The following is a 121,896-nucleotide window of genomic DNA, read 5'->3' on the forward strand; positions in this document are numbered from 1 at the left end:
TAGAAAAGAAATCAAAGTATGAACACTCAAGTATTAAGACGGAGTGGTAGGCTCACAGGGGGCTGACTCCAACTTCATGTATGTGCATGAGCTCTCTGTTACCAACCTTCCTGAAACGCTAGCTCATCTACAAATAGCGAACACCAAACATCATCTATGAGTCGTTTTAAAACCACAGGTTCCACCTAGTTCTTACAGCAGCCTTTCTTAGTGGGAGGGTATGGAAAGTGCTGATTTCAGGTAGAAGCACCCACTACGGAACCTTCACACATGGACCTGACCTAAATGTTTTCAGTTAATTTCATGTATGAACACTGCTTTTAAAGAAGTAAAATTCCAGCTGATCTGAACAGGGGAGTGCTCTTGGACCCCAGACCGACAGTGGGGAGGCCAGCATGGGACTGATCTGGATCCCCCAAATGTGAGTGTCAGTGAGAAGGCCTGGGCAACCTATGGGGCCCTGAGCTGTGGATCAGTGTCTATCCCTGGCATACAAACTGTCTTCATGTGCCTATAGCACAAAGAGAGATGCTCTCTCAGCCTGGACTCTTAGGGGAGTGCCTTGACCCTACCAAGAGTAAAATGACAGACTCTAGATATCCCCTATGTGGAAGGATTTGGCAATAGGGTGGGAGGGAGGGGGGGGAAGGGGAGTGCGGGAAGAGGGGAGGGAGAGGGAACTGGGATTGACATGTAAAACAAGCTATTTAAAAATAAAAAATGATAAAAAAAAGTAAAATTCAAACAAGTATCACAAAAAATAACCATCAGCATGTGAAGTTGCTCTGATTGTTATTTTATTTCTCCTTTACAGGTTCCACATAATAGACAAAGAGTTTTTGATAACATATTGTTACCTTTGCTGGAGATGATGATATAATCATTTAAACAATACAAATGTGTACATGTATGAGACTGAGGTTTCTGCAGCCTATAAACACCTCTTTGGGTTTAAAAAAGAAAAAAGCAATATACTGACAATTTAACCGTAACTCTTAGAAAAACACCAGTTTCCTTAGCAAACATGAGCGCCCTGTACGTGGACCTATCATCCAAGACAGCAATGAGCTGGAGAAGCCAGGAGCAGCTAGCTCCTCACACCATCTCAGAAGACCCTCCCCATCCAGGACCTCCTCAAGGTGCTCCCATCTTCATCACAGGAAGATAGCAGTCACCCCAAGAGAAGGCAGGAACAGCAAGTAAACATTTGTTGTGAACATCGAGTGTCTTCCACAGAATCTCACACCCAGCATCTCAGGAACTCCATGCAAGCATGCGTACCATTCTCTAGACTGCTCCTTGTATTTCTCAAGAAAAGGAACCAGGTCTTCCTAATTGACTTTAGGTGCCTGGGACAACAAAGTATTTCACCAGAAGGGATGTAAGCAATGCTAATTGATAAGAGTAAGAATAAGGAAAAAGCAGCTATCTTTAAGAAACAGTGTGCTCTACTCACACCAAAATATCAGACCAATGCACAACATACTGCAAAAGTGTAATACAATACGGTCAAACACAATGTTCAAATATTAAACTGTTCAAGCACATGAAGATCATCTTCTGAAAGACAAACTGGGCTCTTATCTTGTAGCTACCTTTGTGTAACTTTAAAAACTGCTGTCCCTCAACAAGGTCTGACACTGATCTTGATACTTGGTAGGAAGTTTGCTATGAGGCAATGACGGCTCAACAGTCAGCTTTGGAGATTGATCTCCCAGTGCTCATCTTCAGAATTCATCAGAGGACTGGCCATCATCTTCATCCCTCACTTCTCGGTATCTCCCTGAAGACTCCCCTTCTGGATTGTAGCTCTGCATTTTAATATTCAGTCTCTCGGCTAGTTTCAGTGCTGCGAGCTTTGCTTGCATCTCCTTTAAAACAAAGAACAAAGCCCAGGTTACACATGCACAGCTCCCCTTACAACATTTCAACAACAGGATCCAGGATAAAGGAGCATAATTCCCACTGTCTCTGGCAACAAAGGAAGTTGACAGCTGTGTCCTGCCAAACATGGGGTGATGGATCTGAGAGCTGTCAGCCTGCTGCAGTTGCTAGTAACTTCCATTAGCAAGCAATCCTGCAATCAAACAGCTTACCTCTACACAAGAAACTGAGAAATCAGCTTGGCACTCCGGCAGCCATGAACAGATACACTAAGTGTGGAACTCACACTGAACCAGCTACCTGTATCAGAAATCACCACTATAGTTGCTGATGTCCCCAACGGGCACACTTTGTTCTCTACATGAAATCATGCTTTCTAGGTTTGAGCAGTACACCTCTATGGCACAAAAGAGCCAAGATGTTAAGGCTGCTGACTGCTCCTTCCATGCAGACTGTTCCTCCACAAGTAAAGTCTTACGGAAATTAACGCTCAAAAGGTCCAAGTAAATTTCAGACTGGCAGTGGACTTTCCACACATCAGGATTACTACCAACTGCTGGCAGGCTTCAGGGCTCATCTCTCATTCACCCCTACCACCCCCCCCACACACACTCCTGAACTTCAACAGCTCCCTCAGCCCAGGAATATTAATGGGTAGGCATAATTGGTATCTAGTTTACTATTCTGTCATGGCAACCCATTTCCGAAGGGTTTAACCTAAAAATGTCTCAAGACAGGTATTTAAAAAACCCTAGAGACAATTCAGGTCTCTCTCTTCCAGTTGTTAGATCTGATGCGAATTCTAACATACTGCGGAAGAAACATCAAGGGCCAGCTGAATGCTCAGGAAGTCAAGCAGAGGCAAAGCCAGTGTGATTTTTAACAGGTGCACCTGAGCCAGGTGGTGGTGGCGGCAGCGGCAGCGCACGCCTTTAATCCCAGCACTCAGGAGGCAGAGGCAGGCGGATCTCTGTGAGTTCAAGACCAGCCTGGTCTACAAGAGCAGTTCCAGGACAGCCTCCAAAGCCACAGAGAAACCCTGTCTCTGGGGAAAACAAAACAGGTGTACCTGACTAAAATCCAAGTAAACAATTCAGGAGAAGGGGGAAGGCTGTTTTCCCAGAAACTATGTTATAATCTAACCATAACTAATGTCCACACTTCTCCTAATCTGAACACAAACTTTACCAATATTATACATTGTATTTATAGACAGGGTCCCACCATCTATTTGCTGTGTAGACCAGGCTAGCCTGAAAACTCAGAGAGCTGGCAGTCCTTTACCTCCCAACTGCTGGAATTAAAGTGACAGGACTAAAGTATGCGCCACCACACCTTAATATTCATTTTTAAAAACTCTATGCAAAACACAGTACTATATATAACTAAGACCCAAAGAAGAAGAGCTTCTAGTCACGAGAGCCATAGATCAAGGACCCCAACAGCAGCGAGCAAGCCAGCATGATTGCCTGCCTTTCTGGGCTAGCCCATGCACTGTAGGAGATGGAAATGGGGACCATCTCCCTAAACAGGTCCCCGGGGGAAGCTCTTACCACTGAGAAGCTGTCACATGGGAGCAGTAGCAGCAGGCTGATCCAATCCTCTCCCTGGGTCTACTGGTGAATTACTACTGAGTTTTCCTATAGTTCTAGCACCTCTGTGACAGAAAACTAGTAGCACATCTCTAAAACCCCATCCTTCTATTCATCCAGTCAATTCTGACTCCGGAAGCAGCAGCTAACACATAGACAAGAGAAACCCAAGACTCCAGAATTACCTCGTAATTCTGCTTCTGCTCTTTCTGCAGGGCCAGTGACTCTTCTATGGAGAGCAGCTGTGCAGGCAGGTGGTGGAGCGGAAGGAGGCGCGCTGCTGTGATGTCATCAAGATGTTGCCTAGCCCTGCATCTCTGCTCTTCTGAGGAAGGAGACTCACCCCTCTGACAATGCCTTGGTGAGTCACTCTGTTGTGTGGGTAACCTGAAAAAGGAAAAGCAGGCACAATCAAACCATGCATAGGCACAAAGATGGTCTTCCACCCAGGAGCCTACAGCTTCTACAGGGTAACAGAAGAAGTCTTGTCCATACTGCATGCTGATAATGGATGCATACACAGACAGGAACCTGCCTTTCCTCCTCACACCTTCTACTCCTCACTAAGAGAACACTTGTAAAAGAGCTTAATGTCCAGCAAAAGTAAACAGGGTATTGTTTCAGTGGAATACAATATAGGCACTCATAAAGCCAGGCGTTGTTGGCTCATGCCTTTAATCCCAGAGGCAGGAGGATCTCTGAGAGCTCGAGGCCAGCCTGGTCTACAGAGCGAGTTCCAGTACAGCCTCCAAAACAATACAGAGAGACCCTGCCTTGAAAAACAAAAACAAAACAAAAAATATACGTGTGTGTGTGTGTGTGCATTCATAGGCTGACCAGTTCTGAAGGAAAGAGAGAGGTTAGAATTGAGGCTAGAGGAGGGAACTGACAATTATAGCCCCAGAGATGAGAATTTTCTCCTTCAAAGATGATGGTAAGATCAAGACACCACATAGGTCATGGACAAGAGATGGTAGAGAGGGTAGGGGTGGTGGTGCATGACACAGGCTGTCACTATTAAGTTCATGAATGTGGAAGTTTCAGAAGAAACTGGCATTCTGCTATGTAAATGAGCCTGAGATGTCCTGTTTCATAGCTGACCATGTACCTATGAAGTTCCCTGCAAAGCAAGCCATGAGCAAATGAGGCAATCTCCAGGACCCAAATACACAAAATCAGAAAAGGGAAGGTCAGAGGAACTAGCACAGTGGCTCTCAACTTTCCCAACGCTGCGACCCTTTAATACAGTTCACGAGGTGACCTCCAACCAAAAAATTATTTCATTGCTACTTCATAACTGTAACTTTACTGAATAATAATGTAAATATGTGATATGCAGGACATCTGATATGTAACCCCTGTCAAAGGGTCATTTAACCCCCATCTCACTGCACTCAAAGCCCTGCTCACACACGAGTCCAATGCCACCTATCTGTGGCCAGATGCAGCCTCTCCTGGTCTCTCTTATGCACAGGCTACCCCTTCTCTCAAACTCAGTTTTGGTGGCCCTCACTGCTCATTCCTGACCTTCGCTGTTCCTGGTCACATGGCCACGAATGGGCTACCTTACACTCTCTGACACACCTGGTCCTCCAATGTGACCTCCTACAAGTGAAGACAGTGTGCTCAGCACAGAAGAGGAGACTCCTTCATTAAGACACCTTTAGCAAAGGTTGCTTTCCAGCTAAAAATTAATGTACTAGGATCTGGTTTTATAAACAGAAGGAATCATTTAAGGTTAAAATAATAACCAGTGGAGTAGCTTTAAAGTCTCTACAAGAACAAACATGACGTGGGCCTTTTGAAGCTTTCCTTAGAAAGTAGACCAGCCACGCTCCCCCTTTTAGTCTGATGTCACCTGTGTAAAGACAAACAGTTACCTAGCAATACTCTCTGGTATAGTTGGCCTAACTGCTACAAACACAATTCTTTTCTCCTCAAAGAACTCTTTTGTTTTTTTCTGGTGATCACAGAAACATAGCAAAGAATTCAAAAGTAAGATCCACCTCCCCACCACCTTTCTCCCCAAATCTATTTATAGTTAAATTTTTAAAAAATCCTTTTAGCTTCCTTTCCCTGGAAACTACTATCATCTAGTTTAACATTTCTTCCAATTTGGAAACCTTGGGTGCTCCTCTAGATCCCAACCTCTTCAAGGAGCAAAATCTTTACTTCACCATGTCCCCATAGTTCTGCTGCCTACTTATAGTAAATACACTTTGTTTTGTTTTTCCTGATGAACAGCCCATTAGCTCCTACAACTGCCTCTCTCAGCTTACACAGAAATTGCGGGGGAGCTGCATACTAGCAAATGGGACTGAAAAGTCATGATACATCTGCCCTCCCATTGTGTTTATTATGAAATATTGGCTAAGTACCTTGAAACACACTACTCCCCATCTGCTATCTAAAATCCTTTCGATGGCTTGCCTTCAAAACTAACATTTTTTTTTTAAAGCAGTCCTCCAGTCTAGCCATGCTGATCTATTTTCAGTTATGTTCACTCCTACTTAGAAGATCCTCACACAGCACTCTCTGAACTGGCATACCACATACAGCATTCTTAGGACAAGCCTGTTCCGTGACACTTACACATTGGTCTTAAACTTATGAGGAGGGGGCACTGGGTTTTTGGCTCGCATTTCTAGCACTTCCATGTAATGAGGCCTCTTCGGAGTTTCACTCTGGAGCTCTGGCACGTTCTCAGAGCTGGTGCCTTCTTCTGAGGGTTCACTCTGGTCTGCAATTGTGATCTTTTGCAACTTAGTGATAAACAGACTGTCAACGCTGCTGGAAATGTCTTCCGCTTGACTTGAAACAGGGCACTGGGGGAGATGCTTGCTAACTTCAGATGAGTGTGCTCTGGCCCGACTGCTGGGAACCGGGCCGGTGTTCAGTGTGCAGTCAGCCTCCAAAGGCTCTCCATTGCCTCTGTGAGTGAGACGTACGGGTCCTTGTGTGTCTGAGGCTGTTTTAGATGGTTTGATGTCTACAGAGGAAAGGTCAAGAACTAATGATGAAGTATCGAGCATCAGGTCAGAATTCTGGGCCTTGTCTTTGTCGGTATCAACTCTTGTGGTTGCTTTTTGCCTTAGCTTACAGTCTACACTAACAGGATGAAACAGTTCACTTCTCCCTCTAACTTCTTCACGTTCTGCAATGGCAGCTTTCAATTTGGCAATGGTGTCTGAGATCTTTTTACCTTTGTCGGGCAATTTGCAAATGAATTTTCTGTCAATGAAAAAAGAAAGAAAGAAAGCAACATGTATACATTAGAGTCATGTTTTTAAACACGAAAATACAGTATTTAGAAGACAAAATGTAACCCTCAAAGAAAAGCTGGCCTTTAAGTTTTTTGAAAAAAAAATCTGATTTTTATCTGGTCTAAGACAGGAATCAAACAGAAAAATTATTCTCACACCCCCCCAATCAAGGGAGTGCTCTGAATGGGGAATTATTTTATCTAATCAGGATTTCAGGCACAAAAGTTATATCTTCCTGATCTAAAATTTGAAATTCTTCAAGACCAGACAATGACTGCCCTGTAGAAAAAATTCACGCCTGCCCACATGAGATGCAGTCAAAACCCAAGCTATAAAGAACACAGTACAAAATTACCTTGCAGCCATATATAAGAAACAACTGAAATTCATGTTGACATTCAGGTGTTAACTTGACACTATCTCTATACACTCACACATTCCAAGCCCCCTAAAAATATGAAATTCTGGAAATCAGACACTCAACCTGTACAATGAAAATAAAGATTAGTGGTTTTAGAAACATGGTCTCTGAACCGTGAGGCTGAAGAATGGCTCCGTTGGGTCAAGGGCACTATTTGCCATTTCTGTCATAAAAAGTGAGTACAACAGGTTTCCCAGAGGTTATGTAATGGAATGACATTACTATCTTACAAAGGAAGATGGATTTATGTGTTTTTGTGAAAGACTTCTTAGTTGTTTCTGTTAAATCAGTAATATTTCTAGATTCAGTATATATCAGCAGGATATAGGGATGCCCAGTAATTCTTAAAGAATCTAAAAATGTCCTGAGATCAAAAGGTTAATTTATTGCTAATGTTAACAACCCATTCTGGAGAAAAAAATCAAAACACCTGTCTCCAATGGTCACTGGCCCTTTTTGCTCAGTGAAATTGCCTTTCTGGTTCTTTTCCTTAGTTACATAACAAATGAAGACCTCTTAGGTCCTCCATTATTCCAGCCATTCATGTTTTCAACAGTATTAACACCTCTCTGCAACTGGGCTTCCTCTGCTTTTTCAACCCCTCCCCCTCCAGCCTTAGTACCCATTTCTCAGAGTTTAATCAGTTGGCTTTAACTAACTGAACGCCTGCCATTATTTCCCTCAACTAAATACACCCTGAATAAAAAAATTAACCTTGAATGCATTCCTCTCTCCCAATTTTCTCATTATCCTTTGTGGCGTCCTGAAATTTCAACCACCTGTTAACTATGAATATATATTTATCTCCAAATTATTGCATCAGTACTCAAGTTTTCTCAGGCCCTCGATTGCCTTCATAGTTCACTTTCCCATCTTGCTGAAAATCTCTAGGGAAAACACGTTTTTGGTGTCTTCTGCCTCTTATTACCTCAATCCCGTTCCTAAACAAAGCTGCCTTTAAAAATAGATAGATAGATAGATAGATAGATAGATAGATAGATAGATAGATATAAAAGAGCTATCGTCATCAACCCTGCTACAGCGGAACGAAACTTTCTAGGCCTAATTAGTCAGTCTTAACAGCTCGCTCTCCCCACCTCCTTTGGATTGGGAAAGAGTGGGGCTCTAGATAGAGAAGAGGGAATCAACACGTTCTGGTCAAGAGGATTTGGTACCCAGACTCTCTCAAAGCCGTTGTGGGAACATGGAGTCGAGCAGGCACTGCTGCCTAGCGAGGGCCAGGCAGCATGGAGGAATGCGGCGCGCAGCACGGGCCTGGCCAGGAGGCCTGACCACGCAAGGTCACCTTCGCCCGAAAGGCCGCGGTGCGGAGCGAGAGGCTGGTCCCGGATCCCTACGCCCGCGAGCCTATTCCTTGATCCCGATCCCCCGGCCACCGCGACCCCAGAGCCACCGCTTACTCGTTGCGCAAAAGTCTCTCCTGGCGCCTCAACCTCTCCCGCAGCTCCGCCGAACTCCGCTGCCCCAAGTCCTCGGGAGCTGGGAGCTCGAAGCCGCGGGGCAGCGAGAACATTGTGCACGGGCTGCGGCTGGCGCGGCGGGCAAGGCTCCCCGGGGCCCACGGCGGGCGCAGGCTCCGCGGCCGGCGGCGACTCTGGCGCGCGAGCGGGAGTCGCCATTTTCCCGGAAGAGCACGGCTTCTTCGAGCCGAACGGAGCTTTATTGAAATGCCGGAAACGGGGCCAGGAGCAGGGGACGCCCGAGGATGAGCGCAGGGGCGGAAGTTACATCACCGCAGAAGTGTCCCGGTTTGGCGCGCTTTCGCTGGTTGTGTGTCCTTAGCTTTCCCGGCTTTTCGACTTAGCTTTGAAAAAGTACAGGACACCCATGGTAAAGACTTACTGACTCACTTCTAATAAGTAAAGTATGCCAGAAGTAATAGTGCCACATTATAAAAATTAAGCAATACAGCGTTTGGACAAACATTTCACAGGGATCCCTGAATGCACAATAATAACAGTAAAAATAAATGACAGGGGGTTGTAGAAATGGCTCAGTGGTTAAGAGTGCATAGTGCTCTTGCAGAGGACCAGAATTTGGGTACCAGCACCCCTGTGAGGTAGTTCACAATTGCCTTTAACTGCACTTCCAGGGCATCTCACAAGCTTCTCTGGCTTCATGTGCACACACGAACATTCACACACAATTAAAACATAATAAAATAAATCTTTAAGAAATAATGAATGACCAATATAACTAGCTATAATAAAATACATATTATAAACACAATATAGCTAAACATGGTAGTGTATGCCTTTAATCCCAGCACTTGGGAGGCAGAGACAGGCTGATCTCTGTGAGTTCAAGACCAGCCTGATCTACATAGGGAGTTTGAGACCAGCCAAGGTTACATAGTGAGTCCCTGTCTCAACACAAGCAAAACAACAAGATTGGATATTTGAACAAGTCAGAATATCAGGAATTAGACTGACCCTGTCAACTGTTAGAAAAAAAAAATGAAGAACAACTGAGATTCTTACAGACTACTAAACAGGGAGGGGTTTGCAAAAGTTTGCAAAATATTTGGAAAATAGCTTGATAATTTCTGAGTCTGGCTTTGTTAATGTTTAGTGTAATGATCTTGAAGTTCATCTATGCCAATGTTTCTTTATATTGCTAAGTTGTATTGTACTATGTGAGCTTCTTTATGCTTAATTATATTTGAGATGTTTTCACTTGTTAATGATCATAAATCAAGGCACTGTTAACATTTTTGTATAGGTGTTCATTGTTATAGTGGAAGCTGCACCCCAACCCCTGGCATTCATATACCCAGAGTCTGGAATGTTATGGTGGAGATTCCACTCAAACTTCCCTCTCCATCTCACTCCAAACCCTTCTGCATCTCAGAAAGCCTGCCAAATGATAACCTCTCCCCCAGAGATGCTCAAGACCACTCCCACAGGGTATATAAACTGTCCCCCAGAAAATAGTCTTGTAGTTTTCCAGTCTCTCTTTGCTGTCTCCTCTCTGGAGGGCTGGAAGACTACCCCTGAGCATTGTATCCATTAAACATGGGCTTTTCTAATTCGGTTTGACTTGGTATGATTTGGATTGTTGGATTGGTGAAGAGGCTTATGGGGTGCAGAAACTTTTCATTCATGTCAACATAAACTTTCATTTCTTTTAGTTTTTTTTTGTTTTGTTTTTTGTTTGTTTTGTCAGCACAGGGTTTCTCTGTATAACAGCCCTGGCTGTCCTAGAACTCACTGTGTAGATCAAGTTGGACTCACAGAGATTACCCCTCTCTCTCCCAAGTGCTGGGATTAAAGGTTATGCCACCACTGCCTGGATTTCACTTTTCTAAGAGCTGTCTTGTTAGGCCATATTATCAAAGGGGACAGGAAGGAAGAACGTCCCCATTCTGTTGCCTTCTGCAGCCTGAGAAGTTCTCCTAATCTTTTAGGGACTTCAACTCAGACCAAACTAGGGTTTGTAGCTTTAATGCAGAAAATATTCAGGACTAGCAGAATAAGAGTCTAATAAAAAAGTATTTTAATATTGGCTTAATTAAGAGTATTAAGAGAGGTGCTCAGGCCGGGCGTTGGTGGCACATGCCTTTAATCCCAGCACTTGGGAGGGAGAGGCAGGTGGATCTCTGTGAGTTCGAGGCCAGCCTGATCTACAGAGAGAGTTCCAGGACAGCCTCCAAAACGATACAGAGAAACCCTGTCTCGAAAAACCAAAAAAAAAAAAAAAAACAAAAAACAAAAAAAAGAGAGGTGCTCAGATAGAATGTGTTACACAGCCAGATGTGAACATGGGCTTCTCAAGGGAGAGTCACCATTCATTTTTTTTTACAATGCTTGTACTTGATGGCTTTTGAAGCTATTATCATTGTAGTATTGCTAAGACATCTAAAAAAGACCACAGGGTGTGGTTCCTGAGTGTGAGGTGTCAGGAAGTCCATATATCCAGAAATGAACACAAACTGGACTATAGAAGGATTTCTGGTGGTTAGATAAAAGCCATCATTCTGCAAGTACTTGTAAGATAGGTTCTCCATCCCCAGAAGGAGTACCTCCCCACAACTACTTGTCTTATTCATAATCTGCATGATTTATCCACTCCACACTTCTCTAGTGCTCTCTCACTATGTTCTATCTCTTGCTATTTTCATTACTCTCTCCCTATCCCCCAGATCCCTAACCCTGGACATGTCTAGTCTGCTTTTTCTCTCAGCTCTCAACTCTTCCAAAATATTTTTTCTCTCTCTCTCTCTTATTCACAATAAAACTCTTGCTAATAATGGAGTGGTAATATTAAAATTTCTTTACTGTGCCTGCTCACGTGCACTGACAAGATTACAACTGGTAAAGGAAAGAAAAAAAAAAAAACAGACCAGAAGGATTCCAGAAGGTAGGGCACCTTCATCATAAGCAAAATTAACAGCCTTGTTTGAGACACTGAGAAAATGTGTAGGGAATAAATAAGGACCTGCTCAAGGTCAAGCACATTCAGGACTTAAACCTGGTTCACTGCTATTTTAAAATGAAGTCTCTCCATATGAAAGGAATATTACCTCTGCCAGCAGCCTTTGCAGCAGTGTGCTAGAGTTCTTGCTTCTCAGCTGGCAAGAGACTTCCACCAGACTTCATGGTGAGGGGATCCTTTCCCTTCCTGTGTCCCCATAGTTTTTCCCATCTTTCTGTCCTGCCTCAATATGGGGTAAATGAGTGTTTGACTTCTTTTAATTTTTTTAAATTTAAATTAGAAACATGAATGCTTCACATATCAATCCCTGCTCCCTCTCCCACGTGTTTGACTTCTTAAGAAGCCATGGGGTGAATGAGTGTTTGACTTCTAAGCAGCCGCCAAACTGTTTACAAAGTGTTCCTGTCATTTTTCACTCCACAGGCAACATGCATGAGTTCCAGTCGTTCCACTTGATTTTTATTTCACTTTGCTTTTCAAATTCTAGCTGCTAGCCCTTTGCCCAAGTGCCTGACTTGGACACTATTAAGAGATAGCACAGAATTTGCACTTTGCACTAAACATTTTTTTTTGGTGGTGCTTTAGTTAATATTGTCAACTCGACAGGCTTGACACAAACTTCTGAGCATGTTAGTGAGGCAGGTTTTAGATTGGATTAAATGAAGTGGGAGGATCCCTATGAACCCTGGGCAGCACCACTGTATAGGTTAGGGTTGAGAACTGAACAAAAAGAGGGGTTGAGCTAAGCACCAGGAGTCATCTCTCTCTGCTTCTTGATTTCAGTACAATGTGAGTGACCTCCTCACACTCCAGCTACCATGACCTCTCCACCACCATCTGCTCTGTTTTCACAGTGTGAGCCTAAATAAACCTTTCCTAGAATTTGTATTTTCCTTGTTGTTGTTTTTCCAGACAGGGTTTCTCTGTGTCGCTTTGTAGACCAGGCTGGCCTCGAACTCAGGGATCTGCTTGCCTCAGCCTCCCCAGTGCTGGGATTAAGGGCAGGTGCCAACAACGCCCAGCTGTGGTTGGCCAGGTATTTTTATCACAACAATCAGACAAGGTGTGTTTGTGTGTAGTTCTTTCCAGGAGCAACTGACGTAATCCATAAAGACTGTGGGGGGCCCTAAGTTCCCAAAGGTCATTAACAGGCATGAAGCAAATTTTCTTCTGTGACTGACTTGATTCCCTTCCCTAAAGTTTCCACTTGGAGTAAAACATACTGAATCGTCAAACAAACCCAAATGACAGCTACACGTAAGGAATAATGAACTAACAGGGTCACCCCAGTGGCTTTTGAACAATAATGGCTGCTATAAATACATCACTTCAACCGAACTTCCTTTTGTCAGTCAGTCCCCCAAGTGGCCCCCTCCACGTCTGTAGGGGCCAAGGCCTTCCTAACTCCTCTATGTACAGGCCACTCTCACCCTCGTTCCTGTCACAACCTCACAGATCTATGGAGGACAGAGTATGGAGAGAGCAGAGAATAGAATTAAGGTATGAGGAAAACAGTGAGAAAAGGAAAAAAAGACAAGGGAGTGAGTGAGCAAGAGCACATCCTTTATTTGAAAACAAGCTTCCCAGGGGCATCTCTAGTGAGAGACCTAGAGTACTCACTGTCTGCTCACAGGCTGGCTAGCCACAGGTCAGAGAAGGAGAAAGCAGGGAGGGGCAAGGAGGAAACAGAAGGGACAATGAGTGAATGGGGGGGGGGATGAAGGAAGAGGGGGAGGACATGGTTACTCCTAAAGTAGGGAGAAGATTTTTATTGTTGATAGAAGGGAGAAAGCAGGCAGAGAGAAGAGCCCAGGCTGAACAGGGACAGCAGGCTAAACAGGACCATGAGAGATGAGAGGAAGAACAAGGGAGGAGCCACTGACCAAGGGAGGTGGCCCAGGCGGGAGCCCAAGAGAATGGTGCAGGCAAAATGGCCGAGTTATATGGGGGAAGGGAGGCAGAAGCCCGCCCCTGGGAGGGAGAGGTTTAGGGTGAGGGTGGGGTGAGAAGTGCTGACTGAGACTGTCCTGGGTTTAAGATCTAACATCCCGGCCTTCTGTTGATGACAAGGAACAAATTAATCTCTTCTATAACTACTTCCTGAAGAAATTGGGATGTCATTTTGGGGGCCCAGGAAGACTGGAATGATGGTCAAAGGACTGGAAGAGAGATGAAAGCAGCCTGTTTCACTCCTTGCCTGCGTTCTGTGGGATCACCTGGCACCAGGGACGTTTAGGTGACTTTGGAGCTGGCTGGGATGCAGGGGCTCAGGGTGGTCAGAAATTCCATGAGAAGCACCTAGGACTTGCTCATTTGGAGCAGTTTTCAGTCTTCAGCTAACTGGAAATCTGCTGGGACTGATAAAGACTCGGAACAAAAAGTAAAGGGGTTTAAGGGAAATTTTTGGGTGTACCTTTGAAACCTTCAGGCCCACAATCCTTCTGGTTAGGGGAGGGGAGTCCCAAGACCAGCAGAGAGACCCCTCCCTCAGGAATGGGCAGGTGGGGAAACTTAGGAGTGCTTATCTGGAATCTATTTGACCTATGAGAGATGGATCCAAGTTGACTTCCTGAAGCTTGGATGGATTTTTAGGTTTACAGAAAGAGATAAAGTTTTGATATATTAAGATTACCACTACTTATAATCTGTACTGGAATTCACATTGTAGAAAAAGCAGTGAACTCATGTTTTTGAGTCATATAAAACTTTGAGGATTCAAAATGATCTGGGTTAAAACATTAACACTCTTTCCAGAGGACTAGATATACAGATGGAACACAATTGAGAAGCACTTTTAAGTCTATACTTAGAAGACAACCAAAGGAAATTTAAAATTTTGAGCTTGTATTATCAAAATTCCATTAATTAATATTAAAACTCTGAACTTGTGAGGTCTTAATATAACAACAACACAGAGAGGGAAAAAATCTGAAATATTTTTAAACCCAGTTTTGTGAGCTTATTTCTTTCTGAGTGAAGTCCAGCTAGAAAAGTAGTAGCTTGGTTTTACAGATGAAATTAACTGAGAAGGCAGTCATAGATCTGGGGAAGTTGCTGGTAGGTTTGTTGTTGTTAAACTGAAAAAGCTGTAATTAGCTTAGCTGTCAGTGTTATCAGAGATCTAAGAAGGATGTTAAAAAAATAACATGTATTCTAAATTATAATATACATAATAAATTATACAATATAAATTATATACAAATGGCCTATTTTTCAATGAAAAAGACAGATACTTACTACTACCTTGGCAGTTACCCTAGGCTTCTGGGGCCTTGAAGGCTTCACTGGGGGCAGTGGTCAGTCTTTGACTGCCATTCAAGACAGCATTAAATTTTTAGCTGTTGCATAGGACATCATTGGCCTTCAGATGCCTGACTCAGATGGTTTGAGAGACTCTCTTGCAGAGAAGGAACCTGTGAAAACTGACTCACTTTGGCAAGACAGAGTATGGCAGTCAGCCCAATAGTTAGTGGCAGCAGGTGAGGCATGAGGCAGCTTTTCCCAGTGGTTAGTGTTATCACAATTCAGAGGGAGTCATCTGTGTCCCATCGTCTTCTTTAGAGACATTAGGGGTTGCTGCTAGAGACTAGCATACATGTCTATCATGGGAAGCTTTTTTCATTAAACATTTTAAATGCCATATTCAGCAGATCTCTGAAAAGTCTGAGGGCCATAATTTACTAGGTACACCCGAGTTAAATAAACTTTGTTTTTAGTTTACAGCTTTATCCCTATTAATCTTGTGCCTTAAACAATTTTGAGTTGAAAATTTAATTGAAGATCCTTTAGCATCTTTAAACCTTAATTCCATAAAACTTTAAACCATAAATGCAGTCCATAGGAAGACTGGGAACTTTACTTTTCTGATTCTAATGTTTTTTATCTACAATTTCTAGAAGCCTGGTGTTGAATACATCTGGCAAAGACATAAGTAGTTAGACATATGTCTCCAAGCCAGCTTTTGATAATTTGAGTAGACCTTGGTAACCTTAGGAATATATAAACCTTGATTATACTTAATCATTCTAATCCAAGATATTTTGGAGAGCTCAATAGGACTAAGAACTTTTAGTTGCTTTATACATATGGTCATCTTAATCAAGGTGGTCATAAAGTCATATGGCATGCACCCTGTAACCTTAGTAAAGATGGCTGCCAGCCACATGATTTCTTTCATCCCATTGAGGTCATCAGGCAAGATGGAGGCGAGTCACATGGTTGCTATTTAAAAGCACCTGTTTTCCTAAACAAGAGTTGAATCCAAGTTACACACACACACACACACACACACACACACACACACTATTCTAAACAAAAGTCGAATCACATATATAGTATGTTGTAGAAAATTAAAATGACCTATGTATAGGTTTTTAACTATAAGCCTTTTTGTTGTAAGTTTTAAGCCGATTTTCATTACATACTTTATATATTCTTTAACCATACCTAATGAACTTACAAATCTTGTACAATAGTCTTAAAAGATTTCTTGAGAGCAGGATAGAGAGAAATCTTAGAGATAAAAAATTTCAGGAGTGGAAAGTCAAAAGACCTTAGAGATAAGAGACTGTACGGTCATATGCTTTGTGGTGACAGAAGTTGTTACAATCTGTAAGAATTCGGAACTCCAGTATGCCATCTTTGGCCACTGAGCTGTACTGAAGTCAAGCCATTTGTAGTAAGACAACGAGGTTTTAATGAAATCTCTGAGTTTGAAGAAGGACTTGAGTCCAAGGACAAAGGAAGAAGGATCACGAAACAAACTCCACCATAGAGAGGGTTCCAATAAGCTCCAAGAGGAGCTGAAAGTCAGTGAGCAGTGTAAACATGAGGGATAATCTGGGACAAGCAAGAATTCCACTCAAGGGAGGATTCCAATATTGTAGAGTCCATGAAGGCATGGAGAAGCTGCAGGCTTGGTAAATAGGGAGTTGCCCATGTCACGAGGCTCTGGAGGGCATAGTAGGGGCCAGAAACCAGAGAGAGAGAGAGACAGAGACAGAGAGAGACCTAGGTGATACCCCAGAGGGCATAGCAGGGTCCAGGAACCAGGAAGACAGAGAGATGCCCAGGTAATGGGCGTCCCAGAGGGTGCAGCAGGCTCTAGGAGCCAGAGAAAGGACAGTTACTGAGTAGGCAAAGAGAGACAGATGGATAGAGCAGTACAGGCAAGAAGCTACTGAAGAGGTGAACTCTAGAATTTGGAATCAAATATGGTGGGTCACAGAAGTCAGCAGAAACAAATGATCTATTCATACCTTAGGAAAGCCAAATCCTCAGTGTGGTTTGGAGAGGCTGAGTTCCTCGGAAGAGAGCTGATAAAAAGGGAAATAGGAGCTGAGTACAAACCTTTCATGGTTTCAGCACCATATAAATGAAAAAAAATGAAATAAAAGGAGAATGACATGGCTACTCTAAAGTATGGAGATTTTCATTGTTGATATAAGGGAAAAAGCAGGCAGAGGGAAGAGTCTGGGCTGAACATGGCTGGCAGACTAAGTTGGACCATGAGAGGAGAGAGAAGGGAGAGCAAGAAAGAAGCCACCAACCAAGGGAGGTGGCCCAGGTCAAGAGACGAAGAGAGCAGTGTAGGCAAAATGGTCATGTTCTATAGAGATCACACTGGGAGAATGAAGCAGATGCCCAACTGCTTGGAGGGAGAGGCTTAGGGTAGGGGGTGGGGTGCGAAGTGCTGAGTGAACTGTCCTTCGTTTGAGATCTAACAAGGAGAAAGAAGGGAGGGGACTTTTGGGGGTCTGGATAGCCATTGCTTGGGTAACTAGGGAAATAAGGTGATTTGAAGCATGTCAGATGATTGACAATATCTCTCTCATGGCCAGCCATTAATGGGGATGGATATAGTGGGGAGGAGGAAAAAGAACCGAGAGAAACAGTTATTTTTATTCTAGGAGCCAAATTAGTTTTGAGAATTGTTATTGTTTAATCAAAATAGAAGAGCTTTATAGAGTGGCATGGTCGTGGCTAACAGGACAAAGATGCAGGAAAGGAGGTAAGAACGCTACAGAGACCAGAAACATACAGCGCCCTAGGTCCACAGGAATTCTGGCAGAGTCATTACCGGTCCAGCTCTAAAATCCAAAGCATCTACAAAATGTCACATTTCCCCCAGCCAATTTCCCTGAGAGCTGGGACATTGAGCTGCTCTCCTCGCCTCGGCTACCCCGCGGTTGGGTTGTAAAGTGCAGGCCTTCCACAAGGAAAGTAAATCCTTACATTGGTTATCCAAACTGTTTGAGACATAAGGCTGAATGCTCAGCTCCTATCTCCCTTTTTTATCAGCAAACAGGAATCTAAAGCCATTTACTGGGTTATGGTTCCTGGGCGGCAGCCTGCAGTCTATTAAAATTAATCCTGACAGAAGTCCCCGATTGCTTTCTCTCGGCCCATGCAGGCCCCACTTTACGGACAAGATGAACAGCCCACCCATCCCAGAGGGGCTGGGAGAGGAAGCACATTAAAATGGCTGCCTGCATCTTTGTTTGCTCAGCTGGCCGGTCAAGCTAGAACTGGGGGAAATGGGATTAATTAAGGGGCAGTTGCCCATGGGGGGGGAATACAAGGACTCTGGTGAGAAAAATTTCAACTAAATAAGTTTCAAGTCAGAGGAAAGGACTTTTTCTCTTCAGACCTTTGCGTGGTTGAGTGCTGGTCAGTGAGGAGCTGCTCATTCCAGCCCACCAGTGTGTTTTATGAGCTGGATAGTGTAGGAAGAGATGGTTAGGGGTGGGGAGGGATTACCAAACGTATGACTCTTTGAATTTTCATTTAACTTTACTTTTTAATGAGAAAGTTTAAGGAAGATCCTTAGTTAAATAACATGGTCATTTATTTTTTTTCCTATGGATAAACTCATAAACCAGAAATAAAAATGTCCTTGACCATGTCCATGCCCTTATCTTTAGTAGAGACCATGGGCACTCCAGCTCTGTCCCCTACTTCCACTGCCAGTCAGAAAGTCTCAAGGAAGATTTCAAATGCTTTCTCCTTCCTTTGCCGTATTTTACTTTCCTTTGACACACTGGCTGAAATTCCATCCAATAAAAAGACAATTTGTTTAACAAAGATTTTCCTTTGAGGCCTTAGAGCCTTCTGGAAGGGCTGTGGCTGTCAGTCTTCTATACAGGAACATGTATTAGTTCCAAACCATCCTGCTCATAAAAGCTCGGCTGAGATAACGACCTATGGTAAAAGAGAGGAATTTAATGTGGGAGGAAAGAAAATGGAGGGGACTCAGAGCACTCTGAGAAGGACAAACCAAAGCTCACAGGGCAGAGTCTTGAGTGGCAGGATGACCCTGGAGGTTGTTATCCTTGGGGACTGGGGCGCAGGCAGGCAAAGGGAAGTGCAAGGTTAGTTAAGACCAAGTTTTACTTAAGAGTCAGTCAAGTTGCTGGCTGGAGACTAGAGCCCTCGGACAAAAGGGCCTCATTGAGTGTTGTTTTGTTTTCATCTGTTACTTTGTGTCATGAATCTGGCTCTAAAAATTATTTTAGGACTGGAGAGATGGCTCAGTACCTGACCCAGTTTACTTTTCAAGATCCATATGGTAACCAGCAGCTATCGATAACTCCAGTTCCAGGGAATACATACATGCATATATACATGGAAAACACTCATACACATAAAAATAAATACATCTAAAAATGTAAGTAATAAAATAGGACCAAATGAACTATTCTGATAATTCTTTTCTGCTGCGGGAAAGACAGTTTGCACACACAGAAAAGGGGTAAGGGTGGTAGTTAGCAAAGTCTCTATGGCAAGAAGTTTCCTCCTTACTGCCAGGCTCATGAGCAGACTGTGATCCCTGTGGTGACTGGAAATAAGTGGCTCTTCATTATGGTCACATCTCTCTCCCTTTTAAAAAATACTTACTTTGCTGGGCAGTGGTGGTGCATGCCTTTAATCCCAGTACTTGGTAGGCGGAGGCAAGTGGATCTCTGTGAGTTCAAGGCCAGAGTGGTCTACAAAGAGAGTTTCAGGACAGCCAGAGCTGTTACACAGAGAAACCCTGTCACAAAAATGTTTTTTTGTCATGCACACACACACACACACACACACACACACTTCTCCCTCCCCCGCCTGTGTGTGTGTGTGTATACATATATATATGATTTTTAATTAGGTATACATGTATAGGTACACAGATGCGTGCGTTGGGGGCAGCTGAGGAACCCAGAAGAGGGTGTTGTATCTCCTGGAGTCAGAGTTACAAGTTTTTGTAAGCCTCTGACAAGGATGCTGGGACCCAATCTTGAGTCCTCTGCAACAGCAGAACATTCCTAAGCATGAAGCTGTCATTCTAGCCCGCGTCTGCTACTCTTTAGATGGAGATCAGAGGTCAGTGAGCTAAAGAAACTGGCAATCCACAGACTAGAGCAGGGGAAAACTGACTTCCCCATTCTCTCACCGTCTCTGGCCAGATCCTTTATGTGAAAGAGTTGTAAAAGAGGAGTATGGGATGCCTGCGAAGTATACAGTCAGGAGAACATCTCAGGAAAAGCAAACAGAAAATCCCCCAAACGGGCGAGATGTGGATGGTGCAAGGTAATCTGGGGAGGAAGCTAAAGACAGTCTTGAAAAAATTAGTCAGTCTCAGATGGCTCAGTGGGTAAAGGCACTTGGTACATATAGGTGGAATGAGAGAACAAATTCCACAGTGGTCCTCTGACACTATTCTCAGACACACAGACAGACAGACGGACGGATGGACAGATGGACAGACGGATAGACGGACACGCACACAGACACACAGACACACAGACACACACACACACACACACACACACACACACACAGGTGGGGGAGGGAGAAGAGAGAGAATACTAGGGCAGAAAACAGTCCACAACTAGGACTTCAGGGGAAAGGGTCTGTCTACATTTCCTTTGTGTTAAGTCCATGAACTTCTCTGAGCCTCAATTTCCTCCCATTTAAAGGGAGGGTGTGGAGCTATCCTCCAACAGGCCTCTCAGTGCGCAAACTGTACAATTCTAAGATGGCTAATCTCACAGCACATTCTTTGGCAACATCTGCATCTATTTAAGCTCATAAATGTTGAGAAGAAATTCTTGGTATGTTGTAAAGCCAAGAAGCAGGTATCTCCTTTAAATAAACACTCCCCAGTGTTGATGAAGTTCCAGGGTTATCAGCTTTGTCACAGTCCCGTAGTCATCCAAATCTTATGGGACTGGATAATGTTTTCCATCACCTAGAATTCTTGAGCGTAATTTGATTTTCATATCTAGGGGATGACAGCTTTGAGTAGTTTAAGATTATTTATAGGGTTAAAAATTCAAAATTTGTCAAAATAGCAGAAGACAAGCAAATTACAATAAATGGTGTGGGAGGGATGCCACTTGGGATGGGCTGAAGAAAGAGGCCATTTAGAAGAAATAAACAGTCTCTCTCTCTCTCCTCTCTCTCTGCTCTCTCCTCTCTCTCCTTTGTTTCTTTCTATAACCAAAGCCGGTTTTTGTTTTTCGTTTTTAAAAACAGGAAGATAAGACCCATGGTTAGTTTTTCGTAGCCACATCTGGCTCTTCTGCCTCGGGCAATTTGAACTTGCAGACCTTGGAGCAGACTCAGTGTTTGGTGAAGCTGCGTGTGGGGTTCCTGGAGCCTTGCTAATACGTTGCTACACCTCTTGGCCCTTCTGAGAACTAGACAGAAGCCCGGTGCCACAGCCATTGGGAGACCCCAGGGTCAAGGTGAGGATCTGACCCCCAGCCTTGAGGATGTGACTTCTAACCTGGCTGTTCACCCTCAGTGCACTACACCTTCAGCTTGGGCACTTTCAGAATCTACACATCATCTGTGACTGTCCCCACAACACAGTTGTTGTGTTCTCTTGGCCAGGAAGCTTCATCTTACTGATCGTCTGGGTTAGTGCAACTCATAAAAGCCTTTCAGCACAACCAGATTGAAGGTGGAGTTGGTTCCTCTGGCCTGAACAGCTTGGCTAGCAGCACCAGGTAAATGTCCAGGCTCTTGGGTTTCTTGTTAAGAACCTTTCGGTCCTTGTTGTAACAAAGGTCAACATCCATGATGGCACCTCCTGCTTGGCCAGTTAATGTGAGGCAAGGGCTGCAAATTGTGGTTTTCTGAACACATTCAATCTCCAGATGGATGCACAGCATTGTATAAAGTTAAGAGTTGCAGAGATTGCTCAGTGGTTATTCAATGTGAGCAGCTCTTCCAAAGGGTGTTCTGTTCTCAGCACCCATATCAGGCATTTTATAGTTGCCTGTATTCTAGACCCAGGGGATCTGATGCCCTCATCTGGCCTACATAGGTACCTGAATCCATATGCATATACCTATACACAGATATGCACACAGGACACACAAAAATAAAATAAATCTTAAGAAAAAAAGAGTTGGACTTAGGATAAATGTGTCCTTATAGTGGAATCCATGTGCACATACCTATACACAGATATACACACAAGACACATAAAAATAAAATAAATCTTAAGAAAATAAGAGGGGTTTAGGATGAACATGTCCTTGCAGTCTGGGAATGAATCCTTTCAGACTCCACCAGTTGCCCACCCCTTTGTCCTGTCTTTTCCTTCATTGTGTGGGGTCCCTGAATACAGCACATCTATACTGGGACATGCAAATCGTTTGAGCATCTATATCAGGACATGTGTCAACTTTTCTGAGAGGCTGTAATATCATGGAAACTTCTAGATTATCAGTACAATATCTATCTATACTTGTTACAGGAAAATTATCTTTGCCTCAAAAATCTCAGTTTTATAAAGCTTTTGTGTTTTAAGAACTATTATAGTAAGAGCTCAGCAGGTAAAGGTGCTAGCCACACAAACATAACAACATGAATTCAACCCCAGAACCATGTAAACGTTGAAGAAGACAACTTACACCACAAAGTTGTCTTCTCTTCCACATATATACCATGGCATGTATACCCATCAAAAATGATAATAAACTGTTTAATTTGTAAAGGAATCATTGCAAATGCCCAATTCTGTGATACACATCAAACAGTGTAGTCCCAGTGCTCCTACAGTGAGCTGAAAGGCAAGAATATTAGCGTTACCCAAAGCTTGCATGCCAGCTAGCCCAGACTAGCTTAGAACAGAGACAGGGAGACCCTGCTTCAACAATGTGGTTAGTGAAAACCAAAAGCTATCCTTTGACATCCACACTCATGCCATGGCACATATGTGTGCTCTCTCTCTCTCTCTCTCTCCCTCTCTCCCTCTCTCCATATGTCATATATATGTATATGTGTGTAGGGGTGCATGTGCGTGTGTTTGTACTTTTAAAAATGAATTCACAGTGGTTCTCAATGTGTAGGACTAGCCCTTCTCCAGGTTATTTTTTTGTTTGTTTGCTTGTTTTGTTTTTAAAACAGGGTTTTACTGTGTACCCCTGGCTGTCCTGGAATCACTCTGTAGACCAGACTGGCCTCAAACTCACAGAGATCCACCTTCCCAAGTGCTGGGATTAAAGGCATGCACAACCACTGCCAGGCCCTTCCAGATTATAAACTTTGTCAGGATTACAACTTTTTGGTATCATTTGTAGAAACTGAATTTTAATTCCTTTTCTACATTACCAAGCGCATTTATAAGCAGAATCTTGGGCTTTGGAGGGCAGCGCTGGTTTCTTGGTCTTATAATCCTACAACTAAATGCCCTGGTCAAATGTCCAGTCTCACCACTTCAAACAATCACTCTGCTAGCAACCAGCTCGATGACATATCGATACCAATTACAAAACTTGCTTCAGTACTACTCAGTAACAAAAGCTGTTTTTAAAACCTCAAAGAGGACTGGAGAGATGGCTCAGCAGTTAAGAGCACTAGCTGTGCTTCAAGAGGTCCTGAGTTCAATTCCCAGTAACCACATGGTGGCTCACAACCATCTGTACTGAGATCTGGCGCCCTCTTCTGGAATTCAGGTGTACATGCAGAATAGAACACTGATAAAAAAATAAACTTCAAAGGAAAGTAGTCTTTATGATTACTATGAAAACAGAATCTTTAATACCAAATCTAACACTTTAAACTTCATATTGACGATTTTGTAAAAAGGAAAACAAAACGTCAACTTGAGACAACCCCAATTTTCTTTTCCCCAGCTCTCTAAAAGTTTTAAAATAAATCTGTAGGTACCCTGAAGATCTTTTATTTTAGGGAGGGTTACAAAATGATCAGCTAAGTTGTTTTCAGTCTGAGTATGTTTTGTTTAGGAGGTGGCAAGTTAAGAGGAAAAGGGAGAATTAATATTTGCAAGATGTCATTAATCTCCAGAAAGAGCGCCCAGGACAGTCCACCCCCGCCCCTGCCCCAGCTCTCATTTCAGAATTAACCCAGTTTTCTGTTATTTGGCTCTGAAAAGTCTTAAATCTGTAACAGGAGACTGACTTCCTGTTCTCAAGAGTGTGCCTGCCAACAAAAACATTTACAAGAAAAGCCCCAGGGCCAAAAAATTGCCTACTAATTATTTCTCAGCACCCCCACCCCTAATTCAGGAAGGTGAATGCTATAAACGCTGTATCTTAAAACTCTGAAGTATGTGTTGAAAAATTAAGAGAAAGCCCACAAGAACTGTTTGCTGCTTGCTTATATTTTATTACATTCAAATTACATCAGTTTTATGGCCCTTGGGCACAGATGATGGTTTTTTTATGTAATATTTTATTCAGAATTCCACAAAGATTGTGCTACATAGTTATCAAAATACCCACTGGAAGTTGTATTCCCATTGCCTTCCCAAGTGAGGAAGCAGCAACCTCGACAGCCTGAAGCTGTCTTGAGCTCTTGCCAGATGGCAGAGTGTGCCCTAGCTGAACTGACAAGACTAGTTCTAGGCGTTCTTGGTAGTCCATCTGTCCAGTGTGAGCCCTGTCAGCATCCTAGCAACAGCCCCTTGGTAAGAATGCACAAACTGGGTATCAGTGTGACTATGTAGAGGACCTAGAATAGGGACAATTGTGAAAAGGACTAAGAGAGTAGATGCCACCTGATTTCATGGCCAATGACAAAGCTACCATCATCAGGTGCCAGTCCAGGCAACTGGGTCACAATAACAGGACCAAGAGCACAGAAATAAACTCTGGTCGCTGTAGCCAGTTGATGTTTAAGAATTGGGCACAGGAAAGGCAATGGCAAGTGAGTTGTGTTCTCAACAATTGTGCTAGAAAATCAGATACCTACATGCAAAAGAAGAGAGAGGGGCAGAGGAAAGGAGGAAGGGAGGGAAGGAGGGGGAGGGGGAGAAAGAGGCCGCAGGAAGGAAAGAAAAGAGAAAAACAAGTACTGCTTTGGATGCTTTGACACTTCACACCAGGTTTTAGCTAATTTTGCCTCATGAATCACCCCAAGACTTCAGCAATGTCTCTTCCTATCCCCTCGTTTCTGACCTCTCCTCTTTTCTTCTCTAACAGAATCCAATCTTTGGGATTCTCATCTTTGGTCTGAGGAAAAGAAGGCATGCTTTTTACCCACCTGCTTACCTGGCCACATCTCCTCTCACTAGGGGTTGGATGTGGCTTGTTCCCTGAAAGTTCACAACCAGGGTGGTGGTGTGGAGAGAGCTGGGGTACTTGGGAGAGGGAAGCCTCATGGAAGGTGGTCACATCATTGAGGATACCATCTGCAGAAGTGATGGACATATTCTTGTAGGACCCTTCAGTTGCTATGAGAGCAGATTGCTATGGAATGAGTGAGGGTCTCCTCAGAATGCCCCCAACTTCCTGTGGCATCTTGTATCTTCCACTCCCACATAACCCTACCATGTTACCATATGGCTATGATAGATTCCCACAAAGTGCTGCCTCACAGAACAGCAGGTCCTGGATCCCAGGGGATACTGGCTCATTCTGAGTCCCCTCGTGGTTCCCATCGGTTGCTGAGATCCTCTCTGGCCCTGAGAGAACACAACTCACAAGTTCCTGAGCTTAGCTATTCAAGGACATGATCTCTCAGGAAGTGTTCTTGCTGTCTTCTAGAAGCACAGGTCTGCCAAAGACAAGAGATTCTTCATGTACTCCATTTCTCATTGCTAATGTTGGCAGAGGGGTCAGGAAGTCACATCCTTATAGCATTGGTGAGTTTCAGTGCACACAAATTTCCACAGAACAAATTAGACCTTGTGCACTGAAAGATTTAAAGCTTGCATACTGTCAGGACTGGCAATTCTTCTTCGAGGAATTTAACCTGAGAAAACAATTAGGAGAATGTCCAAGGACGTGTGCAGAAGATGGATTGCTTAAAAACGAGTTAAGACAACCTTTGAAATTCCAGTGTGGCAGGATAGGTTAATTGAATCATGGTGTTTGAATGAAATAGAACCCAATTAATTATATATATTTTTAAAATGGTAGAGCTGGAGAGAGAGCTCAGCAGTTAAGAGCACTCACTGATCACTCATGAGGAGCTGAGTCCAGCACCCACATCAGGAAACTAATTCTAGCTCCAACAAACCTGATGCCCTCTTCTGGCCTTTGCCACACACACACACACACATACACACACACACACACACACATCTTCTTATAAAGATACAACGGTGCAAGGGTAGGGATGTGGCTCAGTTGACAGACAATTGCCTAGCGGGCACAAAGGCCCCTTCATCTCCCCCCCTCTACTGAATAACAGGGCATGGAGGTGCACATCTGTAATTCCAGCACTGAGAGGCAGAGGCAGGAGGATCAGAAGTTCAAGGTCATCTGTGGCTACACAAGAGTTTAAGGCCACTTTAGGATACATGGGATTTTGTCTCAGAAGAATGAAGAAGGAGGAGGAGGAGGAAGAGGAGAAGGAGGAGGAGGAAGAGGAGGAGGAGGAGAAGGAGGAGGAGGAGGAGGAGGAGAAGGAGGAGAAGGAGGAGGAGGAGGACAAGGAGGAGGAGGAGGACAAGGAGGAGGAGGAGGAGTAGGAGGAAGAGGAGGAAGAGGAAGAAGAGGAGGAGGAGAAGGAGGAGGAGGACAAGGAGGAGGAGGAGGACTAACTCAGCCTTTCTTCACATCAATCCCACCAGGAAGAAACTGCCTCTGTCCGGTTTCACAGGGGCTCTGGCAGGTCATGTGACCTGCATAGGCACACACAAGGGAGCACACTCAGGCAGCTGGATTCCAGAGCCTATATTTAAAAAAAAAAACGTGATTCTACTCCTCTATGGAAGGGTGTGTGCATTTTGAAAATGAAACAAATGTTATATATGCTTTGCATCTCTGAGAAAGCTAGGGAGGACTGAAATAAAAATATTAACTTGAAGCATCATAATGAAACTCACTCATTTTTTTTAAAGCCCTCATCTATATTGTTCTTTATTCTGATGAGGCAGACTTACTGTTATTAGAATCCTGCTCCCCCACTCTACACAATATACACGCTCCTGGTGGGAATATGGGCCCAGGCCTGCCACGGCATATGCAGAGGTTAGAGACAACTTTCTGAAGTGGGTTCTCTCCTTTCACCTTGTTTTCGAGGCAGGGTCTCTTTCTGCTTGCTGCGTACTCCAGACTGCGTGGCCTGAAAGCTTCCTGATGGCGATTCTCTCATCTCTCCATGCACATGCTGGAGTATAGATGCGAGTCACTAGGGATGGGACTCAGGACCTCAGGCTTACTTACACAACAAGTGCCTTTCACTTGGCCGAGCCATCTCAATGGGCCCCCCAGATGTGTTATCAGCCCAGGATCTAAAAGGCTTTTCTCAGTTTTTCAGTCTGTACAATGTAGTAACTCTCTGTAACAGTCTCCTGGAGAGTTAAGTCTTTAGAATTCACTACATGTTATCTGAAAAGCACAAAGGGCCTGGCAGTTTAAGGATCTCTTAAACATATCTGTCTGCCTGCTGCCTGCCTGCCTATCTTTCTCTTCCATGCTTGCTTTAAAAGAAGGACAGCCGGGCGGTGGTGGCGCATGCCTTTAATCCCAGCACTTGGGAGGCAGAGGCAGGCGGATCTCTATGAGTTCGAGGCCAGCCTGGTCTACAGAGTGAGTTCCAGGACAGCCTCAAAAACAATACAGAGAAACCCTGTCTCCAAAAACCAAAAAGAAAAAAAAAACTGGCTTTCTTTCACTTTGAAACCTCTTCCAGACTAGTTTCTCCAGGGACACTGACTTCTGAGGATGACCTGCTCCTCCCTGTGGGTCCAGCTTCCCCATCTGCTAGAGACACTCTTTGATTTCCATAAGGCAGGGTTCTTTGCTACCCGAGAGGACCACACAGGAGCCAACAGCGATTTAAAACAAACCTGGATGACAGCAGTAGTGAATTTCATTTCCACTTACATCAGCCTAGTGAGTTGCTGTGACTGTCCACTAACAGAGATGTCCTTCAGAGCTGTTATGACTCACCCAAGACCCTTTAGCCAGAAATTAAACACAAATTTGGCCACAAGAATGCACATTTTGGGTAATGTCTCAGGTTAAGTATTTTCTGTGCAACCATGAGGATCTGAGGTTGATCTCCTGGAATCCATGTAAAAAACAAAAGAACAAAACCAAAAAGCAAGCAAACAAACAAAACCAACTAGTCCTAGTGTCGAGCACTTGTAATTCCAGCACTGGGGTTGGGGGAGGGGTGAAGAGAGGATGCCTGAGGGTCTCTGGGAGCTAGTCTGGCCTACTAGGCATGGTCCAGGACAATGAGAGATTCTGACTCAGAAAACAAATAAGGCAGATAGCACCTAAGAAAAGATACTTGACATTGTTCTCTGGTTTGTGTGTATGTGCATGATACACATGTGCACTCATGTGTACATACATATACATGCACACACATACACACATGCATATACCTGTACATACACACGTGACACACACACATACATACAAACATGTACACGTTTGCACACTTACATGTGTACTCCAACACACACACTCGTTCCTTTTCACTGTACCCTGACTTGGGATGATTTAGTCAGTGGAACTAATTTCTTCACTTGCTTTTTCCAAACTGGATGAAGTAAGGCTGTAAAGAGAGGGGAGTTTCAAAATGTTATTCCTTTATTCTCTCTCTCTCTCTCTCTCTCTCTCTCTCTCTCTCTCTCTCTCTCTCTCTCTCTCTCTGTGTGTGTGTGTGTGTGTGTGAGATCCCCTGACACTGAAGTTGCAGGCAGCTATGAGCTGCCACGCGGGTGCTGGGAACAGAACCCAGGTCCTCTGCAAGAACAGCCAGCAGTTGCTCTTAAAAGCTGAGCAGAGGGTTATTTTCAAAAGGGAGATCTAATTCTTTGTGATCCTGAATGCATCTTACTCTTTTCAGAAGATGTGCTAACAAATGTATTTCAGGATTTGAGAAGAAATACAATCTTATGCCTCACCATTCTCCTGTGGATCCACTGATAAAAGACCATTGGTATCTGACCTTGATACCATTCCAGAGCCTGGTGTGCTAAGTGTCTATTCCTTCTACATAGCCATGGATGAAACAGAACAGAGACAACATTAGAACAAAATAAAAGGCATTTATTAAATATATGTGATGTGGGTTTTAATATCAAAGTAGAACGTGCGTGAATCGACTCCTCATCTGTTTAACAAAAATATAATTGTTACTTAAACATGAAATAACTGAATGCCACAACGTACAAAATTCTTTTTTAAGTTAAAGTGAGAAAGAATCACAGCTTGAATAAATATAGTGATCTCTCAGGTGGTCCAATCAAGGCATAAGGCACACATAAAAATGAGGAATCAGTGAATCAGAAGGCAACTACTCTGGTACACACAAGTCTCTAGGCACAGCTTCCACAGCCAGGCACACATCCTCCTGACCAGAGGAGAGAGCACTGCATGCTAGGAATCTTTCCCTCCAGGTTCAAGTTGTTCCAGGTGCCCATGCTACCTATGCACAGGCTTCTCCATGCGGGAGAAATACTGCTGCTAATACTTTGTGGGTAAACAAAACCTTTATGCTGTAACAAACATGCAATTTCTAATGAATGCCCCTTTCCTTCCAAACCAAAATCGAATAAGACAAAATAAACTGTGAAACCTGAATTTCAACATCCACATGGAAAACAAATGATGACTCTATATAGCAGGGTTGGGCAGGTGCCTGAGATAGGACCTCGTGTCCACATCCTTGCTTGTTCTCTCTGCCTCCACTTGCCTGAGACTCCCATTCTGGCTCACACCATGTCTACGAGGAAGCAATCATCACCCTCTCCAGACTCTTAAGCCACTAGGTTCCAGGACCTTTCAGCATCTGCAAGAAGCACGTGTCTCTGAGCACCTAAGTCAGCGTTTTCTTTGAGGCCAACTCCAGGACTCGCGTGTACGGGGTGTAATTCCTGGAAGGCATCGTGATTTCACGGGTCCTGCCTGTTGGGCTGAGAAATGAGAAAAGGAAGAAGAAGAAAATGAGAAAAAAGCCTCCATACGCTTCATGGAGTAAGAACTCAGCACTGAAAATAAAAACACAGTGATGAATAATGCAGTTGAGTATTTCACACAAACGCTACAAAATTGTTTTGCCATGGACTGAGTATTGTGTCCCTGCAAATTCAGAGCTGAAATCTTAACCCCAGAAGGATGACATCAGCAGGCCATGAGGGCAGAGCCCTCATGAGTAGGACAGTACCCTTGCAAAAGGTCTCAAGAGAGTTTCAAATGAGAACACAGGAGAGACACTGTGAACCAGAAAGCATATTCTAACCAGATACTGAGACTGTTGGTGGATTGGTCTTGGACTCCCTGGCCTCCAGCACAAGATTTAAATTTGCTTGTCCCTTAGCTTCTAGTTCGTTTTGATCAAATATGTAACTACATTTCCCAGCATCCTTTGCAACCTAGATGGACCGTGTTACTGGATGGGCAGAAATGAGTCATACCACTTGAGGTTTAATTGGTACATCCATATACAGCATCTTGCACGTGTGCCTTCTCTCTGTGTAACCTTGGGTGAGGAGTGAAGGGACACTAGCCCACTTAAGCATGTGGCTCTGGCAGGCCTTGCCCTTCTCCCCATTCCTCCTGCCTTACTTAAAACCATTAGATTGCATTCCTAAAGCTAGCCACCAAGATCTATTCCTTTATTTGGCTGCCTCCTCCTCCTGAGTAGTGCTGACTACCAAAGCCCAGCACTCGGAAGCCCCCTTTGGCTCACCTACTTAGCAAGCCCAATTAAAATTAAGCGCCTCATCCTAACACGGGGTTCCCCTTCTTACTTTTATAAACTGCCATTTACCTGTGTACCCCATCTGTCTCCTCTCTATCCAGAGGCAGTCCTTTGTCCCACAAGTACCCCACCCCCTTGTCCACTTCCCCTTCTCCCTGTCTCCTCTCTGCTTTACCACCACATCCTAGCCCATTCTAACACAGTCCTCCCCTTCTCCTCCTCTTAAAAATGACACTGCAAGGTCGTTTGCTGCTGTTTTTATGCCTGAGTCAGAAATCATCCACTTTAACTTTTCACCCCTGCTTAAGAAAGTGCCTCTCTGTGAAAGCCGGTGTTTACATGTGGTTTATACCTAACTTAGGGTCTGGGAGGAGACTCCCACTGTTTGGAAGTCCCCTTCAGGGAGGTTGGGTCCAAGGAAGTCATTAGTGGAAGGATCCTAGAATCTGGAGTGACTGCAGAGGGAGACTCATTTCAACCTGTGAAATGGAGATATGGAGGTGAGCCACCGAGGCTTGAAGGCATCACAGCTACATTCTTTACCCCCATATCACGATGACCAAACATACAGGAAGCATAACAGTTAACTTCCTTGCCACTAATTCCCCTTGCCCAGTTAGTTATTCACAAAGTGGTATGGGCTGTATCAGAAGTGTGAGGGCCAGGGGTGTCAGATCTTACACATTGCATGCCTCCCCTAGGAGACAGCGGTGTAATAATTTACTTCAAAATTAAGGCCTTCCATCTTGGAGGGAAGCTTATCAAGACAAAGGATGTTAGGACGGAGATGAAACAACAGGATGTTCTAAGAAGAGGTGAAACATTTCATCCTGCAGGGCATAGCTCCTTAGTCTTAAGAAGTAAACAGCTCCAAGGCTTCATTCAGGAAGTCCCTGAAACTGACCAGATCCAAGCCTTCCTCCAGCATATATAAGTGAAGAGTAAAGGCAGCTGAGAGACACAGTCAGTTGAGTTTCCTGTGAAAAGCAGAGACCAAACCCAAGAGTGGCGATGCATGCCTTTAATCTCAGCAGATCTCTGTGAGTTCAAGGCCAGTCTAGCAAGGTCCAGGTCAGTCAGTGCTATGTTTCAAAAATAATAAAAATAAAATAAAATGAAAAAAAGAAGGAAGAGGTAGTGGTAGAGGAGGAGGAGACCTGAAAAGACTCAAGCCAACTGAGCTACCTAGAAAGGACACTCGCCAACCCGTTGAGCTACCTGCAGGTTGTTACGTGTGCTCCAGCTTTCATGAGCTGTCACCCATGCTGGGGCGGGTTTCTGGTGATACAGCTGTCTTCTGCTCCTGTAAGTAACCCTGTTAAGACTCATTGTTCACTTAAGTGGGACTTGGACTACTTCATTTGATCTGTCATTTATCCCCTATCTAGCTAAGTAGATATTTAGTCACATCTCCCCAGGTACAGAGCCACACAAGAAATCCAATGTGCGTTTTCCATGCACCCCATTTCCCAGGCACACTGAAAATGACTGTTAGCCCAGCTCTGACACACCAGTGGCAGTGTCTCCTATCACACTAATTTGCATCTGTGTCCATTGCTAGGTCTGATTTCTCTGAGAGTGAAAACCATGTCTCACTCATCTTTGTGGCCTCAACAGGTCACAAAGGCTGAGTGCGGAGCTTTTAGTCCACACAGACATGAGGATGGAAGCCAGAGGGAGTTTGAGGAGGGAGCAGTCACAGTGTCACTGCCCAAGACAAGAATCTCTGGGGTGTGGCACTTCAAGAAGTCCCTGGTGACCTGGCTAGGCAGATTAGAGGAATAGCAGGGGCAGAAACCAGATGGCCTTGTGTGCCAACTCCTATGAAAATTCCATGCAACAGAAATGGTCTCCTGTGACAATATCCTAAAAGCTCATAAAACACAGAAATATTTATAAAGGTGAACCTTCTGGGTTTCAAAAACAGGCACTCATATCCCAACCTTTCAAAAATGCAAAGGGTGGGGGCATTTTATTAAGCCAATCACTAGGAAACAATAGGACTTAAAGAGCGTAAGTCACTTCAGTCTCAGAACTGAAATTTGCTTGTGTTCTTGAACACAGTTGGAATCCTGCTAACCTTTTATGAATCCACAGAGGAACAGGCTCCCTGGAGGCAGGGAGCACTGGCATAACCAAAAACCAAAGCTATGGCTACTTTATGTTTTGATTTCTACAACAGAAACATGAAAACACAAGCCTTTAAAGCACTTACTATGTGCAGGGCACTAATAGCCATGAAAATATCTGCCCCCAAATTGCACCTACTAAGATATAACTGAAGGGCTTGGAGAGATGGCTCAGCAGTTAAAAGCACTTGCTGCTCTTGCAGAAGGCTGGGGCTCAGTTCCCAGCATCTACATGGTAACTTACAACTAATTAACTCCAGTTCCAGGGGATCCGATGCTCTCTTCTGGCCTCCATGGTACCAAGCATGCATGTGGTGCACATACATACATGCAGGCAAATCACTCATACACATAAAATAAATGTATCCAAAAAATAAAAGTAATCCTAACTTAAAAAACGTAACTATGTTTACTGGAAACCATGTTTCAATTCATTAAGGTGCAGAAGAAAGAAAAGTCATTTCTTATTTTTATTTTTCTCTGTACTCAGAGTCCAGATGACCTTAAATAATTCTCAATGACTAATTAGTACGTATCATACTCTTCAAACTGAATTTATTCTTTAAAAACAAGAATTAGTGTTTAAAACTCTTGAACTCACAGCGAGTCACTTCTCGTGTTTTCATTCCATGATGAGATCCTTGCTCATTAGAAATAAATGGAACCCAAAGATGAGACAGAGGAGGAGCAGCAGGTCAGGAAACTAGAGATAAGGAGGGGAGATGGCTGTCAGGCAGGCTGGAGAGGACATCAGGAAGGAAAGCACAGCACAGGTAGGTAAGCCAGCTCTCTGGCACAGCAGCCATGGCCGAGATATGGCTGTACTATGGATCGCAGGAGGATGGTGGAAACGTCCACAGAGTATGAACCTGCAAGTGTTTGGGCTGGGTGCCCCGTGTTTGTTAGCTGTCTACTGCAAGCAAGCTTTCGGGGTGCTGCACCGGAAAATTCTCCCAGCCGAACAGCCACCATGAGTTTAGTTGTGCCTCAACACATGATTTCAAACCTGGGCTGGTTGACTGTTGGCCTTCCTTACAGGAGAGGGGGGCAGGAGGATCACAGGCCCTTCACCTGAGTACCCAACCATTTTTTTCCTAGTCAGCTGCATTCAATTTTTCCTTGATTGACAGCATCCTTGGGGTCTTGGGGTGGGGCTACAGAATACAGGTTTGGTGAAACTGGGAGGAAGTAGCCCCAGCTGTGTGGCACACATGCTGGACGATGACTTTCTAGTGCTGCTGCTTGGGGTCACCCATGCTCCTATCCATCACTCCTTCCCATCTCTGGAAGTAAGCCCAACAGATTCACTGCTTCCCCGGGGGACACTTTGGTGGAACAGAACTTTGGATTGTCATTGGGACCTTATAAAGAGGGGGGTTAGGTGATACCTAGTGCCCCATCCCCCAGCAGAGAAAATTCTTGAAACAGAACCGACGGCCAAATCTCCCCTTCTTCCTTTCTTTAATTTTGTTTTTTTTTTCTTTTAAAAACAGGTCTTACTAGGGAGTCTCACTACAATCCTCCTGCCTCGGCCTTCCCAGTGTCAAATTTTCCTTTTCAAGGTGAGGAAACAAAAATTAAAGAATTCAGAATTTTCTCAAAGCCACAAATCCAAGACACAGATCCAGGTCTAACACACAAGCAGGCATCTTAATCACTTTTAAGAATGGGCTTTGGAGAAAAGGCTGACACACTCAGTCTGGAAATGGTCTGTAGAGGATCAAACAGCTGGAGGATTCCAGAGGTTGTAAGAAATGAGGGCTCGTGTTCCAGAAAGACCCAGCCATAGGGAGGGAAGGCGACACTATGGACTGGAGCAGTCTTTGCAGACATGACTGAAACCAAGACAGAATCCCGACCGGAGGAGAATGAGACATAGAAACCGTGAAAGGAGATGGAGAACAGGCCAGAGAGGAGAGAGAGAGCTAGGGAAGGAACATCCTAGGAGAGTTCTAGCATTGTTCTGCCTAGGGAGGGCAGTTGAACACTAGGGAGGTGGTACAGCACAAGGATGCATTGAATGCCTGTTCCACGGGGCTGTTCTGAGCTTGTGTCAGGGAGACGGGACTAGGAAAAGGAACACAACCTTCCGCAGTACTCTGGATGACAAATGTGAGCGGCAAAGAACAGGCCAGGGCGCTCCTTCTAAGCCCCTACTACATGAGCAAACCACATTGTAACGCACTCAGCTGCCTAAGTCCCCACTTGGTGTAGACCTCGCTCATTCACCCCAAAAATGTTTATTGAGCATCAGCTAAATACTAGATTCTACTGTCTGAATGCTTGCTTTCCAAAGAGGTCCAGGAATCAAAAGCTTGGGCCCTATAGGGGCACTGCTAGAAGGTGACAGGACCCATAGGAGGGTGGTCTCCACCATGCACTGCCCCCAATAATGTGAGTCAACACAATATACATTTCTCTTTCTCTTTCTAATTTGCCTCACAACAGTAGCAATCAGGTTACTAAAACCCTAGGCCAGGGGAGGACCGCTGGATCCCCACTCACAGGCATTCACAATGCTGTACAGTGTGGAGGGGTGCTTTAGAAGGGGGGTTAGCGGCATCATGACTAACGAAGAGGTCATTACAGCTTTGCTTTTCAGCATGACAACATCCCAGAGGATTCCTAGTTGTGAGTAATACTCTAGGAGCAGCAGCAAGCACCCGGCACCTGCAGGTGTGATTAGAGAGTGAGAGAGTGAACCGGAGGGCTCCTGCTCCCCCGGGAGGACCTCCAGTGCCTGGAACACACAAGGATCACTCTCTTAACAAACCCAAATGTACTTATATAGGATACAGTGTTTTATGTCTAAAAATCAGAAGCAGTGGCTATTTAAAACATATTGTGTGTGTGTGTGTGTGTGTGTGTGTGTGTGTGGTGTGTCTGTGCCTGTGTCTGTGGTTCTGTCTGTGTCTGTCCACATGAGTACAGTAGCAGAGGCCAAATAAAGGCACTGGAGCCTTTGGAGCCCTTGGAGCTGGAGTTAGAGGTGGTTGTGAGTCACCCATCAAGGTTGTTAGGAACCAAACTCCAGTCCTTTACAAAAGCTATCTCTCTAGCCCCTTAATGGCTATTTTTTTAAGTTACCTGCTTTATACATATATTTAACCCAGTCCTCACAGAAGCAAACCGAGGATGAAGATGTCCAAGTTTCAGAAAGATTTAACCCAACCAACCCAAGACTGAGGTCAGCTAGTAGCTGGCAGGGCACGGCAGCCAGGTGCCCTAACCGTTCAGCCTGGCTACACCGCTGAGCTCTCTGCAGCAGGAGAATGAACAAAACACTTCTGTGTAATAACTAAATTCAATACTTCTGATGAGAAATATTGTGGAGGAGGAGTGTAGTGGTTTGAATGTAATTATCCCCATAAGCTCATGGAGCGGCACTGTTAGGAGATGTAGCTTTGTTGGAATGGTTGTGGCGTCACTGTGGAGGTGGACTTTGGGGTCTCCTATGCTCAAGATAACACCCCGTGTCTCAGTTCACTTCCTGTGGCCTGCATATCAAAGAGGTAGAACTCTCAGTTCCTTCTCTAGCACCACGTCTGCCTCCACTCCACCGTGTCCCTCCGTGATGATAATGGACTGAACCTCTGAACCGTAAGCTGCCCAATGAAATGCTTTTCCTTCATAAGAGTTGCTGTAGTCATGGTGTCTCTTCATAGCAATAGAAACCCTAACTAAGACTGTATAAAAAACTAAACAAAACAGCCTGAGCTGGGTGTGGTAGCACACGCCTACAGTCCCAGCACTTGGGAGGCAGAGACAGGAAGGTGAGGGGTTGAAGGTCTTCCTCAGCTACATAGTGAGCTCTAGACCATGGGATACAATATCACCTGTCTCAAAGAAACCAACATATTAATAAGTAGAAATTTCAAGTATAAGAAAGTATTCTGGAAGTATTTTACTTTTAGATGTAAGTTTGAAGTCTGAGTAAGAAAAGGACTTTTTGTCAGACTACATCTAACACAGCTTAGCAACCTTCTACTTTTTCTCCTTTCCTTCCTTGTGTGTGTCTGTACGTGTATGGGCATGTGGCTGCCAAGGAGCCATGGAGGTCAGAGGCTCCTTCTGCATATGGGTCCCAGGGATCAAACTCAGGCCCTCGGGTTTGATGGCATGAAATCAAACTCAGGTCCTCGGTTTGGTGGCAAGCTCTTTAACCAGTAAGTCATCTCACCAGCCCAGCAACCCTCAACTTACTGAGACATTTGTGGTTATAAATGGCTGTACCCAGCCTCAGAAGCCTAAGTAAGAAGACAGTCTCACTTAGAATCCAACACTCAGAACTAAGTGCTGGGTTAGGTTAGTTGGTGCTAAGGAGGTTGTGGGGAGGGAAGGTGTTGCCCAGCTGGTACCTCAATTATCCTCCTCCCCCACCATCCCCAAGGTCTCCTCAGAAGCTCCAGCAACAGGGCAAAGCCTTTCTAAAGAAGCCAAGTGGGAACCCTGCCTCAGGATAGCTCAGAAGCTCTCGTCTCCTCACCCCTGTGACCTGGGGGTGCTTTTCACATAGTAGGCACTTCATAAATATTTGAGAGGAAACGGGTGAAATATTGTTCTGCCCTTTCGGAAATGTGGTTATGTAGTTTTCATTTCCTCTGCTGACTGACCTAAGCAGTTAAACCGCAGCAATGGATCCTGAGGGAAACCCAAATGTTGCATTTATGGAAAAGCTGCCTTTCGATTCTGACATGCCTTCCAGGTTCACTGTGGCCATAAGTTAAGGGTCTGTCAGCACTTCCATTATGAAAACTGTTTTGTGGTTTCATAACGTAGCCATAAAAGTTTGCCTCCGGCTCTCCTTGGGTGTACAAATTGAAAAGCTTGTTTTAAGCCAAAATGTGGGAATCAGAAAACAAACAATTTATTGGTTTCAGACATGGTTTTGTGCCCGTCTTGGCCAAACAAGATTTATGATGTGGGGAATTAGAGTGATCTGAGACACTTGGTCTCTGAAAAGCCTGAGAAAGAGGGAAATGGCTAAATTACTCATATTTCAAAAACGGTCCCCAAACACAATCATTCATTCTTCTGGTTATATTTTCATCGAGTAAATTGTGTCACATGTTGGTGAGATGCCGAGTCTACTTTATGTACTCTTATCTTTTTAAACAAGCATTTTCTGTTAATTATATTAGGATTGGAAAACTGCCTTGTTTACCTGGAAATCGGGAAATTGGCAAACAAAGTTCGACATTGCTGCTAGTAAGTTCTTTGACAATGGCAAATGACTAGATTTAATCAGCAAGAACCCATTGGTCACAGATTTAAAAGTAGGGAAATGAGGTCTCACTTTACCACATTAGTGATGCTGGAGACTCGGTAAAGTGGTCTGCTGATTTTACAGACACAAGACCTCAGCAAAGAAAGAACTCCTAGATGCCAGGCTACAGGTGGTCAACAGGACCAGACCTGGGCATCCCACATCCCAGATGGGCAATCTGCTGCTCACTCTTTCCCACCAGATGTTACTATTATAGAGCTCAGGATCTGACATATTTTCTGGATCATTCTTTCCTAGCACAGCCTATACACGAGTCCTTTCTTACTCCCATGATACTAAGACTTCCTACTTCACGATTTTGATGACCTAAATCACAAGCCACGAGGCACTAATAGCCATGTTATATACATAGTCACATCCCCTTGGCTGAGCACAACTTGAGCGCCAGCCATGGCAAGTTTGTGTTGTTAGAGGTAGGACACTAAATCATAGGCTCAACTATGACTAAAGTAGGACATAGACCTCTCTGTGGGGAGCAACTGAACGGTGAACAGGTCAGCCCTCTAGTCTGGTAATGAAGCTGGGTGGCCAAAGGTAGAGTTAGAGTCTCTCTTAGTTACGGTTATCACTGCTGTGATGAAACACGTTGACCGAAGCCACTTGGGGAGGGAAGGGTTTATTTGGATTACACTTCCACATCACTGTTCATCATTAAAAGGTGTCAGGACAGGAACTCAAACAGGGAAGAATCTGGAGGTAGAAGCCGGTGCAGAGGCCACAGAGGGGTGCTGCTTACTAGCGTGCTCAGCCTGCTTATAGAACCCAGGACTGCCAGCCCAGAGGTGGCCCCACCCACAATGGGCTGGGCCCTCCCCATCAATCATTAATTAAGAAAATGACCTACAGGCTTGCCTAGGCCAGATCTTTTGGAGGCATTTTCTCAACTGAGGCTCCCTCCTCTCGGATGATGCTAGCTTGTGTCAAGTTGAAGTAAAAGTAGCCAGCACACAGTCTAAGGAGATTGTTATGATGAACCAGATTCAAACCAGACTTCTGAACATATCAGCTATGATACTAAAGGATGGATGAATTTCGTTCCTCATTTGGGCTCTCCCTCTGAAGGTATCTAGTACACCCCTCCAACATGGTAATTAATGTCTTTCTATATTCTTTCCCTCCGTCCATACACTACTCTGGGCCAGGAACCAATCTCATTTTTCTCTGCAACCTACCTGTCTTCTACAGTTTGCTGGATGCATGGATGGATGGATGGATGGATGCATGGATGGAAGGATGGATGGATGGATGAGCAAAGGTATGCAGAAACTGATAGTTACGGCCTCTTCGGTCCCTCCTTCACTGTCTCCTCCACCCCACACAATCCCTCTCCTACTCAGAAGTCACTGCTTAGCTCTAGAGCTGTATATTTCATAGGAAGAATTTGATGCTGTTCATCACAGCCCAATAAAACAGTTTTCTTAAGTCAAAGAAGGATTTTTGTCAGAGAAACAGGAAATTCCCCATTACCTGGGTAGAAGATCACAGCCCACTCCAACTTCTCTGGTCTCCACTTCAGTCTTGGGCTGGGTTTCTGTCAAGTAGTCCAACCTGCTTTGTAGTTCATTATTCTAGAAATGAGAGGAAGGCGGTTTTAGTGAGTCAAGCCTGCAGCACTGACATCCATCGTGAGGTGTGCCCTTCAGAGTTGGTGTTAAAGAGCTACATGGATTCCGTCCTTATACAAAGCCCTCTGTGTGTACACACTAGCACATCAAGTTGTGTGGAAATGAAGATAACAATGCTGGTCTATAGCATAATCTGCTCTCTTCAGTCAGCAGTTTGTTGTAAGGATGGTGAGATGGCTCAGTGGGTAAAGGTGATGGCTGCCAAGGCTGGTGACCTGAGTTTGAACCCTGCATGGTGGAAGAGAACTAACTCCCACACGTTGTCTTCTGACCTCCACATGAGCTCTATTGCATGTTTGTGAACACACACACACACACACACACATCAATGTGTGTAGATGTCCCCCCAAATTTACTGGGTTTTTTTTGTGTGTCAGCAAACTATGTATAAACTGAATCACAGTCTCCCATTGTGTGATGTACAGTATTTATTTAATTAGTCTCATACAATGGGCAGTTAGATATTTATCACATTTTTGGCATTATAAATATGGTGTAACTCAACTTTTTAACACTCCCTCACTAAGCTGTAAAGTGAGTAAGTCTATTAATTTAATTTAGTGGGAAAAGCCTCTATAACTGGATAATTAGTATTTCATAGGTGTGGAAAAATTCAGGATCTCAAACATATAAACTAGAAAGAGCTCCTTGGGATTAAAATTAGCATTATGTATACTTTTCATTTTTTTAGGTTGGAGCCAAACATAGCATAAGCTGATTAGATGACCAGAAACGTGCCTCATGGGGAAAATGACGGACAAAGGGGCAAGAGAGGTGAGGACCGGCCTGGCTCAGCTTCACTTGAGATCAGGAGATCCAGTAGACATCCTCTTCTGGCCTCCAAGGGCATCAGATCCCCTGGAGCTGAATTTACAGGCAGCTGTGAACTGTCTGACACAGGTGTAGGAACTGAACCTGAGTCCTTTGCAAGAGTAGCAAGCACTCTTTTTTTTTTTTTTTTTTTGGTTTTTACGAGACAGGGTTTCTCTGTATTGTTTCGGAGGCTGTCGGTCCAGCCTGGCCTCGAAAGCACAGAGATCCGCCTGCCTCTGCCTCCCGAGTGCTGGGATTAAAGGCGTGCGCCACCAACGCCCGGCTGCAAGCACTCTTAACTGTGGAGGCATCTCTCAAGTTTTTTTTAACTTATTTTTTTTATAATGATAGACTCAATTTTAAAACCATAAAGGCCCTATCTATTTTCTTGACTGGAGTCTTTAAACTCGATATATAACACCTACAAGATAAAATTTGCTGAATAAATGTACAAATGCTCGATGTCCTAGCAACTGAGGCGCTATGACACACCTATGGTTCCACTCTGTCACCCGATCTTTAGAGTGAAAGAAAGGGGCTGCCTTACTGGGGGCGGGCATACTCTTCTGGACTCTCCAATTTATAAGGAAAGAGAAAAGCAAAGAGGTCTTTCTTGCTGGCAACTGCGGCCCCCCTGGCCTGTCCCTCTCCAGTGCAAAGACTTTAACCCTGAAGGTTTCATCAATACCAGGGTGAGGATATACCATCAGGGGCATAAGAGATGGAGTTAGCAAATTTTCCTGGACTGGCATGCAGGGAAGGGTGAACAAGTGGCTCCAAAATGTTCTGTTTAATTTCACAGGGATTCTGTGTATAATGCCAAATACTCTCAGAAGCACAGAAATTAAAAATCAATACTCATGAAAAGTGCATGAAATCAGTAAAACCAATAATGCATATCTTCTGTATATCAGGTTAAAGAAATGCAGCACAAGGCGCATGCCCGTGGCACTTGTTCTTTCTGGGGTACAAACGGAGCAATGTGATTACATTACAAAAATACCACAAGTATTTGAGTGAAACCACAGGGGATATAGCAGAGTGGGAAGAGGGATGAAGTCTCTAGAGAGTGTTGGGAAGAGCACAGGAGATGAGCATCCATGCTGGGCAGCTCACAACCACCTGTAGTTTCAGCTCCAGGATATCTGACGCCCTCTCCTGGCCAAGAAATGGAGCCTTAGCCCACCAAGACAATGAAACAAGTGGAAAGATTAGAATCAGAGTAGCAGGAAACCCCAAATTGTGTTCTGGATTCAGTAGACTTCTCTAGCAGACCTTTGAGCCATGCTCATGACAGGTAAGCTAAAAAAAAAAGTTTGAATCTGAGTGGTAAAGAAGCGAACAAGCCATTACCCATTACAGGCACAGCAGGAAGTGGCTGGGTTCAAACAAATTCATTTGCTTTTAATAAAAAGATCCCCACTGCTCTTTAGAACATTGATACAGAATCGAAAGCAGTGGTTCTCAATCTGTGGGTCGCAGCCTCTCTGGGATCGAACAACCTTTTCACACGGGTTACCTAAGACCATGGGAGACACAGATGTTTACATTACAATTCACAACAGTAGCAAAATTGTTGCGAAGTAGCAATAAACATCATTTTATGTTTGGAATGTCACCACAGCATGAGGACCTGTATTAAAGGGTTGTAGTGTTAGGAAGGTTGAGAACCACGGCTCTAAAGTCCCCACGTTAAAGGTCTCACAATGCCTGGCTTAGAAACCAAAGTCACACGGCATATGAAAAAGTAGAGCATATGAAAATTCGGGGAGATGTGACCTGTTCTCAGGTGAATAGGGATGGACAGACAATAGTCCTGATGTGACTCAGATACTGGACTTTTCAGGCAAGGATTTGACTGTATTCATCATAACTGTGACTAAGAGACAACAGAAAATATGGTCATAGGTAATGAACTAGTAAAGAAAAATAAAAAAAGATCCATGAACGATTCACCTGGGGATGTCAGAATAGAGAAGTACAACACTTAAAATTTATTATTATTATTATTATTATTATTATTATTATTATTATTATTATCATCTTATGTAGACTTAGGGAAAGTGGGGAGTTGGTAAAGGAAGAACCAGTACATCTAAAGGTACATTAATAGAAATCATCCAGTTAAAAGAAGTTAGGGCTGGGGAGATGGCTCAGTGAATGAAGTGTTTGCCTTATAAGCAAGAAGACTTGAGTTGGGTCCCCAGAACCCATATAAAAAAGGCCAGTGCTAGGAAACGGATATGGGAGGAGCTTGGGGGCTCAACTGCCAGGTAGTCTCACCAAATCAGTGAGATCCAGGATCGTTGAAAATTCCTGTCTTAAAAAATAAAATAAGGTGGAGAAAGCTGAAGAAAGACATCCAAGGTAGGTATCTAGACAGACAGACAGACAGACAGACAGACACACACACACACACACACACACACACACACACACACACACCATGGGAGTTAAAGACAGAACAACTAGCAGAACTTTATGGAACGGTGCTGTGGTTGTTAAAGGCCTAACGGTGCTGCTGGAACCACAGAAAAGAAAGTGAGGGGAACAAAGGTGGCAAAATTAAAACCCAGCAAGGCAGAATAAACATCCAATCACAGCACACAGAGACATGGGACCAGACGTTCAAGATCATCCTTGGCTACATGAGACCCCACCTCAAAGAGAAAAGAGTAGGAAATAGTCCAAAGTCATCTTATAATAGAAAAGTAGTGTTTCTGTAAGATATGCTAACATTTTGTTGACTTTTTAAACTAGGAAGCATTTATACAGCTACGTAGCTTATCGTGTATGAATTGCATGCCCGTTTATAACATCGCTGTACTAAGTTGGAAAGAATAATACAAAGAAGTGAGAGGCAGTTGAAGTGAAATGACTGAGCTCTGTAGAAGCTTCTAGGACTGACGGGCAATGTGCTGGTTTTCCTGCTTTCAAACACCACCACCTTGTGTTTATATGTGTAATGAGAACCTCTGTGTGGGCACGGAGGTTTACACGCCTTCTGGGAGGAAAGAACTAGCATGGCCGCTCTAGGTGTACGCACGCACGCATGCACTCACACATGGGCAGCAGTCACCTTCCTCTCTCTCCAAGCTCCCCTCAGACTCAGGGAAGCCAGTAACTGACTCAGAAACCTAGATGAGAACACGCCCAAAAAATGCATGTGGGGAGCCATGTGCCAGGTAATGCAGCCACAACGCCACCCAGGAAACTTAGGAGAGCCCTAGTAGTGTTCCCCAGACTCAGAGAGGCATGTGCCTGCACTGTGCATGTTAAGGACAGGATGGACACAAGCCAGACTTTGGATTCATGTCCTGTGACTCTTCATTGTCACTGTAAGTTCACGATTTTCAGCAAGGAAAAACAGAATCCAGTCCACAAGGCTTAGCCACTCACTGAAGACCAGCCCTCTAATTTTACTTTAGGACATTCTTTTTTAAGATTTATTCTCTTTTATATGTATTAGTGTTTGCCTGAATCTGTGCATTCATGGAGTGTGTGCCTGGTGCCCAAGGAGGACAGAAGAAGGGGCCGGATGCCCTGGAATTGGAGTTAGAGACTGTTGTAGCCACCATGTAGGTTCAGGGAATTGAACCTGGGTCAGCTGTTCTTAACTATAGCCTCTTTATTTTGAGAATTATTCTTAAAAGTGTTTTTATTACCTCTCTCTCTCTCTCTCTCTCTCTCTCTCTCTCTCTCTCTCTCTCTGTGTGTGTGTGTGTGTGTGTGTGTACCTGTGGATGTCAGAGGGCAACTTACAGAATCAGTTCTTTCCTTCTACAATATGGGTCCAAGAGATGTACTTTTACCCATTGAGCATTATTGCTGACTCAGAGCATTTGAAAAGTTTAAATTTTTATTTGTGAGCATTGTGTATGTCTACATGTGCATGTGGATCCCCAGAAGAGGGCATCAGGTCCCCTGGAGCTGGAGTTATTGGTACCTATGAATCATCTGATGTGGGTGCTGGGAACTAAACTCCAGTCCTCTGCAAGTACAGCAAGTTCTCTGAAATACTGAGTCATCTCTCCAGCCCAGAACATTTTTTTAAAATATCAGAAATAGGAAATAGATTATCTTTTCTCCAGAAGGTAAGTAAACAAAAAGTTGTTTGGGAGGAAAAAAAAAAGAATAAAGCCAGGCCAAAAGGAGCTTTTGAGAATCTGGTGTGTATTTTTGATGTATGTGTGCACGTAAAACCTAATAATTTTAAACAACAGTTAAGAGTGAAAAAAAAAAACAAGGAGTAATTGATAGTTTCTATTTGAAAGGGAAAGAAGATTGTAAACCACCACCCATGAGCCCAGGACCAGGCACTGAATGTTCCCCTGGACTGTTTGTCTAATGTCTTGATGTGGTTTGCAGGGGGTGGGGGCGGGACAGCAAGCTTTCTGACGTCAAAAATAAAAGCAATCTCAGAGGTGACGTGAGTCCTCTCTCCCTCCTCTTGCCCTTTTTAAAGATGGAGTCACTAAGCCGAAGCCATGAGTGGAGGGATCTGTTCATGCTCATTTACAAACAATGATGAAATGTGCATGGGTCAGAATCTAGTCTCCCACCAGACGCATACACTTTTAAAGATTGCAACCCAACTGTCATCTGCAAGATTCAAGCTTGAGAACAATGCCATTGAGTGACCAAAAAAAATCACAAAATAAATCTCAATTTTATGTGTGTTTATATATGTACAGCTGCATGTGTGTTCCTGTGGAAGTGAGAGATCAACTTCAGCTATCATTTTCCAGGAACTATCAACCTTGTGGTTTTCAGACACAGTCTCTCAAGGGCCTGGAGCTCACTAAGTAACGTAGGCTGGCTGGACAGAAAGTCCTAGGAGTCATCTGTCTCAGGGTCACCACTCCCTGCCTGGTACATGGGTTCTGGGGACTGAATCAGGTCCTCCTGCTCGAAAGTGAGCTTTCTCCTTATAATGCTTTAAGGAAACAAGATCATTGGTGTAAGGAACAGGTCAGGAGGGAGAGAGAGGTGGGGAGAGGGAGGAAGCTGGGTGTCATGAAATATGCCTGTAATCCCAGCTCTGGAGAACTGGAGACAGGAGAATCGCTGGGCTCACTGACCAGTCATCCTAACTTACTGGTACATTCCATGCTAGTGGGAAATTCTGTCTCAAAAGAGGCAGACAGTTCTCCCAAGGAATGATATCCAAGGTTGTTGTCTTCTAGTCTATACATACATACATACACAATACTGAAATAAAAAAGTAGTAGCCTTAGGAAGGTTAAAAAAATTTAAGGATATAATAAGTTAAATTTGTGATAGTTAATATTTTAGAATACTTCAGTCCAACTGCACTGAAACTTTTTCATGTGACTTATTTTGTCAGCAATATTGGAAGTCAATATGGAAGGTGGTCAAGAGAACTGGCCATGTTTGCCCTGAATTTAGATAATTAAAGGAAGGTTAATGATCTTTACAGTCAGTGTTCAAATGCTTAAGGAAGACTGGATTCCCAGTCTTGTTCTGCGATAGGTGTAGTTGACACTGCAGGGCCCTCCTGCACCCTCTGATGCTCACGGCCTCCCGACACACATCACCTCCTCAGTCTTCACCTGGGCTTTCCTGTGATCACCACAGGAAAAGTGACCCTGCCTAGGTGGTCAAATGGCCACAACCCCAGAAGCAGACCCTAGCCACTGTCTGGTGGCATCAGTGAGTGCTCAGTCTGCTGGAGATAACTCAAGCTAGTTCCCTTCCATGTCCCAGAGACCCCAAGTGCCATGTGCCTCGGCTGCCCACAGAGGTCAGCTTTCTTTCCCAACTGCATCTCCCCCATTCCATACTGGGGCCTCCTGGAATCACCTTCCAACGCTACCTCATATCCACATCACAAAAGCCCAAACCATGAGCTGAGCTGGAGTCGTCTGAACATTCAGCAAAGCATACGTTTGCAAGCCCCTCCCATAGACCTCTGCTAGGGACTCTTGACTGTACTAGGGAAAATGTGCACTGCACTTCCACCCCCAGTACACCCAGGGCTATGGCTGCAGAACGGGGTGGGGGCAGCACACACCTGTAACCCTGCAATTAGAAAGTGGAGTCAGAAAAGCATGTGTTCAAGGTCACCCTTGGCGACATATAGGGTTTGAGGCCAGCCTGGGCTACTTGAGATACTATCTTTTAAAAAAAAATCTGGTGCTGGGTCCATTGACCAAGGAGGAGACAGCATGTGTGGGAATAAAAAAATATCCACTTACTCAGCTTTAAGACACTGAGACTTATGGGTCTTCAGTCTGATACCAGGTCTCTAGAGACCATGGAGGCTCCTGGTTTATGGAAGCCGTAGACAGTCCCTCCACCAAAGTAAATGATGGCCTGGCTCACCATCATGCCTGCAAGCGTGCAGCGAGGAGGTAGGCTCTAGATTCAGACTCGCAATCTCTACTGTAAGTGTGGAAGTATTTTCTTAAAATTTAGTCCCTTGTCTTAAAACATGGGATATCTAATTTATTCAGAGAGCAGCACTTTCAATAATCTAAGAGTAGAACACTCACTCACTATGCCAGGCATTTCCTTACAGTCTGGGTTGTGAACCTAACCTTTAATGGCCGATCCATCTTTCCAGACTGTGCCAAACATTTCCTATGTGCTCTCACAGGGCTGCCACACACTGTCCCACACAGGTATAGTCATGATTTCTTTGTAGAGATAAGAGACCTTCCTGATCACCCTGTCAATAAGCAGTTGAGTGCCCCGGCAGGATATATTTGGTTCTACTCTTTGTGCCTATGTTATACAGAACATAGGAAAAGCAATGCCCAGCACACAGTAGGCACTCAACAAATGCCATCTTACTTTTCTCCTGGCTTCACTGTTGTTTCCTGGGCTGTCTTATGGGGGAAAGGCTATGGAGAGGGACAGTGACGAGGATGGGTGCTTGGCAAACCAGTTCTTCATGGAGCCAAAGAAGACAAAGGCTCAATGCCAAGTTCTTAATAAACTTGGAGCCTACAGGGAAGATGGATTTCAGCTCCTTCTATTAATACCCAGTGTCCTAAGGTTCTTCCAGCTCAGAATTTTTTCCCTGGAACTGCCACAGAATCCCTTAAAACGCCTTTCAGAAGACCAGAGGCAAGACTATGAAGCAACTCTAAGTTGCAGGTAAAACGGGTTGGGTTGGGAGTCTGTTCTCCAACAGGGAGACTGGGTTTTTTTAGGCTGGGTGATGCCATTTCCTTTTCTGCCTGATTTTCCATTTCATAGAGAAATCACAATGCTCCTCTGGATGTTTTAAGAGTTTGCCAAGAAAACCATGTGAGGGATGTATGTGTAGGTCATTCACAGATTATAAAGCCCCATACACTCATACTGCCAGCGTATCAGACTTGCTGGGAGAATTCTTGAAGAAGACACAACACACTATTTGAAAGCGCAGCCACGAGTAGCAGGCTGGAGCATGGAGAGGGAGAGGGTAGAGAAAAAAGAGCTGTCAGAGCTCCTTTGCAGAGCTGGCAGTTAACCTTCAATCAATTTTACAAGGCCAGGAAATAGCCATATTTTTAATTAAGTGTCCACAGCAGGATCAGCAACATAAAATTTAATGGCAGGGAAGACACCAACTTGAAAGAGCCGTAGCCTCTTACCTCTCCTTCCAGGAAAGAGATTTTTTCTAAAAGCTGCAATATTAGGAGCTGCTTCTGTTGCACTTTTTTCTTTAATGATTCAATCTAGAAAGAGACAAGAGGAAGATCGTTAGATGAAAATGCTGAACTGTACAATAGCAAGGTAATCAGTGGGCAGAAATGCTTTTGCTTGTTTGCATAGAACCTGTGTGCAGATTGCTTTTTGACTTAATTTTTTTTCTTTTTGAGGCAGGGTGGGTCTCATTTTGCTATATAGCTAGACTGGTCTCCAATTGCTGTATAGCTAGACAGGACCTTGAGCCTCTGATCTTCTTGCCTCTACCTCCTGGGAGCTAGGATTTCATGTGTGTACCACCACATCTGTTTTATGGGGTGCTGGGGGTACAACTTGGGGCTTTGTGCACATCAGGTAAGCATTCTACCCACTGAGCTACGTCGTAGCCCTTTTTTGTGGATTCTGCTTCCTGGATCACAGCTGACCTGAGACTCTCTGACAACAGGGGGTTCTGAGACCCAGGGATATCCTGTTAGGTTTGTATAGCCAACCCCTCCACACCACTGTGCTATTTGGATAAGATCCCCTTGCAGTTCAGGGAGTGCTTCAGGACAGACACAAACAAGTCAACAAAGATGGCATCTAGCTTGGATTAATGAAGCACCTACATTTTAAACATTTGGTTACCTCTCTTAATACATTTGTATCTGACCAACCAGGTATCAAATGTTTGTTTGGGGGGGGAAGGATCACTAAAATTACTCATGGAATTCAGAGGGTTAAGGACTCATGAAGGTTACAGTAGGCAGGAGCAGCTCCAACAAGCAGACCTGAGTTGCACTGTCACCTGTTACACCTGTAACTGTTACACATGTTACACCTGTAACATCTTGTACACACCCTGGAGTCCTCTTGGCTTTTCACTCAGGTATCTTGTTTCCTGGGACAGAGCAGAGGGCCTCCAAAGGCAAGAACCAGGGTACTCTGTGCCAGGTCATGTCTTGAACAAAAGTGAGATCAGTATGCAGACTCAATCACTGGCATGCTACATTTCCAGCAAGCTTGTGTATTTGGGCATCAGGACATCCATTTATAAAAATTCCTCAGTGCAAAGTGATAGAATTCCCATGGAACAGAACCAAGTGACACCTGGGAAAGCATATGCATGTGGATTGTTTGATCCAGAAATACAATTTCTATGCATATATCCCAAACATACATTGGACAAATTATAAATGACTTGAACGTATGACTTTTGGTTTTAGAAACCACAAAACCAATTCCATCAGTAAGTGACTAGATGAACAACCTGCACTATACCCTGCCAGTGAAGGTCTAGGAAACCTTCAAAAATAAGGATCTCTTACATACTGATATGAGAAACTTTAAATTAACTAATTTAATGGTGTATGGGTGCTTTGCCTGAAATGTATGTATGCGCATCACATTTGTGGACTCTCCAAAGAAGCCAGAAGAGGGCGTCAGATCCCTGGGACTGGAGTTAACAAGAGGTGGACTGCTGAGAATCAAGCCTGGGTCCTCTGCAAGAACAGCCAGTGCTCCTAACTGCTGAGCCATCTTTCCAGCACCAACTTTAGAAATGTGAGAATGTGTGTTGTGGCTGGAACAAAGCAGCAGGAAAGATAGTCTGAAAAATCGTATTATGCCCAGTACTAACTGATACTAAGGATTGTCATTGTGTTAGGTGTGATGACAACATTGTGATTATCTTAGAACAGTGTACGTTTTAGACAGGCACTGTGCATGTGCAGGAGACTTCACACATGAGCTAGGATTTGCTTTAGCATGGAACATGGGAAAGGAGAAAAGAGGAGTGAAGAAAACCAATGTGGCTGAATGGGTCATTTGTTAAACCTGGAATGAGCCTATTGGGCTTCACTGATATTCTCTTTGTGCTGGGTGAACTGGGCACTTATTTATTCATTTTGAGACGGAGTCTCTAACCCAGGCTGGGTTCAAACTCTCTGTGTAGCTTACAGCCTCAAACCCTTGACCCTACTGCTAAGATTACAGGCTGCAACATCACACTTAGTTTTATGCTGTGCTGGGGATCAAACCTAGGACCTCCTACATACCAGGTGATCATTCTGTCAACTGACCTACATTCCCTGCCTGCATGTGACATTTTTACTATAAGACAATTTTCATGTGATATCAAGATATATAACCCTATGGAAAGAAAAGCTAGCCATATAAAATAGAACCATTTAAACATACATAAGGTTTTTAATAACTAAAAAATTAAAGAGAGTAACAAGTTGCCTTAATACCTCTGAAATCTGGCCCTAAGTAGTGCCTCTGGAAGGCAACGCTGGTGAGCCTGAGAGGGACAGACACTCGTATGTTGCAGGTGGCACTGTAAATTAGAATGACCCTTCAGGCAATTCAGCAATAAATATTAAGAGCCATAAAGCTGCTCAGACCCTTTGACCCACTAATCCCACTCCTGGGAATTTGTCCCAAGGATATAACTCAAACACAGGAAAAAGGCTGCAATGTAGAAAGATGTTCTTGCTTCCATTATTTATAATAGAGAGAAAATGGAAATAACCTTAATGCCTCGCACTAAAGGAACTGGCCATAAATTACGAGACACCAGCATGATGGAGTATATTACACAAACACTGGAAACAAACACATTGCAAAGTGGGCAAGTGTTTATAAAAAGCCTCGAGGGACAGAAAAACAAAAGTTTACCCAAGTGAAAAGAAAAGCCATCAAAGGGATTAGGGAAGAGAAATAGTTCTGATGTTGGTGTAGGATTGTAGGCTGAAAGGAAAAAAAACTGTCATTTTCTCCATTTTGTATAAAAATGGCTTACAAAAACCATCCTTGTAATGCTCTTTTGCCTTTCCTTCCTACAGCATTGAGATTGTGTGTGTCGCTATACAAATGTGTGTGTCTATGTATGTTCGTGTGTGTGTGTGTGTGTGTGTGTGTGTGTGTGTGTGTGTGTGTGTGTGTGTGTATGTGTGTGTAGGCCTGAGGCTGATACTTCCTCTGTTACTTTCCACCCTGTGTTTTGAGACATGGTCTCTCCCTGACTTGCAATAGATGGGCTGCCCAGGAATGCTTCCTGTCTCCACCCCATCTCATCATTGCTGGAACTACAGGCACAGTCCACCATGACCAGCTTTTTTTGTGGGTGGTAGAAATTCAAACTCATGTCCTCATGTTTTCAGGGCAAGGACTTTACCAACTGGGTCATCTCCCCAGCCCTTAAGATTTTTAAAATTAACTTTCAGGGTTCTGTTTTGTCTTGTTTTTCCCTTTTGATGGTACTGGGTATTGAACACAGAGCCTTGTACATGCTAAGAAAGCACTCTACCACTGAGCTATGCTCCCAGCCCTAAATGAGGTAAGTCTTTAAGTGTCAGCCAAAATGAGGCCTAAGATGGTAAGGTGAAAAATTCTATCAATAACATGAAAAGTGATTTCAAACACCCTAGCCTTCTGCCTCTGAAAGACTCTTGAATGACTTGGAAGTCAAGGAAACAAGAAATATGGTTTTCTTTGAACACTAAAACCAGGCCTCAGACAGTAGCAGAACCTTGGGACATGAAGATCTCATGGGAAGCCACAGGCCATCCTGCTGGCTATTATGCATCATTTCCAGTTTTAAAATGACAGCAGTTTTCCCTATCTGTGGTTTCTGCATTCTCAGAGTCAAGCTATAGGCCAGAAATAGTTTTTAAGTGTCTGGGTTAAATGTGTACAGATTGTTCTCTTGCTAGTACTCCTTATATAATATAGCATAAAAACAATTCACACAGTTATGGTATTTTATTGGGTCCTACAAACAATCTAGAGATGCTTAAGAAAGAGATCTGTACAGACTCTGCCCAAATACTGAATTTCCTGAAAGACCTAGAAATTCTTAGATTGTTTTGGTTTCCATGGAGGATTCTAGAACCTGACACAGATATCAAGCAATGGCTATGAGTCAGTCCCCTGCAAAGGCATCAGGAGGCATGACAGACAGTGCTCTGGGCTTTCTTTTTGAGAAAGGAGAGAGAGGCTGTGTCACTGTGAGGAGGCATTTGGTTGTGAGGAGGAAGGAATGCTGGGGAGGCCTCGGGGATTTTAGCAAATGTTCCTGACTCAACGGTGATACTGTTAAATGAGCATTCCTCCTGTGCAGCCAAACTGGGTTTACACAGTGCTAGGGATCAAACCTAGGGCTGTATGCTGGGTAAGCACTCTACCAACTTCGCTACACCTCATCCCCTCCTTTCTGTAACTATTTATGTTTTGAAACAGGGTCTTACACAGCCAAGGCTGGCTAGGAACTCACTCTGATGCTAAAGACCTTGAACTTCTGATTCTCCTCCCCCACCGCGTGCTAAGATCATAGGCCTGCTCCACCACCCAGGCCTTCTGTGACTTCTTCAGGCATTCCAGTTTGTAACTTGACCCTCAGGAAGTTCAATTATTCTTCAGAAAATCCGCATTTAGGTCTAGCTATCACCAGGTGGTAGTAAATGATCCAGAATATTAGGCTGAAGTCAGGATGTTAAAAGTGGGAAGTCAGAGAACTCACTTTTCAGACTTCATATGTGACTTCTACAAGACCTAATCATGTTATACTAGCTGAATTTAAATATCACACTGAGGTACAGTTCTAGGCCCCCTGCATATAATCTTACCTGGAATCTTTAAACTGAGGTTAAAGGAGGCCTTCTAACTCTGTCTCCATCAGCATGGCTCTGCACCACACTGAACACATGACTACACTAATGAGATCTTGCAAGATGCCAAGTGTTTAAAAGGAAAGGGAAGGGTAGGGAGAGGACTATGTGACTAAGAGCACTTATTGCTATAGCAGAGAATCAGGACTCAGTTTCCAACACCCACACTGGGTGGCTCACAACTGCCTGGAATTCCAGCTCCAGGTGATCCAACACCCTCTTCTGGTGGCTGTGGGTTCTGCATACAGTGGTGCACATACAGATAAGCAGGCACACATATGCATAAGCTTTAAGATTTTTTTTAAGAGAAGGGAAATAGCAGTTGTAGCTTGTTATAACTGACCACTGCTTTTCTCCTCTGTAGCAACAGTTGAGATACTTGCATCTGTAGTTTGAGCTGAGCAGTCACCCTAAATCATGGCCACACACTGTCATTGCCCGAGGAGGCAGGGGGCTCACAATCTGGTGTTTGTTTGTTTGTTTTTATGAGCTGTTTTGGAAACATTACTGTAGTAAAAGTATTCCTCCCAATTTGCCTCAAAAAGAGTTACCAACCAGGCCAAGAAGACACAATACAAAAATTTAGGAAGTGTTGGGAAGACTATGTAGCTGAATACTATGTCAGCCCAATCAGTCAAGTGGTTACAAGGCTGAGCTGGGTCCTCAGAGCATGCATTTAAAAAGGCAGGCATAGTGGTGAGCCCTGTGAGCCCTGTGCTGGGACCAGGAACTAGCAGATTCCCAGGATTTAGTGACCAGCAAGCCTAGCCTAATCAACAAGCTCAAGGCTAGTGAGAGACCCTGTCTCAATAGATGGATGGATGGATGGATGGATGGATGGATGGATGGATGGGTGGATGGGTGGATGGATGGGTGGATGGATGGGGATGGCTCTTGAAGAATGATGCTAACACTAGAGGTTATACTCCAGCCTCCACAAGTATGCACCCTGATATATGCACCAATACACCACCCACCCACCCATCCACCTACACCTACACACACACACACACACACACACACACACACACACACACACACACCACCTCCTACACATAATTTAGGACAGGTTCCACTCAGTATGAAGCTGTGAGATTTGCAACTCCCTGGGCTTTTCTTTCTAATAGAAACATGTAAGATACAGGCCAATTTATGTTAGAGGATGAAGAATGATACCCTCTATAGCTGGGTTTATGTGACCAGGTGTAGAAGGCTCAGGAAACATAATTCAATATGGAACTTTGGAGCTGCGAAGAGAAATTAGTGAAGAAATATAGTCACAGACAAGCATTTTATATCAGATATGACTGACACAGGTTGTTAAGAAAATTATTTTCTTATCCCAGCTGAGAAATGATAATACATGTGGACAATGCCTCATAAAGGAGGACACACTGAAGCAAAGTACATGCAAGATTCCTACCAGCTAGATACATCCCAGAACCACGTGTACAGTCAGCTTTCTTCCCTCCACAAATCTGTACTGAAAACCATGTTAAAAACTGGTAGTCAATCCGGGTGGTGGTGGCACACACCTTTAATCCCAGCACTCAGGAGGCACAGGTAGGTGGATCTCTGAGTTAGAGGCCAGCATGGTCTACAGTGTGAGTTCCAGGACAATCAGTGCTACATAGTAAAGCTCTGTCTCAAACTGCCCTCTACCAAACCAAACCAAACCAAACCAAAAACCCAATTGATGATCAGGAGTGGGGATGTGGCTTACTTGGTAGAGTGTTTTCCTAGCATACATGAAGCTCTGGTTTCTATCACCAGTACCTCATAAAGCTGAGGTGGTGGTGCATACCTGTAATCTCTATACTCAGGTATTGACCAGCAGGAGGATATGAAGTCCAAGGTCATCTTCAGCTATATAGAATGTCTGAAGCTATTCTGAACTACTTGAGTCCTCCTCAAACAGCAACCAGAGTCAAGGGTGAGTACAGGGGCTCACACTTGTAATTCCAGCACTCAGAAGGTCAAAGCAGGGGCATTGTCACATATTCCAGGTCAGCAGAGGCCACATAGTGAATTCCAGTCCAGCCTAGCCTACAGTATAAAGTCCCATTATAAACAAAGAAACAACCCCTTTATCACAATTAGAAGTCTTACCCTGAGACATAGACAAACCAGCCATAATGAAGACAGAAAGTTAGGTTTGGGTAAAAATTTTATAAATGAGAGGCTGAAAACTGTGAAAGTGTTAAAATAATTAGGGATCAATGTCTAGGATTCTGATCTAAGCAAATAGGACCTCTTGGGGAGTTGCTGGTCAACAAGTGGCTTAAGAAATTGAAACTCAAATTTAATCAGAAGCCAAGAACTAGCCTAAAATGAGGGACATTACCAATCAGAAGCAAGTACTGGACTGGAATCCACCAATAAAACTCTAGCTTGGGACCTCAGAGATCAGAAGCTGACAACTAACTTCTAACTAGGCACTTTCTAATTTAGATACATACATACACACTATTTTTAAATTTAGTTCAAGGTCTCATGGATCCCAGGCTGGCCTTGACCTCGCAAGTACCTGAGAATGGCCTTGAACTTGATCCCTGCCTCCACTTACAGAGTATATCTCCATGCCTGGTTTATTCTGGGGGTTAAACCCAGAGTTTCATGTCCACTAGGCAGACAGTCTAAGAACCAAACTACATCCCCAGCCCTCAATTTCCTTTGTCTTGCTTCAGACGGCATCTTGTGAAAGTTTCTCCCTTGTGCCCCTTGTGAAGTCCTGGACTGAAACACTTTGGCATGGTGTTGCCTGATTCATGAATGGACTGAAACAGTTCCACACAGTGCTCATGAATGGCTGCATTCTTAGAGCTAAAAACAAGACAAAACAAAAAATACCAATAGGTACATTGATTCAACCATTTAAGCTCTTGTAATAGAAAGAAGCTAGGCTAAATTTGTGCCATTTCGGCCTATTTCCTTTAGAATCTGTTTTATTGTGTATTTTGTTTTCATTTTTCTGAGGCTATAGGTAACGACTGCCAGATCATGGAGCAGGAGATTGGGTTGAAAACAGGGAGGGCCCTCTAAGGACAAAAGGAAGCGAGAGAGAGGTGGAAGTTTGAATGAATTCTAGAAGGCTCTTCCTGTCCTGTTCCATCCTTGTTCTTGTGCTACAAGGCCACATGTATTCAAGATCAGGACTGAAGGGCTGTGACTGCATTAAAGTTAATGAAGAAGCCACACTGTCATCACCAACACACTGCTGTGTTATTGCTCACTTCCCGAGGACCCCACCACCACACCACCAGGGCCATCTACCTTAAACTTTGATCACTCTCTCTTTGAAACATTTGTGAAAGATGTGTAAATGCTGTTCCACGTTTCTGAATACTGAGAAATAGAATTTCAGGTCAAAATAAAGTAACAGCCTTCTCATGGGAAGTATGTGTGGTCACAGTATTTGGAAATTTAAAATTTCCATAAGGAACCAGCTAAGATCCTCAGTACTGTTTCCATAATGTATTTTTATGTGTATGTTTGTGCATGAGTTTTATGTGCACTGCATGCATGCAGGTACCCTTCGAGCCCATAAGACGGTGTAGGATCCCTTGGGCCTGGAGTTGTAGGTAGCTGTAAGTGCTGGGAAGGGAGCCCTGCTTCTATGCAAGAGCAGCAAGTGTTCATCACTGAGCCATCTTTCCAATTATCTCCCCTTCCCTGAACCAATACTGTTTTCAAAACCACGAGGGATCCATTGAGTCAGGGATCTTACAGAACAAGGATGGAACAGGACAGGAAGAACCCTCTAGAATTCATTCAAACTTCCACCTCTTCCTTTTACGTCCTCTTGTTCTTAGAGGGCCTTCCCCGTCTTCAACCCAATCTCCTGCTCCATGATTGCATAGGGATTACCTATACCCTCAGCAAAGCAGGGACCATGTTTGAACCCCCACACCATACCATGGTATGAACAGGATTTGCATCCTTCTTCTGAAGGGTTTGGTTTGGCACAACTCCCTATGATTCTAGTTTAGAAGTTTTGTGGCATTGTCATATTTTCAAGCTTGGTTTGACTTGCTTTATTTGCAACGCTAAGGATTGAATCCTGGGTCTTATGGGTACTAAGTCATTGTGCCACTAAGATACATCTCTACCTCTTTTAGTTACAAATTTAAGCTTCACTTTCTTTGATAAAAGAAATGCATCATAAAATGCAAAAAATTAATACACCTCAGCCTCCTTTTCAATATAATAATGAACAGAGCAATTTGACAAGATCAGACTGTGTCCTGAACTAACACAACCTGGAAAAATGGCTTCACAAGGATGAAGAAGAGGGTGCATTACCTCATGGGAGGGGATGAATCAAGGCCCCAACCAAATGAAACTGAAAATTGCTAAATGAAGCTCTGAGTGGAGAAAATGAAAAATCAATGGAGGCCCAGAGGAGAAAGGCACATTTTTCATCTTCATGGTAGGTAGTGGAAATCCACTTTCAATTAATGTGTCTTGTGGCATTCAGCCAGGCTGGATACGAACAGGGTGCATATTTTAATCAATTTTTTCTATTAAGTTTGAAGTAATATATAACAATAGAACTATGCTAGTCAAAAGGCTCAGTTGAAATGGGCTTCTGAGCTAAGATAATCTTATTTGGTTTGATTTCTACCTTAGATTGATGGGAACTCAACTTCTCTGAATAGAAAAGCATACGGATCCTCTTGGGTACCTAAGAATGACTTAGATGTCAGGGAAGAATGAATACATTGGCTGATGCAACCACTGGGAAGGAAGAAACACATGTACTGGGTATCAGGCTTTGAGTAGCTTAGTTGGTGATGCTCACAAACTAAGTGATGATCACCCCCAGCAAGGAACCAAGGTTCAAGATGCTGGCAAGAGCTGAGATCTCAGTTGCAGCCTCTCTAATGCTGAGACCCAGGATCTTTTTATCCACATCCTGCTGTTCTGGGATTCATGTGCTACCATCCTCCTGAGGACCATACTTTATCATCATGACAGTGGCCTGGGAAAAATGGTGGGCTGGAAAAAAAAATGGTGTTGTAGGTTTGCTCTACAGAGAACCTATTGGGGTTGCCCAATGTTGTGTGTGTGTGTGTGTGTGTGTGTGTGTGAGTGTGAGTGAGAGAGAGAGAGAGCGAGAGAGAGAGAGAGAAGAGAGAGAGAGAGAGAGAGAGAGAGAGAGAGAATGTATGTTTGTATGTGTCTACTATCCATGGTATATGTATGTTTGTATGTATGTTGGTGCATGTCTTCTTCACTGAACCTGGATCTTACCAATTGCGTTAGACTGACTGACTTGCAAGTTCAAGGGACCTTCCTAGGTCTGCCTGGTACTGCCACACCCAGCTTTTTGTTAGTGCTGGGGATCTGAACTTGGGCCCCCATTCCTTCATGCAAGCACTTTGCCAACTGAGCCGTCTCTCCAGTAGTAGTCCCCACCCATCTTATTTTCTGGAACAGGGTCTCATTAGCCCAGGCTAGCTGACGATGACCTTGAACTTCAGATCCTCCTGCCCCCATCTACTAAATTCTGGGATTGCAGGCCACGGTATGTGCCACCACACCCAGAAGGGGCCCCGCCTCTTTAAACCTCCCCTTCCAGCCCCCCAGGGAGGCAAGTGGAATGGAGAAAGCAATAGCTTGCTCGTCTGTCCCTGAACTGTCCTGGATGGATGCAACATCAGAGGGAAAACCCAAGATGCTGATGGGAGGGAGTATCTGGGAAGAAGGCTGACTCAGAGCAAGGCAATGCCCATCTCTTCACAGCAGGCACAAAACTGATGCTAAAATATGGTCCTAAAGTTCAGGTATTGTGACTATGAACCCTGCCCACACCAGCAAGCTCTCCTCCCAGCCCTCTCTCTTCCTGCGTCCCTGCTATTAGCCCGACATCCTAGATACCACTCTGAGGCTCAGGGTCAATCAAACAGGAGGAGCCACTGAGAAATCTTGATTGATAATAACCTTGTTCTTGGCTTAGTGCCCAACACCCACCACAATGGGTCTCAACCCATGTTTTCCTGCCTCTCCATTTACCACTCCCTCATCTAATCCAGTCAAACAAGACCCGTGCCTGGACTCACCCCATTCTTTATGGTCTTCATATTTTTGGTTTTATTTACTTTATATCTTATCTGGCATGACTTCTTCCACCCATTCAATTCCTACCTAGAAAAATCCAACCCATCCTGCAAGATGCTATCAGACACTGTCTCCTCCCTGCAGACTGTCCACGCACAGGAGAACTAGTTCACAATTGGAGGCACTGTGGTAATCCAGCATTGGCATGCATGCTGTCAGTCAGTCCACACCACCACCCGGGACGGGTACTGTCACGACTGGTCTCATTTTAGTGAAAAGCAATCCGAATCTTGGAAAGGATAAGGAATTGGTGAATTTGTGAATACAAAGCCTAGTCAGAAGCAGAGGTAGGGGCAAGGCCAGATTTCATTTCATCAGAATATAGGATAAGCTGTCCAGCTTCTGTGTTCCCAGAAATGGTCCTTTCACGATATCATATTCACAACAGCTAAACTTCGGGGATATTTTCAAAGGACCATGGCTTAGAACTGGGTATGTTACTCAGCACAGTCTCCCTCACCCACTGACGAGTTTACAGGTCTTTCAGAGAGTCCCCCGAGAGCAGGAGCCCACATCCATGTTTGCACCTGCTTTATATAAGGTACTTCATATGCTTGCTGATGATCTCTGCACAGAGAGCTATGGGTAAGTTGCACCTGGCTCTCCTCCTTCCCCACGCCCAAAGCCTAAGTCTCGAGATTGGGCTTTCCTACAGACTCTGGCAGAGGGGCAGGACCAGAATATTCAAAGACAAGAGCACAGGGGGAAAGAGCTCCAGCTTGACAAAGGTGGCATGAAAAATAAAATCAGTGGATAATGATACTGGAAAAACAAGCTTCTCATGAGGCAGAAAGAGACAGAGTGAGCCCTGGTCACACCAGAGACACAAAAATAAATTCCAGATGGCTTAGTCTTTATTTGTCAAAAAATAACATTTATTGAGCACCTACTGGATACCAGTGACCATTCTAGATATTAGGAATACAGTCATGAATGAAACAGGCCAAAGGCCCTGCCCTCGCCGAGCTTCCATTCTATAGAAGGGAGAGAGACAAAACACAAGCGGAACAGACAAGCGAAGGCAAAGCACCCCACATGCAGGGTAAGTGCCGTGGACAAAACCAGATGAAGGAGAGGGGAAGAGACTCACACATGGGTTTCAATAAAAGATAAAGATGACAAACAAAACTTTAATACGATTACAGACAATGACAAACAAGACATACAACACAGTAGAAAAAATTGATAACTGTAACTCCAGAAAAACTCAGTATTTGTGTAAGAGATGCCACAAACAAATACCACCAACTGGCAGATGAGAACATCACAAGTATTTTTCAGTAAATGATTCATGCCAGCAACACAGGTTATCAGGTAGGAAGATAAAGGAGTTGATTTAAAAACTCAATGAAGGACATGAGCATTAGTTCACAAAGAAGAAGCCTGGCCAGCCAGCTGAGGGCACCATATCACTCCCAGTCCACAGTGAGCGTTCTCCAGGCTGACAAAGATGAGGCACTAAATGCACCATGACCTGCCTATGCTCTTGTGATTACTATTTTTCTAGAATACACAGGGAAGAAAGGCTGACCCAACTGTGTTAACACTATGTTAACCACTAGAATTTGAAACGACAACATTTTCGTTGGCTACAAATAAATTCTGCCCCAAGTTGAGCAGAACCTCCTTTGGGTGGAGTGAAGAGTGGCTAAGAGACAAGACACAGCCTTAGGAGTCCAGGCAAAGGGTCCAAATAAGAGCCGGGGGAAGTAAGGGTGACCAAGAATTTGAACACGAGTCAGGTTTGGTAGCAATTTAAGTCAACGTGACACCGTGCCAATCTAGGTAGGAAGACAGAACTAAGACATAGGATTGTAAGTTGAAGCAAAGAACCCAGATCAAAGATCACCAATTAGTCTACAGCCAGGGTCAGGAGAGGAGGAGGGAGCAGCATTCAGGATACATGAGGAGAGTGGTGTTCACACTCTGGGTGCCTCACCATCTTCTCCACAGAACAAGACATCTCTGGCTTCCAGGGACTGACCATAGCCCAAGAGAGGAGAAACTTCAGACAGACAAAAGCACACCACACCACACAGGAAGAGGATTCACCCCATGCAACTCCTCTGAAGTTCAAGGCCACTCCCTTAGATGCTGTGATTTCCCCTCCTGAGACTAGGTAATGAATTGTTCCAGAAGAAATGCCAGAGGCTGAGCCCCTAGGAATAACACAGGTAAGTGACCACCTAGGGTCATGCAGAATGAATGACTTTCGACTCTGACTCCAGCTTTCCACAAACCCCTACAGAGAATGTGGGGTCCGGCTTTAAATGGGATCCCACCCAGGTTCATGTCACTGAGAGCTCTTCTCAGGTGTGGAATTGTCTCGTCTGCTTCCTTCCCTTCTATGCCACCCTAAGCTGGGATTGACAAGAGCATGGATATGAAACAAGGGCAAACTCTGACAAAACAGCAGGAACCCCCAGCCAACAGTTTCCTTTTTAAAAAAAAAGCTCATAGAAATGCCAAGGACAGAGGGACACCCACTCCATCACCACAGTCTACTGGCTTACGTAGGCTAACGCCACCCTTAACTAAAACTGCCACCAGACCACCCACTATCTCCCATCAACCCTTGCTACATTCTGATGAAATAATAGCACACTATCAACAAAGGCCTCTATGAAGATGGACCATGAACAAAGCATGCTTCGTTCATCTCACCCCCATACATCTTAGCTAGACATATTTCTCTTTTCACTGGGCATATTCCCGCTTGTCCTGAAGTTGGTTGGACCATGTCTATCCAAGCAAGATACCCAGAAGGATAGAAGCAAACTGAACTTCCTTTAAACAAGAAAAGAGAGACATTAACTTACAATGACTGTAGACAGTAATTCAGAAGGGACATCCAGAGGATCACCTCCAAATATGAGGGCCACCACATAACAAATATGACCAAACCACCAGGACATTAGTCCACTCTACATTTTCAGGAGTGTGATCCAGTGAGGTGCGCCTCCTTCCCAGAGCGCTGACACACTTCGCCTCTCTTCCCTTCTCCTTAGTGGGATCTTCTGTGGCAGTCCCACCTGACACTTTCTGAGTTACCTTCAACCGTCTTTTTCAATGCAGTTCTTGTTTTGATGTCTAGGAACACAAGTTTCTAAAAAGAAACAGCCCGTGTATCTCTGAAGTCTCTTTGAGCTGTTGTTTGTGGTTGTATGTGTTGAGGCTACTGTCTGAGAGTGTTTTCACAAATGAGGGCCCCACAGGGCCAAGGTTTCCTTTGAATAGCATATCTTTCCTGCTTGCTCCGGGCTCAGCACAGATAAACACCACCTTGTCCCCGAAGAGTATACAAGTATTCTTCTAATCACACCCAGTAAGACGCGTTCACCTCTGCTTCTACCCAGAGCAGGCTACATCTTATCATCTTCCAAAGAGCCGGAGACTAAATGTGGAGAAGAGCTCGTGCGACATGATCTGGGGACAGTTCAATTGAGTGGTTAGGGTTGGGGGTTCAGGGCCATGGCTCCTTCCCTGACCCCCATGAACCTAATTACCAGCTATGGGGGGATCGGGGACACAGGGCAATTCCCCAAAGCACACATTTGTGTTGCACATTTCAGCACATCACGCAACAGTTTCTAAATGAATTGTGTGCCAGCAGATAGCTGGACCACATAAAATGCAAGATCTTTGAGACAGAGAAATTTTAACCGTTCTACTCAAGAACCTGATGAGGGACATAGCTCAGCTGGCAGAGTGCTTGCCTAGCATGCATAGGACTGTGGGTTCAATCCCAGCAGTACATAAACTGGGCATAGTGACGCACACTTGTAGTCCTTGGGGGCTGAAGGCAGGGGGATTTGAAGGTTAAGGTCATCCTCGACTACATAGTGATTTTGAGGCTATCGTGGTCAACATGAGGCCCTACCCCCGCCCTTTAAAGAAAACAAAGAAGTAGTTTGATGGCTAAACTAGAGAGTGGCACACAGCATTGAAAAGAAGAAAGGCATGCCAAGAGAGAAGGGCAGCCCTGAGCATGGGAGAAGCCATAAACCAGATACTCTGATCACTTACCTGTACTGCGCATCTGCATCACAAGAAACCATTTACTGAGAGCAGTAATATTAGTAGCAACTGGGATTTGTTAGATATTTTCTGTGTTGTTCCAATGAATAATATATATATGTATATATATATATTTCAGTATATAAAAATCTGAGCCCACAAGTTCAAGTTTATGGGTATCTTCTGGGTCACTACACATACTATGTCCATAAAGATCTCTGAGTGCATGAGTTGTGTATGGACTCAGGGCCTGCTGTGGCGGGGGAGGGGGGGTCAGTTCAGAAAATTTATAAGGGCAGAAGGGAAAATGCTCTGCCAACTGATCAACAAGCCAGGAGCTCAACACTTCAATCTCAGACAAGTTATGCTCTAGCTGCCCTCCCGGGAGAGGGAGGGGACTTGCCTCCCTCAGGCCGTGGCACTGTCACTCTACAAAAGATCTGCGGTGGTCGAGGTGGGACTTCCAAGGCTCTTCATGGGCATTGCAAACATGCCCTGCTTTGGCTTTCATGTGAAAGGCAGGCCCTGCTAAGAGAGCCACTGCATTTGGTTGTCCACTGGCAAAGCCTTCCAGGCGGATCCACCCACAATCACAGGCCTCATGAATCTACAAATGTGGCTCAAGACAAAACCATAAATTTGCTAATTCCGGTTCTTGAACATGCACTTTGTAGATGACAATGCTGTGCTGCCAAGTCAAAATATTGGACACACCTGTGAATCTGGATGGATTCCGGTCACCCATGGGGCATTCCTACATGGGAGGAGGCCACCAGCCACTACTGCATGTTATCATGCTGCCACAAAGCTCTTCCAGGGCCCAGAGCCTAGGGCTAGCAGGAAGAGACGGCCCACTTTTTAATTTCCCTGATCTTGTCCCTGGTTGCTATTCCCTGGGCTCTTCTTCTATGACAGTGCCTTTCTCTAGGTTCACAGCCAGCTTTCTACCTTGGGTACAGGAGCTTCTAAAGGAGGCTGGCCAGACAGTCTAACATGAAACTCCACAAGGAAAGCGTGTACGTGTACTCACACACTCTCTCTCTCTCTCTCTCTCTCTCTCTCTCTCTCTCTCTCTCTCTCTCTCTCTCAAAAGACACCAATACTCAGCCTGCTCCCACCAGCAGTTGCCAGCTTTGGGGGTTTTTCTAAGCCCCCCCCCCCGTGATCCTAGTACCCAGCCACGTGGAGAAGCAGAAAAGGGAACATCATTTCTGTCTTCTCACTGTAACCAAATAGCTATGTTGCAGGGTAGGGAGATGGCTCGGTGGATAAAGGGCTAGCTGCACAAGTGTAAGGACCCAAGTTGGGATCTCCAGCCTCCCCATAAAAAGTAAGGTGGATGTGGTGGCTGCCTGTAATCCTAATGACTGGGAAGTGGAGACAGGAGCTGGGGGGGGGCAAGCTGGCTTGCTAGACTAGCTGTATCAATGAGCCCCAGGGTCAGTGGCAGACCCTGCTTTAGTAAAAACAGTGAAGGGGGTGAGCCAGAAAGACACCTGCCATCAACCTTGGGCCTCCACATGCACACATGTGCTTGTACACATGCAAGCACACATGTATACGCAGACCTAAAAAAGACTGAGAGATAAAATGAAAGGATGCTTAGTAGTCACCCTGGAACACAGCTAAGCAGCACACGCTCGGCCTTATCACACAGAGCAAGACCTTACCACTCTGCACAGTGAAAGCCAAGTTGTGACAGCAAAAGCTGGGACAACCACTGTTACTTTCATCACTGCTCTTAAAAGTGATGTTCATGTCAGCCAGTGGTAGCACACACCTTTAACGCCAGCACTCAGGAGGCAGAGGCAGGCATGTCTCAAGTTCCAGGACAGCCTGAGTTACACAGAGAAACTCTGTCTCAAAAACAAAACTAACAAACAAAAAGATATTCCACTGAGGTAGGGAAAATATATTACTTATACAAAAGGTTTTTAAGAGATAGTGACAGCTGGATGTTTGGGGCTGATAAATACGCCCACACTGACAGGTTCTCCAAAGCTGTTATCACCAAAATAGGACCAAAAAAAACTGGCAGGAGATATCACCAAGTAGTCCCAGCCTTGGGAAAGGTGGAGCTGTGTCTTAGACAAGCTTTGGGACTTCAAGGGAAAGAGGAAAAACATCCCTGGCAGAGGCTGCACCTACAGGTTGCCCCTAGGTGAGCTCAAATGGGGACCAGGTGTTGACAGATAAAAATACACTTCTCCACTGAAGTGGGAATTCAGCATCTCACGGTAACTAATTCAATACGTAGTTTTCAAAAATGAGGCCCGAGTGGCCTGGGGTGACTGAGTTGTGACTTTGTTGATTTTGTTCCAGAGACCTGAAGTGCTCAGAAAAAGCCACACCTGTGCTAAGGTCCTGCAAGGCTGGTGACTGATGAGAGCTTGCTGATTGTGGTGAGTAGAATGTTGCAGATCCAGAACCAAATTATCTTAGGCTATTATTAATTGCCCAGCTGTGTCTGACCTAATAGCCTTATGACTACTGTGTGAAACCTTCTGTGATATATTAACTAACTTTCAACAGCCACACAGCTAAGGGTGTCATCAGACCATGCCTGAGACCCATAGCAGCAAGTCCCCTGCCTGCCCAATGCTCCTAACGATGTACTTGAGAAGTGCCTTGATTTATGCCTTCCTTTAGTTCTGTAACTATAAAGATCACAAAACCGTTAACCACGTTGGAACGTGGCATTGGGAGTACCCTGGGTGCATGTGTCATTCACATCTGTCTCCAGAATAAGCCATCTCTTACTCCCTTTGAGGTGAGAGCTATGTTTTTTGTGTGGACTCTCTTTATATAACAACAAAGCTAAGATCACAGTAACAGACACAACACACACACACAAATAAGAAACAATAAGATAAAGAACATTGCCAAACTCAGCAGATTTCCACCAGCTACCCCTGCAGATTCCATGGGATCCAGGAGCAACACTAGCAAGCGCCACTTTGTAAGGGATGCACCTGTGATCTGGGGCTAACTGTTTACTCAGAGCAGCCAGGGTCTGAAATGCGGTCTGTATTCTGAATGGGATTCGACACTTCCTTCATTGAGAGCGCCACCCAGTGGCTCTGACCTGGCAGTGCACCAGAATAACCCCCCCCCCACACACACACCTCCACAAACCCAGTCGGTGTAGCACCTCCTCAGTCCCCCCAGCTCCTGTCTCCTTTCCAGCCTGGGGCTCCTCTGAACACACTAACTTGTCCACGCCACTCTTCCACATTTGTAACTTTAAATAACATAAGTGCTCACAATAATTAAGATTTTTTTTAAAAACCTACTTTTTCTGTAGGCATGATCAATCACAGTGTGCTGGACAAGCCTGATTATTTTTACTTCCTGATTTAGAGATCTTAAATTCAGAATACAGACTTTTAAAAATAAAAGTCTCCTTTCGCTGTTAAAACCCAGGCAGCTGGCAGGTGGCACTAGTGCCCCTCTCAGGGCTGTCCTGATGGAGGTCCTGTCACTCCACTGGTCTTCCACACTCAATGTGAGAAGCTTGTGAGGGAAATGTGAAGTAAAAGGCATGGATGTCAGTGTTTGCACACTCCCCGCTTGGACACACACTCCACACACGCAGGCTCAGTCCTGGGATCCACACTGTGGATTCAACCACCTTCAGACTGAAAACATTTGAGAAAACAAAATTCCATCTGTGCTGAGCATGTACAGATTTTTCTCCTCATCGTTATCCTCCAAACAATAGGGAAAAGCAACAGTTTACACTGTACTCAGTCTTGTAAGTAGTCTAGAAGGATTTAAAATACACAGAAGGGAGACTGGAGGCAGTTCCACAGTTAAGACTACTGTGACTGCTCACAACCACAAGTAACTACAGCTCCAGGGGCTCTGTCGCCCTCTGCTGGATGAAACAAGCAGTGAACTCATAGGGCACGAACACACACACACACACACACACAGTAAAAGTACAATTTTTTCAAATACACAGGATTGCACTTGTAGTGTACATATATACAGGGCTATTTTATATATGAGGCTTGAGCATCCAAAAATGTTGGGGGTACTTAGAAGGTTCTAGAACAAAATGCCTCAGATATTGAGAACCAAAAGTGTGTGTCTAGGTGTATATGTGTGCGTGCGTGTGTGCGTGCGTGCGTGCGTGCGTGCGTGTGTGTGTGTGTGTGTGTGTGTGTGTGTGTGTGTGTGTGTGTCGCCTCCTTCACTCTCTTTAATGAAGAACATACTCTGGAAATATGATATAAAAAAGAGTTCTGAACTTTCCTGAAAGTGCCCTTTTAAAAACACCTCTCTGACGTTGGTGTCAGCCACATCTCCTTATAGACAAGGATTTTAACTGACTCAAAGGTCAAATCAACCCAAGGCTTACTCGGAGCCTCTCTAGACTAGAAGTGAGCAGTACACCCCCTGCTGTGAGGGAAGAGAAATGGTGGCCCCAGACAGAATCACACTAATTAAGACATCGCCATGCCTGCAACTTTAAACGTGCTCTGACATCCCAGGTCCATGGAGATGACGGACACCATCCCTTGGCAAACACACTTCTGCCCGTGCTGGTGGGATGGGATCTCGCCCGTCACTTTTGCTGATGGCGTACCCACATGAGTGCCTGAGTTTAGGAAGGTGAAGCCTGACTCCTCTCCAGCTTCTGCTGCCCCACTCCCTGGACACTTGTGTGCGAGCCATGCCAGACTTAACACGGTGTGACGACTTCTCATTTGGAGACAAGATTTTATCTACTGTGAATATTTATTCTAGACCTAATTAAACAAAGTATCACTCCCACCCTCATAATTCCCTGACTTTACCCTTACCAAAGGAACACCCAGCATTTCCTAGATTGCTAAAGTGGATATGCTTTTAATTTTATCTGTATATAATTTATTGAAAGTATCTACACTTTAAATATTAATGATTCATTAAAAAATAGTCATAGATCTGGGAAGACCCCCATTTGGTAATGTGTTTTTCTTGCAAATATGAAGACCAGAATTCGACCCCAGAAAAGGATAGGTGTGGTGATATAGGCTAGGTGTTGTAATACAGGCTAGGTGTTGTAGTACAGGCTAGGTGTGGTAGTCCAGGCTAGGTGTGGTAGTCCAGGCTAGGTGCTGTAGTACAGGCTAGGTGTGGTGTTACACACTTGTGAATCCCAGCCCCAGGGGAGTGGAGACAAGGAGGATGCCTGGAGCCTACTGGCCAGCCTTATTGGCAAGCTTCAGGCCAGTAAGAGACCAGTCTCCAGAAATAAGGTGAACAGTACCCGAGGCAAGATGGTAAGGTTGTCCCCTGGTCTACACACACATGTACACATGCACACATGTGCGCGTGTGCACACACACACACAAAAAGCATGCATGTACATGAGCACACACATGCACACACGCACGCGCGCGCACACACACACAAAACATGCATGTACATGAGCACACACATGCACAGGCACACATAAAATGGGCACATATTTTAAAGTGGTGATTATTGTAAGTAAAATAGCTTTTCCTGTTTTCTTCTGCCAACCAAACTTTAATTCATTTGACTTTATTCTTCAAGCTAAAGAATTAGACCCTAGATATTCCTATAACCCTTACTTATATATTCTTGTAACAGTCACTGCTGTTACTTTTCTATCAGATTTTTCTATTCAATTTTTTTCTACCAATTTTTTAAAATTAAGAAACATCTACAATGGGTTTTGTTCTGCTGAGTATCACTAGAAAGGGAGGCAGACTACAATAAGACAAGGCAAAACCATTTCGTTTTCTTCTTAGAGAACTAAATGTTCAACCTACCTTTTTTCTTCTCATTTAGGAAAAAAATAGAATGAAAAACTTCCCCGGCCAATTCAATATATAACTTTTCATGTTACACAGGAGAGGGAGGTGTAGAAGAGAGAAAAGGCAGAGGAGAAACAAGAGTTAGGAAGGAGCAGAGCATCATGGGAAAGGAAGGAATCGGGCAGAACAGAGAAGGACACCCAGGAACAGAGAAAGGGCGCAGCAGCTGGTGCATGGTGCAGGAGAGGAGGATGGGCTCAGGTGCATGGAAACCTGAGCTGAGGTCACCTTCTGTCACCTTTTGTCCCCTAAACTATAGGACTCACATGTGGTGCCCCTGTCCTTGAAGAGTGTATGAACTGTGAACTGCACTTGGCCAACACTTTGGTCTAGAGGAAAACCCCCTTTGCAGGGAACATGCATTGGTCCACACATCACACAAGAGGAGCTGTCCCTTTGGGCTGTGATGACAGTGGCCTGGTCAAAGTCACCAAAGGAAGCTGTCCTGGGTCCCATGCTTCTGCGAGAGCTTACCTCCTCAACCATCTGCTTGACCTTCTTCTGCTGGCAATGCACCATGTCATCCAGGTGTCTGATCCGCTCTCGGAGGCTGGCTGATGCCTCCTCCAGCTGCTGGTACCTAAGGGAGTAAAGAGAGCTCGGAGTCCTGACTCAGAACAGACACCACAGCAGAGACTGTCACAGTGTTGAAGACTGCAAGAATAAAACCTCAAACTCAAACGCCCTCCTCCCCCTGGACTCTAGGGATCAACTTAGAATCAATGTCACCCCAGAAAGAGCACAGTCGTCCTTCAGGTCCCCTCCTCATGTATAGTGACACTCTGTACTTCCTGGGGGAGAATGAGTTTTTTTCACCATTGACAGGCATGAGAGCATTTCGGCTTGGGGTTAACACAGACTGGGACATGCAGTCAGTGGCCTTAATTAGGGGACAGAGAAGGGGAGACTAAGAACCCGGAGAAGCCCCTGAAGTCAAGGAAAGCCTGCAGCCAGCACTGCCATGTCCATCGCTTACTGAACAAACAAGGCGCACGTGGAAAACCCTTCATGCATCACTGCCCGCACCACACATTTCTGAGCTTTTTTAGAGACATGATTCTGTCTTTGCTTGGCTCAAACCAACCAAAAGGGGCTGGCAGGTGACCTGTTCTGTGTCACTAGAGCAGAGCACTGGAAGAAGTGTTCAGGGTCTCCATCCCACTTCCCAGCAACACCAGGTCCCTCATTAGCAGGAAAGTAGAAACTAGTAAGGACCCCTACAACTTTGGAAACGCTCAAGTTACAGGAGATGGGCGAATGAGATGGCTCAGCAGCTAAAGGTGCTTGCTGCTAAGTCTGGTGATCTGACCCCACCCCCATGACCCATATGATGGAAAGAATTAATTCCTGAGAGTTGTCTTCTGACCTCCACATGCATGCCAAGGACCATCTGTGAAGCATATACATACCTGCATAATAAATAAATATAGTTTTTTTAATTTAGGAAAGCAGACGTTCCTCCAGCATATACTATGCAGCAGGCAGTAGGTCAAAGTGCCCTCACAATGTGAACCAAAGGGATAGGCATCAGATCAACAGTCCTCACTTAGAAAAAGAATTTCCATCCAACAGTTAGGCAAAGAGCCTGGGGTGGGAGCGAAAGGTAATCTGTTTGAGTGCTCTAATTATCCCAGCCTTGCTTTCCTTCCTCTCTGTCTTTCCATTTCTAGAAAAGACCATGATGGCTCCTGTGTTTTCTTCTATCCAGGGTTTCACAAGCTCATGGCCAAAGGGCAATGCAAGACTTGAAAACAAGCAACACTTCAAAATTAATTTCCAGGACCAACAGTATCAGCCACAGCTGATGGGCTATCTCATTAACACGGTGTATCCTGGAGAGCTCGGGGTCACAAGCACACACAGACTGAATGTCAGTGTTTGTCTTTGATGTGTCCTGCTGAACTAAAGCCAGCCTTGGGCAGTGAGATGTGACTGTAAGCTCCTGAAGGAGCTGGATCCACACTGGGTGTGGATCTCAGCCAATGTCATACTTACATAGGTCAGTACTGAGTGAGAACCACGTGAATGAAAACACAAGAGTCAAATGAGCTAGTCAGAACAGGGCACATGGGGCTGGGGAGATGGTTCAGTGGGTAAGAGGACTTATTAGGCAAGCATGAAGACCTGAGGTCAAATCCCCAATACTCAAGTAAAAAATTGAGCATAGCTGTGGAGTAGGGCCTTGAAGGAGGGGAGACAGAAGTTTGACCAGGGCTTGCTGGCTTCTAACCTAGCTCCAGGTCCATCAAAAGACCCTAGATAATGGGATTAAGGCAGGAAGTGATAAGAGCAAGACACCAGCTTCCTCTGGTCTCTGTGTGCATGAACATACACATGTGCATACAACATACATGCAAACCAATGTGTGTGTCTGCCTCAAGCTGCTACAAGTCCAAGGCCAGCTCGCCTCACCTGTCCTTGTCAGAATCCGCAATCTCTCCTGACATCTCTGTTTCATGCTCAAGGAGCTGGAGCTGGAGTTGGTGGCGTTCCTAAAACAGACATGACAAAATGGACCCAGATAGAGCCAGACAGGTGAACACCAGACACACCAGCTCTGGTTTGCCCAAGTGTGTGTCCACACCATTCCCTGGGTTTCACATGTCCTCTAGCCCAGAGCTCAAAACTCACTTGTGGGTTAAACAAAGCACTCTAATCAAATCACATGAGCACCAGTCCAGCTCACGTCTTACAAGTATTTATATTTCCTTCCTTCCTTCCTGCTTCCTTCCTTCCTTCCTTTTGAGACAGGATCTCTCTGTGTAATTCTGGCTGTCTTGGAACTCACTCTGTAGAACAGGCTGGCCTTGAACTCAAAGATCTATCTGCCTCTGCCTCCTAAATGCTGGGATTAAAGGGGTATGCCACCACTGCCCAACTTGAAAATTTATATTTCTAATCAATGATAAACCATATCACTAATCAGGGGCCTGTGGCATTGCTAACTTCCTGAATTCAAAATCATCCAGCAAAGAGGCCCTGAAATTCTGCCCATGTCCTATGGACTAACCCAGTCATGTTTACACAGGGGTAGTCACTTTTAAAGGATATATTTCTGCCATTATGGCCAGAACAATGGTTCCCACACACACAAAGAAGTTCAGATCTGGTCCCTTGTAAACATTATCTCACACAAAAAAGGGAGCTTTGCAAGAATGGTTAATGATCCAAAGAGTCTCATTGGTAGAGTTGAGCTCTTATTAGAGGAGGCAGTAGAGTCAATATCAGGGGGCTAGGAAGTTATTACATGGCTATGGGTATGGGCTACAAGCCAAGTAATAAGGGTTGTGCCCAGGAGTTAGAAAAGGCAAGAAAACAGTCTTTCTTTTAGAACTCCCCAAAACCTGTCAACATCTTCATTCTAGGACTCCTCACTTCCAGACAGAAACTGACTTTTTGGCAATTTATTTCAGTAGCAATAAGAAACATAGGTGTGTCAAACTATATGCTTCACAAACTTTGCTGAATGTATAAACATACATGTGTAAATTTAAGTTTGTCCTAAACAGTAAGAATTTTTGCAAGCACTTCTTTGAAAAGAAAAATCAGGATAATGTTAATAAAGGCACAGTGTCTGTCATCACTGGAATGATAGTAGAGACGCATTATAGATACTAATATAGCAAAATCCCTTAAAATGCATTTGCCAAGCCCTGCTGGTGGGGGGTGGGGGTGGGGAGGTGCTTTGCGAGCTCCTCTGAGAAGGACTGTGCCTCACTCACATTCTTGGTAATTCTACCCAAAACACTTGTACGACTGACATGGGCTCCAGACCTAAATGGTGAGATTCTGTTTTCAGGGTAGGGGTGGGGACACGGGCATGAGTAAGAAAGGGGTCTGTAACTACCCTCGTCAGAGGTGTGAAGGCCTGGGTGACCAGCCAGTAAGGAGAGGTCAGAGGCCCACCCCTAGATTTATCTGAAGCCTAGACAGACCTTGCTCCACCATTAGGTTGGGTGTCTGGAATTAGGCTCTAATGACATCATGTCCAAAGTGGGTCCAGTGCTATCTGCAACTTCAGTCCAACTGGAAAGCTGTTTTCCAGAAGCTAGAGCCAGCTTTGGCCTACAACTCCAGAAATCAACCTCTAGCTGCTCAATGTCACCGTGTTTTCTCTTCCTCTCCTTCCTGTCTTTTCTCTTCCACTTCCTGCCTCATTTCTGCACCCCCGCCCAAGTCTGGCTTGTCAACTCTGTAAGCCCCCACCCCATTGTCAGCTTGTTTACCACACACGATGAGTTTGCTGCCCCATCTCATTCAGGTCCCAGGCGCGTCATGGAAAAGCCAACCTGTCCCAGACACATGCCCCAGAAACAAGAGGGGCGGAGTGCTGAGGGAGCCTCCAAATACATTGCCTCATCAGGTTAAAGGACAAGCACATCTAGAGAACCCACAAAGCTAGTTGCTGCAATATTAATTGCAGAAAGAATTTTACAGGTGACATATTTTTTAAGCACATCAAAATAATTTTGATGGGCTGGGCTGGGTTTGTCTAACACATGCACGAGGCCATGGGTCCGACTGCCAGGACTACAGAGAAAAACAATAGAAACAGTTACCAGAGAGGAAGACAAGAACTTTGTTCAGCTTCCTTCTGTGCTGTCACAGGATGTGTTGCACTGAAAACTGGGGGGCTGACAGGAGTCAGCACTGAGGCTGCTGACCCTAGGAACTGGGCAGGGGGACAGCAGGCCCAGGCCGCATCTGTTACCTTCTCCATCCGCTCAATCAGCCTGTCGAGCTCTCCGATTCTCTGGTCTTTCTCCTCCAGGCTGAGCTCAGCTGCCTCCATCTTTTTATTGGCCTCTTCGATGGCTTTCAGAAAGCTATTGGTTTCTTCCTGCAATAGGCACACACTCTCCTCAGCAAGTCACCCAGGTGACTCACCTAAATGCAGACAGTGCCTCACTGGGTCATGATCTCCCTGTGAAAGCATGACCCTGGGGCCCACATTTCTCACACACAGTGAGCTCGACTGTCATGGGTCTGGTTTCACCTCTGAAAGAGAACGTCATGTAGGTAGTCTCCTTTAACTTTATTTAAGAGTTTATATCTATTTTGTGGGTGGAGATTTGGGTGCCAGGGTACGTGTGTGGAGGTCAGAAGGGGGGGGCAGCCTGCAAACGCCTGCTCTCTTCCTGCAGCATGTGGGCTTTGGGATGTGCTCAGCTCATCATCTCTGCAGTAAGCCTCTTTACCTGCACAGCACTTGCTGGTCCCTTGTGTGGCTTTTCCATGGGCCCAGTAACTCTCTCCTAAAAGCTTATGTTCCACACGTGTAAAAAAGAAACAAAACAAAATAGCCTGTGAAGGCTTAAATAACAAATGCTCAGAGTGTCACTACTGTGCGGGCCAGCATACAACTGAGGCAGAATGAGGAAATTCCGGCTCTTCCTCCCACAATGCAATGCACCAATTTACTCTAAAGGAAAAACCCAAACATCTGGTGCATTGATTGCGCCTTCAAGGACACAGATGAACCAGACACAGACGGACTCCTTCAAAGAATGTGGGCCCTCCTAGAGAGGCCAGGATGTGAGCCCACCTCTAGACATAGGCACAGTCCAATCCCACAGCCAGGAGGAGGGAGAATGGCTTTCTGAGGACAAAGTCACTTCTAGCTGTGGGAATGTCAGACCTCAGGATGGAGAGAGTGGAGTTTCCAAGGCTGGGGGCAAAGGTATAATCCGGGATGGGGGCGTGGGAGGTTTCAGAAAGAGGAACAAACAGAGTAAAGAGACAAACCCAGGATCTACTTGGATGTGGGTGGATGGTCCTACTAGCTGGAGAAATGTGTACTTTGATACAGAGTCAATGGGTTACTCAGAAGGAGGAAAATGTGAGTGAATGAACAATCAAATAAATCCCTTGAGCTCGAGAGACAGCTCAGTGGGTGAAGAGCTTTCTGAGCAAGCATGAGGACCTGAGTTCAGATTCCTAGCGTGCAAGTAAAAGCTGGGCATGACAGTGCTTGCCTGTGTCCCCAGCACTGTGGAGGCTAACACAGGGCCGTAGGGGTTGGGTGTCCTGGGAAATTGCTGGCCAGCAGCCTAAATGCCAAGCTCCAGGTTCAGTGAAAGACTCTGTGTCAAAATAAAGAATAAAGAAGGTGGAGAACGGCAGAGGCGCACTCCCAGCGTCGGTCTCTCCTCTCTGTAAGTGTGCGCATGAGCAAGGACATCTGTCTACACAGTGCACACATATAAGACATGCGAGATGGAGAATGAATGGACGAATGAATGAATGAATGGACGAATGAATGAATGAATGAATGAATGACTCCCCTGATTTCTCTTCACATCCAACCTCAAGACTCTCTTCGAGGACGAAACCTTCCTATCAACCCTGCCAGCCCCATCCCGTGCGGTGTTTTGAGCGCATGCGCACGCACCAGGAGCGCCTCCTTCTCCGCGCTGTGCCGGCGCTGCGCCTCCTGCAGTCTCTCCTCATACTGGCTGTACAGCTTCCTCGTCATCTCCCGCATCACCTCTGCGTTGGCTTCCTGGGATGACTCCACCTGCAAAGAGTCTCACTGCAGAACTGCAGCCTGTACCTCGCCCCGCTAGCGCATCTGCACACCAAGGTCAGAGCATGACTCCCAGGGAGGAGCAGCAGGCAGGAGGGCAGGGGGAGAGAGCAGAGCTTACACCAGTGAAAGGCAGCACTGGACACTAAGTTATTTAGGAGGATTGGGACAGGGTGTTTCAGAGAGCAAATCTTTCAGAAGGTCACTTCTTGGGGCTGGGGAGATGGGCTGAGTTGGTAAAGTTTTTCCAGAATCCACGGGAAAAGCAAAAAAGAAAGAAAAGGAAAACAAACCAACAAAACAGCCAGGCACGGTGGCTCACACGTCTAACTCCCAGCACTGAGTAGTCAGAGACAGGTAGACGATCCCTGGGGCTCACCGACCAGTCAGCTATAATCAGCAAGCCCCAGGTCTCCGTGAGAGACTCTGTCTCAAAAGTAAGATGGACAGCTCCGTTGACCTCTGACCTGCACCCATGCATATACACATGTGCATCCACACACATGCACCCATGTGCACATACATGTACAACTTATTTTAAAGATAGCTTGTCTAATCAACCCCATTCACTGCACTGACAAACCCCATCTCTAAGTCAGGCCTTATTAAGCACAAATAAGAAATCTGCGCTCATCTTTCCCGCACTGCATGCTTTCCAAACTGCTGTCTTTGGAAGCGTCTTGACGCAGTGGAGCCACAGAGCTGGGAGCCCTTAGTGGCTAGCCAGGGCAGGCACAATTTGAGAGTCTTTGGAGCTGGGTGGGGCAGGGCTCCAGGAATGGTGTCTCCTTTCTGGCCTTCAATGAGGACCTCATATCACTGACCCGATGCTGCTGCAGGTGTGCCTGGGCCCCTCCTGTCAGGCTTCTGTTTGTCTAAGACACCTGAGCATGTAAGTACCTCGCCTGTGGGAAAGGGAGCACCCTTTGGCCTTAATAAGTTGCATGTTGTCTACTCTTGATGCCATTGAATGTTCATCTCTGGGTAAGTGTCGGTACTGAGAATCCATAGGATGGAAATTCGAGAGCAAAAGTTATCATTCGCTCAGAACGTGGGTCCACACCACACTCCATTTCTGCTGCACACGCGCAGTGGAAAGGGACTCTGAGACCTGTTCACGCTGTATTCCAGCTGCACTTTGAGTCCCTGAAACCCCTTTCACTTTTAATTTGAAGGATAAAACTAAAGGAAGAGTGGAGAAAAACCTTTTGAGCTCCAGTGGTCAGGACCAAACTCAGTGTTGGTCTCTAAGACAGGCTTCTGTAGGCTGGACACAAGGGATCTGAGCTGCCAGGCTACCTTGCCATGCCTGGTGACATACCATCCCAGAGCAAAAGGGAACACACAGGACAGACCCAAACAGTAGGAGCTCAATAAGTGCTCTTGGAGTGAACAGGTACATGAAGGATTAATTCAGGGATTTCTGACTTCTTCCATAACAATCTTTTTTAATTTTCAAAGTAATGCCTAGTGAGAAATAGAATGCATAAAATAAGAAAGAGAGGGGGAGAGAAAGGGAGAAAGGGAGGAAGGAAAGAAGGAAGGAAGAAGGAAGGAAGGAAGGAAGAAAGGAAGAAAGGAAGAAAGGAAAAGGAAGGAAGGAAGGACTGACCGGGGGCTGGAGAGATGGCTCAGCAGTTAAGAGCACTTTCTGATCTTCCTGAGGACCTAAGTTCCCTTCCCAGTTCCCAAGCACCTTTCTCCAGCTCTGAGGGATCTGATGCCCTTTTCTGGCCTCTGTGAGCACTGCACTCAGGGACACAAGCCCACACTCAGATACATACATTTACATACAATTAAAAATAATAAAAACAGAAAGAGTTGCCTTACTTGAAGGGAAAGCAAAGAAGGGCTGAGGTACTCCGCCCAAGCCTGGCCCCAGGGTGGCTGTGACAGCAGGACCCCAGAGGGGAACGACAGAGTCTGCTGTGCAGCATGACAGGCACAGGGAAGAAGACACCACCCGATGGTTTTCCTAATTGAATTGTTAGCAGCTCCACTCTTCACTAGCATAGTCTGGCTTGGGCACTAAGTTATGCATGATTCACAGAATAGCTTAAGGCTGCACAGAACACAACTTGAAAACACAGTCTTGGGAGGGGGTAGCTCGTGAGGCCACACCTGTTCTTAGGTATCTGTAGACAGTTTATGGTGGCTAGGGGATAGAAACATTTTTTTCAGTGGTGTAGCCATTGGTAAGCTGCTCATGTCGGGATCCCATAAATAATTTCTCACACATACTCCTATAAGTAAGCCTGATTATACTCACATACACAAAAAGACACACAAGCAAAAGCAGTACTGGCCGGAACTAGGAAGGTGATAATGAGGGGGAGATAAGAGAGTAATGAGGGAGTGGATATGATCAAACTACACACACACACATGTATGAAAATGCCATGAGGAAACCATTATTATTTTATAGGGGCTTTTAAAAACTTAGGACCCCCAGGCTTGAGTGAAACTTTGTGAAGACCCACTGGTGCTTTCAAAGTTTTAGAAGTTCAGCTTGGGACTACACACAGTCCCAGTGGGCAAGAGGGACAGATATTTGGTGTGGTGGTGGTAGTGTGTGTGTGTGTGTGTGTGTGTGTGTGTGTGTGTGTGTGTGTGTAGGGCAGGGAAAGTTCTTGGAATTCAAAGAGCATACACATGGTGAAGGGAGAGCCCTCCAAAGCTCGTGAGTATATTCTAGACCCAGGAAGCATACTGCTGGCCTTCCCAATAATATAACCACAATGTCACACAGGACACTGTAGGCTAGGAAAGGTGTACCCCCAATATTTGTGCAGCACCTCAATGCTAGGCAGGGAACTGTGAACAGACACCTCTTGGCACCTTGAGACCATGCCTGTGGGTAAGGAAGCCTAATGAGAAAGAGAATGGGGAAAGGGAGATGAAGAATTAGGGGAGACAGGTCAGGGGAACAGGGCCGATTACTTTACCTTCATTTTCAGCAGCTGGTTTTCCATTTGAGCAGCCTCCAGCTGCCTCTGCTTCTCCCGCAGCTTGTCCATGGAGGCTTCATAGGTCTGCTGCAAATGCCTGATTTGATCCTTGATGTTGCTATTTTCCAAAGTCACATCCACAAGGGTTTTCTATTTGGGTGAAAATTAAGAACCCAGATCTAGTGACATAACACACAGCGGCAGCACCCCATTCTGAGTCACGCTATAGCAGCTCCCAGGTGGGGACCAGGGAGTCCCACCGCGGCTGAGGCCTGTTGGTTTAGTGGACCACAGCCTTCCCTACAATCCCCAACAGCTGTGGGCCATTAGACTTGCCTCTGCTTAGGATGGGAAGATGGATTAAGTGGAATCTTTCTCAGGGAAAATGCTCAAAATACTATCGTTTCACATGGTGGGGGGGGGAGCAAGTGTAAACACAGTCCAATCCCATTCATAAATCCAAACCCATGAAAGCTTTCCCTACATAACAATTGAGATGTGTTCCTGTTTTGTTGTTTCCCTGTCTTTTCCATATTCTCACAGTGAAATAAAAGTATTTTATAGACTAGAGACAAAGTTCACAGTTTTGCCTGACAAGTGTCAAGAACCTGCTAAGGGGGCTAGGGATGTAGTTCAGATGGTGGAGGGCTTGGCTAGTGTGCTGGTTAGTCAGCTTGACACAGCCAGAGTCATCCAGAAAAGGGAAATCTCGATTGAGAAAACGCCTTCCCCCAGACCGGCCTGTGGGCAAACCTGTGGTGAACTTTTCTTGATTGGTAATTGATGTGAGAATACATAGCTCACCATGGCCTGTGCTGCTCCTGGGCAGCTGGTTCTGGGTTATATAAGGAAGCAGGCTGAACGAGTCTGTAAGCAGCACTCCTCTATGGCCTCTGCATCAGCTCCTGCCTCCAGGTTCCTTCCCTGACTTCTTTCAATGATAGGCTGTGATGTGGAAGTGTAAGCTAATAAGCCCTTTCCTCCACAAGTTGCTTTTGGTCAGGATGTTTTATCAAGACAATAGAAAGCAAACTAGGAAACCCAGCATGCACACAGTCCAGGGGTCCACTCCCAGCACTGTATACATGATGTGTGGTAGCTCAGGTCTGTAATCATAGCACTGAACAGGTAGAGTCAGGAAGGTCTAATTCAAGGTCATCCTGGGCTACATGGTGAGTTTGAAGCCAGCCTGAGAACATGAGACCATTTCTCAGGAAAAAAATACTGCTGACTGACTGCTGCTCCAGGACACTCATGTGGGTGAAACTAATTAAATTAATAATGCTGCTGTTTGCTGCTTCTGTTTCTATTTAATGAGTGAGAAATGATTCCTATAATCCCTGGACTCTGCGCACTGGATACTGGGGTGTGGGCATTATCTGCAACTTCAGGTTGCAAGACTCAGAACCTGGTGCCAGATGGTGTTGTGGAACAATCTTTTTGAATGCTGTGAAGATGTGTCTTTGCCAAGGTGCCTTCTGATTGGTTTAATAAAAGAGCTGGCTGGCCAATAGCTAGGCAGGGAAAGGTTAGGCAGGATTTGGGGGAGGGGGAGCCAGATGCAGAGAAAGCAGGAGATGAACATGCCACAATGAAAAAAGGTACCACCACATAGTAGAACATAGATAAGAAACAAGAGTTAATTCAAGTTGTAAAAGTTAGTTGGTAACAAGCCTAAGATATCGACTGAGCATTTATAGTTAGTAAGTCTCTGTGTGGTTATTTGGGAGCCGGCTGGTGAGACAGAGCTGACTAGACAGAGAAAGTCCACCTACAAGATGGCATATCTATCTCCTCTGTCCTCTGATGAATGACTGGTCTCTGAAGATTCCCCATCCCTCCTCATCAGATGACAACGTACCAAAGCCCACTTGAATCACGTTAGAAACTGTCACTGGAGATTTAAAGTTATCAAAGGAAACACTGAAGCCACTGGAAGATTCCAGGAGATGCAGAAGACATCTAGCCTAATGTCCAAGTCCTTCTGGGAGAAAAACGGATGCACAAACACTTAGTCTTGACCAGGAGACCAGATTTGTCTAATTCTGTCTCTGCCACTAGCTCAACACTTTATGTCGTTGATCTCTGCTGGCTTCAGTTTATCCACAGAAGTCAGGATTTTGGAGCCTATCTCCACAGTCTGCCCAGCTCTGCCTTTCAAAGAAATGAAGCCAAGAGTCTGGTCTTTGTCAGTCATGACAAACATGAGTAGAAGGGACACATGGAAGAGTCTGGGATCTTGCACAAGTAAGAAGTCAATGACTGACCTTCAGATATGACTGACGGCATAATCTTCTAGTTGTGTGGCTCTGCTAGCAGTCCAGGATTCAGAGACTAAGGGCCCTTGGGTTAGGAATAACCCTGTTCTATTAATTGACCTATGAGTTAAATGCCTAGATTGTCAACTAAACAGCACATGAGAAGAATTTGCCTTAAAATGCATTGTTTTTCTGGGAAGAAAAACCCAGAGATGTAGTGCAGACACAAGCAGGTCCAAACTTAGGTTGGGCAAAGCCTCTCTGGTAGGCTGAGCAGTGAAATGGTTTCCAAGAGGGAAGGAAAGAGGGCCTTGGCAATCCCTCTTCAAGATAGGAGGAAGGGAACAAAGAGCTCCCGAATGAACCAGGGGGTTGGCCTGAGGCCAGGGGGAAGCTGGCATACACAAAACGGAGCCAGGAAAAGCATGGGACTGCAGCCCAACCAGAAATGGGCATCCCAGACAAACCCAAACACAGCCCTGCCCCACCCACTGCTGGAAGCTGGCCGAGCTTTGTTGCCTCTGGGCTCCATCAGCTATGGCTGGTGAATTCTAAGTTCTATGGGAAATGGAGGAGCCCAGTCTGCTGGCCTGTTTGCTCATCCACAAAACTATTTACACAGGACCAGAAAGCATTAGAAATGAGTGGGCTGAATGCTTAAGAAGACATTAAAAGATAAGCCAAGTAAACTCAGAGGATGACAGACATGATTGTGGATTTGGAAAGGAAACCCAAGGGCTTTCTCTGAACATCTTCAAATGAACTTGCATGCTAGGCAGGAAACCTCTCAGTTGGAAGAGTAAAGACTGAAAGCCCTTTAATGTTTAGCTCAGAGCAAGTATCTGGTAGTGGATCTTAATTAGGAATGTCTATTAAGAAAGTCTTCATTCTCTGGAACACACATGATGCTTTCCAACATAAGTGCTTTCTGGGAGAGTTACTTCCCATGACAGGTTGCATTTTGTCTTTGGCATTATGTCTTTTCTGTCACCAAGTGGGACTTCCTGAAGCACCAGAGCTACAAGGAGAAGATAGTTATGTGTTGTGTAAACACAGGGGACCACTTAGGTACCTAGAAAGCAGGAGACATCTCCATCCCAGAGCTGAGTCTAAAACCCCATTGACACAGGTGCCTGACAGAGAGAGGCTCAGCACTTCTGTTGGAAGTGTTTCCTCTGACTTCCTCCCCGCCTTCCAGAAACTGTGTTTACCAGGCCTGTGCTTAAAGGACCATGGCTGACCATGGGACATTCTGTGCCTTTTCTGCAAATAGGTCCCAGTTCTGTTTAAGCTCGCCGCCCTATAAAGAGAAGGTTCCCAGATAAGGGGAGGCAGAGAGATACCTGCAGGCCAACAGAGTCAGACGCCAATGCTGAGTTCATGGCACTGAAGCTATCCAGGGCAGACGACTGTGCTTGGATGTGGCTGTCTAGGTACTCCTGCTGAGCTTGAGAAACCTGGAGAGAGGAAGACAGTCACTCAAGACCAACCTACACCCCATAGATTCTAGGGAGGGGGAAATTTTCTGAGAGCAGGCACATCTGCTTCAGTTATATTTACGGTAAAACTATAGACTACAAACCAACATAGGGGGCCAGGGAGCTAGCTTAGTCAGTAAACAGCTGTCCACGAAAGAGAGAACACACTTCCTTTTTCTTGGTGTGTATTTCAATTTGGATGTTTTTAAACTGCTACAAGTGATGCTAAAAATAATTAGTTCATCCACATGTCATTTTGCACCTGGGGGGGTTAACCTGTAGAATAAATTCTTAGGAATGGAATGTGAGGGCTGGGACTGTGGCTTGGATGGTAGAGCATGTACAAGGCCAAGGGTTTGATCCTTATCACCCTATAAACCAGGCATGGTGGTGCACACCTATAATCCCTTCACTGGGGAGGCAGACACAGAACGAGGAGTTCAAGTTCATTCGAGATTGAGCCCATCCTGGACTACACAGGACTTCATTTTTCAAAAAAGATAAAAAATAAATTTAAGTAGGCCGTTCACTAGAATTGATCTGGGTAGGGGCTGGAGAGATGTCTCAGCAGTGAAAAGCATGTACCTTGTAATGCATCTACAAGGAAGATCATTAGACATTCTCCTTTGGATAATAAAGTTCAATCTGTGACTTGAGAAAACGTTCTCTCGGATCATATAAAGTCTGACTCCATAAGAAGCATAAGCTATTTAAACATCTCCAGGTCACTGGGCATAAGTCCCAAGCCTTGCCATCCTCTCACAGCCACAGTGCCAACGGGTGGGCTTACCGACTGGTGGGCTTACCGACAGGTCCTGGGTGAGCTGGCGTATCTTCTGCCTCATCTCATCATAGTCTCCGTACATCCGCTTCCTCACTTTCTCCAAAGTGGCCCTCACCTGCAGCCACAAGAATGCTCATGAGACATCAAGTTACCATAGTTGCACGAAGCATACTGGAAACTTTATTAATAAGAGAAAGATCCACCAAAAAAAATCTTAAGAACAAGACATGTAGCAAATTAAGTGACAAGATCACTTTCAACATCTAGTTAGAAACAATGGAAATGATCCAAACAATACAGTTTATTATCAAGGAGGATAAGAACTAATAAACATTAAGTTATCCAAGCAATAAACTGAGGAACAACCGCTTTGTTAAAACCCACCCTTCACCCTCAAACACCGTTTGAACAAAGTTTACCCCTTCCAATCACATGTTTTTACAAGCAGGGAGATTTTACCTAATCGACTGTAAACACATAGCTATGAGAATGAAAACGTTCCGAAGCAACAGAACACACACGGGGAGTAACAGAGAGGAAAGTGGTCCCCAACTCCTCACCCACACAAACACTGCGGAAGTCTGGACTAGGGTGACTATCAGGAAATTGTTAAGTGGGAAGCTCATGCACAACCCTGTTTCCCCATCTTCTGGTCTCCATAGATGCTTGGTAAAGTTCTTGAGAGTTCCCCAACAGATCAAGAAGTCTGGAGATGGCTCCCTCTAGGCACACTCCAGGCTGTCTAGCTTACAAATGAATGGAAGCAGTCTGGTTTGAGTGCAAATGTTTAAGAACGGTACTGGAAGACTTGATACTGAAGGTATACTTGTGTAAGAAACTCCTTATTTTGCTTTGGAACTTTTGTTTTCTCTTTCTTGTACTAGGGATTTGAACTCAAGGCCTTGAGCATGCTAAGCAAGAATGCTAACACTGAGTTACATTTTCTTTTAGAATGGATGTTGGTGGAGAGTTCTAAGACAGGAGGCAAGACCTCAAGCATTCCCCAGATGAGGTTAATTTTTTTTAAGATTTATTTTTTTAAAGTGTGTATGTGTGTGTGTGTGTGTGTGTGTGTGTGTGTGTGTGTGTGTGTGTGTGTGTGTTTTCATGAGTGCCAGGAGAAGCCAGAAGAAGATGTAGGTCTCTTAGAACTGCTGTTACAGATACTTGTGAGCTGCCTGAAATGGGTAAGGTGCTGGGAATCAAACTTGGGTCCTCAGTAGTAGGAACTCTTAACCCCTAAGCCATCTCTCCAGTCCCTACCCACATGAGTTCTAATTACCCACTTTCTTCTCAGTGACCACAAACGACTGGGAAATGAGTCTCAAAGCATGACACTTCATTCTAGGGAGTAAATAACTCTATCACCCTAGGTGGCTCTTGTGCTGTCACCAGACTCTCGAGATGGGTGTTGCTCCCACTGAAGAGTGTAGGAAGCCAACAAGGCCAGGGCGCCTCCCATCAGGGAGCAAGGGCAACAAACTCATAAACACACTGAGGAATGAGCAGGCTGGATCTGACACCGGCCATTGAAGGTGCACCTAGAAATTAACTCTGTATTGCAGATCACAGTGGAGGGTGGGAATTTTGGGTCAGAACCAGTTCTGTGATTTCAGCGCATGTCATTTATATCTGAGGATTAGCCCGAACCTGCTGTATTGTATTTGTCTTGGGCAATTTGGGAGTCTCAGTTCTACATAGAAGGTTTGCCTCTAAAACTTCTACAGCAATCCCAACTGATATGGAGCATGTAAATGAAGACAGTCTAAATAGTTTCTTGAGAAAGTCTGCAATTGTTAAAAAAAATCAAAAACAGAAACCCCCCCCCCCCACAATCTGAGGGCTGGAGAGATGGCTCAGCAGTTAAGAGCACTGACTGTTCTTCCAGAGGACCTAGGTTCAAATCTCAGTACTTACATCGAAGCTCACACCTGTCTGTAACTCCAGTTCCAGGGCTTCTGACACCCTCCCACAGACATAAATGCACGCAAAACACCAAAGCATATAAAATAAAAATAAGTTATATAAAAAACAGTCTGGAATTAAATATTCTGAATGATTAAAAAGACTATCTTTTGGAGCTCAGATACCTGGGTGTTCAAGACTGGTGGTTGTAAAACATTGTATGTATGTATGTATGTATGTATGTATGTATGTATGTATGTGTGTATGTGTGTATGTGTGTGTGTGTGCTCATGTGCCCATATGCATGTGAGTATGTGTGTGTGGTGTATGTACCTGTTCTTGTGGGTGATGCATGTATGTGTAAGGGTGTGTGTGTGTGTGTAGGTCAGAAGTTAACATTAGGTATATTTCTTGATCATTTTCCACCTTATTTTTTGAGGTAGGGTCTCTCACTGAACTTGGAGCTCATCTATTCAGCTACAGTGGCTGGCCAGTGAGCTCCAAGCATCATCTTGTCTACCCCACCAATGCAAGAGTTATAGATGCCAGAAACCACACAGTTTTTACATGGATATTGGGATCTGAACCCTTGGATCTTCATGCTTATGCAATAGGCAATTTATGAATTGCACCATCTCCCAACCCATGTGTTTGTTATAAAAAAAACCCCAACAATTCATACAATAGCTAAGACAATGTGGCTTTGTACATCATCTGTCCCAAGTCAAATGAGCCTCACAAAACTGGAGGCTTTGACCTCAGGGATGAGAGCCCACCTATAGATGAATAAACTGAGGCCTAGAGGACAAAAGGCCGCACTAAGAGGAACCTAGGTTTGATATGGAAGCAGAACCAATGAGCTCACAGGCCAGGGGACTTCTCCAGCCTGTTACATTCGCTTCCTCCAGCACTGAGCTGTGGGTCTGTGTCTGGAGCCCATACACACCATTTCTTCTGTCTTATAACTAGTCTGGTTTGAGTTTGGCAACATCACTCAGACTAGTGTGGAAGGAGGGGACACTGGGTATCACAAAAAGAGACAGACAGGCAGCCATCAAAATATTTGAAGATAATGATCCAAAATGTTAACCACAGAAGAGATTGAATGGTGCAAGATGGTCAATTGTTTTCTTCTTCGTATACTTCTCCCAAACTATTTCAGCTTAAAAGACAGGAGGCAATATATGAAATACAAAGAAATTGCATTGGTTCACGTAGACTGTGCCTTGTATATTGTAGTTGACTTCCCAAAATTTATTTCCACCCAAATAATTGGTGTGAACTTGCCAAGTCTGCCTATGACCCCTGTCAGTGATTGGTGTGGGATGGGGTATGTGACCATCCCTGGCCAAGATGCCATGTAAGGGGAAACCTACTGGGGTCAGGGCAACTTTGCAGAAATGGGTGCCCTGTTTTCTTTCTCCAAACACTGCCATATGTATAGAAGAGACAAGCTTGAGGAGAAAGAAAACCAGACTCAGAGTTTAGCTGTGATCTGCTCCAGACTCATCTCCAGGGAAGACACATCTCCTTCTGAGTTGGTGGTTCTTTTATGAGTAGCCAGCAACACCCACATTCATGCAGTTGCCCAAACACAGACATTATGTGTGTCTGGTAACCTATGCAAAACCACTCAAGATCTCCACACCACACCCAACAGCGCCCTGGGTCTACCAGTAAGTAACAGCCACCCAAGAGAAGCTTGGTGAAGAGTTACACCTGCCCCTATAGCATCACCACAAAGAAATGGAGAAACATTTCCATCCCAAGTAAGACTTTCAAAATGCCTACTTAACACTCCTATTCACGCTTCCGACCCCACCCACCTCTCTGCTTCAGAGAACAGAAAGACAAAACATCCATGAGTGACTCACATCTTTGATGTAGTTCATCTCTTCTTTCAGCTGATTCGTGGACCAGCCATATACAACCATTTCCTTCTGCTGGTTGGGATCCGATCTTCGCACCACACCGTAGACAACACCCTGAGGAAGCTTCCTGGTAGGTTCTCCATTGCTTAGTTCTGGAGGCTAGGAGAAGGCAGGAAATGAGAAAAAGAGTGTAAGTCTCATGAACACAACAATCTTACTGGACACCCATGTGTGATTAAGCAGGCTGCACCTGGCCCTGGGTACCTGGGCAGCAGAAGAAGCTAGGGGCAGAAGGCCGGGTTGGCATCTGCTGGTCACGCTGTTCCTGGCATAGGCTGGGGCTGCCTGCACCCTGGAAAAAAGCATGACTGCCCACTTTTTTCTCTGTGTAGCTTTGTAAACCAGGCTGTCCTTAAACTGCCTCTGCCTCCCGAGTGCTGGGATGAAAGAGGTGTGCCACCACCGCCCAGCTGACTGCCCACTTCTATCAAGTCCTGGTCCACTGTCCTCATTGGTAAGAACCTTCATACCCCATTTTCCCAAGGGGACATCAATTTCTAATTCTCACAAAGATGCCAGAGGAGTTATGTCATGAAACCCTGCACTGAGGAGACACTGATTTCTGCCTTACACCAGTCCCTCCGATGACTTTAACTGCCTGAACAACCTCAGGGCCTAAAATGTGGAAGCTGAGGTTGACTGTCATCTGGTAGAGAAACTGTTCTATGAGGGCAGCTGACCCTGCAGCCAAGCTCTGAGGGAAAGAGATGGGAATGACCTCTTATGAAATATTTCTGGAAAGCCAGGCAGAGGTGGTGTGACTCCAGGCCCGAAGCATCTCCTCACTCTACTTAGCTGGTCTTTAACCCTGCAGTTAAACCCTGAATCATCAAAATGCTGCAATCAAAAGGACCACGTCCTAATCTAGCACAACTTTGTAGGATGAAGGCTTCAGGAAGCAGGAAAAGAAAAAAAAAAAAAAAAACAAAGTGTTTTCTGACCACCAAGAAAATTCCTTCAAATGTTTAGTGTTCACAGGCACTCACCATCACGGAGTTTTTTCCTGTCTACTTCATAGCTGAGGGCATTGAAGTTCAAAGGTGCTAAATAGCTTGTGTGTGATCGCACATTCACATCTAAGCCAATCCTGTGGGTGCTAAGACAGCCCCTCATAGTGAAGGTCTGTTAGACGTGGGGAGACAGAGTAGGGATCTCCTCAAATATGAAGGGGATAAAGGCAAGGAAAAGAAAGAAAAAACAGGAGAGAGAGAGGGGACAAAGGCTGGTGAAATGGTTCAACCAATAAAGTTCTTACCACCAAGCTCAATGACCTGAGTTCCATCTTCGGGTTCTACATGGTGGAAGGAGAGAACTAACACCTACACAAGTTGTTTTCTGACCTCCACATGGGCACTGTGGTTCACTAGCTGGCACACAGGCGCCAGCACACACATACACACACACACACACACACACACACACACACACGCACACGCACACAGAGGGTGGGGGACACAAAGAATAAAAAAAGGCAACAAAGAATATTTTTTAAAGAAGTAACTTTTAAAAGAAAAAAGAGAAGAAGAAAACAAGACCCAGGCTGAGACTTCATAGACAAGCTGCTTCTTCGAAGCTGTCCCAGGAGCTGACCAGGATTTAGTCTACACCACAGGCTACTCCCCTCCATCACCAACTGTTCTCTTTCTTTCCTGTTTTGGGGACAGAGTCTCACTACATATCCTTGGCTGAACTGGAACTCACTAGGTAGACCAGGCTGAACTCACTGAGATCCACCTGCCTCTGCCTCCCAAGTGCTGGGATTAAGTGTGTACCACCACACTGGATTCTATACCAATGTTTTCAGTTACCTTTTTGTAGACTTTTCCCAGGTTTTCAGAAAACTTTTTGAAATACAAACTGTAACTTGCATTTTAAATTATTTATTGTCACAAAATAATTATTACTGAGAACATTCAAAGTTTGTAAAATAAAAAAATAAAACCCAGAAAGATTCATGACAAATTGTTAATCACTTCTGAGAAGGGAACAGTGAAATGAGTTAGAGATGCTGGAGAACAAAAGGGAGACTTTTTTTTCCTTTGTTCTCTGCATTATTTGTGAATACTTTGACCATAGGAACTATTAAAGAAGGGAAAAAACACACCCGATGCTTTTTACTATTCTGTACAAACTTGGGAAGTGGTGTGATGTGAGGATCTTGGTAACAGCCTGAATATGTGTCCCAAGCACCCGGATCCCGTGGGTGCTGCTACTACCCTTGAAATTTGTCAGTTTCAGTGACAAAAGGGCTGCTAAATGGTCCCTGGTGGAGTGACACGCTGGCATTCAGATAGCCCCAATTTGCTAGGCTCCTAATTAGGAAAAGGAAAAGCTCCAATGAAACTCCCCACAGACCAGGAAACACAAGCTGTTCTCCCAGCCCTGGACCCCACCCAGTTCCTGAAAAACAGGCTGCTGATGACAAAGGGCTCTGATGAGACACCTAACACAGCAAGGTGCCCAGAGGGAATCCCGCCCCCTGGCAGATGAGGACAATGCCAGGGGGTCAGCCCTACAATTGCAGTGCTGAAGAGTCTCAGGCAGGGGGATTGCCCTAAGTTTGAGACTAATTGTGGTTGCATAATGAGTTCAGGCCTGTTTGGGTTACAGAGTGAGATACTATCCCAACAAAGAGAAGGATTTATGTGCACTAAAACATACCTAAGATACATTCAGTGAAAAAATGTTTACACTCCGGTTTTTGTTTTAAGAATGTGTGTGGAAAATTTCTATGCGAGTGTAGTGGAACACACCTTTAACCCCAGCACTTGGGAGATAGATCTCTGTGAGTTCAAGGTCAGCCTGGTCTACAGATCGAGTTCTAGGACAGCCAAGACTCCGCAGAGAAACCCTGTCTCAAAAAGCAAAAACAAAACCAAAAAATCAAGAAAGAAAATTTCTAAAATGACACAATCTAAACCTTTGGTGACAATCTCCTCTGTGGGAACAGAATGTCATCTTTTCCTCCGCATCCTTTTGCACGATGGCCTGTTGTTGTTGTTGCTGAATCATTTTTATGTAAACTTTTTAAAAGATTTATTTTGGGGGTGGACACAAAGTTCCACCCCTAGCTGGAGCTACTGGCATTTGATAACTGCTGAGAGTCCGTTTTCTTTAAGGGTGTGACCCCTGGTAGGCTGACCACACTCCAGGACACAGCCCCACGCCCAAGAATATTTGGACAGCACAAACTGGACTGGACTTATTTTTAATAAAGGAGGACATGAAGTTCAGTAGATAAAGAAGTAAGGGTGGGTAGGGGAGGAGTTGGGGAAAGGGTGAATATGATACAAATACATTGTATGAAAGCATCAAAAAATAAATTATTAGTTTTAAAGACTTATTTTTAGTTATCTGTATATGCGTGTATCTGTGTAGGGGTACATGTACATGTACATGTGAGCACAGGTGTCCACAGAACCCAAAAGAGGGTGTCAGATCCCCTGAAGCTGGAATTGCAAGTAGTTGTGAACCACCCAATATGGATGCTGGGAACTGAACTCAGGTCCTCTGCAAGAGCAGAACACATTCTTAGCCATTAAGCCATCTCCTTGGGCCCCTTTATCTCAATTTTCCAAAGAAAACTAAAAGTAAAAATTATTAAAATTTCATCTAAATAAAAGACTTCCAGAAAAGGTTGTGGTCACAGGACTCCGCTGAAAAGCAGGGCTGGTGGCATGGTGTTCCTTAGGGGAAGACGCTGGAACATGCAGGGAAAGTCTGGAAAGGCATTCATGAAGAAAGAGAAGGAAGAAAACATTTGCTACACAGTGATTTTTATTACACTAAAGGAAATTTTTATTTCCATTCGTCCTAACAATCCTACTGTGTAAATGTTATTGTTTCATCTGGGGTGAACACTCAGGTTCCTGTCTCTGTCTTTCCAAATGTGAACGCCTCCAACTACACCACCTCTGAGCCAGCAAAAAAAAAAAAAAAAAAAAAAAAAGCAGGGAATTGGACCTCATGTGGCTATGTGGAATTCCAGCATTTAAAGGGGAAGGGAAGCCGGGAGCCCAGTCCTCGAGTGCCAGAACCGTTTGGAAGAGGAAGGTCAGAGGTAGGGGCTCCTCTCCACTTCCGCTCCTCACCTCCACCCGCCATGATGCTCCCTCTCGCCCCATCTTCTGCCAACTCCTTTTGCCTCGCGCCAATCTTCCCTCTGCCACACTGCTAGGGATGTCCCTTAACCAGGGTGACTTCCTTAGCCCTTCAGAAGCTAGGCTCCTCAGCTCATTCTCCGCCCCACCACAGCCATGCCTGAGTCCTCATGCCCATTCTCTGCATGACCACAGCCGTGCCTGGGTGACTGTGGGTGTCCTTAGGATCAGAGGCCTGCTCCCCGGCAGCGACCAGTCCCAAGACACGAAGGCCTCATCTGTCTTCTTTTCCACCCTAACTGCAGCAGCCAGCAGTCATGGGCACACTGTGACTCTCAGCAAATATTTACTGAATGAATAGAAGTTTTAGAAGCTAGCAGAGGCTCTGGGGAATCACCCTGAATATGCAAATACAGCCCAGCTGAAGGAAAAGCCCTTTGTCCCACTCAGTACAAGGGACAGACAGCAGCCCAGAGCTTCAGCCACAACATGAAACCATGAGAAGTCCCAAGACATCATGTTTAGAAAGTACCAACATGCTTGAGGTCAAATGCTAGAGAACACAGAAAAATGTAAAACTAACATGTTTGCAAATATTTAAAGGTCATTTCTTTTCTTCTCTTAAAATATCCCTAAATGAATATTACTTTCAGACATGATGAAAATTATTGTGGTAATACTAAAAGGTAGTGTTTACCTTTGAGAGAAGCATACTAAAACATTTATGACGTATTTGTTTATATGTGCAGGTGAAGGAAGTGGACAGGATGTCGAGGTGGATTGGCCATGGGTTGGGGGCTACTGTGACTGAGTCAAAGACTAGGAGCTTATTCCACCTCAGTTTCCTTTGGTATAAGTTTCCAACTCTCAATAGTTAAAAGTTTTTCAAAGCTTTAGAATGCTTCTTTATATCTTTAAAAAAAAAACAAGTTTTAAATTATATATGGAGGCTGGCAAGATGGCTCAGCTGGGGAAAATGCTACCTAATCTGAAATGCCAAGTTCCGTCCCTGGAGTCGGCATGGCAGACGGAAATGACTGGCTCCTGCAACTTGTCTTCTGACCGCTACACATGTGTCATCACGCGTGTGTGCACGCGCACGCGCGCGCGCACACACACACACACACACAGAGACAGTAAAATAGACGTAGAAAACAAAAACATGTCTAAATATGGAGAGACGAGCACCTGCAGCCACATGAACACACACACACAAACACACACCCCTTAAAAATAAAAAATAAAATCTTTTGAAAAATATGTATGTATCAGACCTATTATGAATATGTTGGCTCTAAAACAATGCCAGGCAAAATCTTCTTGAAAATTACAGCCTTTTAAGTGTCGAGATGAAAAGAAAGTTCCGGCCACAGAAGGAAGCAGAGACGATTCACAAAGTTGGCATTCCACGACCCCACATAAAACGTATTAAGAGCAGGTGCACACAGTAACAAACAGGAAGAGATTGCCATCCGTGATTTCCCATGAGCACTCACAGCTCAGAATTTACCTCAGGCTCGAGCTACAGCTGTTTTCCCTGGGCTGGAAAAGGATGAGAAGCCACAAAAAGTAACCCAGTCTAAAACTCTAGAAGATGCCCCAAGGGATTCACTGGTGGATGGATGAGTGAGGCTAGTGAGGAGGGCCTAAGTTTTCCCCTCTTAAATGCACGATCTGACAACACAACAAACTCCACTAAGGCAGGGGCTGTATTATTCTTCTCTCTCCTCTTCTCTCCTCTCATCTCATCTCCTCCCCTCCCCTCCCCTCCCCTCCTCTCCTCTCCTCTCCTCTCCTCTCCTCTCCTCTCCTCTCCTCTTCTTCTCACTGCTGTATCTCAACACCCAGCACAGACATTCAATAAACATGGGGAGGATTGCATGTGTGTACATATATGTGTTCATGTGTTGGCAGGTATGCATGTGGGTATGCATTGTGTGTGTGTGTGTGTGTGTGTGCATGTAGAGGTCAGAGGTTGACCTCAGGTGTCAACCTTAGGAATACTGCTCGCCTCTTTTGAGACAGTGCTCTGACACTGTTTTGTAGGAGTGTGTCAGTGTTAATACAGAGTTTCACAGCTGAAGAAATTTGGGAGAGGGGCGAACTCTCTTGTGTTCTGGGAAAGGAAACTGGGTCCCCTTGAGAGGGCTTGCGGCAGGAGCATTGGAGAGGTTGGTGAAGGACCCAGGACCAGAACCTCAGGCCTCTTCACTGGGAGGCAGAGACAGCCCCTGCACACTGTCACAGAGGCAGCCCAGCCCCAGCTGCAGCCGATGATTCATGGCAGCACATCTGCTCACCTGGCAACAGCCAGGATGTTGTATAAACAGGCTCTCCAAGGACAAGAACCAACAGGCTTGTTCACCTAAGCTTTTAAAGGAAAGGGGCTATAAAACCTGCCGATGGGGGTTTCCTCCTCTGACACGATGCTGGCTCCAGGAGTCCTGGACTCTGCACCTAAACACACACAGCCAGTCCCCCTCACTTAGCTTCTCAAAGTCTCAAAATAGAGTAATTAAGGTCACTGAAGGACACATAAGGTCCTTCCTGCTGTGTGTTAGCTTCTCATTGTAGCGTGTCTCCTAGTTATCTATTAATATGCACATAATGAAGATCTCTATCATGATGAAGATCATAGAACCAGCTCCAACCAGATCCAAGATCATGCAGCCACTTTCTGGTTCAATGTGATCCATCTGTCATAGCTCATAAGGGTCTCCTCGCTCCCACATACACACTCTGCCTCCCCCACCTCTCCTCCTTCTTTCTTTCCCTCTCCTTTTCTCTCTCTCCCTGTGTGTGTGTTTACTCACGGGATTACAGGGCATACAGATTTGGGCAAGAATATAGATACAGACCTTCGGAGAGTTACGGAGTTCTTCGAAAACAACAGGTGACAGTAGCTAATTTCGTAATGATCTACTATCAGTTTTATTCCTAAACCTTAGACATCTTTGTAGACATTCCACATTTTTTTTATTTTTAAGTTTAAATTTAGATTAGAAACAAGGTTGCTTCACAAGTCAGTTCCAGGTCCCTCTCCATTTCCCTCCCCTCCTCCCGTGCCCTCCCCCCAACCCCTCCCCAATATCCCCTCATTTCCCCAGGTAGGGTGAGGCCCTCTATGGGGGTGTCCATAGTCTGTCATTTCATCCAGGGCAGAGCCTAGACCCTTCCCCAAGAGTTCAGGGTGAGAGTGCATCTCACATTGTTGGATGGGAGTCCAAAGTCCATGTGTATACTTGGGATGAATACTGATCTACTTCCCAAGGCTCAATAGATTACCTAGGCCTCTTCACTGACACACCCAGTCAGGGGGTCTTGATCAGTCCCATGCTGGATTCCCAGGCATCAGCCTGGGATTCAAGAGTTAACCCTTGTCAGGTCAGCTGTTTCTGGGGGGTTAAACCAGCCCAGTCTTAATCCCTGTGGTCATCAGTCCTCCCTCTCTGTTACTGGCTTTCTTGAGTTCAGCTCAGTGCTTAGCCATGGGAGTGTGCCTCTTCTTCCATCAGCCACAAAATGAAGGTTCTGTTTCCCAGACTCTCTGGCCATGGGATTGTAGGCTGGCACTCCCCAGATCTATGTCTAAAATCCATATATGAGAGAGTACTTGCCATGTTTCTCTTTTTGTGACTGTGTTACCTCTCTCAGGATAGGGCATTCCACATTTACCGATTCTTCTACATGCAGTCTGTGATGATAAGAAATCATCATTCCTTCTTCCACATTATTATGTTTAACATATAAATAAAAAGCTACGGCCAGTGACACCCACCTGTAATCCCAGACCTTGGGAGATAGAGGCAAGAAGATCAGGAGTTCAAGGCCAGCCTCAGCTACATGAGACTGAAAAGCAAAGAAACAAAAAGTAACAAAACAAAAAGATAATTCATCTGAGTTGCTCACACAATTTAAAGAACTGTGTCACTCCTCAATTAAAAACATATGCTGGAGTGTTTGCGGCTATTAGTACCTTTAAATCTGACCTTACTTAAAGGCAGGATTAACTTAAAATAGGGTTGTTAAGAATGGGCTCTACTCCATGATCAACAGCATCCTTATAAAAAGGGGGAAAATTGGACAGACACTCTCCATCTGTGGAGACTGCAATTGCACAGCCACAAGACAAGGACTGCCAAGAGCCGCCAGACTCTGGATGAGTTAAAGAAGGATTCTGCCTCACTGCCCCCACAGGGAATGTGGCCCAGGCTTCTAGTCCTCGGAAATATGTGACAATAAAGTTCTGTTGTTCAGTCATGTAGCCTACAGTGTTGTTATGGCAACTTCTGAAACTAACATGAAACACCTACTGTGTGCACAAGGCTCTGTAGAGAAAAAATAGAGCCAATGCCTTTGTGCTCTTGTGTGTTTCTGTGCTAACTCAATGTTATTTTCACATTCAAATGGTTGTAGAAATGTGTATCCATTCCTATGGGCATTTCTTGGCTAAAGCAATGAGGGAAGTCTGGAACCTGGAGCTTGAGGGAGGGGCAATCATGGGTGCACAGGACAGACGAGCATCTCGATGGAAAAGCAAGCCATTTGTTGAACCTGGAGGGGCAGGTTGTCTGGGTAAATAGAGACAGTTGAGAAGACCCTGAAAGCATGAGAGAGGACCTTAGCAGGGGTCCTAAGCAGGGAGTATATGCCAGGCACATGAGAGATCAAAAGGGGTTATTGGGCTGGGTTTCCGTGGATGGAGACCATGAGAGCTGGGACCCAATCAGGGATGCCGCAGGGGAGCAGAATTGCAATGGCAACACACAGGCTCAGAAGGAGAGGAACCTTCCGCCCTCGCAGATCATACCAGGCCTCTCTAGACCACCTCACAGCCAGATGCTGGGGAGGACACTACATCAACTCATTTACTCTTTTAATATGTATTATTATTTTTAATTAAGCTCATGTCTGTGGGTAGGTATGGACAAGAACATCCAAGGAGGCCAGAGGTATTCGACACCCCTGGGCTAGAATTATAGGCAGTTGTGAGCTGTCTGTTTCAGGTGCTGAGAACTGAACTCTGGTCCTCTGCAAGAAAAGTTTGTACTCTTAACCACTGAGCTATCTCTCCATCCCTGGCTCATTTACTCTACAACAAGGCTGGTGCTGAATATCTCAGTAGCTATTTGAGGAAGAAGGTTCTAGGAAAACAAAACAAAACGAACAAAAAAAAAAACCTGATCTCTAAAAGAGAAAGGATTGTGCTCTGGAGGAAATGAGGGGAAAGGGACAGAGGGGACCTGCTTAAGATAGGGACTGTTCCATCCCAAGGAAGGACAGGGACCTCTCCCATCTCCCCCATTTCTCCACTAACAATCCTATCAAGTTTATTCCTTGTAACATCCCTAGATCCATGCCTAAGACTGGCCCTACTGGGTTCCCTGGAAGTGCATGAGCCAGACTGGCTCTAGGGAAAACACACTCAGTGAGTGAGCCTAAGGCAAGGACCCCCATTCTCACCAAGAATAGGGAGAATGCCAGGTGCAGAGGGCCACAGCCAGAATGTCTCCTAAATGTGTGTGCCCATGTCCCATTCAAAGTTCCAACGTTGCCTAAAGCTTCTTAAGATGTGGAAATAGTAGTAATACACACCAATAAACTATCATTGCTCTGGTGGGTAGAAAAAGAATCACAAGCCAGCATGGCCTCCATCAGGATAGGATGCGGAAACCACAGCCGGTGAGGCTCTCTGTTGAGCAGGGAGGTGAGGGCAGGTAGGTCTTTGTAGAGAGGGGAGGTGGGGCCAGCAGGTCTTTGAAGGGAATGTGGACCAGGTGATGGCAGAGCGAACTCAGATTTATGGAGAGTGGAATGACATCAGCAAGGATGCAGAAGGCATAGCCCAAGAGGAAGAAGAGAGGCAAGACAGTGCTTCATGGATGGGAATGACTCCAAGACAAATAAAGGGAAAGATGCTGAGGCCAGGGCTAAGGCCATGAGTTTTGGCCTTCAAAAGGCAAAGGTGGTATTCAGTCACTCTACCTTATAGGCCAGACATAGTGGTGGGTGCCTTTCCCATACTAGTTTAATTTTTTAAATGTTCATGTGCATATACAGGGGGTCGGGGTGTGGGGTGGAAAGAGGGGTTCATGCATATGTGTGCAGAGGCCAGAGAATGACCTTATGTGTCACCCTCAAGAACACTGTCTACTACCTTTGAGAAGTCTTCAAATTGACCTGGAGCTCACCAATTAGGCTAGGCTAGCTGGCCAGCAAGATCCAGGGACCCACCTGTCTCTGTCTCCCCAGTGCTGTGATTACAAGTGCATAGCTCCATGCATAGCACTTTTAAATGAGTCCTAAATTTTAAACTCGGGTCCTCATGTGTGGAACGCAAGAGCTTTACAAACTGAGCCGTCTCCCCAGACATGCCTGGTTCATTTGCTCTTTGTAGATGGGCATCCATGCGTGCTTACAGAAGGACTAGTATGTGTTTTCCAGAACTGGTGACCAGCAGAACATAGTCTCAGACAGCAAAAAAAATCTCTTAGGAGAAAGACTTAAGAGTAGCAGGTGTTAGAAAGCTTCCACAATATACCCCAGGATCCCTTGACTCTAGGAAAAGTTCTGACTATTGAACTTTCCTTGAGTAACCTCCCAACACATCTCCGTGCAACAGGACAAAATGTGCCTTCTTAAATACATCTGAGCTGTGGGGAATTCCTGTCTAGGATGAACAGAGAACAGACAGAAGAATACTCAGCAGGCAGTGGGTCTATGTATAGCCAGATGCCCACTGGTGGCATCTGCTATGACAGTGTCAGTGACTAAGGCCCAGCTACCCCTCAGCCAGCTGCAGCTCTAATGCCCTGGAAACCTACTGGGAAGTTTCACTTCATTAGAAGTCAATCAGACCATCTGACATCTTCGGACTTCCATGTACTATCCAGCTTGGCTTAGGAAAACCATGGATTCCCCTTCAAAGGAAAAAGTCATTTAGCCTGGGAAGATCATCCAGAATGTTGGGTACCTTGCAATTTTGTGGCTCTCAGGGAGGGGCAGACACATTGCAACCACATCAGAAGAAGTGGCTCCTCCAAGGAACCCTAGTCAGTATGTGAACCCTGATCCCAGTGAGTCAAGACCAGGAATCCAGCCAGGTCATGGTGTCAAAGTCACTGTCTCCCCAGTGACCACTGGAACATCTGAGTGCTGCCACCACCCAAGAGCTTCAGTCCTGGGGAAACAGCCAGCCTCACCCTCCCCTCTACTCCAGTTCTCCTGCAGTGAGTCACCAGACTGTTCCGGATGGGCACTTCAGATCTCATGCCTGGTGCCCCAGTGCCAGAGGCATCAAGGTGCACAGCTCCCAAGCTCCCTGGAGCCTGGCAGCTCCTAAATACCTGCAGTGGGCTATTTGAGGGCATAAGGAGAAAGAAAGGAGTCCCTGCTTTTGCTCTAAATATATGAAGCTTCAGAGGGTGTGTGTGTGTGTGTGTGTGTGTGTGTGTGTGTGTGTGTGTGTGTGTGCTGATTTAAAGAAGAAATTAGGAAGGTTGGAAATGATATTCTTGGAAAGGTTAATGTTGAGGTTTTTAAACCATTTCTTAACTTTCACATCCCATTTGTCGAGAAAGCCATTTATTGCTCCTAAAAAATAAGATTTGTAAAGGTTGGAACTCTTCTAATCTTTTCAATGATGTCACAGAAGAGTAGCCTCTTGGCCTTGGGGAATTTGAAGAAGAATCTCCCAGGGGAAAAAGGCAAATAAATCCAAAAGCCTATACTTCGACTCAGGGTGGATGACAGAACTTAGTTTGGAGACTAGATTTGTATTTCATTCTGATTACTAAGGCAGTTCAGTTGGAAATTACACCATTGAAAGAGTGACATGCTCTTCCCTGGTCCAACAACTTACACCATTTTTATGTGGCTTAATTCTGAAGCAGGATCATTCCTTTGTATGCCTTCCAACTTTATTGATAAAATCTTCCCGTCAAGGTCCCTGTTTCTTAAAGTCTAGAGTTATTCTGTGGTTTCTCAATGATGTAGGATCTGGCTTTTTTTTCGGTCATTTATCTTTCCCTTTAAAACTTTAAACATGTATTTATTATGTATGTGTGTGTCTATGTATGTGTGGGTGGGTTTGTGCACATTCCATGCTGTACATATAGAAGAAAAAGGACAGCTTAGGGGATTCAGATCTCTCTACCATGTGTGTCCCAGGCTCAAACTCAGGCTGTCAGGTGCAGTGGCAGGTGCAGTGGCAGGTGCAGTGGCAGGTGCAGTGGCAGGTGTCTTTGCCAGCTGAGCCATCTCACCAATCCCCTCCACTCCTATGTCCATGTGCCTCTTGTGAAAGAGAGCTTTCTTCGGAATGTTCTGAGTACAAATGTCATCTTCATCTCAGTCTGATCATTATGGAGTTGGAATTATCATGGTGAAATGCAGAATGGATATATTCTGTTATAGACTTTTTCCTCCCCAAATAGATGGTTTCCCACTGGGTGAGTATCTGTCATAAAAATATTCCTTTGACTTATTGTGCAAGGTATATCAATATGCACATGATCTCGGATAAAATGACACTATCAATGTCCTTAGCAAGTTACATAAAGCTATTTGTAATTTTCATTTTACCTTTTGACACTTTTTTTCTCTAATAAACAAAAGTAATGCCTGGTGTTTAGTTGCAGTAAAAGAAAAAAAAGTCATTGCCTTGACTAATTAATTTGGAAAGCACTCTTCAAGACAAAAGTTGAGCATACAACTTAAGTAGGAACTTCACAGCTAAGCACTCAAACTCTGTTTGATTCTTCTATGAGCACACCTGCCCCAGGTCATCTTCCCCTATTGCAGCTCCCAGAAACATCTCATTCTCCATTGCTCTACCATGCACTTGGACACAGCCATCATAGCCCTGGTCCCATCGCCCATGCTGGACTCTGCTTCTTCCTCAAACTTTCCCAGATGCCATCATCTCTAAAAGGGACAGAGAGGGTGAGAACAGAAAGGGGAGAAGGGGATGTCCTCAGCAAGAGCACCCCACTCAATCTGGTGATCACAAGAGTCTGGTAGCTGAAGCCACCCTGCCCCATTCTTGTTATGAGCTTTAGCACTGTGGTTGTTAACACTGCTTGTCAACGTGTCAGGATCTAGAATCACTTGGGGCACCAAGGGCTAGGTGCATCTTTGAGGGAGTTTCTAGATTGGGTAAACTAAGGTAGGAATTCCCATCCTGACTGTGTGTGGCACTGTCCCGTGGGTTAAATTAAAAGGGAAAGGCAAGCTGAGTACCACTTCCTTCTCTTTGTTTCCTGACTGCAATGTGCTGTGACCAGATGCCTCATGTCCCTGTCACCATGGCTTCCACACCATGAAGGGCTGTACCCTTAAACCATTAGCCCACTCGAATGCTTCCTTCCTCAAGATGTTTTTCTCACAGTTTGCCATAGTAATGAAAGAAACAATACAGCTACCAAGCATTTCCTTTGCTTAATGTTCATAGCTATGGGAAAGGAGAAAGAACTCTTAATCACAATTGACATGCATAACAATGAAATCCATTCAATAGCTAACATAGAGCTCATATTCCAAATTCAGTGAGTGTACCAACATGTCTGTTATCATTTCCTTTCCTTTCCTTTCCTTCTTTCTTTCTTTCTTTCTTTCTTTCCTTCCTTCCTTCCTTCTTTCTTTCTTTTGAGACAGGGTTTCTCTGTAGCTTTGGAGCCTGTCCTAGAACTCACTTTGTAAACCAGGCTGTCCTCGGATTCCACAGTGATCCACCTGCCTCTGCCTCCTGAGTGCCAGGATCAAAGACATATGCCACCACACCTGGCTCTGTTACATTTCTTTGGCCCAAGATCTAACCAGGGTCTACTCTACCTAACTTACCAACAACAGACGTTCATCTTGTTTCTAATACCATCAAATTCACATTGAGGAATTCAGGTCAATCGTTCTGTAGAATGCCTTGTTTTGAACCTTTCTGCTTCCGTATTATTAATTCAGTTGCACAATTCAGCTTGAAGGTTACTCAGGTCGTGTGTGTACTTCTTAATTACATCACTTTGGAAGTCCCCTGACAGAAGACTGTCATCTGCTGGTAATGCTGGGTTGGGTCACCAAGCTGAAACTTTACTTTAAAGTTCACTGTTTACAGGCTATACTTTAAGATCATGTGAGTATCCTATTCAGTGACAATGTTTAACTGATTAGTTTCTTAATCATTGATAAGCCTATCTGGAAATTCCAAAACAGATTTTCTAAAATAGTTAATGTTCTAGAACAAGCTTCTTCCCCTTCCCTTTATGCCTGTCAGGTTATCACTCTGTTGTGCATTTTTATTATTATTCAATAAATCATAATCCATTGTAGGTTGAGTGGGCTTTTTCTCAAAATGCTTAGAACCAGAAGAGCTTCAGATGCTGGAGTTGTTCACACTTGGCTAGGGATATTTTCATAGATTTTACCAGTTAGACATGTCTATACACTAAAATCCAAAATGTTCCAAAATCCAACCCATTATGAGGCTCATGAGATTGGGCTATTTAGCTGGCATACATCTTCAGTTCCAGCACTCAGGAGGCAGAGGCAGGTGGCTTTCTGTGAGTTCAAATCCAGCCTGATCTACATAGTGAGTTCCAGGACTGTTACACAGAGAAACCCTGTCTCAAAAAAAATGGAGCTGTTTAGCTTGTACTGATCTTAATCATTTTGGTGTTCAAGCTATGTCCAGTTTAACCAGAAAGAGCTGTCAGGGCTGGAGAGATTGCCAGTGGTTAAGAGCGACTTCTGCTCTTACAGATGACCAAGGTTAGATTCACAACACCCATATAATAGTGCACAATCATTTGTAACTCCAGTTCCAGGGATCTGATGCCCTCTTCTGACCTCCATGAACACTAAATGCATGTGGTTCACAGACACATACACAGGCAACACACACACACACACACACACACACACACACACACATACACACAACGAAAATAGGCAAATCTTTAACAAAGAATAAAATAAAATCATATTCTTGGCTAGGACCTCACTGGTGTTACTTGAATTCCCAGAACCAGGCCTACCTTGTGCTCCCCACCTCCTGGAACCAACATTCTTCTGGGTGCTGTTGATGAGACACTTCTTCCCCCTTTGAAGCAGGTCAGAGGTTACATCCTCTCATGGCTCTCTGACCATAACTTCACCTTCCTCCTCCCTACTTCCTCTGCCTGTGTCATTTGACATTTGTATCGTCACTGGTCACTTGTTGACTTTGATAGAAAGTGAAGAAGAGGGAGCTGGGAAGATGGCTCAGTTAGCAAAGGGTTTGCTGTGCAATCATGAGGACCTCAGTTCAGATCAGCATTCACCACAAAAAAAAAAATGGGGGTGAATGGGTGGAGAGCAGCAAATCAGTAAGCTTCATGTCCAGAGAGACTCTATCTCAAGAAATAAGGCCAGGTACAGTAATGCATGCCTGTAATCTCAATACTCAGGAGCCAGGGGCAGACAGATCTCTATGAGTTTGAGGCCAGGCTGTTCTACACTGAGTTCCAGGACAGTCAGGAATACATAAAGAGACCCTATCTGAAAAAAGGAAAAGTAGGCTAAAGAAATGGCTCCGTGGTAAACTTCTTGTTTTTGCAGAGGACCCGGATGCAGTTCCCAACACCCACATGGTGGCTCTCAACCCTCCATAACTTCAGTTCCAAAGGATCTAACATCCTCTTCTGACTTCTGAGGGCATTAGACATGTGTGTTGCCCATACATACATGCAGACAAAACACTAGTACATGTAAACCACTCATACATGTAATTAAATTTGAAGATTTTGAAAGACAGAGAGAAGAAATAAGGTGGAAAGCAACTGAGGTGGATACCCAATGTCTCCTCTGGCTACCACAGGCACATGTAGACATACATGACCATACAAGCACACACATACAGTTGAGAGAAGAGTGTCACGGGACAAGAGAGACAGATACAATACTCTCCCCAGTCTACAGGAAGCTTCCTTGTTTATGGTTCATTGTAATACTGGTTAACTCGAAAGTAAAGCTTGCATGTCAAGAAGTCACAGTCTTATGATTCTGCCCATGAAATGTATACTCTATTATTTCACTGTGTCTCATATAAAACACCCACCATAAGAAGGACTGACTGCCCAGTGTCGGGCATGCCTATCCCTTTCTCTGACACTGTCTCTCCAGAAAGTATATCATTATTTTGTTTGCTTTCATTCTCAGCCCACTAGAATATAAGCTCCATGAGTGACATCCATTGCCTTGTTAATGGCTTTGTTTACCACTGAAGTCCTAGTGGGTGAAATTTAGTAGATGCCAGTCATGGCTTAGGAATGAGAAAATGGCATCACCTGGAACACAGTTGGAGAGGTAAACAGGTCCTCCCATTTATGTGTTAGGCTTACACTTCTGCCACCTGCCAGAGCCACTTAGCGCCATCTCTATGTTCCCAGATAGGAACACGTAGGACATGATATCACCATTGTTTATTTATATACCTGTCCCACCTGAAAAACTGCAAGTCCCTCTAATGCAAAGGTAAGGTCATGGTTATCTGTACCGTGCCAGCACCACTTCAAAAAATGACACAGAAATGTTTGTAGATTTCCTCTTGTATCCAGCCAAGAGCATGCTCAGTTGCCTGCTGGGCTCTTCCTGGCAGCTGGAGCCAGGCCTCCAGCCTGTTGCTCTGGTCCCAGCAACTCACAAAAGGCCCTTTGACTCCATCGCACGGGCCATTCCAGGAAAAATCACCTTCCCTGCCACAGCACCTGTCACTAAGTCCAGTGTCCCCACAGCTGGGAGTCTATACAGAGCCACAATGTTCCCCTGGGAAACAAGGCTGCAGACAGCTGGGTTAGCAGTATGGAAGGCTGGGGCCTTTTCTTCAGCAGTGACCAGCGCACAACTTGGAGAACAGCCTTGGTGAGGGATGGACAACACATTAACATAGTCCCTGGCCTCCAAGAAGGCTCACCTGATCTTTCCTCTCAATCTTCTTTTCTGTTTGCTGGGGCACTGGACTCTCGGGAGGCACGGTCAGCCGCAGTCTGCAGACATTTGCCTAAAAGCGGTGGAGGACAGTCCAGTTAGCATGAGTGTTGGGGCAGAAGGAGCCAGGGGCCCGGGCTTTCTCTCCACCCATTCCACAGTAATGGGCTCATCATACCACACTGATCACACGGAAGGGGTAAGAGTGAGACCAGGATGGCCTGGCACGGGTGCCCACCAACACCATCCACCAGCAGCCTGCTGCCCAAACAAGGAGTATTAAATACCTTCCGAGGTCTCAAACACTTTTTTTTGAATCAGGACTTCTCTGTGTAGCTTTGTAGACCAGGCTGGCCTCAAACTCACAGAGATCCTCCTGCCTCTGCCTCCCAAGTGCTGGGATTAAAGACGTGTACCACCACCAACTGCCAGGTTTCAAACATTTTTAAATGGCTCAAGTTTCATAACAATATGCCTAAAATGAGATCATTTCACCGACAAAGGCCAAATTCCCACTAGAGAGATAGAAGCCAAATTACTTAATGCAGTCACCTCTTGTCTAAAGTGTAAGATTTCCAGCGATTGGGTAGGAGGTTTGTCCTACTTTTCCGTGCATTTAACTTCTCTACAACAGACTTGGAAATGTTACTGACAAGGCTTTTATTTTATAAGTTGGGTGTGCGTGCCACAGCATGCAGGTGGCAGGGCAAAGGGCAACTCTGTGGGAATCAGCGCTCTCCTTTCACCTCTATGTGGGTCCTGGAGGTCACACTCAGGCCAGGCTTGCATGGCAAGGAGGCTTTCCCTGCTGAGCTGTCTCAACAGCCCCATCCCAACTCTCACAAAGTTTCTTTAATCACATCCGTATCCATTCACAGTAGGTAGAAGTGACTTAAAGGTCCATTGTCAGATGGAGGTGCCCAATATATACACGCAGTAGAATACTACTCAGCCTTACAAAAGAAGGTAGTTCTGCCATAGTGAGACATGGATGAACCATGACGACACACTACCTGAAAGAAGCCAACTACATAAGAGCAAAGCAACCCTCTATACGATGTCACACTCATCGAGAAGGGGAGTGGAAGGTGCAACCAGGACCTAAGGAGATTCAGAAGGGGAGTGAGCATTTACGGGGTCCAGAGCTTCAGTCTGAGAAGATGGGAGAATCGAGAGTGTGGCGAGGCCACGCTACTATGTAGATGCACTCAAAGCCATCAACCTGTGCACTTAGAAACCGCTAAGGTGACAAATTGAAAGAAGACGAAAAGGCCAAAGCTGCTCATGTTTCCTGAAAATTCAAAGAGATCTTTACAGAAAAGGCCGGGAACCAAGAGCATAATTGCCAAGGTGATAACATCTGGCAGTTTCATTAGCTAGCGGCTGTCACTGACCTCTGAGGCACTCCTGTCAGGTTATCAAAGGCTGTCAATAAAGTTCACTGAAATTTTGGAATGAAGGCCAGGAATAGTGGTGCACACCTTTAATCCCAGTACACAGGAGGCAGAGGCAGGCTGACCTCTGTGAGTTCGAGGCTGGGCTGGACCCACAGCCTCCAAAACAATACAGAGAAACACTGTCTCGTAAAAACCAAAAATAAATAAATAAATAAATAAATAAAAAATAAAAAAGAGAAAGTCAACACTGTACTATTCCTCTTCAATCAAACTCAAAAGCATCCACTGAGGAGAGCTACAGCTGTGTGATTTGACAAGAGGCTGGGAACAGCCGGGGATCCTGAGCAGTCATTTTCCTGACCCAAGGAACAAAAACCAGACCAGTGTACCAATGACAAGGCAGGGACAAGATCAGTGGGCTATGCGTTCACAGTATCTGCTGTGTGCCTGGTACCAGCTAGGTGACCCTAAATTCATTTAATACTGAACACAATCCTATGGGAAAGGTCCTCTTACCAGGCCTACTGAGTGATTAGGAAGTTGTCTCTGGCAAGCGGGGTGTGGAGGTCTCACACTAGGATATAGCAGAGCTAAGATTTGAACCTGAGCAGTTTGCAGAGTCTGTGTTCCTTACCTTAACATTCTCTGCCACCCCCATCCTAAAACACCATATGGGCCTGACACATGGGAGGGCTGCGTGTCCCCTATTATACATGAAGTTGTGCCCCACTATAACTCAATGTATGTTCTAACCCCTAGTACCTCAGAATATGGCCTTATGTCAGTATAGGGCAGTGGATCTCAGCCTTCCTAATGCTATGGCCCTTTGATACAGTTCCTCATGTTGTGGTGACCCCCAACCATAAAATGATTTTTGCTACTATTTCATAACTGTAATTTGGCTCCTGTTATAAATCATAATGTAGGGCTGGAAAGATGACTCAGCTGTTAAATCATAATGTAAATATTTTTGGAGATAGAAGTGCACAAAAAGAGTTGTGACCCACAAGTTGAGAACCACTGGTATAGAGTATTTTGCTTTGTTTTGTCTGAGTCAGGGTCTCATGTATCCTAGATTGGCCTGGAACTTGCTTTGTAGCCAAGGATAACCTTGAACTTCAGATCTTCCTACCTCCACCAACCAAGTGCAGGTCTTATGGGGCCTGCACCACCATGCCTGGTTTATGTGCTAGGAACGGAACCCAGGGCCTTATGCATGTTATAGGAAAGTTCTGTCAACTGAGCTACATAGCACCTTTACAGAGTCAATCATGTAAGATCTGAGATCACAGAAGTAATCCTTATCCAAAGTTATTGGTAAACTCATAAAAGTGGGAAGTTCAGAGACAGATGTACAAGGAGGATACCTCGCAACCCTTAAAATGCTCATCTAACTCAGGTCTGGCAGTGCTGGTCCATAACCTCAGCTACTTGGGAGGTAGAGACAAGAGTAGGGCAAGCTGTAGGACTGCTTGCTATCAAAGTAAGTTCAAAACCAGCTTGAACAACTTAGTGAGGTCCTGTCTCAAAAAACTGCCAGGCTGGGCATGGTGGCACGTGCCTTCAATTCTAGCACCCGGGGGTATGGATGGGGCAGCTTTGTCTTCATAGCAAACTACAGGCCAACCAGGATTACATCATGAGACCCGATCTTAAAAAACAAAACCAAAAAGCCATTGCCTGGCATGTACAAAGCCCTGGGTTTTATGTGCTACTCTCTTCTCCCATAAAACACACAACGAGGTTTCAAGGTACCTTTCCATCCTATTTTCTTCTGGGAAAACTTCATCTCCCAGGGACCTCAGGATGGAACTGGCCTGACACCCAAGGCTATCTTTGTCCTGGCCACCTTTACAACCAGCTTTCAATGCTCACAGCCAGACGTGTTGGCCAAGATGACAGCAAGCCATTCTACCAGGTAGCTCTTTCCAGATGGGCAACAGCACTACTGGAAAACTTGGTGTCGCCTGTGAAGAAAAACAACCTTCTGACTATAGGCCACTCCACCCAGCTCAAACCAGACTGGCATTTACAGACATTAAAGTGTACGTCGCACCAGGTGGACCATGCAAATCTGTGATTCCAGCATCGATCATTTCTGTCAGGCTGAAATGACCCAGGGCATATCTGTTGGCAGAAGAAAGGAGGTATGCTTCTACTGTACCATACTCCACACACACATGTAGATGCACACACATGTTTATGTATTCACATGCACACAGGCCCCCACATTCACTAGCTAAGTGGCTTTGGGAAATTTATTCTCTGAATTTCAAGAATAAGATGAGATTAAATGAAAGGCATGCCTCTATAAATGTTGAGAGAGAGAGAGAGTGTGTGTGTGTGTGTGTGTGTGTGTTTACATATTATACACACACTTGTGTTTGAAAGTATGGACACACACACATACAGTTGTGTCAGCTCTAGCTACCACGTTTGAGGCAGAGCATCTTGGCTGTCTGCTGCTACACACACCAGACTAGCAGGCCCGTGAGCTTCCAGGGATTCTCCTGCCTCTACTTCCATCCCTTTGCAGGAATGCTGAAGTTACAATTTTTAAGTGGGCTCTAAGGATTCAGACTCAGGTCCTCACACGTGCTCAGCAAGTGCTTTACTGGCTGAGTCACCTCCCCAGCCCTGTTAAAGCATTTTTATTATTATCCAGATACTATCACTGTGCCCTCAACCTACACGCCCCAAAACAAAACAGGTCCACTTGGCTTCCTGACCCTCATTTCCATGGAAACTATTTGGGCAACGAGATTTGGAACATGAGACGGTAAACAATGCCTTTTCACTGGCTGATGGATCCCAGAGGGGCATTCCCTAATGGCCATAGTTTTCAGGAAAAAAGACCTGCATTAATTTATCCAAAGGTGAGATGGACCTCACCATTGCTGAACCCATTCTCCACTGGCCCTCTGGAAACTCTGACATTCCTCCACACGCTTCCCACAGTGGGCAGCTACACCATGTCATCAGACTGGGCTGTGAGCCATGACCACCCTAAGGTCCACAAAGCCAACAGCAAATACAGTGCATAAAAATGAAATGAGCCTGTAACATAAAAGTTTTGGCTTCAGCTCCTGGGCACTTGCAGCAGGTGCCTGGGGCTACACCCTCAGGTCCTACCTGAAGCATCTTCTCGAATCAATAGAGGGTCTGATGGGAACAGCTATTCTTAGTAGACGCTGACCCACTGATGGCCCACTGTCAACTACATAAGCAACTTAACCCCAGGGTCAGGATCACACAGCTCCCTAACAAACACATGATCCCAGGGAAGGATCACACAGCTTCCTAACAAACACATGATCCCAGGGTCAGGATCACACAGCTCCCTAACAAACACATGATCCCAGTGAAGGATCACACAGCCCCCTAACAAACACATGATCCCAGTGAAGGATCACACAGCCCCCTAACAAACACATGATCCCAGTGAAGGATCACACAGCCCCCTAACAAACACATGATCCCAGGGTCAGGATCACACAGCTCCCTAACAAACACATGATCCCAGTGAAGGATCACAGAGCCCCCTAACAAACACATGATCCCAGGGTCAGGATCACACAGCCCCCTAACAAACACATGATCCCAGTGAAGGATCACACAGCCCCCTAACAAACACATGATCCCAGGGTCAGGATCACACAGCCCCCTAACAAACACATGATCCCAGGGAAAAAACAAAGTCACAGAACAAAATGTTAAGACTGATCCCATTTTGCTTCTAAATACATTCTTATAATTAATATAGATTTAAAGGGATAGATACACCCTTAAGGAACCACAACTGTTAACGCTGTTCATCTCCCCCCACCAAAAGAGGGGGGATTTCTGTGTTGCTTGCAACTGTCTCAAGTAGTTTATAAACTAAAATAATAACAGGGGGCTGGAGTGGTGGCTCAATGATTAAAAGCATTTTTCCCCAATCATGAAGACCAAGGTTCAGCTCTCAGCAGCCATGGAACAAGCTAAGTATCCTATCCACACATGTAGCCCCAGTTCTGAGGGGAATGGAGACAGGAGGATTGCTTGCAGTATATTGGGTTTGGGGAGAGATTCTACCTCAAAGGAATAGATGGAGGATGACAGAAAAGGATACCAGATGTAAACTCTCTTTTAGACTCCTCATTTATGTACAAAAGTACACACAATCACACAAACAATTATAGTAATAACAATAAAAATTAAAAGTGAATATGTGTGGAGGGGGGACTAATTCTTTCTAAATTGGATACCTTCAGGAGCAGCAAACGGCACACACTAGCAGCCTGGGAAGTATTCTAAATTCCTGATAATAAGCCAGGCGGTGGTGGTGCACACCTTTAATCCTAGCACTCGGGAGGCAGAAGCAGGTGAATTTCTGTGAGTTCGAGACCAACAAGAGCTAGTTCCAGGACAGTCTCCAAAAGCTACACAGAAACACTGTCTCAAAAAAACAAACAAACAAAAAGATTTATTTTTGAGGGGAATGGGAGGACGGGAGGGAGAGGGAACTGGTACTGGCATGTAAAACAAGATTGTTTCTAATTTAAATAAAAATTAATAATAAAAAAGAGACTCTGATAAGGAACCTGACCCCTGAACCCTGCCCAGGAGAGTGACTGGGCACAGTCCACCTCCCTCTACCCATCTTCCCTGTGGGGACTCTCCTCTGAGTACAGCAACCCATTTTATGATGCTAATCACCATGGCTTCCTGAAACTCTTACACTCCTCCCATGGCTTTCCCAGGCTCAACAGTGCTCAAGAGGGAGTTAGACAGTTTTATGCCCAGGGCTCTCCTCAGCAGCCGGCTCAACCCTTGAGCTCTGAACACTGTGGAGAACTGCAGTTTATACGCCATTGCTGTCTCACCATCCATAGACAGGAACTGCACACAGCAGGCTCCATTCTTTGATCACTGAACTCCTACAACTCGTAAACAACTTTTTAAAGGTTAGAAGGAAACCATAATAGCAAAGAAGCTCCTGTACCCCCAGGCACTCATAAGCTATTAATATTCTCATTAGCATAGCAGTAAGATGAAGGATAGCTGAGAGGTTCAAGTGTGGGAGTCCACACTTCTTGGTTTATAATGCTGGTTTTGACACTAGCTATGAAACTTTTAGAAAGTGGCTTTACCCCCTAGTGCTTCAGTTACCTTAGTTGTAAAATGATGCTAAGAACACTGCATTCTCTTTCAAGTGAAGAAGGTTAAATTAGCTGACACATGTTAATAGCTTGAGCAGTCTCTGGCCCATGTTAGAACTCTGAAAGTGTTCTTACTCTACGGATAAATGAAGGAGAACCTTAATCTCTACTGGAAGTGGGACTCTGCGGGAAAGGCAGCACCTAGAAATGCCACATGAGCTGGGTATAAAAGTACAGCGATAACTTTCGGGTCAGTGAGGTTTGGGAAATCTATCATCACCAAATGACAGACATCTCCCAGGCAAGGTGTTCCAGATAGCCCAGGTACTGCTCAATGCTGGCATGTCCAGACAGTGACAAGCCAACCTGAGCTTTTGTTTTACAGGTGAGATGAATGTAAACAGAACTAAGGGCCAGAGACATTGAAATATGAGTTCATTTCAACTATTCAACGGGATAATGAAGTGTCTCCTAGTACTGCCTGTGCTACAGACGGATGGAAGGAAAGACACAGGCTGAGATCAGGCAAGGGTATAACCAGGATGGCTTTTATAGCCTTTCCAGGGCCTCACAGGGTAGCTGTGTGGTTGGGTTGGATAGTTTGAGGGGGTGAACTCAAACAAAGGAGACCATACCTGAAACTCCCCAGAGATTCTCCCCCTGTCTTCAGAGCCATCCTCCTGGGAGGGAAGGCCAGAGAGGAGCAACTAGTATTCAGGTCTCCTTCACAAAAAAAGGTACAATTCAGCCTTTGTTTGTAGCTCAGGACACCTAGGGAGCTCAGGACATCCTCTGGGGCCCTGTGTGATCCCTTTAGTGGAGGCAGAGGTCCTCATCTAGAGACACACTGGGGTTTCACCCACCTTTTTTCCCTCAGCTTCTGATACTGGGGTGGGGGGTTCCTATCTCCAGGGGAGAAGATGACCCGGGGAGGTGACAAGAGTTTGCTAATCAGACGGCAAATTGGATTTCAGTAAGGAAATTAACCAAATGCATTTATATTTCCACTCCTACTGTGGGGCTCTGTCAAGCTGCCCTTAAAAACTGCAGGTGTGGCCTTTGTGGGTGTGGCTGGAGGACTGACCTCCACTCCCTGCTCAACACAAGCGTCCAACCTCTGGAACCTGCATGCCAGGCTGTGTGGGAACGGAGCAGGCACCATCTAGATAAGGTCTGTTATGACCCTGAACTTGCAGCTTCATTATCTATAGCAAGGAGGGGCCAACTTTCTATAAAAAGGGCTAGATAAGAACCATTCAGATTTAGTAGGCCACGGTGAAATCCACGCTTAGCTCAGAGACGTAAAAACAGAGCAAGCCAGATCTGCCTGAGGTGCAGCATCTAGTCTCCTCCTCTCAGCGTGAGAAAGCGCCCTTCTTTGCCGTGTCAGGCCTGACACCACACAAAAATCACCAGGAGGAGGCAGGAGACTGCCCTTTCTCTCCCAGCTCTCTCTGGATCACTCTATACTAGCCACAGAATATACCCAAAGTGCTAAGATCTGAGGAGGTAGAAGTCCGTGAATGCACACAAAAATTCTAATACATCTAACAGTGTTTTGACCCCTTGGCCCTGCCCCAACCATAACCCTGATGGCCAACCACAAGGCCCCAGAATATCTGCCTTTCTGCGTAGAGAAACGCTCTTATCAGCTGTACACACAGTCACATGGTGCTTCCCAGTGCACACAGGGACTAGTCCTTACTTTCAGCCTGTGTTGAATACAGTTAAAGCCTGAGGTGGTTTTGAGGGAGACCCAGACATAACTGTTTTAAGTTGCCTAGTAACTCTATGTAGATCCAAGGTCGAGAGTCACCAAATTAACCCAATAAATGAAATCCCAACTGCGGCAGAGTAATAGGCAAGGAGGTTACCTGGAGGCCTTGCCAGAACTGTCAAACCTGTCTCCTGGGCCAGCATTTCTATCCTACCTGCATCCTTCCCAGGTAGGACTGAGGCATTAGGCTTGATCCCAGGACTTCTCTTCCTAAGCTCTCCTTTCCCAAATGTATGTGGTGTGTGGTTTCTTTGGAAGTCTGGCTGCCATTATGCCTTGTACCTCCCACCTTGATTTTCTACTGAAACACTGTCTTTCAGTAGCCTGGAACTCACCAAACAGGCCGTCAGTCCCCAGGGATCTGCTTGTGTCTGCCTCCCCATTGCCTGGCTTTTCATTTTATCTTATTTCATTTCATTTTATTCACATGGGTTCTGGGGCTTGAACACAGGACCTGTGCTTGTGTGGGAAACACTATATTAACATAATGCACCTCTAGAGCTTCGCAAGTGGTCACAACTTCACACAACTGTGGGTTGCACAAGCTTGAGGAGATGAGGGCTCGGAGCAGATTCAGATTCTCAGTAGGGGAGGAGCATGAAGCAAAGAGGGGAAAACAACATTGGATCTCCCCTCTCAGCATGAGAAAGCGCCCTTCTTTGCTGTGTCAGGCCTGCCGCCACACAAAAATCACCAGGAGGAGGCAGGAGACTGCCCTTTCTCTCCCAGCTCTCTCTGGATCACTCTATACTAGCCATAGAATATACCCAAAGTGCTAAGATCTGAGGAGGTAGAAGTCCGTGAATGCCTGGAAAGAGTTAGAGATAAAGGACAAGAAAGACAAAAGTCAGGTCAGGGTCCTGAACATTACACTAGGAGGTTGGCTTTGCAGAGGTTCCTGAAGCAGAAGAAGCAGGTGGCAGCCTTTTGCATGCTAGAAAAGATCATTGTCTTCCACAAAGAATGGATATGAGCCATCGATGTAACTGACATTTAGGAGACACAGCTCATCGGAAGATGTAAAGAAGTAAACACCACTGCATTATTCTACACGCTGGAAAAGTACTGGGGCCATTTTAAACCATAAAGCAGGTAATGGATGAATTACTGAACCCCAGGTTCAACTCCAGCGAGTCAGCTCTTGAACTCGATCAGGCAACGAGGCTCGCTGACACGGAAGGGTGTGCCAGCCACCAAGAAGCGTGGTTGGGACATGGAGCTCCAGGTCCTTTGCCTGGATGCAGGTGCACAGCACGGTGAGACATCAGCAGGGACCACTTCCAGGCCTCTGCAGTGACCTAGGAACAAGGCTAGACTTCCTCTCCACACGCTGCAGAATAAACATGGAACTCCCCATAAACCAAGTGTCCTTGAAAGCCCCAAGTCTGACCACCCTACACTACACAAGGCAAGATGGGAAAACAAAAGAAAAGGGGGGGGGAAGCTGGTGCTTTTCTGAGCCTGTAACTGTCAGATGTTAGTGGCAGAGGTCTTTGGCTTAAGTTCCAGTGATGCTACGGTTCTAGGACCACAGCCTGGCCTGTCAGGAATTGGCTCAGAGGACCCCAAGCAGAAGCCAGGCAGTTTTCTGAATGCAATGAAAATCCCCTCCCTCCCTCAGTGGATACTGCAATTGGCTTCCTTCCGTCAGAGGCTGAATTCCCCCAAAATCCCACGTCCCTTCCTCTGATCCTAGATGGTAATTATGTACACACCCTCCTGGTATTCCACGGGGATACAGGATACAGAGCCATGCAGACTGTTTCCTCCTTTGAGAAGAAGAAGCTGGGCGAACACCTGCCAGCCCCTTTCACATGCCAGTCAAGGGGAATTCCTTATGTTTGAACCAACAAGGCAGGAACACGACTGTGGTGAGCACAGCATCAGCAGGGAGTGATGACTGGCAGGCCTCGGCTGGGTTTTAAGAGAGAGAAGGCCTTTGCCAAGGGAAGCGCTGGCTAGGAAACAGTCTTAGCCCATGCCTTGTTTGGGCTTGGCTGTTTTACTCCACCAAAGGGTCACAATACCAGCTACAAGCAGCCAGGCCTCCTTTTCTCAACAGAATCCAGTACAGGAGAAACCCTGTGACCGGTGACAGGCCTCACAGTCCATTCTGCTCTAGCCCAGGGGATGAGCTGCCAGAGACAGCATGTGCCTTCCACTCCAGGCACACAACCTGGCCCCATAACTGACTTCATTTCAAAGGCCTAGGCTGTGAGGCTAACCTTTAATTACAAAATCCCTTTCAAAATCAGTGAAATCCTTCATACAGCTATTTTTTCCCAAATTCCACCCCCACGTCCCTCAAGGTCATCTTTCTAGCTGCACCTATTCTCCAAACACTTTATCTTCCCACTGTTGCCATAGATAAAACTATTTTTAGTGCACAACTGGTTTGAAGGCAAATATGTTTTTTTAATTCCCACTGGTTAGTGTGTATGAACACCTCCCGGAGTTTTGTTTATCGGCTAACAGAAATCGCCCACCCCACTAGACTCCCCGCACCCAGGGATGATTTCAGATAAGAGGGAAGCAAGCACATTTGCAGGTGGCAGTCACTGAGCAAAGGGTGGCCTGTGACAGCCTGGTGGGCCACACTGCCCTTGCAGCTGACTCAGGGCAGCTCCTGCACAGTGTCACCTGCCACCACCACTTCTGGTTGGCTTGAAGTCTGTGACAGCACAGCCTGGTTTTCCCCACTGCCACTACTTTGATAAGCCCTTTGGATAAAGCTGCTCTATTTTAGTAGCTAGCAGACCTTTTGACTTTGAGACTCGGCATTGACCTTTGCAGCGCTCACACTCAAGAACCAGGCAGTGGAGTTACAGAACAAACACAAGCATGGCATGGTGTCTTAAGAACATCCGTGACTCTGTGTTGGACTGCATTCACAGCTAACCTTGGCCATGGGCAGCCCACAGAGTGACAGGTTGAACATACCCCCAAAGCATCCCAGTTTGAGACTATCTCTTGTCCAATACCAGGGAAGAGGCTAGAGGATACAGAATTTCTTGAAAACTTTTCAATTTCAGAAACATTTCTCATGGTTATTTATTTAGTGAATACTTTTATTTTCTTGTGTTTCTAAAAGGTTTTTTTTAATCAGTGTTTTGTTCCAAGGCAGGTCTGACACACATTATCCTACAGTGTGTGTCAAGCATCCACTGAGAGAAATGATAAGCCTCTCTTCACAATCAGTCAGCTGGCCTCCAAACTCTTGTTCCTGCTGGAAGACTAACTAGCAGCTCACCTTCAGGGAGAGGCTTGCCTCACACACCTCAGAAAGAGCCTTCCTTTTAGCGTCACTGAACCCTGGAAACACTTTGCTCACTACAAAAGTCATCACAGTTATCATTTGTGACAATGTCTGCCTCAAGGAGCAGAGTAGAGCTGAGTGCCCAGCCCTGTAGCCTACAGAAATAGATCTATAAATGTTCCGTGAGTCAGTTAGTCAATCAACACATCATAGCTTCTCAACACACTGGCCCTGCCAATACCAACACATACACACACATACACACACCTAGAACCTAGAACCTAGAACCTTTAGAAATAGTCTGTCCACTCTGGAGATCACCCATGGAGGGCCTCGCCCTCCCTGGGGATCAGAGTGGGGATTGGGGGGGGGTGAACCTAATAGGGGAGGATGGGGGTAGAGGGAGCTGGGATTGACATGTGAAGCAAGCTTGTTTCTAATTTAAATAATAAAAAAAGAGTCTGTCCACAAGAAGTGATAGCATGTTCCAGTCAGAGGCCTGAGTTCTTCAGCCCAGCATTTTGATGCAGTCTTACCCCACAAGTGTGTCCAAATGTCAAATTACCATTCAAGGGGGAAAATATCCTCAGATGCTATTGAATGTGCCAGCCACATCTGTATTCACCCACAGGATCCCACTACTTACCTCAACCAGAATCTCCCTGGGGGTTGGGGGGTGCTGCACATAGCTCAGGACTATCTTTTCAATTATGTCATTTTTTTGTCAACCAAAATTTTGTTCCAATTAACAAAGCTTTCTATGGGAAAGGAAGGTCAAATATCCTTTCTGCAGTAGGGTAGGACTATGGTTGGAAACCTACTAACCAAATGTGACGATTACTTCATGACGCTAATGATCAAACAACCAGAATCTGTCAGCCTTGAGTGTCTACCATGCACACACACACACACACACACACACACACACACACACACACACACACACACACACACACACCTTCACTTGGCCCACACCCAAAAGCAACACATGCCTTTCGTGTATAGGTAAAGAAAGACGGCTTGTAAGGTCAACGAGTACATCTACAAGTCAAGCAAACTGGCCTGACTACTGAAGGGGCTTTTGGCCTGGACTTAACCTGTTTATGATCAGAGAAGAGGTGAGTATTCAATATCATGACACCAAAACTAAAAAGCCTCAGGCCGAGCTCTAACAGGGTTCTCTGAGGCTGTGATCTTAGAAGGGACGTGGAATGTGAACTTGACCATGCTTTCACGGAGCACCCGAGAACAGGCAGAGCACAGACTGTGCCTAAGTAAACAGATTTCCACGGGGACACCTCCCTAGAGATGATGCCCAGGGCTTTAGGACTGGCCCCAGTGCTACAAAGAAGAAAGTGCCTGCCTGCATAAACTAGAGACCTACACAGTTGCGGTGGTGGTCAGCAGCTCAGCTCTGACCTGCAAACAGACTGCCACCTTGACAAAGCGCGTTCCTCAACCAGAGGCACTCTGTCACTGGTGGATGGACTCACGGACGATGCTCCTAACCAAGAGATGGAGGAAAGCTGGCATTTTAAATACATCCATTGCTTGGGTATCTCATGGTAGACACCTCAGAAACCTCTTTCTTGCCATTTTTTAACTAGTGCCACGTTTAAGCTTAGCTTAACAGTGAAGACAAGCAGAAGAAGGTTCTGACTATTCCAGAAAGTCCCCTAAGCCTTCTCTTCCAGCCGCCGGTGTGTCCAGAGAGAGAATCACTGTGCAGTCCAGGACAGGCCGGGAAACTTGAGCCAAGATGAAGTATCTCGGTGGCCTGCAGCTGACCCCTAAGTATCCTCCCCCCCACATCTCTACAGAGGGGTCGACAGGGATGGGTGCAGGAGACTGCGGCAGCTCCTATTCCAGCTAGCTACTCACCCTCCTACTGGGTGTCCCAGGCGACTTGGAGCTGCCACCTGAGAGCAGGGTGACGGTGGACGTGGAGCGCAGCATCTCGCAGCGGCTGTGGAACGAGGGCTGGGTGCCGGCACTGCTCCGGGGCAGGATAAACGTGCGGGGCGCACCCAGCGTAGGGGAGGCTCAGACACTTGAGGCTGTAGCTTCCGCAGGGCAGGAGCCCGGGGGGCGGGGTCTGGGAGGAGCCTGGAAGGGGCGGGGCCAAAGTGCTCGCTAGACCCGTCCAGCCTCATTCTCTCTCCAAAGTTGAGCGTCATCCTCTCAGAATCTCCCTGTCCAGTCTACCTGCACACGCTCTAGGTCCAGTTCTCTGACACCTGTCTATTTGGTCTCACGACCCCAGTGCTTTCCGCCAAACCCGGAGGACCACTGGGACCCTTGTTCTGGGTAATTTATTCAGTAACTACACGGGCCTATTTCTTGTGCCTCCTAGTAAACGGCCGATCCCTGTCTTCACAGAATTTGTACACTTATGGGACCATGAGAAGCGACAGTTGTCGTTGCTATGGTAGAAGACGGGTATGTGTGCTGGGAGTGTGCAACTGTCCTCAGGTCCTCAGGAGCAGAAGGAGGCGCCCAGAGGAAGTGACTAAGCTGAAGACCAGAAATGCAAGTCGGAGGAAACCAGACACAGCCGTCCACCACATTTATCTAGTGATTACTGTATGTCCATTTGGGAGGGCTGAGCACCCATTACGTCAACCAGTCTCTACGACCACGCTTTGGGGTAGGTGTCATTATTACCCTGCACCCCATTTTGCAGATGAGGACATTGACTCATCAAGGGTTGAGTAAGGCAGCAGGAGCCCCACCGACTGCTGGGTGGCCAAGCTAAGGGGTGACCTACTCTGGTCAGCCCCCTAGGGCCTTGCTGGGGCACTCTGCTGCCCCCAGCAAAGATGAGAGCAAGGTAAGGGCAGCCTGCCACCTTTCTGAAGAATCTTGTCACAGTGCAAGGAGTTAAAAGTGGAGAGGAGCTAAAGAGAACCCAGGCCCTGTCAGTAAGAACCTGATGTGCATGTGTGACTTTTACCAGCAGGGCCAAAGTGGGAAGAATCTCCTTTCAACACCCAGGCAAAGTCCAGCCTCCTCACCAACTTCCTCTCCCTCTCCCTCTCCTCCTCTCCCTCTCCCTCTCCTCCTCTCCCTCTCCCTCTCCTCCTCCCCCTCTCCCTCTCCCTCTCCTTCTGCCTCTCTCTCTCTCTCTCTCTCTCTCTGTGGTGTGTGTGTGGTATGTGTGTGTGTGTGTGTGTGTGTGTTTAAGGTTTACTTTTTATTTTTAATTATGTGTTTGTCTAGGCGATTTCAGGTATCCTCAGAGGCCAGAGGATTCCGATCCCTTGAAGCTGAAGCACCTTGGTTGTGAGCCACCCAACATGGATGCTGAGAGCTGAACTCTGTCCTCTGAGGGGCAGTGAGCTCTCTTGGTAGTGAGCCATCTCTTAGCCTGGGCTCTCAGGGCTCCTTGTTCATGTTCTCCTCAGGCCTCACCTCCACCCCACCGCATGGATCTGTTAACACCCTTGTCTTGCCAAGGAGAAATCTAAGGCCAGACACACAGTTAACTGGTCAGTAGCCATACCTATCCCTTTTTACTCTTCTCCTCCCCCAGACCTTCCTCTTCCAAAAGCCCAATCCATGAGGTTCCCTTCTATCCTCCTCCACACAGCCCTCCATTCCTAGTGGTGCCATTTACAAACCTAAACTCTAAGCCCATCCTTCAATACGTAGTCATCAAAGGGTGGCTGTTGGGGCTGGATAGTTGACTCAACAGTTAGGAGAAATTACAGAGGACCAGAACTTGGTTCCCAGCACCCACACAGTGGCTAACAATTGTCTGTGACTACAGTTCTAGGTGATCTGACACCATCTTTTGGCCTCCAGAGGCACCAGTTGCACACATGGTACACATAGCTACATGCAGATAATACGTCCATGCACATAAAAAGGTAAATAAACAAATCTTTAAAAGATAGTGTTGAAAGTCCCTAAGAGTTAGTCTGTATCTGCATGGTTACCTCAGCGGAAAGAAGCTAATGGTTAATGTCATTTTGCTATTTCGCCCCAAGGAGATAGGAAATGGGCTGTTTTTACAGACGTAGTCAAAACAACCTGGCATCAGTAATGTTTACTTATATCATGGCAACCACCCAAGTGACCATTCAAAATAGGCTCAGCATGGAGAGAGGGGGAATTTGCATGTCTACATTTTGTACATTGTGCTGATTAGGCTATTTTGTTTCTTTGTTTTGTCAACTTGACATAGCTAGAGCATTCAGTAAGAGGGAACCTTAACTGAGAACATGCTTCCATCATATTGGCCTGTATGCAAGTATATAGGGCATTTTGTTATTTTGCTATGGAAGAGCTCACTGTGGGTGGAGCCACCCCAAGGCAGGTGTATAAGAAAGCAGACTGAGCAAACCATGCAGAACAAGCCAATAAGTAGCATTCTTCCATGGTGTGTGCATCAGTTCCTGTCTCTGGGTTCCTGCTCTGTTTTCCCTCGATGAAGGATTATAAGATGTACACTTAAACAAACCATTTCACCCCCCACCCCATTTCTTTTGGTTATGGTGTCTTATCACAGTGACAGAAGCTCTAAGTCACCTATCCATCCAAGTCTTTTTCACTGTAATATAATGGTTTGGTTATCAACAAAACAGCAAACTGCTCACCAACTTGTGACTCTGATTAAAAACTAGATCCTGTTTACATCCCTGTCCCACAGCCAAAATACATCACCAGAATGCACTAAGTGCTCAGTAATTTTGAATGGGTGGAAAAACATTACAGAGTAACATTGCAATTTATTCTTAATCCAAACAAATAAGATCCTTGCCAGACCAACTTAAAAGGTGACCCAGGGTCGCCCAGCAATTTGTCAGTGTAAGTTAGCCAAAGGCCCCGGATTGCCCAGCCAGGGCCATTGCCAACATCATAAAGTGTTGTGGGTAGCAATCAGGCAGGTGCAGGCTGACCAAGACGAGAAAGATGAGACCACAGGAATTACAAAATCAAGGAGTTGGAAGAGTCCCCAGAAAGTGGGGAAGAGGGGTGAGGAGGAAAGTGGGGAGGTGACCCTAAGTCAATGGAAAGGTGGCTGCAGGTGGAGGGGGAATAAAAATCAAAGCCGGTTTCTGCAAACAGCTCTGGGAGAAGATGTACAAATGAAGAATGACTCCTTCCAAATGAGGAACTGGGCTAGAGAGACAGCTCAGCAGTTAAGAGCACACACTGCTCTTGCAGAGGATGCAAGTTTTAGGTCTGAACACCTGAGTAGGATGGCTCACAGTCCTGTAACTCCAGCTCCGGGGGATCTGATACCCTCTTCTGGACTCCACGGGCACCTGCTATTGCACACACACACACACACACACACACACACACACACACACACACACTATTAAAAATAAAATAAATTAAAAAAAAGAGGACTCAAAGGCTGAGAACTCTAAGGTATAGAGAAGGAATAGAAGGAAAGAGGAGAAAGGGGACAGGGCTCTGATGCAGAAGGCCGTCAAGCAATCTTCCAACATGCTGGGGCCTCTCTAGGCCCTCCCTGAGCATTGATAGAGGGTAGATGACATGATCTGTGCTGGAGGGACCAGGAGTTCTGACACACCGTCTTAGCTGCTGTTGTTTTCTGTCCACGATATTAGCCTGAGTCCTGCCCTAACTGCCTCTGCTGAAGCACAGGTGTGCAGAAAATTCTAGATGCCCGTATAAATGACTTTCCTTTTCTTGAAATCAGTTTCTTAACTGAATCTCCTTCTCTCATATCCTCCAGGCCTCTGCTTCCACAGTTGTGTTTGTTGCTTCCTGATGAAGCCTGCCTAAACTCTGGACATCCTTAGCTGAGGGCCTTAGGGTGGGATCCAGTTCTCTAGCAAAAATGGTTTTTGTTTGTGGGGAGAAATGACCAAGAATTGAATCACTCACCAAGACACCAAGACACAAAAGAGGAGAGTTGAGGGCATGCTAGGCCTTCTGGTATTTGTCCCCTCTTCACTTTGAGTCCCTGAAGAATCCCTTTCTTCCTTTTACTTGACTGTGACAACATCCCAAAGTCCTGGCACATTCTCCTCTTCTGAATGCCACAGAGACCAAATGTTCACAATGGGAAAGGACACATTTCCAGCCCTGGGCAAAAGTGTTGAATTACAAAGCCCCTTTGCATAAGTAGAATAAGTAACAGCCATATTGACAGGCCTCTGAGAGGCAGGGAGTAGGGCCTAGTGATAAGGAAGGCAGACTGAGAGGAACCCAATCCCCAGACAACTCCCTCAGATCCTCAGCATTTATAAGCCTGTCTAGACATGGGCTGCACCTGCTGCTGACCCACTAGGGAACAGAAACTCACTGAAGCAGTGCTGTGACCTCACAGCTAGCCCATAAACAAATGACACATTCATTAAGATAACCTGTACTGTTTGGATTTGAGTGTGCGATGTTCCTCACAGGATGCAATGTCTGCATCTTAGTCCACAAGCAATGGCTTCGTTTTCATGAGACTGTAAAACCTTTAGGAATCGGGGTTCACCTGGAGGCAGAGCGTCACTCCGGGCAGGCCTTTGAGCATTATAGCCTGACCAGACTTCTGGTCCCATCCTTTTTGCTTCCTGTTTGGCCAAGATGTGAACAGCTGCTC

At 45.2% G+C, this 121,896-nt stretch overlaps 2 protein-coding genes and 1 long non-coding RNA gene across 6 annotated transcripts; 1 reads left to right on the forward strand and 2 right to left on the reverse strand.

The window, feature by feature from the left end:
• Positions 1-775: 775 nt before the first annotated feature.
• Polr2m (RNA polymerase II subunit M) lies at positions 776-8,821 on the reverse strand. Its single transcript, XM_005075462.4, has 4 exons — positions 8,582-8,821; positions 6,069-6,707; positions 3,662-3,863; positions 776-1,871 (listed from the first exon to the last, which is right to left on the reverse strand). Exons 1-4 carry the CDS (start codon positions 8,692-8,694, stop codon positions 1,728-1,730), a joined length of 1,098 nt encoding a protein of 365 aa, XP_005075519.2. The 5' UTR covers positions 8,695-8,821; the 3' UTR covers positions 776-1,727.
• A 20,241-nt stretch (positions 8,822-29,062) lies between these two features.
• LOC101829808 (myocardial zonula adherens protein) lies at positions 29,063-117,383 on the reverse strand. Of its 3 annotated transcripts, XM_040740315.1 has the most exons (14): positions 117,207-117,383; positions 103,741-103,827; positions 86,641-86,796; positions 82,884-82,976; positions 81,943-82,056; positions 78,339-78,491; positions 75,259-75,384; positions 73,579-73,707; positions 71,280-71,359; positions 69,342-69,447; positions 48,196-48,279; positions 39,621-39,721; positions 33,468-33,569; positions 29,063-29,949 (listed from the first exon to the last, which is right to left on the reverse strand). In XM_040740315.1, exons 1-13 carry the CDS (start codon positions 117,279-117,281, stop codon positions 33,515-33,517), a joined length of 1,359 nt encoding a protein of 452 aa, XP_040596249.1. In that variant the 5' UTR covers positions 117,282-117,383; the 3' UTR covers positions 29,063-29,949; positions 33,468-33,514. The 3 variants fall into 3 exon arrangements, with proteins under 3 accessions (XP_040596249.1, XP_005075517.1, XP_012972910.1); XM_005075460.4 differs by lacking the exon at positions 33,468-33,569 and having other exon boundaries at positions 117,207-117,380; XM_013117456.3 differs by lacking the exons at positions 29,063-29,949; positions 33,468-33,569; positions 39,621-39,721; positions 48,196-48,279 and adding an exon at positions 59,873-62,445.
• Positions 52,154-69,333, forward strand: LOC121137648. 2 transcript variants are annotated; one of them, XR_005874938.1, is made up of 5 exons: positions 52,154-52,239; positions 54,723-54,832; positions 60,973-61,193; positions 65,359-65,438; positions 69,127-69,333. It is a non-coding gene; the product is annotated as an uncharacterized LOC121137648 (long non-coding RNA). The 2 variants fall into 2 exon arrangements; XR_005874939.1 differs by lacking the exon at positions 69,127-69,333 and adding an exon at positions 67,533-67,882.
• Positions 117,384-121,896: the final 4,513 nt, after the last annotated feature.

Source organism: Mesocricetus auratus, unplaced genomic scaffold (assembly GCF_017639785.1).
Source record: "Mesocricetus auratus isolate SY011 unplaced genomic scaffold, BCM_Maur_2.0 Super-Scaffold_100691, whole genome shotgun sequence".
Classification (NCBI taxonomy): domain Eukaryota; kingdom Metazoa; phylum Chordata; class Mammalia; order Rodentia; family Cricetidae; genus Mesocricetus; species Mesocricetus auratus.

What these genes read in the sequence shown, in the direction of transcription:
- Polr2m (XM_005075462.4), bottom strand. Translation starts at nt 8,694, where the DNA reads ATGTTCTCGCTGCCCCGCGGCTTCGAGCTCCCAGCTCCCGAGGACTTG. An exon ending in GAGAGACTTTTGCGCAACGA is followed by an intron (nt 6,708 to 8,581) that starts GTAAGCGGTGGC and finishes TTTCATTGACAG; the next exon opens with AAAATTCATTTGCAAATTGC. An exon ending in CATAAGTTTAAGACCAATGT is followed by an intron (nt 3,864 to 6,068) that starts GTAAGTGTCACG and finishes TTCCTTTTTCAG; the next exon opens with GTTACCCACACAACAGAGTG.
- LOC101829808 (XM_005075460.4), bottom strand. Translation starts at nt 117,281, where the DNA reads ATGCTGCGCTCCACGTCCACCGTCACCCTGCTCTCAGGTGGCAGCTCC. An exon ending in CTGACTCTGTTGGCCTGCAG is followed by an intron (nt 78,492 to 81,942) that starts GTATCTCTCTGC and finishes TCACCCAAATAG; the next exon opens with AAAACCCTTGTGGATGTGAC. An exon ending in GCGGATTCTGACAAGGACAG is followed by an intron (nt 69,448 to 71,279) that starts GTGAGGCGAGCT and finishes TTACTCCCTTAG; the next exon opens with GTACCAGCAGCTGGAGGAGG.